Raw genomic sequence first — 133,846 nt, forward strand, 5'->3', positions numbered from 1 at the left:
CAAGGCTTTTGCTGCAGGACATGGCAATAAGGCACAGCGTTGCAGCCTTGCACACAGACCAACACAAGGTACTTTCAAAACTTCACCCCTTCCTAAGGATGAGTATGGGGGGCTTTCAGGTTTTTTTTTGGGCAGTTTCTTTAAGAAGCTCAAAAGCTACAAACAGCTTTTAGTCAAGCAGTCTTCAGATGCCAAGGAAGCCAGGGAGTGGCATGCTGCAGAAAAGCTTTTGCTGAGCAGCAGGATATCTGGGTGAAGCTGCAACCACTCCAGGACAGAGATATACTCAGAGAGCTCGAGTGAGAATCCTCAGGGAGGCACAGTCACATACCCCTCTATCAAGATGCAAAACCAATGGACAAACTCCCTTTCCCTGCCCTGACAGTGGTGGCATTTCCAGCTTTGTTATGGCTGTCTTAAAGTTGCTACACACTACAAACTTCTTTAATGCAGATTATTTTCTTGAAGATCGTATCTACATCCAAAGGTGATGTTTCAGCTGGCCTGCCCTGGAATTGCTAACAGAATGACATCACCACTAATAAATTAGCTTCTGTCCTGGGCATTTCACAAATCCCCTGAATTCAAAGCACAGCAATTAGTCACATACTCCAGCAGGAATTGCCACTTTTCTCTTGCATTCCTCTCCCATTTCTTGCTCACACACGTGCTCTGTAGCTGTGTTGCTGAGCCAACACAAGCATCTATCCACAAGGAAAATGATCACATGTATTGCGTAAAGTCCATATTTGCCTTGCTCATCATCATCCCTGATAGGAAAGTGTTGGCCAACATTAGTATTAATACAAGGAGAAATGCAAAGGACAAAGAAACAAGTATTTCCCATACTGCTGCCTAGAGCTGGACTCCACACAGCCCCCGAGCAACCTTTCTGAATGCCTTTCAAAAAGCAATGGCATAAGCACATACTGAGCAGGCACAGTAGGAATTCCAGATTAAAAGGGACAAGAGGGAGTTCAGTGGCTGACAGCTCTACCTGTCAAGTCAGGGATGTTGGACTGGCCGGGGAGGTAGGAACAACTAGGACAATGCCACATTGGTCAAATGCTGGGCTGAAGAGAAGACCCTGTACCATAAACAGCAGCCAAAGTATGTGGGGAGGGGACCAAAGTCCATAAACACTGCTCTGGCCACAACTTTGCTGCCAACAGTCTAAGAAACCTCTCCAGAAGCAAACCCACAAGGCTGTAGAGTCAAGCAACTCAAATCAGGAGTGCCAGAATTCAGAGGAGCCCTGATACCCTTACATACAAATATAAGAGTAGCAAATTTTGATACTGTTTAATTATATTTTCCTATTACTTCACTACAGGACTTCCAGCTCTTTCAGCCAGCCAGATCCATCTATCCCAGACTGAATTAACACAACAAAGTAGCAGCAGTTCCTGTTTACAGGGAACTGCTATTTGTTGCAAATAATGAAGGACCAACAGCAGATATCCATAAAGCAGCAGGAAGATAGAGGATGTTCATCTTGAGAGAGCACACTGTGGGAGCAGGTGCTGCCTTTGGCTCTTACAGAGTACCGACAGAACCACTCAAACCCAAGTTTTCATAGGAAGCCACTTACTTTGGTTCCTGGAGGTACATGAGATCGCCTGGGTCTGCCTTACAGATGTGCCAGGCACCCGCTACTGTTACTCAGGAGCAGCTGCACTGTAGAGAGCCTTCTGGGGTTAAGTATTCAAAAATCATGACCCTAGATATCTTCAGCTTGACAGCCAAAAGCATTCACTGCTTTTCTGCTTTAAGCTTTGCATGTTAATTCTCACAGATTTGAAGAGAAGATAAAAATAACCTGTCTTCCAGTAGTGGTGGTGTGAAAATAAATTCATTACCATGTGTGAAGCAGTGTGATACAATAGTGATGAGTACTACCATGAGCAAAGAAGCAGATACTAAAATAGGCAAAAGGAAAAACCTAAGAGTCACACTGAATGCAAGCACCAGGTATCCTGTGCGCTCAACGAGGCAAAGGTACTTCAGAGAAGATCCTTGGGGGTCAGGTAATTGGGCTGTATTGATGCATATACACAGCATGGGGTAAGGTAAAAGAGGCAGATTCAATTTTCATGTCCCAACTCCCGAGCACCAGGTTTCACTGCCTGAACATTTCAGCAACATCAGCATACGCAGTACAGAGAAGCTTGGAAAAGACCAGAAGGTTAAAAATGAAGCTAGGGAAATAAAAAAAAACCAAACTACAAAAACAACACAACAACAAAATCAAACAAAAACCAAACCGCAGGATAAAAAGTTGGGGAAAAAGACTAATGAAATCAAGGTAGAAAATACCAGGTCTGCAAAAAAGCTTGATTGCTTACAAGGAAGCATGACTTCCTGAAAAGGCTCATCTAAGAGCCAGTACTCCATTTACTCTAAAACCCATAGCTATAGAAGATATAGAGTGTAGACACCAGGAGAAAGGGAAGGTGGGCAAGTAGAAAGGTTTGCCTCTCTTGGTGGGAAGGCACACGTGAAAGCAGGACTACCAGAGTGACTCCAGGCACCCTAAAAACCATGCAAAGCACACTCAGCAAGCACTGCTAACCCCTGCTATGATTGCAACACCCATGAGGTCTCACCACAGACTCTGGGGAGTAATTTTCAGCTGTCTGATGCCTTTTCCTGGCTTGCATTTTGCTGTTGTGGCTTGAGCCTCACAGATCAACAGCCAGCTGTCCTTGGTCTCCAGCCCACAGCAAACACATCTGGAATAGCTGTGAATGGCAAACTGCTATTGGCCAAGGATTCATCATGTGGATTTATTTTACTGCCTTCCATGTGATATTTTTAATTGGAAGTGTAAGACAGCCACACTTGTGGTCACCTATGCAGGCAGCTGGTTGGGCTCTGCTCTGGACATGGCATTTCTGTACCTGGGAGCCCTTGAACCACTGCAACAGGCTCGGCTGGTCCACTTGCAGCTCTTGGTTTCTTCAGTGAATTTAGTCTTTCCCATCTGAGTCTTCTTCAGGCAGAGCCAGACTGCCTTCCATCCTAATAGCTTGTCAGGTGGTTTGGTGTGATGCATGCCAAGGCTCTTTGACTGTGCCCCAGCTTCAGAGGAACTTGCCCATGACTCCACTTTCTTTTCCAGTATTTTGTCTCCTATATAAAGTTCATCCCATGGAAACCAATAGCAGCCTTGTTCTCATTCACATTTGTAAAATGACAGCACAACCTACAGCTGTCTCCAGCAAAAGCTCTTTGCCTCAGTTTCACCTGCTGTCCATTAGCACGAGGGAACTCAAGCTTGACCTCAGGATGCTGGTTAACACATTTAGAAATAGGATTGTCTGAGGCCTTTTTTTGTGCCGGGCATGACAGAAGGTACAAATGACCTATTTCCCCCCTGCCCCCACACTGAGTTTCCACACCAAAGCTTAGTGATTTTTTTGGGGGTAGTTTTCATTTTGCCTTGACTCCATCTCCAAAGCACCTCCATGGGGCAGAGCACTCAAGCAGGTGGTCAGCTCCCCTATTGCTTTTGGGGCATGCACACAAGGCCAGCAGGTGAGGGTGCTCCAAATCCCTTTGAATGAGATAGAGGGGAATTAGGAGGAAGAGACCCAGCGCAATGGAGCCGAGGAGCCCCTGCCAAGGACTGAACAGACCTCACTGCACATCAGCTGCACCAGGCTTCAGCACTGCCCTGCTAGTAAGAACCAGAGTTACAAGGACATGATGCTGGCAGCTTTTTAATTTTAAAATAGTTTCTGCTGCTGTGGTTTTCTTTTTTTCAAAAAAGTAGAAAAAACAAATTTCACGTAAAAACCTAAAATGAAACTTTGAAACCTACATTTTTCTTCAACGTCTTACATTTCCACTTAAGTCTCTCTACCATCCAGAACAACAGTCAGAAAAATGAATTTTTCAGAGGAAACAGAACAATATCTTTCAGTCCTTTTCTCCTTTTTGTCCTTCTATCTTCACTTGAGCAACAAAGTAGTCAAAATATTTGAGCAAGTAGCTACTTGCCTTAGTTACTTTCTTCACTCCCATTTTATCAACTAGAAAAGCGATGAGGGGTTTCCATCACTTTGAGGAAGGTGGAGAGGCCTGTGTGCTGGTTTTGGCTGAGAAGAGGTGAATTCTCCTCACTGTGGGGGGCGGCTGCCTTTCCAGCTTCCCGCGCTGTGCCGCGTGGCGGGGGGGGGGGGGCTGGGAGGGGCGGGGCCGTGGCGGGGGCGGCTGACCCCGGCTGGCCAATGGCATGTTCATTCCGTACCACGTGACACCATGAGCAGTATATGGGGGGGGGGGGGGGCGGGGCAGGTTGTAGTGCGGGAGCGCGTGGCGCCGGGTCGGCGGGCGGTGAGCGGCTGCGGCGCGTGCGGTTCGTTCCCCCTCTCCCTTCCCCCCCCCCCGGGACTTTGCGCCTCTCGTTGTGCTCCTTTACATTGCATTTCTATTGTTGTTTCTTTTCATTTTCATTATTAAACTGTTCTTACCCCGACCCACGAGCGTTCCCCTTGTGATTCTCTCCCCCGTCCACCGGTGGGGGAGTGAGCGAGCGGCTGTATGGGGCTGAGCTGCCGCTAAACCACGACAGCCTGATAGGTCTTTCTATTAGAAAATAAAATTAAAAAAATAAACCACATCAAAAAAGCTTTGCCAGGTGAAAATGGATGAGAAAATTCAAAGAAAGAGAAGGCTATTTCTCACCAAGAAACCACCCATTTGAACCAACTTGAACTCTTATGCTAGGACATTCCTCTAAAAAAAAGGGGGTGGGGTTAATACTTACTGCTAAAGGTACTTTTTTTAACTTGATCTGGTCAACCAGTCTGCAAAACAAAGCCCTGTGATAAGAGGGAAACAGTAAGCTGCCTTCGCCCCTTCACACACAAACCTCAGAGCATCCAGAGCCAGGCAGTGCTGTGCACTGACCGCTGCACTGCAAGGAACAGACCCAGACCTGGTCCTGGCCATGAAGACACAGCCAAGGAACACCACCACAATCCACAAGAGGTGTTTTACAGCAGGATTAAATACCTGTGAAAGTTACTCACATATTGGGAGATTATAGCCTGGGTGAAAATAGCTGCACATTTTCCTAAAACACTGAGGGAAGGAAAGTCACCCTCTGGGACGGCACCGGACTGTGCAGATCAGGACTTCTTTCCAAAAGGGGCTGTTGTCCTTTGGCAATGACTAGCACCAGAATACCCTGTTGCAGGAGACCTAGAAAGAGGCATCCATAAAAAGGAGGTTACTAAGGGATTCCCTCAGCTATTGACACAGCGAGATAATTGGCAAGATGCTCTCTCTGGAAACTGCAGAGATACAGATGCTGTGCAAGCTCCCTCTGGGGCTTTTAAGAAGTGTCTGACTCAAATGGAAATCAATGCGAGGCTGGAGTCAACTGCTCTGGAGAGAAAAAGCTCCATCCAGAGCCAAGCCCAAGCCATCTTTTTGTGCTGCCCTGGGGCCAAAAGGCAGTGTCCCAGGCCCCTGCTTAGTTTGTGGTGAGGGAGCAACACACCAAGGGGAGCCCAGGGGTTTGCACCAGTGTCCAAGAGCTTCCCTTCACTACAGCACTGAGGTATTTTGTCCTCCTGCTTACCTCCCTTCTGCACTTCCTCTTTATTTTCTCAGGCTCTACCCAGAGCCCTGCTGGTCACATTCTCATCCCTATGCCTGGGGCAGAACTGTGCCTTGGTCCCAGGACAGCCTGTGGCCGGCGGGCTACAGTGCTGCCTGCAAGGGTGCAGCAAGACCTCCTCCTGGGCATCGAGGCACAGACAGACGAGGGTCTGGGAAGTTGATTTTGCCAAACCCAGCTGCTTCCCTCCTATTTCCCAGGCAAGGCTGGAAGAGGGAATTACTTGTAGTACAAGGAAAGCTCCCTAAATCTCAGCTGTAACAGGAGCCATGGCAGTAACGGTTATGCTTGATGAGTCAGCCAGGCCGCGGTCCTGCTGGGGGATGGCACTGCAGCTGATTCCTAACAAGGGGCAGAAATGCATTTGCTCCACCTGAGATCCTGCTGCATTCTGTGCCTACGTACCAGCAGAAGGCCCACAGCAGATAGGACAGACCCTCTCGGCAGGCAGAGAAATCAGGGCAAGAGGTATTGCTGGCAGCAACAGCGTCTGCCTGCGAGCTTGCCAAAGCAGCAGCCTGGAGGGAGCCTGGATGTATCCAGCGGAGGAGCTCACACAGGGCGGGCCAACCCCCACAGACGCTGCCCATCGCCACGGCTCCGATCAGTCCCCACCGCCCTTGCAGGAAAAGGTCTCCCGGCCCCGGGCTGGCAGCGGGGCAGAGCCCGGCCGCGCCGCCCCGCGCCCCCGGCCCGGCCCGGGCTCCGCCGCCGGTTCCGCGGCTTCTGCTGCCCCCTGCCAGCCGCGGGGGGGAAGCGCCGCTGCTGCGGCGGGGCCGGGCGCGGGGCTCCCGGGGCGCCTGCACAGGGACTGCCGCGGCCCCACACCGGCAGGAGTAAACATCCCGCCGGTAAACAAGGACAGACTCTCAGAGCAGCACCCGGCAGGGAGACCTCCGTCCTCCCCACCCGTCCTGCAAGTGCCGGAGCTTACAGAGAACCGCATCTCAGCCAGGCCACTAAACACTCATCCGGTTGTCAGGCCACAGCACCTGTTAGAAACCTCTGCAGCTCCACTGGTGACAGCAGATTGCCAGATGAGCACTGCGGAGCCAGCAGCGATCTGGGTGTACAAAGATTGTTTTACTGATGCGTATTTATTCCTGCAGAGAAGTGATCAAACAGCAGGCAGGGAGCTCCCTGGGAATTTTGTGCGACACCAGCACCTAGTTCCTAAGGCAAGAGACTGATTCAAGAGCCACTCTCTTGACTCCAGAAAAATCCAAGGTCTCCAGTAAGAACAACATAGTCCTGTCTTCTCAGAGAAGTTTCCCCCTGTGCCTCATTTACACAACACTTCTAGCACCCTTAACACATCCCAGAATGCCTTTGCTAGGCTCACTTGCTCACATGCTAAGAAAAGCTGTAAAGCAATAATAGCGTCACCTGCAGACATGTGCCATAGTCAGTCAGGTCAACCAGTGCATTTCTGGTAAGTGGACATGTCCACAGGAGACCTCTGCTTTCCCAGATGAACTCCCATTTTAAACTGAAGCTTATTCAAGCATTTGCATCCCAATGATGCATGAAAGTGTCCCTCTGCAGGTAAAGTGACAGTAAAATGGCATTTTTGTGTATCTAGACTTTTTTTTTTTCTTTAAACAAGCTGAACTATGGATAGTTCCTTCTTCAAGTGACTGCTTCTCAGTAGAGTCAGCGTTTGAGCTACAGGCTCTACTGCCCCAGACAGGGCAGACCTCAGCCTGTAAACATACCCAGCAAGGTAAGGAGCAAAGGCAGGGGTCTAAACCCCTACCCAGCAACTGCAGATCTGCAGAGGGTCCCTGCCTATGCAACTGTCCCAGCTAGACATCTGAGAAATCATTAGCTTTGTTTTTGAGGGATAGGGAAATTCAGCCCCCCCACAGAAAGCTGGCAGCACTTCTAACCCTGGCTCTACTGGAAGAAAGATCTTCTGCACAAACAAACTTCATCCCTGCAGCTCTCAACCATGCCCAAGCAGCAACTTACACTAAACATTTGCCAGCTTATGCTACTGCAGACATACTACAGGCATACTGCAACAGGCTCATGCCTCTCCTTCAAACTCTCCCTGCCATGCAGTCAGCGGGCCCCACTGGAAGGCAGGTCAGTTCCCTGCCCTCGGGGTAGTCCCCCGCATTAACCCACTGCAGTCCGAACCCTGTGTCTGCACCCAGCATAGGCCACAGAGGCACAGGCCTTCTCTGAAAGCCTCCACCTACCATGCACTGCTGTAAACGCTGGAAAGGCCCATAAAACCATGGGTTTTGCATTTTTTTCCCCATCAAAACACTCTGGCTACTCACAGCTTGTGGGCAAGAGGGTTGAAAAACCTTGGTCTGATCTCCAAGAGGAAGATCAGCTTTTATGAACTGTTCAGACAAAGCGTGACATAACAGAGTATCTGTTTCTTCAACATATCTGCTTCCCTGCGTTTGTTTGAAGTCTGACCTGATTATTCTGGCAATTGTATTTTTAATGCTCATCAGGTATCCTTAGAGAAATGGGTAGTCACTTTTTTAGATCATGCATATGCAATCAGACAAACAAAATATAGCTAACCTGCCCTGTTCTTCCCCTCTACAGCAAAAAGCACATCCTTAACAATTGCTCCAGAGAAAGCAATAGCTATTCAGATGGGACAGACCACCAGTTTCTGATCCGCCTTGGGCAGATCCACCAGAAGTGCCATCTGTCTTCATTGTAGGGACAAATGCTACCCTCATACTGGAATAAACTGAAGAAAGTTGCTTCCCTGTCATCCATGCAGTTACCCTACTCATATTAGGCATTCATGCATACAGTGCCTTCCTCTAGTATTGTTCTCACATATGCATACAAGTTTACCTAGATTTTTAAATTGTCAAGTTCAGCTCCATAGGTACTTCAATTCCTTGTTTCTACAGTCTATTAATCATTGCCTGGACAAGACAGAGACAGGGAGGATCACTCTTGGTACTCTGAAGTAATGACCTTGCCACTAACGTGCCACCAAAAGGAGAGGGGCACTAATTCAGCAGATTATGCAGCATCAGTTCAGCACTTTGTGGCTGGTAAGATGCCATCCATGTGTGCTGGCTCACACTCCCTTTCAGGTGATATAACCTTAGCACTGGGGGAATGAGGAAGACAGACTGGATGACCTGCTGTGGCAGCGATCACTTGCAAAAGCTCAGCCAGCCCAGCCTGATGTGAACCTGGGACATCAGCTCCAACCTGCGAGCATACTCCAAGCCCCTCTGGTCTCCGAGGCTTGGCATGGCATAACAATTCTAGGGCACACGATAAGATCCACAGGCATCCCTTGACATCAGGAAATGCCATCTCACCCAGGTGCCTGATCAGCTCAGCCCCCAGCCCCCTGTGAGCTGTGGTCAAGGCTGCATCTCTCAGCCTTGCTGTTGAGCAGCTACTCTGTCACAGATCAACATTCCTGCCATCTCAATTCCTGCCTCAGCATTCCCATCCCTGCTATTAAACCTCCCAGCCAGGGAAGGCTGGCATCAGGGTCAGCCAGCCTGGGGTGCAGGGGAGCTCCACATACCAGTCTTAGCAGCAAGAGCCACAGAAACCCCCCTCCAGGCCTGAGTTAGAGGCAGAAAGTTTGAGATGCTGCAGAGAGCTGCTGTAAGCAGAAACCATGGACACAGGCAGTCTCTGCACCTCATAAATCATCAGGAGGGGGCAGAGAACTAGCCACCATTTCATCAGTTAATTACAACTGTTAATCATATTTTCATTAACCCGAAATGAAACTGCCAGCATTCCCCCTTTTTCCACCCTATGCCCCAAATTCCATTTCTCAGACAGCTATTCTCTATCAGCCAGGATACATGCTGTCCTTTGCAACATGCGTCGGGCCAGCCTCCCAATTACAGCTATTTCCAAACCCTGCTGTCTTGCTTCTTCACCTCTGCATATGCACCTCTTCATATGCACCTCTTCCTAGGCCTTAGCAGGCACACATACTGCTGTTGCTATAAAGGTCAAGATTAACCCCCACGTACTCTCCCAACCCTGCTCTAAGAATGCTCTGCTCATAAAACTACTGCCCCCTAACACTACTTAGGATGGGGAAATGCTACCATATTGAACATGTTGCTATAACAGCATGCCTCAGTTTCTCCTATTTTTTAAAAGGGCCTGGTGCTATAAGCCTGCTCCTGTAAAGCATTTTGAGCTCTCCACGCACACCTGTAAACACAGCTGTTCATGCCAGATATCCCATGGGACAGAGAGATGCAGGAGGGCCAGGGAAGCCTTGACCCTCCACAGGGCAGGAGGTAGCTGCAAGGGCTACTCTGCAGTCTGCCAGGGATGGAAATCGGAGTTAGTAGTTCAGTAGAAATCTTGCAACAGTCACAACTTCCTCACTGTCTGCCTGCCCCAGGGATGGTGGAGTGGGCTGCGAGGCCCCTGCCCCACACTGCTCAGTGCCCCTTGCGCAGCCACAGCAGCTGCTCTGCACGCTCCAGCTCTGCTCCTGCTCCCCTGCCAGCTTCCACTCATGGCACTCTCCATGAGGAGAAGGGGTGTTGATTAATGTTAACTGAAGACTTCAGATGCTACAAATTCCCCCAGGGTAAAGAGAAATAACGAGCAGTGTGACATTTGAGGTCCCCTTTGCCTGTGCTGTTACAGCAGTGTGCCTATGCCCTGCCTGAGGGGACAACTCACCTCTGGGGTGAGAAGGGGATTCAGCATTCCCATGCCTTAACTGCTCTCCCTTCCCTGCTCCAGCACTCAGCCCCAGGCCTGGAAAAGCCCCTCTTCCAGGTTGAGGCATTGCATCCCTCATGTCTTTCTGCTTTGGGAAAGCAGCCCCCAAATACTCCCTCTAGAACAGTAGTGCTATCCTCAACCCTGCTAAGCACAGGGCACCACATCAGTAGAACAGCATTTAGCAGAGGGTCAGGGAGAGGCAGGACATGAGAGCAACCACAGAGCTTAGAGCTTCCTGCTCACCTTGCTCTGGTTCAGTCTTTGTTTACCAGGATCACTCCCAGTCTGAACGATGTGGCCTGAGAGAAAGTGGTGACCACCGTGGTCAAAGCCAAGCCCTACAAGGGGCAGGACAGCACTTCTTCAGCCTCCAGAGCTGTCCCAAACTTCTTAGATGGGGATGTTGCACCTCTTCCTCCATATGCTTTGTCTCTTCATCTACTCCTAACATCCAAGAGCGAACTCAACTCTTTGCTTGCTCCACTACCTGCAGGGCTGAAAGGAGGTCAGAAAGCCAGCCAGGGAAGGGAGGAGAGCTTGGTTATAAGCCAGGACCAGAGGCTCCAAGCTCTGTAGTTGCTTTTGCCTCCCTCTCCTCTCCCCCACCCTCCAGGAGCCTCAGATGTGCTAAACAGCCTGTAAAGGTGTTAATGGGGAACATATCACCTTTGTCACAATTGCAGTGCAACATGGCACCCAGCACTGAAATGAGATATAAAGAGTGTACTTACTCTCCCAGTGTGAAAACTGCTGAGTTAAATATAACAGAGGCTTGCTGGCTCCAGGAAGCATAGCTGATCTCTTCATTTGTTGGCAGAGTGCTTACTCTGCCAAACAGCCCTCAATCCCTATGGAGCAGGCAATTTCTCCTGTGTTAAATGCGTATATACATTACCAGGTATGATAGAGGTGCATAAATTGCCTTCATAACATATATTTCCATGGAAAGTGTCACAACTCAATGTCTCACCAGCCAAGCCCTGCTTTTTTTTGGTTCAGTAAGTTTTTGGTTGAGTCCAAGTAACACTGGTTTCTGCAGATGCAGGACTTAATGACAGCGTGTTGCAAAAAGGGGCCAAGAAACCTTTGACACCTCCCTGACACCCTCAAGCTGAGGCACAGCAACAGGGCACAGGATTACTACTGGTAAGGACCCGATACTGTGGCAGCCTGGAGAGTCAGCATCTGCCTTCCAGTTAGAGCTTTAACCACAAATTTCCTCAGCCCCTTTGTGCTTACCTAACCCATTAGGCCCAGACAGAGTCTTGGAGTGAGGATGAACTGCATTTGTAATATCCCACCACACTGACAGCTCAGACTACTTGGCGTTCACCCTAGATCTTCCACAGGATCATTTGTAATCCCTTGGACTTGAGTCCAACACAGGACATCCTTACCAGTGAGAACTTAAATGCCCAGTAAACACTCCTATAAGTTATAGACCTGCTCTCCCAGATAAGCAACTCCCACACCTTGCACCCATGTTAGGAGACCATAGGTGCTCACCATCATCAAAAACAACACACTCTAAGTTCAGCAGAAAGGTGATTTAGTTTAGCCGTGCGAAGGGGGGCAAGAGGGTGAGAAACAAGACTTGCTTGCCATTGTTCTGTCAGAAATAAGTGACCTTCAGAGCTTGAAATTAGCAGAGAAAAAAGTCACAAACCAAACATTTCCAATGGCAAGGGTAAATAAGTATTGCATTCTCTTGTCTATATGGTTGCATAGCTTTTGTTTACAAGAGGTCTGCAAATAAAAATACAACCCTTCTAACAAGCTGGCCTTGCCAAACACTTATTTTGCCTTCATCCAGCTAAAGTTATCGGGCTCATCAACTGAGGAGTGTCAACCAGTTGAAATTCGAGGACACCCTAGATAGAACAACTTATCAAATTACCCCTTCTGGCCTCAAACTCCAAGAGCTCAAACCTTCTTGAACCCTTACGAGAAGTTGAAGCGCTATAAGCCATTTCTTATACCAGACTACCTAACTGCCAACAACATAGGAACACACCACTCACCTTGAAAAATTCAGCATTAATATTTACTAACTGAATGCAAACTGCATAACAGCTCTTATCTGTGCTGCTTATCTGTGCCAGGTTTAAGAGCAACCCAATAAAGACATGTCAGCAAGGCTTCTTTTTTAAAAAGGGTGCCAAGGGATCTTGTTGTAAGTGAGGATCTTTGAGAAAAGTGAGGAGATTCATTGCATTAAGTGCATGGTATAAAACTGGGTTAGACAAGACTGCTCTCCCTAGGGAGCCAGCTTTGCCAATCACATGGGGAGAAATATGTTTTAGAGAAAAAACAAAGAATCCTCAGTGTCACCCAATACATTTAAGGTCATGGCCTTTTACCAACCCAGTTTTCCTCCTCAGCTGGGTGGATAGCACCCACAGCCCCCTCTGTGCATTACTCTAGCTGGGTATGCACATACCACAACAAAAGGCATAAGGCTACCACCCTCCTAACTCCCCTGCCACAGCCCACATCTTCATGGCAGCTATAGCTTTAGCATCACCTTCCTTTGCAATATGTTAAGCTAATCCAGGTCATTCTCCATAGAAACCCTGAAGAGTAGCTGCTAATATATCCCAGCCCATTTTTAAGGAACAACCACATACAGGGTTTGCCAGCATTTTTATACCCATGATAATTTTATGTCACCTCAGTTTATTACCTAGCGCCCTGACACAAAGTGGTGCGGGCTGTAGCTGGAACACCATGCCCAAATTTGCAGCAGCATCTAAGAGACCGTAACTCACTGCCAGGAGAACTGAAGAGCAACAGAGGCTTATTAGCCTTGTTTCTTCAGACTGAAAGTGCTTTGAAGACATAGGCAACAAAGGGGGAAGTTTCAGCTTACCTGAAGCATTTTGCTAAAAATAGCTACTCTACCCCATCACAAGCTTGTGTTAGACTGCTATAGTATTTTAAAAGAAAGGTTATACGTACAGAAGAAAAGCTTCCTTTTCTTACCTCACCAAATTTCTGATCAGCAGCTGAGGCACATAAACAGACACTTTACATCATGCACAGCATTCTGGCAACCCTTCTGTCTTTAGGGCTCCTCAAGTATTAGGACCAGCTCAATAGGCAAAACCTAAGACATTTGCTATAGGGCAGTAATTGCTCAGGTCCCCTTAACACTTTTCAGAGGAATCACAAAACTCAGCAACTCACTACAGAAGGAAGAAGGCTAAAATAAAAGGCAAAACAAAGAAACAGTACCTAATTAGAACAGGGAGCAAAAAATAATAAAAGAAAAAACAACACCCAGGCTCTGCAGTGCCTTAGACCCCTGCCTCTGAGGACATCTGGTTGCACTGCTGACATTGGGTCCCTCACCAAGGTCCAGAGCACTCTGCTGCAAGGATGAACAAAGTCCAACCCGTGAAACCTTCCCCAGAAACACAGCACCTACTAATCAGTAAATATGTCGATTGTGATCTACAGGTGATTAATTGCAGATGATTTTACTGCAGTCTGTGGGGTGGATACAGGGTCTCCCTAGAGTATCACAGATGGGCATGGTTTGCTACTGGAAGCTGGCACCTCCTTGTGGCTGGAGAAGACAAGGATGCTGGCAGCAGTGCCAAGGCTGCTGCTCCCAGGCTCAGATTTTGCTCCTACTCAGTCTGGGCGCACACAAAACTTTATCTTAGCAAAGACACTTAGAATAATTCCTCAGCAAACACGCCACCTGGAGAGCAAAGCCTTCCCCTCTGATGCCCTGGTTGTGCAACAAAATGTTTTTGCAGGAGTGCTTTAAAGTCATCTAGTCTGCTACAAATCACCAGTGAGAGATGATGTTTGGGCTAATGCTCAACTACATCTCCTAGGGCAAAGGCCAGGGAGAAATACTGCAGGAGAGCAGAGAGGGAGAGGAATTCCCTGAGCAAAAATTATTTTGAGCAGAGCAAGCTGCAGAGCAGTGTGAGGCGAGGCAGAAAAAATGCAGGAGAGGGAGGTGGCTGTGCTGGGGGAGACAAAAGAACAGAGGACAGTGAAAACTCAAAAGGCTCCTCCAGGGAGGATGTCGTGGGGGAGGTAGCACGCTGCTCGCTGGGGCTCTGTAGAGGATCCCTGTCAGGAGCTGGCTGGGCTCAGCAGTGCTTTCCCCTGCAAAGGGATTCCCTCTGCCACCCGCTATTGGTCCTGGCGCAGTGACGAGCTGCTAGAGTGGATTTCTCTTCCCTGCATATGTGGCAGAGGTATAAGAAAACAACCGCTCCATCCCCCTCTGCTCCCCTCCAGAGAAGCGAGATTCCTTTCTCTTACCATCTCTGGATGCTCTGCACCAGGGCTGAGCACTCACACAAAGCCACATGACCGGTCTTCAAGGAAATCCACCGGGGTTTGTGCTCAGGCTGTCTGCAAGATGCAGGGGTAAATGTTGCTGTGCCAGCAGAGCACTACAAAAGGGATTCAAAAGCTCGATCCCTGGTGAGAGCCAAACATCTCCTACTGCCGCTGGCACGAGACACCCCCCAGCCACGCTAGGGTCCTGTCTGTGCACACAGAAGCAGATAGACGCTAATTAGTCTTGCAGAGATGTTGCACTCCTGCACGTGCAGAAGGTGCAAGCAAGGCAGACTAGAAGATGTCAGACCTGGGCTACATGCTTCCTACTGACCATCCTTCTGTCTTTTCCCACTTATGGAAAAGGGACACAGCTGTCTACCCACCTGTTCAGGATCATGCCCAACCATATCCAAGTGCAAAATGTTACAGCCCCAAACCCTGTCTTAAGTTCAAGTTGTATTTTAGTGACAAAACACTAATCTCTGACATAGACCTCCTGGGTGACCTTGGGACACTCCTCTTGTTCCACTTTCCAATGTAAAGATCATCTTCACTTTTTACCATAAGGGCTGCTTAGGAAGAGGCACTGGCTCCTGCTCTGCCCAGTCCAGGGGAAGGCTCTGCCCAGCTGGGAAGCATTGCAAGAGAAATTGCAGTGTAGGGGACTCCATTGGCACCTTCTTTCCAGGAGTACATCTGCTATCTGCCTTCCTCCTTGGATATGAGCTACAGAAGAGTCCTCAGAGAGCTGTTCCCACTGAGTGCTGGGGAAGCAGCAAGAGCAGGGCTGCTCTATGAGGAGGAGCAAACCAGGAGCCAAAGGTGACCACAGCACAGGCAGCACCCTTACCAACCAGGGTGCAGCCCCAATGTTCCTGAACATGGCAGGGCAGTCTTCCACACAAGGCAATGCAACAAATCAGATCTAGGGAGTCCAGCCAGACACAAGGCTACAAAATACATGTAACAGCCCTCTAAGAAACAGAACTAGAGACAGCTACAGCACAACCCAAAGTGATAGTTCTGTGGGCCTGAGTTTAAATGGGGTCACGGCCCGATGGGTGGGTGAGTGGGTGTGTGTTGTGGACATCCCAGGTGGGGCTGGTTGGGGCAATCAGGGCTTGGTGGTGCACCCAGGGCCCTGACGCAGCTGCAGCATCATAAGGCAAAACTCTCCAGGGGTGGGTGTCCTGATGGTTCCATGGCTTTAGGTGTCACAGGTGACTCTTCTTCTCACCACATCTTGCTTTATGCTGTTGTCTGTGGTTTGGGAAGGAGAAGCACACAGTGTAAATTAAAAGTCTCACAGAGCCATTGCAGAGCTGGATGCTGCTCAGAGGCTGGAGAGAAACCTCGGTGAACTCTTGCAAGAGAGCTGAATTGCAACCTGGACCAATCTGCAGTCCTGGCCAGGGAGAAACCAGAACCAGATTGAAATGACCTCTTGACATACCCAGACAAAAAGCAGCAGAACACTTAGTCTGGCATTAGCCAAAACTGTGTGAAATTGTGGGGTGTGTCACACTGTCCCAAATCATGTCCATGAGGGTAACACGTGCCTACCTGCTGCAGGTGCATGGACAAACCCTTTTGGGTTGGCAGGTCACCTCCACGGTAGGAACAGGGACTGCTGGAGTTGCCATTTATGTGGGGAGTCCTAGTGTCTTCTCCAGCATCACAGGGAGCTTGTGTGGAAGCAGTGAATGTTTTGGCTATGCAGACAGACCTGCTTTTTTAACCTCTCTACCTCTTCATTTGTCTTTGTTCCTTAGGGAACACTCTGCATGATTTGTGATAGTGAACAAGAATTACCTAATGTTCGAAAAGCCCAGGATCTTTAAGCATTTTTTTAAAAATGTAATTCAGAGTCACCCTCTCCATCCTGTAATGGGGAGGGTAAAGCAGTCCAGAGTGATGATGAGATTCATGGGATGTCATGGCACAAACAGAGCCTGGGTCTCCTGCTTGCACCCCAGATCCCTGTCCACCGCCCGGCTCTGCCTCCCCAGGGAGAGATGTTGGGAAGAAAATGGGAGATATAAAGAAGAAAAGTGGTTAAACCCTTTCCCTGACAGCAGGGGTGCAGATTATGTTGTTTTTCCCTCACCACAATAACATCGTTATTCAACCTGGCAGCACAAGGTGGAGTGAGTGAGTGAGAGAGGGGGAGTGCATGCGGTTGGTATTTTTTTAATCTATCAAACATTTCCCCGTTCTGCTGGTTGCAAACTCCTGCCTGGCTGTCCCCGCTGCAGCATCCTGCGTTGCCATGTCAACAGAGGCTGTCATCCCCTGTGTCGTGAGGGAACGCTCTGCTTTCCTGGGGGCCACAGGCTTGCGACAGAGGGATGTGCATGTGCCTGGCTGATGCTGACCCCTAACCGGGAATTTATTTGTACTTTTTCCCCAGAACTCCCAGTGCCGGGAGACAATTTACCCCTCATCAGCTCCTTTAAGATGTCATCATCAGTGCTTGACTAAATCAGGACATCTTGGCATGAAAACCAAGGGGTCTCCTGACCCCTGCTCTTCCACTGCAAATTAGATAGAATATAGCAAACAGTTCTTCCACTCCCTGCAACACCTCACCGCCTTCCTGCCCTTGCTGCTGCTGCATGGGAGAGTGCAGGGCTGGAGGGAGCTCGTGGATAGGGCCGGGCTGTGGGGCCTCTGCCCACTTATTTCTGTGCTCTCCTCTCCTCTGTGGGAGCAGCGAGCAGAGGCACCGCAGAGCCAGGCTGCCCAGCCTGGTGCCAGCATGGTTTCTTTTAGAGCGTGTTTAAAGCACAGCTTCCCAGGGAGATGTCCTGCAGGGCTCGTCAGGAAACAAAGAAGAGAAAGTTTGATGAGCTTTGCTTCTTTCCACTGTGGTCAAGATGCCTGCGGAAGAGTTGTGGATGTAAATGCAAGTGCCACCACCAGCAGAGAACAGCCTCCCCCAGGGTTTTGGTTGACTCCAAGGACAGGGAAGCAGTGGATCTGCTGCCTGGTGCCAAGCTCACACCAGGCTGTCCTCCCTTCTGTCCCTGGGCAGGGGGAAGTGTCAGCATGGCAGTGTGGGGAAGGGGTTCAGGGCTTGTGCTGGAAGAAAAAGTGATGGCATGACAACCAGCACTTACTTGAGACTGGGAGAACAAGAATCCCCTTGGATCAGGAGTGTCCCTTGCTTTGTCTTGTGGTTACAAGGTGTGGATAGCTTGCAGTATGAGGGGAGGTTGGAAGAGATGATCTCCAGATCTTGCAACCAGTGTTTCTATGATTAAATCTCTGGGCATCTCCAACTTGTTGGTTCAGTTTCTCTGCAGAATTGGGCAGCCATTGCTGGAAGAATTGTTATGTCGGTGGTGTGGAACAGAACTTCACAGCCAGAAGCTGGGACAGTGGGCTGGGAAGCTGCTGCTGCTTCTGGGAGGTTGATGGCTGAGACACCCTAGGTGCAGGTTCCCTGGGGACACAGGCATCCAGCTCTGTCTTTGCTCCTGGGCTTGTCTCTGGAGGCTGCCCTTTATGGTTATATCTATAAAGTTCTTGGTCCTCTCCAGCTGTGGAAGAGAAGTGGCCCCTGCTCTGGGTAACAGAGACTGGAGGAAGGAGATAACAGAAATGCAGGTCACCTCACTTCAGCACGGGCAGTGTTGTGCTGTGTCCTCCTTTGAAAAGGACCCAAGAAGATGTGAAGGTCTGGATTTACCTTGAGCTGTGGGTTATTTAGGCTTTGCAGTATACTGCCACTGGGGCCCCCAGGAAAGGCATCAGTGGGATTTGCTTTATTCGGCTAAAATAATTTTTAAAAACAATTCAAAAACCAAAAATGCATCAGTGATATCTGCAAGCCCAATATGGCTAGCTGCCAAATGTGTGACCACACTATGCCTATATTGTAGCCTAGCCTCAGGTCACCTCCTATAGCCATCTGGTTTGCAAATGAGGGCCAGAAGCTCCAAAGAAAGCAAAGAGAAGGATGAGGTTTCCAGGAACTGGGAGTCCAGGGTCAAATGGCAGCCTGTGGGAGCGTGGCAGAGGCCAGTGAGACCCCAGTGTTGGCACCCACCAATGACCCAGCCAGGGTTTGCTGGGTCCCAGGGCAGCACAGCGCAGAGGTCCTGCTCACCTGCGCTGCTGCTCCTCCCTGCAAGCCCCTGCTTGCACATCCCACAAGAACACTGAGCGCTGTGGCAATTCCTATTTCTCACCAATAAAGGAAACCTCCTTTCCCTACTGGAGGAGGTTTGTACTGAGCAATGTTGCAGGAATACTTTATACTTCCCCTTCCGGTCGCTTTGTCTTGCAGCCCTGCAGTTTCCTTGGAAAAGTTAATTTTCCCTGTGGACTTTCTTTAGATGGGAAATTTCCCCTCAATGGATTTGGCGAGCACAGAAAACAGCAGTTTGGAACCTGAATGGAAATAATTTTAAGCACCTCAGTGAAGAAGAATGGACATGCACTAAGAAAGCTTGCACTCCTAGATCCATGCCTGGGTTCACAGTATATATGAGGTATGGCCTCAATTTATATCAATAGCTTTCCAAAAGCTTTTATGCTAGCTTCAACTCACTTTCTACTACCTTCTGCAGCAGCTGGCACCAGCATAAAGCAAATGTAACATGCTACTAAAGTGTTATGTCTTTGCACTCACTTTAGGCTGGTGCTAGCTGCAGCAGGAGGTGCTGGCTGGTGGAAAATCAGATGTTTCAGCTATTGCTTCAATTATAGATAGCTTTTCCTGAGAAAAGACTTTGCTGCCTGAGAAAAAGGCAGTGGAGTGAAGGGGATAGCAGCCCAACACAAGGATGGCTGAGAAAGGATTCATAGTTCCTCTTCTCTCCTCCATAGCTCTTATTCGCCCTGCACAGGGAACATACTGTAACCCTCCTCTCTGTCAAGTTCTATGCGTGTCACTCTTAGAGAAAAGTTCTTTTCCTTACAGAGCTCAGACTATGGCAAGGACAGACATAGCAACACAGCTGACACAGGCAAACAGCGTGACCAGTGCATGCCCTGGTCTCGCAGCTCCTTCACCCTGCCAGCAGCAGCTGAAGGAACGCTGCCTCCCCTTACACTCTCAGGTGCTGTGCTGAACCTTAATTTTTAAACAGAAAGCAATAGATTAATTTTCTCAGAAAACACTTATGGTACAAAATGGGAACGTTCTCTGGAGAGAGACTAATTTCTTTTCCTCAATAATCATGATAGAAGATTGGAACAGACTTTGTTCTGATAAGTGTCGCAGTCCTTATCAGTTTAAATTTAGTATTGCCTCATATTAGAAATTACAAGAAAGGTACAGCTAAAACAAAACTTCATCCTGTACATCTCAGAAGCACCTGTACTTAGAAAAAATATTTTTGCTCATCTTTCCAAATTGGGATAAATCAGCTACTGGATTTGGGATTTCCTGCCAGGTCAAAGTCCTGCTACAATATTGTTTTCCGTCAGGCAGGGTGGAAAAGCATCAAGATGGAAAGAACTAAGCTAAAAGGCTTATCTTAATTATTAAGGCTCTAGAGCTGCTCCCAGGGAAACCAGAGTCTATCGCAACCCTACTACTCCCTCACTGTATGAGCATGAAGAAGATACCTTGTTTTATGTGTCCCAGAGGCAACATGGATGAATGCTTCCTCCTGAGGACTGTGCAAGGTAGTGTGGTTACTCTATAAAAGCAAAAATGAAAGCCAGAGGGTGGCCAAAGGGAGGGCTGACATCCTTTTTGCAAAGTGTCCTGTACAGGGGCAGTCTTGTGCAGCATCAGGGGACTGATATGGAGGGCTGAGCTGTCAGGCTCCTGTCCGATTCAGTGCTGAAACCCACCTGATATGCAAGCAGGGAGAGGCGGGAAACCTCATGCATGGGACAAAACAGCAGTCCAAAAAGGTTCTTTGGCATGTCTAAGGCAGAGGTGTGCAGCCAGGACCCATGGTGCCGTGCTCCAGGTAAGGGGGACTACAGACATCCCCTGGGGAGGGATCAGTAGTGGGAATGAATGGCCTATCAACAGGCTGGGATTTCCCTGTGGGAAAGTACAGAGTGTCCCTTCAGTTGCCACGATCTTCCCTGAGGACTGGCTGTAGCCCCTCCCTGACATCCCTCCCTTACCCACAGCTCAGCTCCAAGGAGGGAGTCTCCTCCAGTCTGCATGTTGATGAGGGGAAAGGGAGCCCCAGATTTGTTGTGGATCCAAATGGGAGGACAGAGGTGCAGGAAGACCTGTGGCTTTGAGAGGGATTAACCACACAAGAAGCATTTAGCATGGATGGAAACCAGTTCCTTTCCTTGACCATTTACCCCCTCCCTCCCTTTCCTCCTTTTCCTCCCTTTCCTCCCCTTCCTTCCTTCCTTCCTTCCTTCCTTCCTTCCTTCCTTCCTTCCTTCCTTCCTTCCTTCCTTCCTTCCTTCCTTCCTTCCTTCCTTCCTTCCTTCCTTCCTTCCTTCCTTCCTTCCTTCCTTCCTTCCTTCCTTCCTTCCTTCCTTCCTTCCTTCCTTCCTTCCTTCCTTCCTTCCTTCCTTCCTTCCTTCCTTCCTTCCTTCCTTCCTTCCTTCCTTCCTTCCTTCCTTCCTTCCTTCCTTCCTTCCTTCCTTCCTTCCTTCCTTCCTTCCTTCCTTCCTTCCTTCCTTCCTTCCTTCCTTCCTTCCTTCCTTCCCTTCCTTCCCTTCCTTCCCTTCCTTCCCTTCCTTCCCTTCCTTTCCTTCCTTTCCTTCCTTTCCTTCCTTTCCTTCCTTTCCTTCCTTCCTTTCCTTCCTTCCTTTCCTTCCTTCCTTTCCTTCCTTTCCTTCCTTCCTTTCCTTCCTTCCTTATTCCCAAGCAGTTAAAAGTAAAGGAGATGAAGATTAGACTCACACCCTCTGTGCTGGCCAGGCCTGACCCTCAGCCTGAGTGTGGTCCTTCTCGGACAGCTGAACTGAGGGCGGGGATTTGGCTGAAAGGTGGTGTTATCCCCAATGAAGCCTTGTGTGGATGCTCCTTGCTCAGAAAAAAAGTCCTTCACCCCAAATCAGTGCAATCAACTTTGAAACTTGTCTGGATTCTCTGGGGGTTGTGAGGGCAGCAGGTTGTGAATCCTTTAGAGGTGAAGAAACACTACTGATGCTATGAGGAAAACTGCATTTTTCTGCAGTTCTTTGGGTCAAAGCTAGGACACATCTGAAGAGAAACTGCAGCTGTCCCTGGGAGGTGACAGCCGAGAGCCCCTGCAGCTCAGTGAGTGCCCAGATGTCTCCCCTGGGTTCCCCTTCCCTCTCTCTGTCTCTGACTTCTCTCTTTTCCCCTACCCTCAGTTAGACTTTCATGTGCCTCTTGGTTCTTCTCAGATTTTTGTGCCTGTGCCTTTGCTCCAAGACATGTCCCTCTCTGCTGGATCGTGCTCCCCTTCCCTCTGTTACGTGCACAGACACACAGGCACCGTGGTTGGAGATGCTCCTCTTCAGCACAGCCCTGGAGAAGACTTGCCCTGTGCTCCATCACTCCCAGCCTGTTGCCAGGCAACACAGCTTCACACGGATTTCACTCCCAAACTCCAAAATAAACTATATATACAGGGGATTTTCCTCCTGTTCCTCCAAAGAGGGACCTCACAGACATGGGGACTGGCAGGGCTGAGAGGGTGAGGAGCCTCCAGCAGTCACTGTTGGCTCCTGGCTTTGTTGGCGTGCTGCTTTGCCGGGAGCACTGGGACAGAGCAGGGTGGTCCAAGCAGAGAGGAGACACCTATAACTCCTCCTGGGACCAACCATCGTTTCCTTGTCCCCCCTGTGCAGCTTGCTCACGCTTGACATCTACCTCCCACACTGCAGTCACAAGGGATGGGCAGCGCGACTTCTGCCAACCTGCGGGACCAGCGCTGCGTTTTCTGTTGCACTGGTTCAGACCAAGGCAGTTTCTTACCAGTGTAAGAGGGAACACAGAGCCCATCTCAGTTGATTTCTCTTCCAAGGCTGAGGCATACTTAACAAACAGCTCCTCCCTTTACCTTCCCACTTGCCAGTTTTGCACCTGGGAAGTCCCACACTGAATTTTGTTTGAAAGCAGCGGATCCCTCAGCACACAACCCCACAGGTGGCTGGAAGCCAGACAACTGGGAGTGGTAGGAAACACTAGCATGATTCTAGTCTCCTGCAGGGATTTGTTTAACATGTGCCCCACCTTCAGCCTGCACAGGAATAGCAGTCTGCAGGCTTTAATTTAGGGCTTTGCACACTTACGCAGGAGTTTTGTTTTCACATCTACAGAGTGAATGCTAAAATGACTTCAGAAGTTGAGGCATGACATGAGCTTGCTTGTTGTCAGCAGGCTGATGGACTGTCAGACCTATTTCGAGAGCAAGACACATGTCTCTGTCTTCCATCCTATAATGTACAAATTGCATTTCATGACAGCCATATAACACTCCTGAGAGCAAATTTCGGCACAATTATCACCCTTTTCAGGTCATAAAAGTCACTCAGCTCTCAGACACCTGTTTTAGAGCTGTCAGCCAAAGCCCTTTGCAACCACTGCAGTGGTTAAACACCATGGGAAAGCACACGAGTATTATCTCACATAAAATGCTGAATTAATGAGGCACACACATCATGTTCCCAGTGAGAACATATTGCAAATACCCCATCCCAGGCAGGAGGAGTCCTAGAGGAAGTACACCTTTCCCAAAGCAGCATATGCCTTCAGAAAGCACGTTTCATATGTGTCGTCCTGCCTTTCCACACTGAAAACTGGACTCAGTATACTGTTTCCATTACAGAAAAAATCCTGCTAGTTATCTTAGGTGCCCTGTCAAAACAGAGAGAAACCAAATTTGGGAAGTCAGAGACCTCCCAACAGGGAATGGGGCATTTGTACCACCAGTGGGGACCTCTTGATCCAGCACATATTCAAGGGGGTCCTGGCCTGCTCCAGGGAAGCAACTGAGCAGAGTGGCTTCCCAGAATTGTGTGACGCTGGAAAGCTGCAGGCTGACAGCACGGTGGTGCAGGGCTTTCTGCTGCTGTAGTGTCCATGGCCCTGCCTACAGGGCTGTACTGTGCTAAATGCTCCACAGGCACTGGGACACAGAACATAACTGCCTTCCCTCAAGGGGGACAACCTTGCTCACTGCGAGTTGTACCACATGACACCAAGGGAGTTTTTCCACCCAGTTTTGCACTGCCTACATAAATAATCACCCAGTCTCTGTAACTCAGAGCAAAATCAGAGCCTTCCCCAAGACACAGACATGGCACCTGCCTCTCCTTCCTTACTGAAGTATTTTGTACATTTGATCACCAGAAGTGTTAGCTTTTCATTTTGAACCAGAACTACGTATTAAAAACCTCTCTGAACTGAAATTTTCCGGTGACTGAAAGACCCAGAGAACTAACCTTTGCCTTTTCGATTGCACAAGTCCATTGTGTTTGGGGCTGAGATGCTTTTGCAATGTGGCATTGCTCTGGCTGTGCTTTCCTGGGTTCTTGGTCCCTCACAGAGCTGCCCCTGGACAGACAACCTCCTAGATCTCAATTTAAAACATCAGCTCAGGGAAAACTTCTCTTTCTTACTGTCTTTTTTTCTCTGTTAATCTCAAATCTCATCTTACAAAGGTCCAGGGTTTTTAAGTCTTCTACGAAGATAATACTCTTATAGTTAAAAAGGAGGCAGGAGTTTTAGAGGACTGAAATTGTGCATTAAGCTACTATCTGCCTCAATTTCCCACCTGAAAAATAAAAACAGGAATTTATGATGAACAAAGAACTAGGGTTGTTCCTTCTGCATTCAGTCTTGGAATATTTGAATGCAGTTTTATGTTCTCTCTTTCAGCTCTGCTCAGGGTAGAAAGCCCAGATGGGCACCTTGATGTGTGTGTCCTTCACTGATGTCACAGCATTCATGCATTTGCCTCTCTCTCTGCAACTCACATGTCTTTGGGATGCTGCCTTCAGCAATATACTTAGGCACCTTCTATGTTTCCTCATGGCATCATCACTTGATGTTGCCCTCTACCCATGACATCACTGGCCATCTTTCCCTGCCGTTGCACAGAGCGTAACTCTGCCTTGGTGACCTCTACAAGCCTCTATGCATGGCCTCTCCTGTGCAAGAAAGCCCCGAGCTGGCAGCCCAACCAGTCCCTGCTGAGCAGGAAAGCCATGGGAGAGAGGCCCAGCTGTCTCCATCCACAAGGGCATCGCCTGTGGAGAAACACCTCCATGAACTTTGTCATGGGATAAAATAAATATGAGGACTCTCTCTCTCTCCTGTGCTCCTGGGATGCAGGAGACATGGGCTTGACCTCCCTGAAGTGAAAGTGGAAATTGGGCACGGTCCCCTGTGGTGTGCAGGAGCGATCTCTTTTATCACATCTGCTGTGGCCCCTCAGTGCAGGTGGTGGATGCTGCAGGGCTTTGGGAGGAGACAGCTCCAGGTGCCACCTGCTCTGGGAACACATTGTCCCCATGGCCAGCAGAGACCAGCAACTGGGTTTCTCCGCTCCTCCTGCCTCCCGGGTGACCGTGTTGAGCCCTGGCCCTCCTCAGAGCAGGAGAGCTGTGGGGACAGAAGGAGAAAGGAGCTGAAGCCATCCATACCTCCATGCGGTGGTCAGAACTGGAGTTTTTACCTAGATCCTTGCAATCCATTTCACTGTTACTTCCAGCACTTTTTATTGGATCTCCATGACTCAGATCAGGAGCTTTGACTCAGAAGGGGGCTCCTCTGCTGGCATAAATGGGAAGGAGCATCCCTGGGAGGGAGAGGTGCTACACCTTCTAAAATGGGGATGCCTCATGGGAGACATGGGTGCAACAGATACACTCTGTGTCAGAACAGATCTCCATTGTTAACAATAATGAGCAGGGAGGCATTTTTTGGCACTTCTTAACTGTCTGCAGGGGATGAAGGCCCTTTTCCTTGCCTTGGGCCCTTCACACTGCCAGTCATAATATGACTAGAAATGCCAGTCCCAAGGGACATCGCTGCCGCTCCTAACCACCATCATGGAAATGCGAAGAGAAAATAAACTTGGGGCCTTTTATGTGCTAAGCTTAAACCTGAGCAGACCTTTGCCACAGATCAGGAGTCTGTGTTTACAGCCCTGAGGTGAGATATGCAAGTGGGATAAGTCAATGACACACCGCTGCAGTAAGCAGGGCCAGGCAGGCTGACACCACTGAGAAGCTGGTCCCCATCTCTGCGGCAGTCGGTAGCCAGGGGACATACAGCCAGACATGCATTCACGAGATGACTGAGGCTCCACATCCCTCAACATGCACGCAGGGATGAACGCACACATCCCAGGGCACCACAGCTCTACTACAGCTGCATGTCAGCCCTAAGGCTGCCTTGAGGACCCAACTCAGCCACCTCTGAGCATCACCAGTCTTCAGGTATGGCTGGAGCAGATTGTCCCTCTGCATGGGGAGACTAGCATGCACAGAGCTGTTCTGTCATTGTAGGCATGGGAGATAAACCTCAACAACCACAGCTATCACAGCACTTCTGCACTCTCATAAGCAAAGAACCTTCACTTGGTCATATAATTTTTCAAGTGAAGGAAATTCCAAACTAGACTCTGTCTTCAGCCTCATAAGCTAAAAGACAGGCTGGAGTGGGAGCTTGGTGCATGAACCCATCTCCATGAACAATCCTTTCTCCCTTCCCTCTACACTTTCCATCTTCTAGTTAAAGAGATTTGAGCACAGAGGAGATACATGACTGCATGCAGAGCTCTACTCACCAGTTCACCCCTTCACAGTTCCTAAAAACAGTGAATATTTCCACTTACTCTGGAGAAGTCTGTACTATCTTGCAAAGTGATGAAGGATCTTTCACTCAGCAAAAATGGGGAACCCTGTATATACACGCTGTCTTTGGGATATTTCCTCAGGAATATATAACATCTAGCATATGGTGTGTCCAAGCAGAGGGGCTCCTAGGCTAATACATTAGGAACGATTTGTGAGTTAGAGGGCACAGAGCTGCCAGAATTACAGTTCCAGCTGTCCAAGCAGTTGCTGGTGGCTGTCAGCCCCATTAGTACATGGGATCAGTGACTTGTGGTCTTCTCTTGCCAATGCCTGAGGGTGATTAGGTGGCCCTGTAATTGTGGAACATTTGTCCTGCAGGATACCTTGAAGAAAGACCTTTCCTGCCAGAACCTGGAGCTGCAAGTTCAAAGGGTCTCTGGCTGGGTGAGTTCAGTCTTGGATGCAGCGGGAAACAGGGGCTGTGCACTGCATCAGGTGGGAAAGCTTCTCTTGTCTCTGTCCTCTATTTCTGCCTCATGAGGTACACTTCATGTATTTTCAGGGTGTTTTCCAGCTTCCACCCAGGAATGCCAGCTCTGGGGCTGAATATATTCTCCCTTCCTGCAGGGCATCTATTAAACTTCTGGTTTAGTGCCTGGTTTGTTTTTCTTTCTCTTCTCTTGTCCTTTTTCTGCTTTAGAAGAATAACCATCTTCTGCTGTGAGTTGTTGGCTTTACATCCTGCCAGTGGGGAGAAGGGACCAGGAAGATTTCCCACCTTGGTAGCAAGCCTGTGGGAAAAGCAGAACTTATGTGATAATTATTATGGCAAGGGAAAAAGCTCCTTATTCCCTTCTGCTGCAAGAGGGACGTATGACACCTCCTCTGGGCGGGAGGTGACACAGCTAAGTGGTACTGGTGGACCTGTATTTTGGATGCTCCCTAGCACTAGTTCTAATTATGGTATTTCCTAATGTTGGATACTTTCTACTGAATATCTACCCAGAATTCATTTTCTGAGTGCATCTTCATGCTTGGAGAGGAGTTTTAAAGCATGCCTTGGTGTTGGCAAAGCTCAGCCTTCCTCTCTTTCCCTGCTCTTGCTAAAAGATAGGGACAATCTGATTCACTGCCTCACTGTTTTACTCATGCAAACCCCTCAGGACAGCACTGATCCTTCTCTCCCATGCCATGAACCCAAAGATGGAGATAGCACACAGATGAAGACCAGGCAAGTGCTCAACTGTAAGACACCATGGAGAGAGGAAAAAAAAAAAAAGAAAAAAAAGAGGGAAAAGAAAAAAGAATTAAAAGAAAATTGCACTGTCTGGTGGCTGTAGACCATAAGCCATGATCTGTAGAGGCTATTGGCACAACACTGTCATGCTAATTATGACTGGAAGTCAGTGGCAGACACAGAATAAGAAGGGAGGTCAGGGTGGAGCTTGCAGCAGAGCAACAAGTAAGAGGGGAGAGAAAATTAATTATTTAATAGTGGAGGACAGCAAATGGCCACAAACACAATCCTCCATGGCCTATTCAGGGTGATTACAGCCACAGCATTTCAACTCCAGCAGCCTCTCTCAGCTCTTTTCACACTCAGAATATGAACTTCAGAAGAAACCATTGCTGGGTTCTCTCTGGAAAGCAGAAAGCCCCCAGCAGGGGAGGGACACCCAGAATCTGGGATTCTGGGAGGGGCTCAAGGATGCCCATCTTCTGGAGGGCAAGAAACAAACACCTCAGTGAGCATCATCACATATCAGTGTGCATCAGCTTTAATGACACTCAGCAGAGATGAGTGACTAATTCCAAAGCAGTCCTTTATTCATGAACATGGCTTCAGGTAGATTATTCAAGAGCAGACAACAGCTTTTTTGAATGCATTCACTGCTAAGCAATTGGCTTTCCAAAGTTTCCCGTTGTGGCTGAGTGGTCAGATAATTCATGTGACACGGTTTCTGCTCCCGACTGGGTGAACTTGCAAGCACAAATGTCACCATTTGTGAGCATAATTTTCCCTCTTCATGTATGCATCTGACATTTGCTTTCAACTTACCTTTTTGCCAGTAACATGCAATCACAGCTGGTGGGAAAGAGCAGTGCTAAAGGGCCAGAAAAGGGAGGAGCAGCAGGGCCTAGGAGGGGTAAATGGGCCCCTGGTGCCCTGAGTCTTGGCAGAGGCAAATGTTTCTCATCTCCCCAAGAGCTCCTCCCTGGTACCCAGCAGCTTAATTCAGAATAAGTGCTTCAGAATCACACTGCTGCCAGGAGACTTGTGTGCTGGCAGCAGAAGATGAGGTAAATACCATACCTGTACAACAGCCAGCACCCAAGAGGAGCAGGGGCAGCTCATCCAAAGGCGAGGAGGATGCAGAGTACATGATCTGTGATGTGCCTTTGATGAGGAAACCATGAAGAGCCATGCCAAGCTTGAGGGAAGGGAGCATTATGAACCCCAGAGCCCAGGATCTGCCCAGCCAGGGCTGGGGCAGTTCTCCCTGCAGGGAAGGGCAGGATGAGGGTGCTGCCTGGTGGCCACTGTGCAGTGCCCTGTGCTTCTTCAGAGGCATTTTGGACTTTGTTCTGCCAAGCTGCAGTGACACATGTGCTCTGCCCTCTTGTCCCAGAGGGCTGACCATCCACGTACAGGTGTCAGTCAGCACCAGGGGAGGGGAGACTTCTTGGAGGGCTTGCTCTGAGCTGCCGCAGGTACAGCATCCAGGACAGTCCTGGCATGAGAGCTCACACATTTCTTCCTGGAGCCACAGCTTCTGCTCTGTATTCAAAGTGCTGCTAGAGCTCTTCTTTTTCCTAGGAGAAAATGCTCCACGGAAATACATTTCTGCATGCCTGATGTAGGGATGTAGAACTCCTTAGTTATACTACTTTTTAAAGATAAAGATCAGAACCTGATGCACAGGAGATTGTGACTTAAGATTTCAATGGCTATTACCATTTCAGCAGGCAAAGACACAGCACCTGATTCTCAGTAGTATTTCTGAAAGTTCAGCCTCCCTTTTCCCCCAGACTGTGCTATACCCATAACACAGCACCCTCCAGGGAAAGCTGAGCATCCCTGTTGAACCGGGCTCCCATGGCCTGCAGAAGTCTCCAGTCCCACCAGAGGCTTCAGATCTTCCCCAGCACCCTAGGAAGAGGCCGCCAGGCCACACTGTCCTTTAGCATAAAGAGAGCCTCAGTAATTCACCTTCTTTTTTATCTCTGTGGCTGAGGAAAGAAGCTCAGCCTTTGCTGATCACACAGTTTCAGGCAACCACAGCACCCATCAGTGCTTGCAGCTGAGCCACTCTTGTCTAGGTGCATCCCCCCGCTTGCCAAAATGCCATCACCTTTTCCATCCTCTCCCCTGTCCCACCTCCCTAGTAAAAAAAGAAAAAAAAATCCCCTCTGCAAGCCAGCAGGGGTTAATGTTGTCAGCCATGACGTCAGGATCCCAATTTGCCCGGAGAGTCCCCCTCCCCATCCACAAACTTCCTCTCTCCTCCCCTCCCGTTGTGACTTTGCAATGAGCAGCAAAACTCCACAGGAGCTGCGGCAACAGCACTAGGGAGACATCCAGTCCTCCCTCGGAGAGCAGCTCTTTCCACAGACAGGAATTTATTTTTTTTCTACACATGCATATATGTATTTATTTATTTACTGGGTTGCATTTGGTTTTCCCTTTTTTTAACCCTTTGAGAAAACCCCCAAACCATCCAAGTGAGGAGCCTGAGATTTCCCTAAAATAAAAAAACAGCACAGTGGGGTTAGGTTGCTTCCCCTTCCCCCTCGGAAAATAAAGAGGGAGGGGGGAGCAAGTAGGTAAAATCCAGAATAAAATCATATTGCTAGATAACTCACACCTCCCCCCTCACACACACACACACACTCTCTTTCTCCTCCTCCTCTTCTCTGAAGGTGGGTAGCAGGAGCCATGCAACATCTGCAGAACCGGATGGCAAAAGAGCAGGAGGAAAAATAATCCAAGTGGAGTGCTCAGGGGACACCGAGTTCTTTTTTCTTCTTCTTTTTTTTTGTTTTGTTTTTTTTTTTTTTTTCTTCTCCTTCTTCTGTGTACCTGTGAGATTCAATTTCACATTTTGCTGAGCCCATTTGGGGGCATTTTATTTTTCTTTCTCTTGGGATTTTCTCCATTACCAGAGGATGTCTCTTGTTGAGAGGATGCTGAAAGGAAGAAGAAACGAATTCTTTGACTGGCACTGAAGGAGGGGGGGGGGGATATTTTTCCCCCACATTTTTTAGGTTTTTTCATTATTCTTTTTCTCTAGGAAATCATTAGCTGGGGGGGTTGGTTTCTTTTTTCCCTCCCCCCCTTTTTTTGGAGGGGGATTTCAGAAGATCCATCCTTCTTTCCCCTCCCCTCCAAAGATTTTTTTTTATCCTTCGTCTTTGTGGAAATGTGGACATTTCAGGCAGACAGATTGAGTGGAATTGTCTCTGCTTTAGCAGCTCTTTGTCTCGCCTGCTGTGCGCAAAGGTAAGGATTGCCATCCCAGGCTGCAGGGACCGGGGGGCTGATACAGGATTTGTTTATTTTGTTTGGGGTTTTCTTCATCGATCTGTATGTGGGAAAAGGGAAGGGGTTCTTTCCCCAAATTGCTTCCCTTGCTGCCTGCTGTTGTTTTTTCCCAGTCCGTGTCATTTCAGGGGGAGGAGGGATGCTCATACATGAGATGTGGAGCAGGCTTTCTGCAGACGGAGCCCACATCGCAGCCCACTTGCAGCGCGTCCCCCCTCCCCCGAACGCGACCGGGGGGAAAACGGCAAAAGCGAAGCATTTTGCTGGGTAACATGGTGTCCGTAGGTGCCGGTGAGTGCATGGCACAGCGCTGTGTGCATACGCACCCCGGCACAGGGCTGCCTTGGCCATGCCTGTGTCTGCACACACGCAGCCACACTCGCATCCAAGCGTGCTCTGCCTGTGCCGAAGCCCTGGCTCTGCAGTGTACGGGAGGCAATGCCCATGTCTGTCCCTCCATGCAGATTTATGGCATGCAACATAATCATCTGTGGGTGCAATCTGTTCATATACATCCTTGCATGTGCACATTCATCCATGCCCATTCTGGTGCACACACGTGTACACAACATGCCTACAGAGCACACCACGCTTTACCTGCTCTGCATGTAGCCATGTAAATGTTTGCACTAATACCCGGCATACTCAAGCTGCAGCTATTCCTCGTATATGCCTTGGTTACTCCGAGTGATCCAAGCAGCCAGAGGTGCAGGCACCCATCCAGCCTGGACAAGGTGTACGGAGCACACCTGTTTGCTCTGACACAGGCATTTATCCACTCCTTCACACACACAGAGTAGCGCAGCCTATTCCTCCTCACTCTCCTTTCTCACACATGCAGGCAGGTGGGATTGTACCTCTATGCTGACAGCGTGCATGAGGTCTGCTGGGGAGGGAGCTATGGCATTTCCTTGCTCAGCCATGCACTCTGAGCAGTGTGCTCCTGATGCACACATGCAGGTCCCCGCACAGGCTTGCAGATCTGTATATACAAAAATTTATGTTCCCATAGTTATAAACATGCACATGCGCAGATTCGTGCCCACCTTACCCACACCATTCATGCACTGCTGCACTGTGTATGAACACACAGAGGCATGCTTAGAGGCAGCATCCAAGCAAATGTGTAAAGATCAATGCCCATCTCAAAAGCCTTTGCTCAGATGTGTTCTTACATGTGTGTTTATATCTGCTTATGTCCAGGAGTGATATTCACCTATAGTCTGCATGTATATCTGTGCATACCTTGGAGACAAAACACTCTCCCATGTGCACATGCCTTCAGCTACTCCCACACACCCCAGCCAGCAGCATGGTGCACATATATGTAGATGTTTGGCTGCAAGTGTATGTTTATATGCAAAGCACATGCACACCCACACAGAGTCAGGGACACAGTATTCAAAAATACAGTTCACAGGCTGGATGTACGTGCTCCCTAAGCGGATGTAGACCCACATTTGCCAGGAATAACGCTTACATGCAGCTGCTCGCCTGCAGCTGGGCAAACGCACAACTTGCCTGTTCAGCACAAGTGCTCCTTTTTGGATCAAAAGGAACACTGAGAGGCAAGAGACCTTGCCCTTAATCATTATGCCAGTTTATGCCCTCACTGGGCCAACTTGTAGCTGATGAGGAGGGAAAAGCCCCCATACCCCTCTTCCCACTCTGCCACTTCCTGCAGGGTCCCTGGCACCTTGGTTACCGTTTCTGCCTTAATTTCCTTGCCTATATTAAAGAGGTGACACTGCTTCCTGAGTTTGTCCTGTGTGAAGCTAAACAGAAGTGTCTAAATCCCTTGAGAAATACATAGTGTCTATATTATGAATATGGAAATCTGTGTACCTAGGAATGACTGTCTAGAGATGAACAAATGCTGGCACACACTGTCAATCCACAGCAAGCATATACACATAAGCATTTTGCAAAACCACTCATACCTGCATAGAAATCCACAGGTGCAAGCAGATCTTGCAAGCCTCGACACAGTGTTGTGAAAATGTCCATCTGGGCACACCTCTCTGGCCTTTTTACAGTGAATAAAGCAATGCAACGAAGAGCTGTACTCCTGTAAGGTGCATGCTCAGGAACGCAGCTCAGACAGTTCTCCCCCCAAGCACAAGTGCTGAACAGTTTGTCCATGCACCAAAGCTGGGCCTGGGAAGTGTGCTGCCTCACATTCACACATCCCTGTTTGGTTGAGAAATCCCTGCACATACACAGCCTGTGCATTCAGAGCCTTAACGCATGCCCAGACTCCCCAGCGGTCCCACATGCCTCCACCCACACCTATACAGAGAGTCTGGGCACCTGGGAACCCAGCCTCAGGCATGCACCAATGCCTGTTTCTGTGCTCCTGGATAAAATGTGGCCACAGCCCAGTGTCTCATCACACCCAATGGAGCAAGATCTGCACCCACAGGCACCTCCACACAGACTTGGATGTGGTCGCACACATGCACACAGAGGTCTGTGCGTGTTTCACAGCTGTACCCTTGAGCTCCCGCATTTTCATGGGCCTGCATGTCTGTGTGCACAGCCAGGCAGTCCGTACGTCCGTGTGTGTGTGTACACAGACATGAGAGCACAAATGCCGGTGTCCAGCGAGGCACAGGGCTGGCTGGTAGAGGCAGTGCTATGGTGCAGCTTTCAGTTTGACTTGGATGAATGTGGGAGGCGGTGTTGACAGGGAGACATACTGTTGTGGTGGGTGACTGCAAAGAGCAGCAGTTGTCACTAGCAGGGTCTCTATTCTCATGCAAAGCAGGGGACGAGGGTGGCACAAAGGCTGGGTTTTCAAGCAGAAAATCTATATATCCGACAGCACTGAATAGGTTAAATATTTTTAGCATCTCCTGCTTTTTGATTTCCCACCTTCAGTTTTGCTTTGGCTCTTGGGCTGTTATTAAAGGGAGCTCCCTTGCTGAAATGGCTGGAGGAGATGGATCAGTGTTAGGGAGGACGGCTGGCCCCCCTGCGTGCAAGTCAGAGGGTTGGGAGGGAAAGGATCGCTGCCCTACCACAGAGAGCAAAAGATGGACTCTCCTTCCCTCCCTCTGTCTCTTGGTTTGCATTGCTAAGAAGTCACGGTGATGTTGAATGACAGAAAATTATATTTTACATGCCAAAGATCAGCTGTATGTTAAGGCCACAGGGCAAAAGGAGCATTGTTTTTCCTTCACTTCAATAATATGAAGAAATATCTGGGTGTGCTGAGAAGCTCACGTTGCAGTGGGATGTGTGACAGTGCAAGGTGCCTGCTGAGGGGAAGGTGGGGGCTTGTGTAGTGGGGACCTCAGTGTGTGACAAGTCTGTGCTGTGCGGTGTAAGACCAGGAGCAAGTGCCCAGTGTGGCAGGGGAAAGGGAGTGAGCCCTGCAAGAGAGGGCTGCAGCTCCCCAATGCACACCTTGGTGCAATAGAAAGGATAATTTCTGCCTGTGTGTGTGGGGGTGTGCATGGTGCAGCACCCCCTGAGTGTGCAGGTCAGTGGTTGGGGAGAGGGTGTGTGTGGTGAGCGGTGCCCACATTGAGGGGGCTGCCAGCCTGTAAGGACTGCTGAGATGCAGGCACGCACTGGGCAGGAGCACGGGGTGATGGAGTTTGGAGTACCCAGGAGCTGGGGCGAGCTGCAAAAGAAGAGCCAAAACACCTGCTGAGACCACCCCCAAGGACAGCTTAGGACCATCTGGCAGCCCTGTGGGGCTCGTGTACAGGCCGGGGGCCAAGAGCTGCACCAGGGACAGAAAATACAAGCAAGAAAGGAAAGGGGGAGGCTGTGCCCATGGCTGGGGTGTCTGTAGCACACATAGGCACTTTGGTGCCTTGGGACACGAGGGATGCTCTGGCGGTGCTGCCCAGCTGGGACCCCCTCCCACGGGGCCAGTGGCACAAAGGATGACAAGGACTCTTTTCTTTTCTCTTTCAGCCCATCCACTGGGAATATTTCTGTGGTGAAAGAGATTGTGGACAAACTGCTGAAGGGCTATGACGTCCGCCTCAGACCTGACTTTGGAGGTATGGTGATGGCCGGTCGTGGGGACCAGAGCATGTGGGCCATTGCGTGTTTGTGCTGCTGGCTTGGCTGTTCGCAACGCGCACTGACCTTGCAAAATGCTCCCACCTATCTTCTTCCCCTGCCACTGTTTGCTAGGCCTATCTCCTTCTTGCCTTCTCCCTCGTGTTTCTTTCTTGCCTCTTGGTTTGCCTCCTCCTCCTCTCCTCCTGCCATGACCAATTTCTGCAGACAGCTGGTGATTCTCCATGGTATGGTGATTCTGAGGTCTGGGACAGAGACACTCTGCTTTTCCTCTACTTGAAATTTTCCTCTATCATAGGCAACAGGTCACCCTCATCCAATTCTGTTCCCAATTCCAGAATTTTTAGCTCTTTTCCTTGCAGAGGGTTGGGGTGTCCATTGGCAGGGCTGTAGGTTGGTCTGCCAGGCTATATGGGATAAAATATTCTGTGGGAAACTGGTGGCCTTGCTGCTTATTCAGTAGGAAACACAAGGATCTGTGATTCCTCTCTTGAGTTCTGTGAGCAAAAAAGAGAATGGGAAGAGCCTTCTCTTTGTCATCCTGGTGGAGATGAAACATGAAATAATTCTTAGGTAGCGCTGTACTCCAGGGTACAGTTAAGGTCCATTTGTTGGAGAGGAGGAGGCAGTGGAGAACCACAGCTGACCACACAGGGAGGGGGATCTGGAGGACTTCTGGCTTCAGCCTGCCAAGGTTGGCTGTTTTCAGTCTTTTCTGAGCAATGCTATTTCCTCCTCATAAGGAGATATGTGGGACTGGGGGATTGTCAGGCTGCAGGAGGACAGGAACCACATCGAGATGTCCTCCATATGACTGTTGGGAAGCAGATTCATGCTTGTGCTCTGGAGCGGAAGAGATGCCAGGGCCAAGTCCATAGTGATACAAGGAAGGAGTTTTCTCCCAAAGGGCCTGATCCAGAGTTCCTTGAAACTGGCGATGGGGAATATCCCCACTGATTTCATCAGGTATTGAAGTCACCTCAGTGTATTCCAGTTTCCCATGACCCCATGAATGAACCCATCTCTCCCTGAAACTTCTGTTTTCCCTGCCCCTCACCTAAACCTGCCCCCAGCCACTCATGCCCTTTACCCTTCAGCAGAGACTGCTTTCTTCCCTCCCCATGCACACTGTCCCCACCGCCCTTGCCCCTGCGCTCTCCCCCAGGGTGGAGTGGGGCTTTCAGGCAGCAGCATCAAGTGCTGCTGGGTCCTGGCCTCATGGAAAGCTGTGGGGTGGGGGAGATGCTCATCCCTACATAGTGCTCAGAGGGCATCTGGAAGGTCACTTCAGTGCAGTGGGGAATGCTTTGGGGAGGCTTAAGCGCTCTGCAAGGAAACAGGGGTTCCCCCTGACCCTTCTCTCCTTTGAACATGGGATTTGATTTAAAGGCTCTGTCTGGGAAATGTGAAATGTCCCTATTACCTGACCAGCTTCAATCACAGGAATTGGTGCAGTCACATTTTATGAGGGGGAGAACTGCAGATATGACACAAAAACTGCAAGAAAACCATCTTGTATGCCATTGAGATGATTATGATACAGTAAAACAGTAGGTGATCTGGCTTCACGGAGGCACAGAGCAGAGGTGTGGAGTAGGGAGCTGTGGGACTGGAGGTCCAGCAGCCCAGGTCCATTTCACAGCCTGTGTACTCTGATGCCAGGTCCCCAGGGCATCCTACCACCCACCCTGGACGCAGACCACCCCTTCCTTCAGCCAGGGCAAGATAGCATGGGGCTCGGTGCAGGCAGTGCTGCTGACCCTGCCAGGTCTGTGTGGTGCATGGGCTGGGCTCGGCAGGCACTGCATCCTTCCTGGTTATAAAATTGATGTTTTTGGGCAACCATTGCATTTCATTTGGTTTCACTCAGAATTCCAAAGGTACATACTGCATTTTCCATCACTCAAGTGGAGAAGTGGAGAAACAGAAAGAGGACGGTAACTCTCCTTCCTGCACTCATCTCACTGTTGCCTTTGACCCTTTTTGTCCTTCTCTCTGCTTGTGAGTGCAAAGTCCCAGCGGGCAGCACTGGTGACAGTGCCTTTGGTGCTCTGTGTGCAGGGATGCCCTAACCCTCAGCATGTCTGGCCCCCTCCCCCTGAGGATAAGCTTATGTGGACAAAATTTCCCCTTCAACATTTACAGTTGAGGGAAGGGTGGTCTGAGAGGCGAGTCTGAAAGCTGGAGATCATTAGCCCAGGGGAAAGGGGTAGAAGTTTCTTTGCACTATTGCTGTCCCCAGAACTTACCGGTTCTCTGAGATTTTGGGCCAAATCCGTTCCTAGAAGAAATCCAGTGGGATCATGCCAGAATGCATCTAACCCTTTGTTACTTCTAATTCATCCACAGCCCTGCTGTAGAGAGGGTTAAGTTCTCCCCAATAAGTTGTGTGCAACTGGAAAAGGCGCACTTTGTGCAAAGTCCTGGAAGCTGTATGTGTCCAGACCTACCACCTTTCAAGGATGTGTGGGACTGGGCTGTTCTCCAGGATACAGCCCCACAGCCCACCTTGTGCTCCAATTGGACTGTCCTGCCACCCCTCTGCTGCCTTTAAGCTGGGCAAGATGTGTGTAAGCCATCTTTGCTGGTGCAGGTGATCACTCTTCACCCACCTGTGCTTTTGCCCCGGAAAGACCAGTCAGGGTGCACTGCAAATGGCCAGGACAGCATCTTGGAGGGGTGGCAGGTCCTGGTTACAGCTGTCTGTCCTGGATGAACAGCATGGGTCTGTCTCAGGGCTGACCCAGCAGTGGCTGAGGCGTCTGGCTGGACCGGCAGCTGCCTGCAGGAGGAATGGACAGGACTGGAGAAAAGCAGCTACTGCTCAGGTTCCTGTGAGCCAGGCTGAGCTTCTCCAGAGAGCACCTCTACCAGCCAGAACCCTCAGCCCTCTTCAGCTCAAGGGTGAGGGCACTGGGGGCAGGAAGATCGGAAAACTGGTGCTGGGTACCCCGGAGGTGCAGGCAGAGAAAGACCCTTCCCGGACAGATTCCTACGTGAGAAATGCAACCCACAGAAGTGATGAACCAGGCTGCTCTCCCTTTCTCCCTTCTACAGTCTCTCCCTGATCACTTTCCCCATCTCTTCCTCCTACAGGAGCATTGTTTGCTTCCTGCCATCCTTCCCCCACATCAGTGCTTGGTGGCAATCACCCCTGCGCTGTCCTTTACTCGCTCAGGCCTGCAGGCAGAGTACCACCTCTGCCTCCTGGGACTCCACATGCCCTTGGATGCTGCCCACAGATTGGGAAGGAGCTGGGGACTTTCGGGTGAGAGGCACTGAAAGAGCACATTCCTATATACCGTTTGTGTTCCTTGCCATGGTAAGGCAGATCTTGCACTTCTCAGCCCATCTAAGAGAGCCAGTGCTTCCACGGCACAGCAGCCCCAGGCTGCCCTCCTCATCCCAGCACCCCCACCATCCCTGGGACGTGGTGCTTCAATGGCTCCAAATGCAACTCACGGCTCCCCAGCCCTCTTTTTTTTGAGAGAAAAAGAACTCCGACTAATGCCAGAAAGAGGACAGGCCTGCTGGGGATTGCAGTTCACTTTTTAATTTTGAGATGCCTTGTTAGCTCTGGGCCAAGCTGAGTGCCTGAGAAGCGTCAGCCACTCACTCTCCTCCCCTCTCTCCCACCCCCTTGGAAACCCATTAGGCCGATGAGCAGGTCGGCTCTCATGGGTAGTGCTGTGGCAATGAGTGTGATGTGCTCACCTGGGGAGCTGGGATGAATGGGGCAACACACGGCAGAAAGGGGGAAAGTTGTGTGGGAGTGACAGAAAAATGTGGGAGCAGCTCCTCCAGAAAGCCGTCCTGGCTCAGCAGGGGCAGCCCAAGGCAGTCAGGCGCCAGGTGAGATGGAGTGGAGGGGGTAGCGTTGAGGGGCCAGCAGGTACATCAGTCCTTGGGACACAGCTGATAAACCCTTCCAGCCTCAGAAGCCCTGGACAGGCTCTGGACAGGCTCTGTGACTTCTCAGCCACAGTTCCCCAAGCCTTAGAGTAGGACACCAGGTTGGAGAGATGTGAGGCAGTGGCAGGCTGGGACATGAAGAGACCACAAAGCCCAATTTTCATGGGCTGAGCGAGGAAATGGCCTGGGACTGAAAGGGCAGGGGGTCATTGAAAAGCAGGTCTAATGCGTTTGGGCAGGATTGTGGTGGGGATTTGGAGCAGCCTTGGAGGAGGGATCTGCAGGGTAGGAGGAAGATCCAGCCAGGGCTTTTGGTCTGCTGAAGAGGGTGATCTCTGTCCTGGTACTGCAAGATCAGCAACAATGCAGAACGAGGTCTTTTGGCAGGGAGTGCTGGGGAGCCTGCTCAGCTGTGGGGGAGGAGGGCAGTGTATCTCACAGTGAGATCAAATCGCAGGTGGGCATCATCCAGCTGGCCCTGGCCTGTGGGATGGACCGTATGGGGGGCAATATTTGGTGGATATGTTGCAAGCTAGACCACAGTAAGGCAAGCACAATGCTTATGATTTGGGACTGGATGAGCAGGAGATGCTGCAGATCAGGTCTGGGAAGCATTGCAGGGCCACGGGTCGGGGAGAGAGGGAGGTTTCAAAGCAGCACCCTGGTTCATGTAAGTGCTCTTAGGCACTCACTTTCAGAAGCATTAGTTCTCTAGGAGGAAAAAAAAAAAAAAACCACAGAAAGAAAATTAAAAAAAGAAAGCAAACCAAGACTGTATTGCCCCAGGGTAGAGAAGGTAATGAAGGAATGGCAGGAAGATCCTACTTGTGCTCAGTGACTCAGCTGCTCTCTGTTGGTACAACATTTCCAGCCCAAAACTTTGCAAGAGTTTCAAGCAGATGGCTCTGCTTCCCAGGAGTGGATGGAAAGGGGACCCTTATATTTTCCCAGCATCATTCACAGATCTTGTTAGCCAAACGCAGGGTAAGGGCATGCTCTGTTCCTTGCCTCCAGCCCACCTAGAGTGCAGGACTCCTAGTGTTCTCCTGGGTGGTGTGCACGTGCCTGGTGAGAAAGGAATGACTGGGAAGCCCTCAGGATTACACATTAAATCCTATGTTTCCACGCCTATGGATCCAGCGGCTTTCCCTGCCCTATTTTTAATTCAAATTCCCTTAAGGAAAATTATCACTTAGGGGCTCTTGGGTTGAAATGAGCCTGTGTCCTGCTCCTCATCTGCTCTGTGGCATGGACCTGGCTTTCTAGGTCTCATCACCTTTGCCCAGGCTCATGCCTCTCCTTTGACACCCAAACCCTTCCTTAGCTGGAATATCTTGGCTTCCCTCCTTTCTCTCCCCTGCCCCTCCTGCCCTCAGCCCCTCTCTGCTCCATCACACCTGCACCCTCTTGGGGATCCAGCCTGCCCCCACGTCCTGCTTGTTCGACAACATTTCTTCTTCAAAGGCCACTCCAAACTCAGTGGACCTGTGGATAAAATCCTCAGCCCTTCCCAATGTAACAGCATTATTTGCAACCCAGAATTGTAAAAATAAACGATTGCTGATGCATAAAAGTGTTGCAGTGAAGCATCGTCAGTAGTTCACAGCTCTGAAACTGGCGGGGCTGGCAGGCTGAGCGGCTGCGTTGGCTGGCACAAATGCGGCAGGAGGTGGAGTGGGGCCCGAGCCCTGGCCCATCAGTCCCGTGTGGCTGGGAAACAGCTGGTCTTAGTGGTCCTTTACTGGAAGGAATGGGAATTTGGTTTCTTATGTAGTCAAGGCTGGTGGTATTGCACATTGTTAAGACTTCCTGAAAATGTCCCTGTTTTCCACTGCATATAAGGTTCAACCACAGTGGATGTGTTTTTCCATGCAGCTAGCTTGCTTTGACTTTTTGAAGGGGAGGGGAGAAATTTTAGGCAAAATGATTCAGACATTTCTGAGAACAAGCTGAGGCATGTACATGCTGGGCTTTTTTTGTCTCCTAAAATGTTGGGGGGGGTGGAACTGGCAGCACCTCCAGCAGGGATGGCCCAGGAGTATGTGTAGCAGGCGGGTGACCCTGGGCCACCAGCGACCCACCTGGCACATGCACTGTGGCCCCACCACCTCCAGTACCAGTGCAGCATCCCAGAGTGGTGGTGCTGCGGCAAGAGAGCCAGGGTGTTGGGTTGGGAAGAGGCAGCCTGGCAGTGGGGTGGGCACTGGTCCTGGGCTGCCTGTCCCAGGGGCAGTAGGAGCTGCAAACCTGCCTTTCTAGGGCTTAGTCCTCAGCTCTCCAGCTTTCTTCCCCTCCACTGTGGCAAAAATGTTTAAATCTCAGAGCAGCCAGGTTAAATTTTTCCTATGCTTCTGAGGTGCCTTAAGCCAAGTGTTTTGCACGCTTTGGTGCAGGGAATTGAGATTTAGTAGGGAGGCACTCCTCCTGCCAGGGCCATTTCCTTCTCTGTCCACAGGAGAAATTGCCCAAAGCTGAACACAGGGTTAAGCTGAAATGCTGCACTTCACAGAACCTTACTATGGTGGGAAATACCACCTGGCAGGGCAGAGGAGCAGCTCTGGATTTGAAATCAGAGGGGTGGTTATGGACCAGATTGGGGAAGGGAGTAAATCAAGGCAGGAGAGGCAGGAGCTGTCTGGAGAAGTCTGCAATCCCCAGAGTCACCCGGGGCCAAAGAAAAGGTAGATATGCCACCAGGGCTGCCAGTAGTCCCACTTTCTTTCCTGAGAAAAGGGTGTTAAGAAAAGGATGCTCTTGGTCAGTAAAACTGACTGCAGCTGTACAGCCCTCCCTTCCTCCCCCATTTATGTGACTTCTGGCTCCAGACCATGGGTCACATCCTCTCTAGGGCTAATCCAGAAGGAAGATGACAACCTCCTGCTGTTGTGTCTTACTTCATTAACTGAAGTGGCAGGAAATGAAAGGATCCAGTCCTTCTTGGGACATATGTGGATGTTAACACATTGCCACATGATGGAATTTCTATTTTTTTCACTTTGCTCTTTTTATAGGAAATACATGCTGTGAAAAGGACTTTGAGGCTGTAAAGTCAGACACTCAGGACTTCAGAAAAGCTAGAATTGGGGTTTCTCCCTGGATCTATATTTGGTCCCCTTGTGAGGGTGCAACAGGAGGCAAGGTCCAACATTTGCAATAGAGCACATAAGATATGCCATTTACACATCTGATCTTTCTTGTTCCCTTCAGTCTAGAAAGGGACAGGCTGGGAGTATGACAGTGGGGACTAGCTGAGGTGGTCACAGCAGGTGATTAGGACAGGTTGATCCAGACTGGAGTGAGATGCATGACTGATGCAAAGCCTGGGACTGAACAGGCAAAGGCCCTCTTGGATGCATGCTTTCTTGACTGCTCTGTATTCAGACCTGCTCACAACACAGTATTAATTGTTTTTATAACTGTTATCAAGCACACCAGTACGGCATGAACATGTTCACACCTCGCCTCAAGGAGTCAAAGGTATCCCCTGCTGTGGGGTGCCCAGCCAAAACACCTGACTTTCCAGAATACTTAGCAGCATTGTAGTCAGCACACTGCATGTTCGAAGGACAGCCCTGTTGATTTCAGCCACAGCTGTGAGTGCTCAGCCCCAGTGCCCCAAGAGAGAGACATGCAGAGTTTAGGTGACTTGCGTAGGAAAGAGCATGCAGGAACCCCTGTGACACATCCAGTCCTGGAGGACAGGACTCAGCTACACAAACATCTTCTTTCCTTTCCTGGAGGCCTCCCTCTCACTCACTGCATGGCTATCACTTCTTCAGCAAATCAGGCAGAGACCCCTCTGTCAGGGCTATCCTCCGGTATATAATCCTGCGTCACCCTCAGAGCAAATCCATCCTCTATCAAGCAAGGAAAAGGAATGAACAAGGATGTTGTGGACTGTTTAATTAAGAACTGGCTCTGTAACACCCATTCAGCAGTGGGCATGCTTCCACCTAACTTTCATCCATTTTGTTTCCTCATGCGTTGGGTTTCTTTTTTTTTGAGTGCAATAATATTTTAGAATATTAGACCAGCCCCTTCCTCCAGTGTGATAGAGCTTGTGAACTTCTTGCTGCATGTTGAGCATATTTTTGCATTCATCTGTAGCCCCACAAGATCCTTATTATCCTTCTTCAGAGCCAGGAAGCTCTGACACAGAGTGCTGGAGGGAGATCTGGGTGGCGTGACGAAGACAGCAATGAAGATGAGTTCCCACGAGTCTCAGCCCAGAGTCAAAATGGATTTGGGTTTCTGAGTAACCTGTGTGCCTGTCCTAGAGCTGTGCTTGGTAGGACCAGGCATAGTTTTGTGGATTTGGTGTCCAGTGGATGAAATCTTGCTGTCATCCATTAAGCCAGTATACTCTCACAGGAACTGGAGATGTTGATTCTCGTGTTTGTGCCAAAGCCGTGTCAGATAATTGCATCCGGTTGCTGTCCTCCTTCCTTTTCACCCTTGGCTGGTGCAGTCTTTCTCTGCAGCTCTGCTCAGTCCCTGACACAGTCGCTTTCCAGTGCTGCTGGAAATAGTCCACTGTAGTGCATCACGGCTAGCAAGGGGCTCTGAGGTATCCTTCTAAAAGAGAGATGTCATCGTCATTTTGATAAAGCACTTATTCCATGAATTTTTCCTCTTTTCTTAGTCATAAATTTTTTGTGACCAAATACAATGCATTCAAGTTATTGATTAGCAGAATAGTTCCAACAGTTCTTAATTAATTAACTGATTAAAAGCAGACTGTTTTTTATAGCCAGTCAGGAGGATGTTTGCGATCTCACCTGGACCAGTCTTCCTCCTTGACCAAGAGCTCACCATTTTTGAGATTATTCCTGCTGGTAAACCTTCCTTTGAGGGACTGCCACTGAAAACAAAATGTAAAAAGAGTGTAAAACCCATTAGTACAAGTCCTTTTGATTACTGAAAATATATTCCCACAGCCCTAGAGCTGTTCATCAGAGCAGCTTTACATACCCATATTGTTCATTTCCTGAGACTCCCAAAATCCCAGTTAGGCAGAAAAAAATGTTTTTAACCCACATAGCAAAAAATATAAAAGCCAAGGAATATGCTGTAGTTTTACTGCTACATGGAAGACAGGCTGTGTGTGCATGTCACTTTTCTCACCTATGTCTTGTTCAAAGAAAAAAGTTGGAGGCTACTAAAGTGTCAGGCTGAACTGCTGTAATATGGTTCTTCAGCCATAGTGACAGCATTTGGTGCAGAAGTCTGTAAGATCCATTTTTGTGGATAGCCCTCGGTGGGGTTTGTTAAGTGTCTATTTATATCTTGATATTTCATGTGAAATATCATGCACTTGTTAAAACATGACTAGAAACATAGACAAGACAAATGATGTTCTTAATGATGGCATGAAGCCCATTAAAGGAATTCACAGCACATGTGAGAAAGAAATGTTGGACGATGGAGCCCTATAGCATGAACAGATCAGTCAAATAAACAGGTATTCTGGAGACCCAGTGACTGATCCTGTACCATTAAATGGAAGGAAACAGAGCTCTTCTCAGTCAGCCCTTCCTCCCCAGCTGTGGGAGCATTGCTGTTTGCTTTGATCAGGGTATGAATTTCAGGCTGGTTTGGGGAACACTGATCATGCCATTCCTATAGGCTATTCTTGTTTTGGCATTGGTTCTGTGTCAGAGCTAAAAACTAATTTTCTTCTCTGACCTTTCCCCCCTCCTTTTCCTGTTTCCCCTGCTCTTTGCAGTCCTGCAGGAATAGTGCTGGTAAGTAATTGTGCACTTATAGATGCCTGTGCTTGTGACAGGGGTAAGCTTCAGCCAAACCTACCATGGCTTGAATTTCCCTCCCCAGACCTCAGGACCTCTTAGTTCAAGTCTGGGATGGCTCCGAGTACAGTTATAGTTGGAAAAGAGCCTCCGTAAATATTACATCTTGTTGTTCCACATTTATTCTCCCTCAGTGGTTTCCATGTCAAATTTGCTCAGTTTACCAGTCAAACCAAGACATTTCTACCTGCCAGCTCTGCCAGCTCAGCCTGGGCTCTGGAAATCAAGCTGTGCTCTCTCTGCTCTGGACATCATCACCAGCCAAAAAGGATTCTTGAATCAGGGCTGAGCTGGATGTGATTTTGATTATGCATGAATATAATTTGTTCTCAGGTAGTGTTATGGGCTCTGTGTGACAGATAACAGCAAGGCTCCTATGCTGTACAAACATTGACTAACAAATCTTGCCCACTACCTGTGGGATGATGGGCCACCACTAGGTCCATATTGCTTCCAGGGGACACCAAGAGGGGGCAGCTTGTTGGGGTTGACACAGAAAACCTGTGGCAGCACGAGGAATAGCACTGGGAAGTTCTGCTTCCTGCTATTGCTCTTTATTCATGAGAACAAACCTTGAGGACCTTCAGTGCTCTGGTCCACCACTTGGTCACTAAACTGGGACCTTTCCTTTGACTGCGGTAGCCTGTGAAATCCCCAAAGGCAACCGGCAGGTGGGCTCGCTTCCTGCTGCAGAGAAATAGAAGGTATATAGCCATAGGAAAGGCTCACACATGCAATGGGCATTAATTTTGTTCACAAATAGTTCCCCTTCTAGTGAAAGGAGCTGGAGGGCATTCTCCACCATCCTTTTCAGAAAAAAATGAGATTTTGAAAATTTTATCATTGGCTGAATATTTAAAAAAATGATATGTGGCAGATAATATATTCACTGTGTATGATCATGTCATATAGTAGAAAAAGTGGAAAGGGTGTCCTGGCTATTGCACTCTTCTTGTGCTTCTGTAATGAATATCACCACGGGCTGTCAGCAGGAGGGGACACCAGAGCCTTCCCTGTCCCAGTGCAAGACTCCTCTCTCTGAGCCCACAGGGTCATTTCAGCCACTAAAAGCCGTGATAGGCTTTTATCTACTATGCAGACCAGCCCCTACCAAGAGCAATGACGCAGAAGTAGTATGCCTTACTTGGTCCCTATGATAGTTTATCATCCCATGCTTGTATTTTGGACCAAGACTCATCAGTCAGCCAAGAAGTAAAAACACCAAAGTGTCCCTTCCTCTTCTACAACTCATAACTGCAGTTACACTGCAGAATCAGGATGGGTTTTCTGATCAGAAGATCTTTCCAGACACATCTTATCATAGAATCATAGAACCATAGAATGTCCTGAGTGGGAAGGGACCTACAAGGATCATTGAGTCCAACTCCTGTCCCTGCACAGGACAACCCCAAATTCACACCATGTCTCTGAGAGCCTTGTCCAAGTGCTTCTTGAATATTATCAGGCTTGGTGCCATGATGCCTCCCTGGGGAGCCTGTTCCAGTGCCCCACCGCCCTCTGGGGGAAGAACCTTCTCCTAATATCCAGCCTGACCCTCCCCTGGCACATCTTCCTGCCATTCCCTCGGGTCCTGGCGTTGGTCACCAGAGAGAAGAGATCAGTGCCTGCCCCTCCTGCTCCCCTTGGGAGGAAGCTGCAGACCATGATGAGGGCTGCCCTCGGCCTCCTCTGCTCCAGGCTGAACAAACCAAGTCACTTCAATTGCTCCTCATACAGCTTCCCCTCTAAACCGTTCACCAACTTCATGGCCCTTCTCTGGACACTCTCCAGTAGCTTTATATCCTTAATGTCCTGTGGTGCCCAACCCTGCCCCCAGCACTCGAGGTGAGGCCGCCCCAGCGCGGAGCAGAGCGGGACAATCCCCTCCCTCGCCCGGCTGCGATGCAGGGCTCGATGCCCCCCAGGGCACGGCTGGCCCTCTCGGCTGCCAGGGCACGCTGGTGGCTTGTGTTCAACTTGCTGTCGACCAGAACCCCCAGGTCCCTCCCTGCAGAGCTGCTCTCCAGCCCCTCGTTCCCCAGCCTGTCTGTGCATCCAGGCTTGCCGTGCCCCAGGGGCAAAATCCGGCACTTGCCTGTGTTAAACTTCATACGGTTGGGGATTGCCCAGCTCCCCAGACTGTCGAGTTCCCTCTGCAGGGCCTCTCTGCCCTTCAGAGTGTCAACGGCTCCTCCCAGTTTTGTGTCATCAGCAAACTTCATTAGTATTCTTTCCAGTCCTACATCCAATGCATTTATGAAGACATTAAAGAGTGCCGGCCCCAAGACGGATCCCTGCAGAACCCCACTAGTGACTGGCCGCCAGCCCGATGTAACCCCATTTACTATAACCCTTTGAGCCTGACCCATCAGCCAATTGCTCACCCGTTGCATTGTGTGTTTATCCAGCTGTGTGCTGGGCATTCTGTCCAGGAGGATACTGTGAGAGACAATATCAAAAGCTTTACTGAAATCCAGAAAGATCACATCAACTGGCTTTCCTTGGTCAGCTAGGTGGGTTCAGTAACTCCCAGAATAACCTTCTCAGCTACCAGGCAGCTTTCTGGTGTTCTTGCTATTCTCTTACACATTGACTGCAGTAAGACAATCCACCTGCATGATTCTTTCTTTAAGGAACTTTGTGTTAGTGAGACCTCAGCAGTTGACTCCTCCAGGTTGGGGGAAACTTGTGCTGTGGGAAAGGCCAGGTTCGGGGCCTGCACTGGGCAGTTCAACAGGGAATGTATAAAGAAGGGGCCTCCCCATTGTAGGTGGGAAAGCTCTGGGTATAACACCAGAGGCTGTCACACCAGGAGAGGAGGCCACCCAGGTTACAGGTGGGAGCTTACTAGTGGGACATTGTCACCTGAAGAAGGAAACCTCATCCAGCTGGGGAAAAGGATTGCAGGAAAGCCCAGCCTGCTGGCCTCTGGGAAAAGGTCTCAGCTGGGTAGGAATTTTTTGGAACTGAGGGAGAGGGAAGGCTATGAACTGAATTTTTCTTCTTCTCCTTTCTTAGCAAAAATAGAACATTCATCACAAGTTCCCCTACATGTTTTTCTTCCTTATTGCACACTAGCTCCTTGCTGGTATTTGAAGCTAGAGAAAAAAAATTGATGAGTACTCAAGTTAATAATGCGTGATTATTATGTTGATGAATTGCTGGAGATGAATATATATGTAAAAGCTCTGCAAGATTTGCTCACCCATGCATCCTGAGTGAAAGCAATTATTTCGGTGAACAAATGGCAGTTAGTTCTATCTCTTAATAAGAGGTGCTGGGGTAAAACATAACTGGTAACTTTTGTCTTGCTGGATTTCCAGTATGCTTTTGCAAAACAATTGTTGCTGAAATGATGAAAACCCCAGAGCAAGGGTCAATCTTTCAAAAGTGACAAACTTACAAACTTGAATTCTCCTTCCTACAAAACTCTTGCAGTTCTCAGTCATCATTGAATTTGTAAGATTTTCTGTGTTTTGAGACTGTGAAGAAAAAACAGAACATCCTGAACAAGGGACATCCAAGAGACTCAGAAACTGGGAGATGAAAACATATAATCCCATGTAGAGCATTTGGAAAAGGGGAGAGTTCTTTGTGTGTGTACTTTGTTTCTCATGATTTCTAACTTCGACTTCTGATTTGAATGTGAATGTCATGATATTTTCCAGCCAGACTCATTCTTTTTTTCTCAACACTTGCACTGTAAGTTGTCCTGACTGTCACTGAGCATAAGGTCACTGCGTGATCGCAAAGGTCTGCCTCGGAGCTGAGCCAAAGGGCCACGTGCCCTTCATAGGGTAAGGAAAGGACTGGGTGCGTAGTACAGGAGGGTGGTGGTGGGAGGCACCTGAAGCCAGCATTAACGAAAACCCTAATAGCAGGCTCTGTTGTGATGGCTAAGGTGGGTTTCTGGAAAAGGCAATATCTCCACAAAAAGTGACCTTCTCTCCCTTGGAGAACCCAGCCATTGACTTTGAGCTGTGTTGGGGGATGAAGGACCATGTCCAGCACCATCAAAAATCATCTCATGGAAGTATGGCAAGGGGGCCTCAGCAGGGCTGTCCCCTGATGCTCCTGGATGTCCCAGCCCTGATTTGTCTCTGTGCAAATTTGGCATGTCCTGACCTGGCCATACTGTTTCTTTTCTTTTTCCCCACATGCCGTATGTGCCTGACAGGATTCAGCCCAGGAGTTAGATGCTGTGGTACCCTTTAAAGACAAGAGTCCATAAACAGTGATGAGGAGGTGGGACTAATTCATTAAAAATTGAAAATGTGAAAAAAAGAAAAACACCTTCTTGTTGTCACTTTGATAAAAATGACGAGCCCAGTTGTTTTTGTTACAAATACTTCCAAGACAGAGTAATGAATCTGATATGAAAGGAGAAGCTTGTGTTAACCCATTTATATTAATTTGGTTTGGCTCATTTTCAGCTAAGGGGATTAGATGGCTCAGGATTTGATAATGTGTGAGAGTGTTTTCCTAGACAGGTCACATACTCAAGTACAGTCCAGGTCTGCAGTGGTTTGGGGAATGATATTTCCAGTGCATGTAAGAAAGAGGCTGCTCCAAGTAGCAGATGTTTATTGATAATATGCCAGAAAAGCCCAGCACTGACTACGTGGGTCAGGACCTTTGTGCCCTGAGTGGGCAGACAAGTGAGACAGGCTGATGGACATGAGACAAATTTCCACAGCTGCTAGCTGGTATGCAGGAAAAATTGCTAAATGTGCTAAACTTGTGTGCCACCTTGGCAGTCCCACCTGAGGGGGGTGGAGGGTCCTGTGAAGGGAGGGAGGTGGGTGGGTGGTTGGATCCTGTGTCAGTCCCCAGCAAGCGCTGGGATGGAATGTCCCACATATAGCACCACCCCTACCATTGCACACTGTTTGGCTGTCAGTAGGAGGGTGGTGGTGTTTCCCCAGGTAGCTTGCTGCACTCCTACCTGCTGGGCTGCTGCAAAACGGTCATGGTTTTGTGAGGGTCCTGGCACTAGGGGTTCAGCACTAATCCTCCTTAAAAATCTGTGTGTGTTTGTGGAGCTTGTGCAGGAATCCAGCATTTTGTGTTGTAAAGAGCGTTTTCCAGGGAGCCCTGGGAGTGGACCTGCTCTGAGACTAACCTGGTAAGCTGGAGATGAGGCAGGAGAGGGCAGCTGCCTGCACTGAGGCTTGTGGTGAGTCTGCTCTGGTGGAAAGCTGTAGAGACATGATTAAATACCCCACTCTCTTTTGCACATTTACCTATGGGATTCAAAATACTTAGTGTCTCTGTGCAATCCTTTCTGAAGGTCTGTCCCCTTCTGTGTGCCTTAAAAAGCAGGGTTACAGGGGGTGGGCTAGGAAATGAGGAGCAACAGGGTTCCAAAGGCTTCTGAGCCTGCCTGAGCTGGGGGAGTGGTGGCTCTGGGAGTGCATACAAGTACCTAGGCTGGCTGTGAGGAGATGGAGCAAATGTGAGCTCTGAGGGTCTCAGTAAAATCAAAAGGGCTGGACTCCACCGGAGTCCCCCACAGCTTCCCAGGCAGGCAGAGCTGTGCCCCATGGCTGCACTGGCAGGGCCCACAGGGGAGATGCACTTGCCTGCCAGGATCCTGACAGAGGTAGGAGGGAAGTCTTCTCAGGTGGAGAAATGTGGGGGTGGCTGATCAGTGTGGGTCTGATGTCTCACATTGTTGCTGGGAAAAAAATGCCTGGCTTGTTGTACTGCTGTCATTCTACAATACACGCTTGCTTGGGAAGCACTGTTGCCCTTCTGCTACTACTCTTGGTAGAGGTTAAGAGCTGAAGGGATCTGGGATACTAAGTGCCTCTGCTTTTCCCAGGGTTAGCTCAGGGTAACCACACGGAAATGCAGTGTTTCATAGAAGTGCCCTGCTCTACAGAGAGGGGTGTAAAAGAAAACACAAAGTGTGTGCCCTGCAGACTGCAAAGCCAGGGAGCTGGTCTGTGTGGGTGCCCTGGAGGATGTGGGGAGGAATGTCGCTGGAAGGGGAGGGCAGGTGACCAACACTTGCTCTAGCAGCACAGTGTACCAGGAGGTTAGGGCATTGCCTTCGTCTCCTGAAGGTCAGATCTGGATCTGCCTTCTGCAGCCACCCTGCTCTGACAAAGAAACTGATGGCTGTGGCAGCCCTGCAAAGTAAACTGTGTGTGATCTGAGCTGGGTGTTGCCTGCTTCAAGGGATGGATGGTAGTTGGGAATTGGTGTTCCTGGTAAAGTCACTCCTTAATAGTCGATTGGAACACTCTGGTGGTGCCAGGTTGATAATGATCAGGTCTGGCAAGGTGATGCAGCTGTGTATGACTGTAACTGAGAGCAAATATGCAGTTTGACAAACCTAGGAACTTATTTTCCCCTCTCTTTGCTGTAACCTTCCCAAGTGTGCATTACCCAGGCAAGAGATATGCATACGCAAGGCTTTGGAAGACTATCTGCATCACTGAGGATGAAACAGCTTTAAAAATCTCCCTCCTGAATATTGACCTAGGCCTCTCCCGAGAACAGATGGTGTTCTGAGTAGTCAGTGATTTTTCTTAATGCTGAAAGCCCTGTATGTGTATACAGGTGCTTGCAGAACTGCGTCCAACAGTAGTACAGATGCTGTAAGAGTTGGTGTCTACTCTCTTGTTCCATTTTAAGGCTGTACATTTGAGACCTTGTTTTTATTCAGTTTGGGTAGCTGTCCACCGACATCTTTTAAAATCAACCTTGATTTATCTTCCTCTGTAATCCTTCAATACCTCTGGGACAACCTTTATGCTGTTTTTGCAGCCAGTTGATTGTTCTCTCTCACTTCCAAATTTCCATGGGGTATTTGCAATATCCCACTCTAATACCTACTAATCCATTAAAAATACCCATGAGATAGGTTAGGTAATCCACTGTACCTCACAGACCGTGCTCCTTAGCTCTCTACTTTCCCTAAAACAGTCACAGAATGAGTGCTACATCTGCATTGGGAAAGCATTGTTCCTCCAAAAGGATCCCTCAGCACTGGCTCACAAGCACACACAGCATGCTTGAGAAAATCCTCTTTATCTATTCAGATCTACAGGGACAGCTTCATTTGACAACATGCTGGAAATGTGCCTGCCATTATCAAGGTTAACCTGTGTCTTTGCAGAGAGCATCACAGGATAGCAGTACTTGAGTGGTCAGTTCTGCCTGCTCTGCAAGTGCTGTGTCTCTTGACTCCTTGTTGAAGAATTGGCCTCGTTGCTTGCTTGGAAGAAAGCAAGAAGCTCTTGATTTGTTCAGTGTTTGGATATTCCAAATATCTGCCCAAGAGCTATGCTATGGTTATACCCTCCCTTAGATGTTCCATCAAACCTGTGTGTTGTTGATACCACCCTCTTCGTGAGAGCTTGCTCTAAGTTCCTTTCTCTTGGGAAGTCCTTAGTATTCCCCCTTCTTAAATTAATAGCGCAAACTCAGCCACCTGACTGGATGCGATGAAAAGCCAGACTGCCAGGAGAGCAGAATGGTACAGGCTGGAAATCCTCATTAGCCTCCTTGCACAGGGTATTGCTGTGTGTGGTCTGATGAGGATGGATGGGAAACCTAGCGAGGTTAAGCACAATCTAGTTCTGCACACAGGCTTAGCAGCCTAAAAAGTGCAAAGCGCTCCCTAAAGAAGTATGGCAAAATTCAGGAAACCTGTCAGGCAGGAGAAACTGTTTTCTGCCAGACCTACTTGGAGACTAGCTTCAACCTCCATAAGAATCAGTGGTGGTAGATACCCCTCCTGCCCCTGCAGAACAATGAATCTGTGGGGAAGTGGCAGGTGCTGACAGTCCCAGATATTCTGGAGACCAGGGCCCTGTCTTTCAGCACCAAAATACCACACTTGCTTAATGTGGAAGAGGTTCTGCAGCAGCAGCAGTAAGTCCCTCATACTCCCTGTTCCTCCACAGCCAAGAAGGCAACGTCATATTTGACTTGCCGTGGAACCATCTCTCCTTCTGAAAAAGCACAACAGTAGCCAAAAGCATAATGTCATGGTATGCTTTCCTCTTTTAAATCCAACTGATGTCATGGAGTGACCTGCTAAGAGTAGGAGGAAGCTTTGATATCAGCCTCTGAATGTGTTCCTGGCCATTGTGCTGAGCTTGGCAAGCTTATTACACAGCATTGGCTGCAGGTGGGGGAGAGGTCATAGAAATAAGATTTAAAGAACAAGTAGAAAAAGGGTTGGAGAGTGCTTAATGCATATTTAAACCTAGATTTTGTTGGAAAAGTTTAAATACATTCATAAGATACCCTGCTGAACTCTGCACTTCTAGATATGACCACAAAACAGAGATGCTGGATGACAGTGGTTCCCAAAACATTTTTGCTTTCATGATACATGGTCAACTTTTCTTGCTCCTGAAGCACTTAACACTTACTGAGGTTGATGCCGTACCTAAGCTTAAAAAAGAAAGGAAAGGAACAGGAGCAATGTTGGGAAACTTCATTGTGATTTGCCTTGTGTATCCTACTGGAATGACATATTTTAGACATTCTATTAACTGCTGTAACAGAACCTCAGTCTTGATCTGTGACCACAGCTATTATGCAGATAGCAATTTTTGAACTCCTCTTACAATCCTCCTATATGGTGAAAACCCAGAAGCATTGCCATTATCTCTGTCTTGGGGGGTAGGTATAGACTCCTCCACAGTGAATGTGAGTGCTCTCAGAGTGGGCTGGCTGCTGAGTTATATTTTGGGTGGGTTTAAAAAACTATGGCCCAGGACTAATTAGTCCATCAGCTGAAAATTATGGAAGGGTATCTCTTTTGGGAGAGACAGAGTGTGATTTCTTAAGAGATTCTATGGTTGCATCCAGGCAGCAGCTTCTCTGCTAGTGACAAGCCTCGTGCTGGATCTGCCACCTCCTGCACCTCTGATTACCTGGAAGCTCTTGCCTCCTAACTAACCATGTCTCTCAGCCATTGTATAACCAACTCATTGTTGCATGTAGCATTGACGTGGGTCATAGTTTTAAGTTGTGAATGTAAAGCCAGTGTGCCCTGAGGTTCAGTGCTGTGAACAAAAGCAGAGGCAGCAGCTTGGGCAAACCATTTTCTGCAGAAAGAGCAAGCAGATACTGAACAGTTCTCCCTTGTTCAGGGAAGTGGAGATAAGACTGAAGGAACAAGTCCTGGGAGTGAAATTGCAGTCTGTGTGCTGGTCATGCCTTTGGCAAATCTGAGAATATCCTAACTGCTGATCCTGTTTGGTGTGGGGTCATTGAAAATGCAAGTAAGGCACTGCAGTCCTGTAGCTACATGTATCAGCAAACCCTGCCCCCTTCATGCCTGCCTGTATTGTTCTGCATTTGCAGAAACAGTTTGGCCAGCCCATGCAGGGCAACCTTGTCTGGTACTTGCTGTTTCTGGGCTCTAGTGTCACTGCCATCCTCTAGATTCTAGAGAGCTGGGGATGAAGAGCAGGGTTTTGCAAGGATGAGGTCCATAGACCTGTTCTATGTGTAGGTTCCATGGCTGAAACCTCTAATTTTCTCTGCTTGGCTTTGTTTACTCTGCAGAAGTCCTTAAAGCAGCTTTCCTGCTGCTGCAGGGATCTCAGAGACTGGGGATGCCACTGGCAGGGTGCAAGTAGGGAATGCTGCAGCTCATACACAAAGCTGTCTTGAACAATCATTCTTCTTGTCCAAAAGAGACAGTGCTGCACTCCCTCTTCCTGCACGCATGATGCGCTCTAATGGCAAGAACTAGGTGGCCCCTTTTACATCTCTAACTTCCTACAGTGGGCAGTTCTCAGGATGGGTGCAGTGGCTTTGGAGAGGCTTCTGTGGTTTTATGAGAATGCTGTACATGGAAGGTTGCTTTTTCTTTGTACTGGTGACATGTCATCTTTGCTTCAGTGGCTGGTTTCTGGATACCCTGCTTTAAAATAGAGCTGTAGACAAATTGGCAAAAGGCCAGAGGAGATCAGTGCTAATTGTCAGAGCTTTAGAAAACATGACCTCTGAGAAGAGGTTGAAGAAATCAGGTGCATTTAATCTAGGTAAGACAGTATTGGTGAGGGAGGGAGAGGGATGTAACGGTTTCTCAGTACATAAATGCTGTTGTTAAAGAAGGATTATTAATTTATTCTTTCACTATCATTGGGGGGAAATGACACAAAACTACATTTACACTGCAGAGGAGGTTTAGTTGGGATATTTAGGAAAAGCCTTCAGTGCAGTGAAATGCAGGAAGAGATTGTCCAGGGGAGCTGTGGAATTTGGCACTGGTGGTTTAAAGAAACACCATTCTTATTCCATGAAAGGTGTGGGCTGTGCAACCTCCCAAAATCCCTGTTAGTGCCTTTGTTCCTGTAGTTTAGGCGAAAGGGTAGGTTTGAGGCTGATGCCTGTCCCTTAGCAACAGCAAGCCTTGGCTCTGCCAGTATTACCAGGTTCATGTGGTCAGAAATGCATGAACCAGATTCTTCAAGCATTGGCTGTAGTCCATAAAAATGGTGTGGCTTCAGCGGATGGTAATATAAAGTAAGCTCCGTTTATCTGCCCACTGTTTTTGAGTCTTTTTGGCTGTGTCTGTATTGCAGTTGGAGATCTGATAACAGAGAAACCCAAGCTTGCTCTAGTCTAATTTTCTTGGGTAAGAGTGAAGAGAGGGAAGATTGGACCTTAGTACAGGGCAGTTGCTCAAGTAAGTAGCCACTGTCTGGAGACCTATTATACTGAATTTTGTGCTATTGTCTTCGCTGCGCTCTGCAGCTGAGGTACCAGGCTGAGTTCTGGAAAAGATGTCCTGATCCAGGCAGCCATGACCTCTGGCTGTAGTGCAGGCAGACACAGGCTTGGCAGCATGACCTTTCCTCTGCATTGTGCCATAGGAATTACTTCTGTAGCAACATGACTCTAGGTTCTGGGGCTTTTAAATGTTATAAAATAAAATGTGAAAGTAATAACTGGTTACTGGGAAAATATTGCAGATTAGCACAACTTGTTCTCTACCTTGACTGTAGATATTTGACAAGTATCACTTGCAGAAAAAGGACAGGTTTTATTATAACTCTTTTGTTTGCTTCCGTTCCAACTTTGAGTACATTTTTCACAGGCATCAAACTACTTTTAGGACAAATGTTTTCTCCAGTGGTGGTGAGAAACAAGGACGTGTGAGGGTGCCATTCACTGGTGAAAGTGGCAGGACTTCTCACACTCCCTCACTCGTGATCTTGCCTACAAATCATTTCTAGGCATAAGCTTTTTCTTTAAGGGAAGAAGTCTGGTTTTTTACATCTGTTGGCAAGACAGCTAAAAGCACAGACCTTTAATATCAGGTTTGCTTCTTTTGCCTTGTCTCAGTTCCACAAACGCAGAGTTCTGCCTTTTTGGACAAATTTACAGATGACGTTATCCCATATTTTAAATACCCTACTTCTGTATCACTCTTGCCCGAAGCTATTAACATTGGCAGAATTGATGTCCTTTGTTTATTTTGTGTACTACTTACAGCCTGAATGTTGGACACCCACCGGTCTAGTTTTTCGCTGGGCTGCAGTAAGAGGTAGGGCATGCTTTTCCTGTTGGCTGTGTACATGCTCTTGCATTCCTGTCCTGAGGAGACTGTGAGCCAATCTTTGCAACAGGGATGGAGAAGGTGAAATGGCTTCCTTATGATCAAGCTAAGAGTAGGTCCAGTAAAGGCAGGACTTTGCATACCTTCATCTTTGGAGTGTTTGTATGACAGTCACATGCTTCTGCCTGTGGGTTCATGGGCACGCACCCCAGGGGTTGCAAAGCAGGCAGTGGAGCCTCCCACTTGCTGTGATAGATGGTTGTAGAGGTCTTGGCGGTTCCCAGAGTGGCCAAGAGGAACATTGCTGACTGTGCACGGGAGCTGGATGCAGCTGAACCCAGGCTGACGGGGAGCAGCATGGCTGATCTCCACTCCAGTGCTTGTCTTGGAGGTGGCAGTCAGGAGGTCTGGATCTTATCCACGGCTCTGACACTGAGTCACTGCATGACCTCAGGCGCTCAGATACCATGGTGATGAACACAGCACAAATGTCTAGACAGATAGATTGGGTAGACTCTGTATTTGACAATTATTTGTATATCACCACTGTCAGTGCAGTGCTCCCCTGCTACAACCACCCTGCCTGGTGGTTTCAGTGGGTCTCCTGCAGAGTGGGGGGGAATGGGTTGTGTGTGGGAAGAACCACTTTTTGCACCGAGGAAGGAGGGGGACACATAACCACAGTGATACAAGTACTGGTGGTGACAGACTGGAAGCAAAGCAGGCAGCAGGGCAGCTCTTGGAGGATTTCTTGCATGGCAGAAAGGCTCAGGAGTTTGGAGCTGGCTTCTCCCCAGTTCTGCTGCAGTCCTGTACACGGCCCTGTCTTTCCTCCTGTAACCAATTAGTCTGCAAGATCCTCAGGGCAGTGGTGACTTCCTCCTCCTGCTATGGCTTCTATCACAAGGCCCTGATTTCAGAGAAAAAGACAAGATACCAAAGTGAGACTTCCTTAAAAGCTTTCCTGTGCCACTGTCAGCCTCTGGCACAAGAGAGGTAGCAAGAGAATTTGCTCTTCCTGGAATGACTCTTGGTTATTTTCCCACCTGGTTCCCTTGTGAAAGTTGAATGTAGCAGTACAGCCAAGATGTACTAAGAGTGTGCCTGTGTAGGGATTTTCAGAGGCTCTGCAAGGTCTCCTGAGCATCCCTGCCTATGGCACCCCAACAGTGAGCCAGGACTGCTGGAGAAGAGCACTGCCTCTTTAAGGAGATTTACATAGCAGGGCCTAATTACAGTTGTTGATTCTGATGTTTTCAGTGTTGTTCATATTCCATTAAAGGATAATGCTGCTTAATTTGCAGCAGAGGGTCTTGGTTAAGAGTACACCCAATCACAAGGCAGCCCTAATGACACCACTTCCCTACTTCTGGCAACACATAATTAAAAAATCACTTCATTTCCAGTTGTGTGGTTCTCCCCTCTCCCCCAATCTCCTAATTACTTTCCGAGCCATTTCATGATTATCTGTAAATATTTCAGCACTTAGATCTACTAATGAGTCCATGGAAGAGTTAATACTTTGAGTGACATAACTGCTTGTCACATAACTGTGACATAACGTTCCCTTTCTAGTACTGCATTGCAAGGAATCATTTTCCACCTTGCACATGTGAGGAGAGGGGCTTTGCTTGTGGTGGGATTGGATTTGTGCTCTGCTTTTGGGGCTCTGGGGATGATAGGAGAGGGGCAGCACTCTGAAACTCCATCTCAAGTTACAGGAGGTTCTTTGCTAGTTTTGGTAGCAGATGTGTATCTCTGCAAATTATTTTATGTGGCTTAAATCCCACTGAAAGAGCTGTCCTGTTGCCTGGCTGTGTGAGCTGCTAGTCAGAGGGGTTTAGGGAGAACTGGGTGTGAGTCTGGATCTAGCTGGGGTACCCACACATCTGGAAGGATTGGTTGAAATGGCTGGTTTCTGTCCTGACTCTACAGATTTGTGGGAAGTGGTAACAGCACTCGGGCAAGAGAGGGAAATAGGTGTGGCTGTGACTGGTCTTGTGCAGTGTTTCTTCATAATCTCATTTTGCATGCTCTTACTGCTGCATGAGGGTAGCTTGGTCACTGGGTAAGGGAATATCTGAATTTCCCAGCAAATCTGTGCACAGATGTCTACCACAGCTTCATGGCTGCAGGCAAGAGGATGTGGGGTGACATGTGCTCTGATGCCCATGGCGAAATTGGGAATCTGTTCTCTAATCCAAGAGCTGCTCTGCTTTGAAAAGCCACTATACAAATGCTGCTTTCTCACTTCATAGATCTGGTCCCTGTGCTTGTCTGGTATCCTGGGTATTAAAATTCACTTGGGGTTTTCAGACTGAGCACTCAGAGCTGACAGAGTGACAGAGGAGTGAGCTGGAGTATCTTTCCTGCCCATGTGTTGCATAGGCTTGATTGCTATGTTCTTTGTGTGGTCAATCAGTAACACCTTATGTAAGCCCGCTGGGAGCCTACTGATGGTCTCTGAAGGCATTATTTGGAATAACCAGAGATAATTGTATAACTAGGGGGTAATTAACTTCCAGGAATTAAAGAATCAAGCTTAGGCTGCACTTCTCCTAGGGGTGAGTCTGTAAGTCTGGGAGTTAGAGAAACCTTCTCTTCTCTAATCATTTGAGTACATGTGACTTGGAAATCCTTGATACTTGCGGAACGTGATGCTGCTTCAAATCATATCCATGCATTTCTCAGCAATTCTTTAATAGCAGATAAGGGAGGAGGGCTTGAATATGGTCCTAACCCAGTCCATTTGTGTTTCAGGTAACCCCGTCACAGTGGGAATGAGCATCCATATCTCCAGCATTGACCAGATCTCTGAAGTCAACATGGTAAGTTTGGAAAGAAAAAAAAAAAAGCCTAATAAACTGTTCTTCCACTATCTGGTTGAGATGTGTTTCCAAGCCAATGGCTCCTTGGAGCCACCTGAGATCTCAGGGTGTACTTCTGAAAAGCAGGGTAGTCACACCCCTGCTTCCTTCACCTCCTACTACAGATCTCCCTTGCAGCTGGGAAGCTGTTGAAGGAAGAGTGACATTTGTCTGGTACAGAAGAAGTATTTTTCTTCTGCTGCTTTGGACACAGAATTTTGAGGGGTGATGGGAACTCAGATTTAAGACAAAATTCTTCCTCACTAAAACATAAGGAATTCAAGGATGATTTTTCCACGTGTAGTGTGATGAAAAACACTTAACTAGGCCAAGGGATAGGAGGCATTTTCTTCCAGACTTCTTTCTCAGCATACTGGTTTCAGTCTGAGCCTTGCTCCTTACACCTGCTGAGTGGCCTGTGTCACTGGGACTGCCTGTCAGTTGTGCCCACAGCCTCAGTCCAGCCCCAGGTTCAGACAATCCTGAACTCACTGAAACACCACCTGCAAGACAGGACTGGCATGTGGGACCCCTGTGGTGCACACCTACCCCTCCTGATGGTACTTGTGACGTGGTTCGACACGCTGAAGCACTGTAGTTCACTTCCTAATGCGGGGAAAATTCTAGATACGTTAGTGAATGTCGATACCAGCACATGGAAGTATCCCTGGTGTTATCTGTGAACATGTGGGTGGAGGCTCTCTGCTGGTGTCTCTGGAGCTAGTGGTGGCATCTTATCCAGAGTAGATTCTCATCCCTTATCCTTCTGTGCTGGTTGCACAGCCACCTCTCTGAGCATTAATGCTTATGCCTTAAAAGAGTAGATGCAAGTCGTATTTTTTGGTTGAAACAAAGACAGTGGTGGCTTTACAGTCAGCCTGTGCCTGCCCAATTGGAAAACAGTCAGTGGTTTTTCATTCTTATTGGTGGTAATTTGGCATTTCTTTTGAGATCTGTACTGGAAAGGGGGGCATCTATTGATGAATCTGGTTTGGGGTGGCATTGATAAACTGGAGCTTTTTCATATCACTGAGAAGAAAAAATTTATCTGCTCAGACAGCAATAGTTTGGGGTAAAAAGTGTTGTTTTGGTCGTGGTTTAGGTACACATCCAGCTTGCACTGCATTTCAGAAGCCCTTAGCACCCAGCAGAGGACATGGATTGTGCTGATCATAGCCTGACCTTGCCTTCCTCCCTCCTGCCCAGAGGCTTTTCCTCCAAAGTCCTCTCCTCTCCAAGAGGATGAGTAGAGTAGAAGGCTGGTGGGGACCTCCTGGCAGCAGCTGTCCTGTTCCTCAGCTCCTGACCCGTGATGCAGGAGAACCCTAGGCCAGTTTAGAGCTCTTGCTGTTTAAGTCAATTAAAACCTAGGTCTCCCAATGCTCCTGTCCTATTTATCTCTTTTCTGGACTCTCCTGCCCTGTTTCTCTGGCCCATGAGCTATTCTGCTGTTGCATGGGCAGGGAGGAGGGGAAGAGAGGCAAACTGACTAGTCATTTTTGTTTCCAATCTGCTTGAAAATCCTGAATGCATATGTTGATATGACCGAGGGTGAAGGGCCAACCATGAACCTTCAGGTTCTCATATCAATCGCTTTCTTCTGCAGACTCTTTGCTATCATCCCACCACTACTGTAATTATCTGCATAGCAAGTTACCCCTCAGTCAGTAACAGTGACACTGGATGGTGTGTGCAATCAGAAATTAAGGTACAGCCTATGTCCTCATTGCATTGGGTAGCTGTGCTTGAGGTTAGGCTCAACTCAGAAGAGCCAGATGGCTTAACCTATCTCCATCTATCTTGCCTGTCAGGGCAGAGCTCAACTTTGAGTCATCTCCTCCCCCGGTCTCAACTTGGACCTGAATTTTCCTATGTGGTGAACCAGCTGTCACCCTCCTTGCTAGAGGCAACATGAACAATTTGGAATCTGGGCCTGTAGCTTAAGATTCCAGCTTGCACAAACATAACTGGGAGGGAGTGAGCTCATTCTCAGCTTACCTCTAACAACTGCCCTGATCTTCCTCTGTAGACCTGAGAAGATAGCTGAGCACTGCAGAGGCTTGTTCAGGATGAACCTCCTGCTGGAGATGTGTCTATGGACTATAAAGGCTGATCAAGTGTTTTGTCATACACGTGTTATGAGCAGCTGTGGCCAGGCACGCTGTGTCTTAGGCTAATAGCCATTGTCTTAGCAACAGATTTCAACCCTTGCCATGTGAATGTAATGCTCTTCCCTCTCCAGTGAACACCTGCTTCCCTCTGCTGCAGGATGGCTGGGGCAAATGTATGGGCTCGGGGCTGGGGAGAAACACCAACAATAACATTTGTAGGGTGCATGGGAGAGCAGGTTTCCTGGCATGGACCTTCATCCACTTGCTGCTCTGGATCTTGCAGGATTTGGGCAGCACTGTTGATGGAGTAGGAGTGGACTGTTGATTGATTATGAGTATATTGATGGTTGTAGCATGGCTGTAATGAGGCTGGACACCAAGCACTGTCCATGCCATGCTCCTCTTGATATTGCGAAGGCATGTCACTTCTGGCCTTCTGATTATCTTTCCTGGCTCTCTGTTTGACTTGACAAGCATCGTCTCCTGCCCATCCTTCCTATATATGTTGGGGAGAAGAGGGGGAAATGGGGACAAAGTGGCTATGTGTGAGAACCTACTAAACATCAAGATCTATAAGCACCATGGTGAGGCAGCCTCAAAAAGCAATTAAAAAAAATCAGAATTATCTTAAGGAACAAACATTTTGGGAGCAGAAGAGTTCTCATGTGATGTAAGTTTCCAGGCTGAAAGGATATTTTGTGCATCATTCTTCCGTGTGACAGATGCCCCGGGGAAAGGGCTGTGTCTTACCCCTGTTCTGGACATGGATACTGGCAAGAAAACAAGGCATTTTTTGGCATTGTGTGTGATTGAGAAACGGGCTGTGCAGTGAATAAATTAAAGGCACACAAGTGAAGCTGGTTTGTCATGGCAACCAAATAGCTTCTATTGTTCCACAAGGAGTGTTATTACTTACTGCCCCTTGTAGGATAATTAATTAATCCTCAGACATCCTTTTGGGAACAATGGCCCTGGTGCTGGGGCTGGGCAGGCTGAGGAGAGCCCCAGCTCCCCCATGCCTTTTCCTGGGACTCTTGGAGTCTGCTGGCTGTGTGGTGGCAGGGAAAAAGTGCAGTCAGTGACTAGCCATTGCATGATTCAAAAAGCTGTTTTCCACAGGACTCAAGCTGGATGTGGTGCTGTGAAGGAATACAGATCCACCCATGATCGAAGAAGTACTCCTTGCCTTCATTCCCGTGGGAACTGTATTCCCAAAATGTTGATGTGGTGACATTTCAATTCTGGATGATACAGGGCTCTCTGCAAAGGCAACACAGTTATGTCTTTATGCTGGAAGTTTCCAGATACTCTGATATACAAAATGCTTTGCAGCTGCCTGTACGTGCTACGTGTTTCCCAGTGCCTTCCTATACATCTCCATCTGATACATCTCCACCTCCTTGGGGGCATGCCCAGATACCGTGCCATGGTACAGCTCAAAAATGGAGTCATGCCAGGGTGCAGGACATTTATAGGTACAGTGCTGGCTTTGTAATGATCACCCAATGATGAGGGACCAAAACTACAGTCCTTATTTTAAAAAAAAAATGGCACCTGCTTGTTCATCACAGCTGCTGCCTGTGTGTGGTCAGCCGGATTTTCAAGTTCACTTGCTAGAGTAATGCTTTATTACTGTGTATTCCTCTTAGCCCTGCTAAGCAACACTGAGCTGCAGCTTCTGTTCTTGTCAGTGATTAGAAGGATTATATGCTGAGCCAAGAGCAGTGACATCAATTGAAATGCCTGGGAAAGGATGCCAGAGGCCAGGCCAAATAGGTATTGGGGAGGGCATGTTTGACTGGCAGACCCACTGGGAAGTGGTGATCCATGAAGATGAAAGGCCTAGCTGGAGTCTTTTTGTATCCTGTATGAATTTGCAAGTTGGGGATTTAAAGGCAGGCTGAAAGGAGAAATGTCTTCATAATGATGTTCAGTAGCTCAGATGATCTCTGAAGAATACAGTGATGATGTCTTCTAGTTCTTCTTAAAGGAAATGGACTGGATAAATTATCTGGTAAATGCCATTTTGCTGCAGGTGGCTGGATTGCAGTAAGCATGGAACAACATGTAGGTATTTATAGATGCCTGTTGGTGTATAGTGGTACTTGGACAGTGCTCTGTTCAGACATCTTAGTATGGTACCCAAGTTATTGAGGAGTCTGGCAGTACTTCTGACCCAGGAGAATGAAGAGCACTGGCAGTGTGGAGTTCCAGTCACTCTGCAGCTGAAGCAGCATGCAGGTTTCTGCCCTTGTGGTACATGGCCTGAATGCTGCCCAAAGTCACCGTTAGCTTAATGGTCTGGTTCAACCAGCCTGCTTTGGTGGATCCAGTTCCGACAGTATCCAGTACCAATGGCTTCAGAAGGAGCTGGAAGTCTTCCCCCACTCCTGCATGTCCTTTCAACAGGCAGCTGAGGACTGGCTTGTTCAGGATATATTGTACTTGCTGCATGGTGGGACTAGAGGCTAATACTTCCAACTGTAGCCTTCTCTCTTTCTAGGCAATCTTTGGGGACATATTTTTCTAGTACCTAGAAAAATTACTAGGTCATCTAGTCCAGAATCCCTTCAAGCATTAATGAACTATTTCAATAAGGAAAACAACCAGAAGTGTTGTACGCATTTGAAATAAGAGACAGTTACCCTTTATAATGCTTCAATTTTCCTGCCCTATGATCTGTGCAGTCCTAAACGGGCTCTCTCCTGTGTACCTGCACACCGTAGACAGCTCGGAGCATCCAACCGTTATAGTTGTGATTTCTTTGTGGCTCCTATAATTTATTCATCCCAAGATGCTCTCCTACATCTGCAATAACATTGTTTCAGTTTGTTATAGCACTAGCTTTAAAGTTTTATAAACCTGGTGACAAGCTGAAAAGTTACAAGAGCATTGTTGTAGAGGGCTAATGTAAAAAACAGGTTTCCAAATAGAAATGTTTGCAGGAATATCCATGTTAAAGGAACAATGCTTGTGGAATTGGCAATACCTTTTGCTGGGGCACAGTCTGCAGTGCAGGTAGGTTAGAGGTTGGTGCAGAATGCTTGGCAAAGCTGACCTTGATGCTTCGCTTTATTGCCTCCTGCTTCCTACTCCTGTATCACCTGTTGCCACACTGCTGTCTCGTCAGAGTGACTGCACTCGCACTGGCATACTGCGCTGCATCTCTTGGGGGTTATGGAAGGAAGCATCATGCCTGCTATTTCCCAACTTCCAGAAGCTTGCTTGAAAAACAAGCTGTCTTGTTTGGCAAAGCTTTCCCCGTTCATGAAAGATGTAAAGCATGTCCCAATTGAAGCGATGAGCTTCAAGGGGTTTAAACTGGCTTTTAACCCAAAAGAAAGTGGATCAGGTTGTGGATAAGGGTGTTCTTGACCAGGACAGTTCATCTTACAACCTGTTATGCCATCATCAGCGGGGCATCGCTCTTCTCACTGAGTAAAGATTTTCCATCTATTAGGCATGCTTGAAATAGCCTTTGTACTGGAATCTGTCCTGATCAGGCTTTGCAGGTCTCTTTTCATGGAAGTATGAATATACACTGACTAGCTGAATCTCAATTTCGGTGTAACCCATGCACACCGATATGTTCTTCGACTCTGCCGTATGCTGATTGTGGATGATGAAAGAAGGCAGTGTGGATGGCTAGGCTCCATACCAGAGGCTCTCTTTGGTACACAACACAGCATCCTCTTAGGCTGTATGTTCCCCTGCTCAGAACTCTTGACTTTTGGGCCATTTCAGGAAAGGGAAATGGAGAAAAATGTATATTCACGTGGTATCGCTGATCTGGATGCATGATGTCCAATCCAGTCTCCAACTGTTCTGAAAATCAAACCATGTATGCAAAAATCTTGGTTTCCTTGGGACTGATGCAGCTTTGGCAGTAGCCTTTGAGGACCCTTAGAAGACCCTCTATATGCCTGCAATAATGAACAGAAATGACTTTGCTGCAATATGCCCCTGGAAAGGTGTTTTCATTGGTATAGATGTCTTGAGCTTTAAAAACAAGATTTTTAAGAAGCTTCTACTATTATACTGTACCTTATACCATCATATATTCTATACACATATACCAGCATTTTTCTTACTCTTGATTGAAAGTGTTCAGTTTTGGTGCCATGTCTTTTCAATGGAGAAATACAGATATTTCCCAGTCAGTCTATTCTGTGTCCCTGGGTATCCAAAGGTTTTAAAAAAGCAAAGGTTAAAGCATTTAAATCCTACAGTCAGAGGTTTCTAGAGTTATATATAGTTAAATACAGGTATGACATGACTTCCAGTGCTGTAAATGTTTCCCTGTATCCTAGGGTGTCTCTAGCCCTGTGACACTGTGGTATCTAAGCTCTGTGTGTACATTACACCTTGGTATTTAAGGCTACTAAAGACTGCCAAAATACAGTGAAACTAAGAGGCAGCTTTGGTGCTGAGCTAATGACAGTGTGCTGTAATGGTACTGCGGGGGCTGTAGTCCTGTTGGATTGGTGTAGGTTCCTGGGATGTTAGCGTTGTGGGTAGCAGAGGATGCTGTGGGGTCTTGGGGCTGGAGAAGGGCCAGATCCTACCACTGTGGTAAGGTAAGAGTGGTACATCCCTGACTTAGGGTGAGATATCCCCAGGCTTTCTGCTGGCATGGACAGGTAGGTGTTATACGCTTTTTTCACATGCTAGGGGATTCTGTGTGCTGTGATTTAAACTAAGGTATTGCAAACATGCAGCTGATATTGAAGTTTTTTTCAGAGCTGGCAAGTGCCTGTGCCTTCCTCTGCCAATGATTGTTTCAGTACAACTTAGGTCATGCAGCTATTGTCACTTCAAGTCATGGTCTGCAGGGCTGCAACGCACTGGATGGCTGTTTACTTGGGAAATCAAACAGTGGCAGCTCTGTACAGGTGAAACAGCGTTTTCCTGAAGGGGAGAGTCACCAGAAGATGCAAAGGGCAGTCCTGCACAATGGTTGTGTGCATACTGTGCATACTGCTATCAGTTACGTATAGTCACCTCAGCAGCCTTCTCACTGCTCTGCTTCTCCAGCAACAGGAATTAGCTTGTGCATAAACACACAACCACTTGGCTAGCTGAAGGAAAGCAACAGCATCTTGACGCTTTTTCGTACTGCTAGAGAGATGTTTGGAGAACTAAAAGATGGTTCTAGAGGGGTAGAGAGTAACCCCCAACCCACTCTAGACATAGCAGCTTTGAGTTAGTCTCTTTTGCAGGCAGGGGGGTACAACTGCCAGCTCTGTGGCTCATATAGATGGCAAGAGTAGAAATCTACTGAGTTCCTAAAAACATCTTTGCAACAAAGCAGATGTCAGGGACCCATCTTATCTACCATTGCTAGATTTGAAGTTACTTTGTGTATCCTTCCAGTGGTGACATCCTGTGACTGCTGAGGCTCAGGGTGACTTTCACCAGCACTGACACAGTTTAACAAGTCAAAATCAGACGTGGATATCTGCTCACACCATATCGTACTTTTCTTTAACAGAAATTCCACTGATTGTGCTGAAAGAGCCCTTGGACTAAGGTAGTGTGTGAGGACAAGTAAAGCATCTGGCCTCAGGTGTGCTCTGCAGTGTGATGGTATGGGGAGTGGATGCTCAAGTTTAAACAAGCAGTGGTCCCCTTTCTGCCTAAAAGACAGGGATGGTCCTTCCAAAAGATGGTAGGGATTCTTGCACAAGAAAGTTAAGAATAAAGCAAACTTGTGAAGGGGCCTAAAGTACCTCCATTCATTGGTTCTGAAATTGGTTGCAAGGAGATTTTCCCAGCTTAAAAACTAGAAAATAGGTCAGTGTGACTCATATGTCAATATTTACTGCATTTATGGCAACCTGTAGAAGGGAAAAATATTACCTGTTTTCCATAATATTTCACAGATTATTCCATTCCCATGACAAAATTCTTCCTGTGCCCTTGGTCCTGGGGTTGCTCGACTGCAGAGACAGTCCAGTAATTTCACTACATCTTAGAGTCAAGTTGCTAAGTAACAGCCCAAAGATCACCACACAGACTCTTCAAATGCTGTGGCCACCTGAAAGCTAGGATCTGCACAAAGCACCAGTAATTCCTTCTGGGACAGAGGTCTCAGGACATAGTGCATGCGTAGCAGTGAGCAGCCTGGTAAAGCAGCGGTCCTGCCAGGGCCCTGCCACTGCACTGCTTGGAGGTGTCCTCATGTGAGAGGGGACAGCTTTATCGTTTGCCCTACAAAGGGGTCTCCTATGCTTGTGCTGAAGGGCTCTGATGTTTTGAACATTAACGATGTCCTCGAATGAAATATTTTTGTTAGCTGAATTGCATGATTTTGCCATGTATGTAGATCAGTAAATGCTGAACTGTGGAAACATTGCTGAAACAAGTTCTCAGTGGAAGAAAGACTGCTCTGCTCTGTTTTCTATTCTACAATGCTGGTTTCTTCCTAGGAATCTTGTAGCATTCACATGATGTCTTAATGGAAGAGTCTGCAGAAAGCTCTTTGCATAACTGGAAATTCCTGGTTATGGGAAAACTGTTGAGCAGACTGGCTGAATCCTAGCTTAGACCTTGGGTTTTGCAGCATGAACAAAACCTGGTGGCAATGCTTGTTGCAAATGATTCCCCCCGTGCATCTTTCCATGATGCTGTTATCCCTAAGGAGCAGCTCTTCAAGTCCTCCAGTATCACAAGTTCAAGCCTCAGGAGGGCTGAGTCAACACTGCTTCAGTACTGAGAAACAGAGTTCACATGTTTTGCTCACTAGGTGATTTCCCAAATGAGACTGTTTCTGTGTTCTCACCAAAGAAGCTAGGTTCACTCTGCATTTCATAGGTGACTCCACCCCATGGAATGAGAGAAGTCATATTGGAGAGGATGAGAGTCCGTGGCTATGTAGCTTGCAGCATGCTTTCAGCTGAACAGTGCTATGTATTGCAATGCTCCATCTGTTCCTGTATCACCCAAGTTATCTTTAGGTCTGAACATGTCAGTGTTGTATGGTGCTGGTGTGAACCACTTCAGCTTGCACCCCAGCATTCCTGTAGTAGTTAGAATTGCTACTGCAGAAAACTTTGATCAGGATAAAAATGGTTTGGTTTTTTTCCTGCTTAAGTTTTTATTCAGATTCTTACACAGGCAGAACTCCCACAGCCTTATATATATTTTTTTATATCTATATATTTAAAAAGCTGTCTGTATTTGAGAGCAATGTTCCAAACTGCCACCTGTTTCAATAGCAATGCTGCAGCATTGGATTGGATTACTGCAGAATGCTGAAGTATCTGCCTACAAGTGAAATCATCGGTTTGATTCAAAACCAGATTAGATCTTGAGAATCTGACCTTCTGACATCCTGTCATACATACGTTTAAAGCATCTAGCAATAGAGTGTATGTGCGCAAGAGTGCCAGCACCTCAATATAGAACCTAGATGCAAATACAAGTGCATGCGTGTCATGTTGCTATTTGAATATGTAAATAAATGGGGGCTATATATAGCTCTATGTTATGTACATGTTAAGTGAAGGTGGCAGATACGACAGCTGAATAGCTTTGCTGTTCCTGAATGCTGGTAGAGGCTCCCTGCATGTTCCCTACATCTCTCGTGCTTGCTCCTACCCCTCTCAGCCTTTCTGCTATCACATTTTTCAGGCCTCTGGAGAAGATCGTGTGTGGGGACAGGAGTTGTTAATATTCTGCGTCTGTGCTGAGTTGCTAGGCTACAGAGAAAAATGAACATTCAAGGAAAAGGGATGGTAAAAGGAAGAGGATCTGCTGAGCTGTTGGGAGATCCAGAAAGGTCCTCTAGTCAGACGAAAGGGATCATTTTGGGGAAGGAGGGTATGCATGCATGTGGGATGAAATGTGGGCAGTCCCTTATGCCCTGAAACAAGCAGAGTATCAGGGCAGCTCCAGCAAGCAAAATGGCAGAGGAGGGAGTAAAAGGCAATATCTACTGGCCCCTTCCATGTCACTGCTTACAAGGTATGCAGAGCTGGCCTCCTACTATCTGTGCCAGGGTGCAGTGTGTCATCAGGCTGGAGTATGCCCTCTTATACATCCTTTGCCCCCCTCTTTGCAGGGTGCGCAGAGCTCCCATCTGAGGGTCTAGTGGTGAGGGAAGCAAACCCAAAACATACCCACTGCTTACAGATTGGACATAATCTCCCTTTCCACTGCAGCAACCTGTACCACAGTATCTTTTAATTTCAGTATGACTGCAGGGGAAGGCAGCCTGCGTCTTGTATCTCCCTGTCCATCCCCTTTGCATTCCTAGGTCATGGATATGCAAAGTATCAACCCTTTTATCCATCAAGAGTTTGCAGATAGTGTTCAAGGGGACTTGTTTTACAATACACAAGCTTTCGTCCAAGCCTAGTTTTCCTCAGTCCCAGTATAGTTCCTGAACACAAACCCACTTCCTTTTCAGCTGTTCCCCCCATAAATGAGTGTCAGGTATTTAGCTGTACAGGGTGTGAGGCATCAGACTTACCAGGTGCCTTGTGTTCCACTTTTCTGAAAGGTTGGCTTTGCCCTATGCTCCTGTTCCTGTCTGCAAGATTGCTGTTCCCTCTCAACATTACTGGCTATATCAGAACCCTCAGAAAAATTAAACAGTGCCTTTGGGTATTTTTATTATCTGGATACTTTATTTACCGAGCTCACATGGGCTCCCTGCCAATAACTTTCAGCCAGCTCTGCAAATAGAGCTCCTTGGCTCCAGGACTGTTGGTCCTGGTACTGCAGAGAGCACTCACTCAGCATGGACAGAGACTGCAGCTTGTTCTCTGCCATCCAGTTGGCCGTGAAGTCAAAGTCTGCTTGCTTGTGGACCTCCACAGCCTGCTGAAATCTCCTTTTTCTTCACGCATCCTGTAATAAGCTTGACTTGTTCAGCAAAATCAGGAGTGCTTCATACAGCTGCATTTTGAATGCTGTTGTCAGTTAACTACACTGCATCCATCCATCAGGTTTATGATCCCGCAGCCAAGAGTTGGATTGCGAAAGTGGAAGAATGATGGCATGGGCCATATTGTGTGCACTGCTGCTGGTGTCAGCCTGGACTGGTTCCCTTGGCTTTACCCTGACATAATCAAGGGCAGACTAACTCATGGATGGAGGCAGAGGTAGACTAAATCCATGATACACTGTCTGGTCAGTACCCTTGACAGCAGAAATTGTTTCCTAGAACAGATCAGTTGACTCTCCTGTACTTTTGGTTGTCCCAGCATGACTATACAGTACTCCATTTACACCACAGCTGAGACAGTTGATTGCCAGCCCTTTTCTCTAATGATAACTCAATCTTCCTGAGTTTGTCGACTTAGGAGCCACAGATATGGCTATGCAGAATATTCATATGTAGGAGCAGTCACCCCAGCTACAGAACTGGGTCTCTGCATGCAGGGCTCTAGGTTTTCAAGTGCAATAGTTTGCATCCAGTTTGCTTGGGCTTGTTGAAATGTAGGCCTTGTTTTTCAAACCACAAGGCTGCTATCCTCTATCCTTAGGAGTCCACTCTTGACCTAACTGAACCCTATTGCCAGAAATACATTCTGCTCTTCTGCATGTCACCATCTTATCTGCTTACTCCCAGTTATTCTTCCTACATGATCAAACTTTCTTTCTATGGGAAATAAACACTGTTCTAACTTTTTGGTCAAGCCAATCTGTGCCAGACTATCTGAGGTGATTTTTCCACCCAGGACGTGTTAGTTGTCTTACATCATTTAAAGGATTTGTTTGCCTTTGGCTACTTCCTGGGAAATGACATTTTTTGTGGCAGTTTTCAGAATCTGGAATATCAAACCTTCCTTTTCTAAGTTAAAACGGTGTCTTTAATGCACTATGTACCTTGGTATGGTTGCAGAGAGTCTCATGGTTTCAGTGCTCAGAGCTGTATTTACAACGTTTTATTCTGCCATGCAAAGTAGTAATACTGCTTCATTCATAACATGATTCCCTACCTATGCAGTACCAAACTGCATTGGTGGTCTTGACTGCCACAAGCTCTATGTAATTTTTTTTCTCCAGGGAGAAAGTAATTTCTGTTCATTACACGCTTAGCACTTGCCTAGAGATGTTGGGATCTCAGACTGCATCGTGGAGGCAAGTTAACATCAGTGTCTTATTTTTACAGGTAAGAGAAAATGAGACATAGGTGAAAGTGCCCAAAGACTCCTACAGAATTATCAGAGTGAGCTGAAATTGGTACCCAGAGGTGTTTTCCAGAATACCTAATTCCAATGGCCTACTAAGCCCCTTAACTGCTTTAATTCTGCATTTCTCCAGCCTTTCCCCCCCGCCCCTCCCGTGATCTCTACTAGTCGGTGTCTGTGTGGAGGGATGCAGAACCTCTCCTGCTTGGGGTAGAGTCTGACTGGATTGGGGTCCAGTAAAACTCTTGGCAAGGTGAAGAGGACATTTCATTTAAATATAAAAAAGGTACAGAGGGGTGAAGAGTTCTGGGAATGTTTTGGAGAAATTTCATTTTTCTGTTACCAGGTTGCTCCTGCTAGAAAACCTATTGGGTTTTAACCACTTGAAGTGAGTATTTCTCAGCAAGCAAGAGGTAAGAGAGTCACAAGGTGAAAATTCTCTGAGGGAACATGCAGAGGCTGTGAAGGCCCTTTGAAAATGTCTGGTCTTCCAACATCACCTTTCCCTTGGCATAATCCAGTTTTCTTCCCCCATCCTTCTGAGGGCTTTAGGAACTGATATCTTCACTAGTCACTGTTCAAATGTCTCACTCTAATTTACTCTAATAGGGCAGTTGTTGCATGTTTAATTAAATAGAAAGTGATTTTTAAAAACGTTTTTGAGCTCTAATGGCTATATATTAGATATGTCCATATGTGTGTGCACCATATGCTTAAGGCAGTAAGGGTAGTGCCAGGAAAGTACGAAAAGATAAGCTGGGAGAAGCTAGGTGGGAGAGCAGAGGAGAAGAGGTGGGATACAGGCACCAGCACTGTTCCACGGCTTGTAGGTGTGCAGAAGGCAGTTTTGTAGCATACTGGATCAGTGCAGGTTAACAGTGGAAGGTAAAGTTGGCCTTTCTGAAAGCACCGTGTCTTCCTGTCATGGGTCAGCAAAAGCCTGTGGGAGCATAATCTGTTTTAAATTACCAAGTACTTCAAACCAGAAAGCTTGTAATATAAGCACGCTCTTGGACTTCCTTTCCCAGCTATGCAACGCATGATCACAACACTTCTCTGAGACTCCACAGAGATAGTGCGTTAATGCTTGTGTGCCTCACACTGTGGTAATGGGTGACCTTGTGCATACTTAGAGAGAGGTTAAGAGAATCAACAAAAGGGGCTAAGTTAAGATTTTGCCTTGGTAAGAGAGAGAAGGGATTTGGGAAGACTTACTGAAGCCATTTGGAGACATCTGATGCACTAGCAGAATATAGATGTAAGCAATAAGCCTTTAAGGATCTCCAGGAGGATCAAGAACCCATGTTACCTGCACTGCCTGGGACCCACGTAATTCCTGGGACAGACTTCACTTGGGAAAACATACATTGTACTTCTGACGGAGGGAGGGAGCAGCTTGCTACCCTCCTTGCACTATCTCAAGCCAGTCACCCTTCTAACATGCCATTTTCCTGGAAGAAATTACTCAGTTGAGGACTTGCTGCCTGAGCTGCCTCCTTGTTTAAGTGAGCATCTTAGCTGGTTTTAGCTCTCCTGGTACTACAATGAGTCCTTACCAGTTCCCGGCCCATCTATCAGCAAGAATATAGTGTAAGCATCATCACTTTGACTTTCTGCCTGAAAAGTGGTCAAATTAATGCGTCTTTTCCTGCACTTAATGTATGGCCTTGCTCCTCTGACCTTGGTTGGTTGTCTGGACAAAGCGTGCCCTTCTGTGCTGGGTTGGCATGGGGAGGTATAGGAACCAAAAATGAGTTTGACAATTTCTCATTAAGTGGCCCCTCTCTGGGATAGACAAATTCTCAAATTATGATGAAGTTTGGAGTGAAAGCTAGCTGGTGATGCAGAAATGGGAAGGTAAAACAATCCTGCTTTTAGGGGTAGAATGGGCTCTGGGTTTTGCCTAGCTACTAGTTCATGGGGAATCAAGTGAGGAGACCAGACCAGCAGAAATGGTATGCAGTAGCTTCCAGATTTTATGGCTTAAGAATATAAACTGCCTGGCATTGCTTTCTAAGAGCTTGCCTGAGGAAGTTGTCACGCTGCAGGTGGTGATTATGGGATTGCTGCCTGTAACACTGAACAAGGTTGCTATTCTGCATGTGCTCATAGAGCAGGTGATGCGCATCCTTGTGCCCATCAGTTCTGGCTTTCTCCTCTTGACCTCTGCTCCCAGCATGACTGGGGCTGTTAAGCAGATGACATATGGTGCTGCCTCCTGCTCAGATAGGGCATTGATATACAGGCTCAGAAGTCTGAAAGTCTTGTTGTGGGCGGATCAATGCCCTTTTGGCTTATGACCCAGTTAGGTATGTCCTCTTTCTTAGACCTGCAGGATCAGCACCAATCCAGGTGCTGCAGGGATAGGGCATGGCAGGAGAGAAATAGGGCAACAAAGTGACACTTTACTCACACATCCCTAGTTGTTGAGGATATAGCTGATATCTGTCCCAGTTTCTGGACATGCATTCAGCAATTAAACACATGCAAATTACTACAAAAGTAGATCAGATTAGTGAGGGGAACATCTCCATGCAAAGTACTTCTCAGGTCCTAAAGAAAATGAGTTCAAGAGCACAAAGACCTGCAGCACAGAAGGGCATAGAGCATATCCTAGAAGCCAACACATTCCTGACCCCTTGCACTACTGGCAGAGAGACTGCAGGTGGAAGGTGCTCTTCCCAATCCTCAAGTCAGTGCTGACATGATTATTCAAAAATGGAGGAGGTAGAAAGAGACTGTGGCTATCTCACCTGCTAAGCTGAGACATGGGAGAAGGGCAGTATCTAAAATAGTTGTGAATTTATGTAGAACAGTTATCATACAGAACTTCAGACTTGTAAACTGGGCACTGGCTTGCAGCAAAAGAGAAAATAAAGGCAGCATTTTGGCAGAACACTCTCCCCATGCAAACTACAGTAAGTACAAAAGCTGCTGCCTCCTGCCCTAAGCAAAGGTGAGAGTCTGAACAGACTTTCTGCTGTCTTGGAGCTGGAAAGACTGATATCAGGTATTTACTTATGTCAGATTAACTGGTGCTCGTTAAGGTCTGGGACCTATTGATTTGTCTGCATAGAAATGGACAATTCCTTATGAGGGCAAAGTGTTTTTCTTAAACAAGCTTGCTAAGGAAGAACTGTGGCCATGTTGCTCTGTCCTTCATGTATTCTTCTATACTTTTTACACCACTCCAATTCTTTGTAACTGATTGCAGGCACATCCTGTCTCCTCCCCTTAAAAATAATTTCAATTATTTCCCCTACCCCCCTCTTTAAAATGAAACATACTTGAGGACTACTTTGTCCTTTAATTTCTCTCCCAAGAATGACGGGAACAGGAGCTGGTGTTTAATCATCAAAGAAGTTGAAGCCAACAAACTGTTCATTAGTCTCTGGCAGTGGCAGCTTGGTTTTTACTAAGTCAGATGTTCCATTTTTCTCCCTCTTTCTGGAGCATCTTGGCTTTCCTAATGTTCTTTTGTGATCTTGGACAAGGAGACCATATGTCATTTGCTTAGATGGGGAAGGACTTTTATTTGGTCACTTCTCCAAAAGGAGGTGCTTTATCAAAGTCGGGGTGGAGGGGAAATGAGGGTGGAAAAGTCAACTGGTATAGCTAGTGCTAAAGGCAAGTTGCAAAACCTCCTTTATCCTTCATGCCCAAAGTCATGCAGCAGCAGAAGAGCAGTGTGCACTTCCCCCTGCAGAAACGTTATTGCTTCCAGTACCTTGTAAGTTCTTGGTAAAACACAACCTCTACTAGCAGCCTGGAGTAGTCACCTTCACTTTCAAAGCCCTTCCGAAAGCTATCACAGTCATTTGTCATCCACAGAAATGGACTAGGCACAGAAGACATCCATGTTGCAAGAAATACTGTGTTCTGAGCAAAGATTTGAGCCTTTCACATGTATTATTCCTTCCATTTCTAATCATGGCTTTTGAGGCTAGTGTAGCTCCCAGTGAGCAGGCACAAGTCTGCCTCTGGACGCGTTTAGTACTGGGGGGACTATAGATCACAGCACAAAGGAAAATGATGTGACCCAACCTGCCAATGATCCACGTCTCCCAGGAGCTGTGCTGAGTGTTTATGAAGCAGCCTGCCCGGGAGGGATGCTTCTGGTGAGTTTCTGTTGGAAGATGCAGCTTCTGCCTTGCAGCAGGAGGCTCTACATCCTTGGGGTGTTCTTTCCAGTTAGTCCCTTCCTTTTATGACTTGGACTGTGTTTTCCACATTAATGCCTAAACCTTCCAAAATACTGTTAAGGTCCTGACTTCATGCTTTTGTAACAGCAAATTCCACATGTTCTGTGGAAAGTTATTTCCATTACCTTGCCTTCAGTTTGATCTTGTGCAACAACCCATTGCAGAATGTCAGAAACTGTCATCATATGTCTGTTCTGTGTTTAACCTATGCAACAGTTGTCCCCCCACTTGCTGCTTCCTGCCTCTATCAGAGCCTTTTTACTGCTTTTGAGAGTGCATGTATTTATTTGTGTTCTGCTCAGTAACCCTTAAGTATCTAAAATGGGGTTGGGACCCTGTAAGCTTAGGTAGCATAGAGTTATAATTATTTACTGACATAATGCAAGCGCTACAGGGAATCAGAAAAAAGACTAATTTGTATTTGTTTTAAAGTGATGTAAATGTAGAAATCTAAACAGTGGAACTCACTACCACAAGATTGCTGATGCCAAAGGCTGAATATTCTGAGAGGTAAGACAAACTCTCAGAAGAGAAACTGAATATCTTCAGTTAAGGTACCAGCTCTGGCTCAGGAGATCCTTAAACCTCAAATAGCTGGAGAATTAAGTATCACAACAGAGATCCTGTTTTGCTTATATTTCTCCCTGCTATTCTCTTTACTGTTACTGAAGACAGGATACTACTGTAGAAAGACTTTTGCTCTGACGCAGTACAACTGTGTCTCCAAAATCAGCACAAGCACACTTGTAAGAACACCACTTGGGGCATCTACCATGTTTGTGTTCTGCATGCCGACATGAGACTGTGCAGAAGGGCAACTCTTTCTGGGGAAGAGGGGTTCCTAAATTTTGGACCCCTTCTCTCACTGCAGTGAGCAGACAGGGGCAAGTGATGCTGTCCTCCAAAGGGGCATTCCTGAGCCCAGGGACACAGTTTGTCACTGTGTGCAGAGGAGGAATGCCTTAGGTGGCTTTACAGTCAAAGACTGAAGCTGCTCTCTGCTGAGTGCTGCCCTTGTTACTGAGGTGCCTGCCAAGTGGTCCTGCTCTACCACTCACTGTGCTTTCATCTATAGACAAAGAAGTTCAGGTTCCCACGCCGAACTGACTCCCTGAAATGTTGTGTCCCTTGGTGGTGTGGGTGCATCCCTGCAGGCTGCTGTACATGCTTGCCTGGGCCACAGGCAACTGGCCACACGCCTGTGTCCTTACCTGTGTTGTGGTGGCTTCGGATAGTATCTGCTACCCCCAAGCACTCTAGCTTCTTCCTGCCCTCTGGTTTGTTGGTGCCTCAGTGGCAACAAACCTGTGCTCACAGCACCAGGAGTGACCTGCTCTCCTGTGTTAGTCCCCTTTCCTGGACCCACATGTCCTCTCACTGACTTGGCCTCCTTAAACTTCGTCTCTCTGCATGAGTGGCTTTGTTCCCATTAGGCTCAGATCTGGTGTCTTCCTCCTGGGCCACTTCTGCTCCAAGAAGCAGCTTTGGTTTCCTGTGACAGTGAGCTTATTTCTGCTCCCAGACTGCTCAGAGCCAGCACTACTGGGGAAGGGTCCAGGGTGAGTGCAGGTTTGCTTTCTAAGGGTAGATGAGCATTGCACTCCTAAAGGGGCTCTGTGAGATGGATGTGGAAGGGCTCGTATGGTAGATGCTAGTAAAGGTGTTTGGAATATGAGCCAGTGGAAATTCATTCTTGAATTCTTACTAATGGTACCAGCTTATTTCCCTTCTTGCTGTGCCCCAGCTGCTGTTCCCTTACTTATCTACCCTGTCCTCTGAGAAACTGGGGAATCACTGTGCATGCTTGACTGAATTTGTTGCCTCTGGGGTTCTGCAGGAAATACCTTCCTCCACCTATGCCCCTCTTATGTCAACACTCAGCTTTTTACTGTTCAGTCCTCTTATATCATCTTTGGTTTGGGGTCTCAGCTGAGTTTCAGTAGAGGCTGTAATCATCAGTCCCTTTCTCTTGTCTGGAGATGGATGCTAGCAGCCCTGTCCTCAGTATCTGGTAGGATGCACCATCACTGCAGCATGTGAGGCCCCCAAGTAACCTCTTGTTCCTTCTCCAGGGCTTTTGTGGGCCTCTAAGTTAGCCATTCTCCCTCCTTACAGGGAGACACCTCTGCAACATGAGTGTCTGCTGGCTCCACGTGTTGCTCTCACCGCTGTTTTGCGTGCGTCACAGGCAGCAAGGAGGAGAGAAAAAGAGAGCAAAGCCTTTGCAATACCTGGGAGCGGGGGAGGTGAGGGGGGCTGGGACTGACAGCTTGCAGGGAGCTGCTTGGCAAAGCAGACCGAATAGAGTCATGGGGGGGGGGTCCCATGGGGATGGTCATGCTGAGCAGCTTTCCAGCAGGCTCAGGTGCTATCTCAGCTTCATGAGGGACTGAAGGGGAGCTGTAGTGCTGAGTGCGGTCCTGCACACAGCTGGGCCACGAGGTTTGCCTTGCAAGACAGGGAGGGCAGCGCAGGAGTACTGTGGTGAATGAAAGGGGTGAAACCAGTGTTGGAGCTGTGCAGCTTGTGAGCTACTGGCTACCGGACTTCTGGAGCAAACCAAGGGGTCTGACCACTGCTGGGCTAGCAGAGATGGTGGAGAAAGGAGCAGCTTGTTTTGAAACGCACAGGCTCTTTTGGTGTAAGGGGCACCTGATCTGTAGGTCAGTGAGTCTTGGCAGGGCCAATCTGGGTCTGAAATAAGCTTCCTCCTTGCCAATGCTGTTGACATTCCTACAGTGGGATGCTGGTCAGGGTAGGCACAGGCTGACATGGCCAGTTAAGCTACAGTAGCAAAGCCAGCTAGAGACTATCTTTGGAAAGCTTGCTTTTCCTTGGGGTGGAAAACAGAGGACCAGGTGGAGGCACGTAACCTCTGGTCTTGCCCACCCTTTAGAAGTCCCCTTTCTCTTGTCCCAGTCTATGTTTTTTAAAAACTGATATCTAAGTGCATGCTGAACAGTTATGAAAGGTCTTTGCAGTGCAACCTGCACGGAGCTTCTGATGAGGAGTGGTGTCTTCTTTTCTCCGTGCTTGCCTCTCCTCCCCGAGTAGCCACCGGATGAAGCAGGAGGTTGCACACGGTGGCCTGGCTCATGCATGCTCCCTCCAGTATAGGTTCTGCCTTTTCTCCCCAGTGCCTGGCAGGGCGAGCTGGGAGCTCTCTGCAGAAGTCTCCCATCCTTGCCACAGCAGTAAGTGGCCTTGGCCAGACTCTGGCCCTGTCTGAGCATTTTATGGTCCTCCAGAAAGACCCAGTGGAATTCATGACAGGAAATTTGGAAACATTTGTTTGCTAGTGGAGCTGCACTGGTGCAGCGTGGAGAGGGTCTAGGCTGCTAGTTTGGAGGCAAGTGGAAAGTCATATTTGCCTGCACTGCCTGCTTGCTCCTCCAGCAGCAGCAGTGGAGAAAGCTACGTAGTGGGTGTGCATGCACAGAGAAAGCTCCCTCACTTACCCCTAGCCCAGGCAGCAGGGAAATTCAGCTGTACTGTCCCACTAAAGTGCTTCAGTGGTAACCTGGAGGGGTGCAAGGGCTCCAGGTGTGTTTGATTTTGAAGCTTTTCATTAAGTCTGATAAACTGGCCAACTTTCTATCTACTGGTAAACACAGCTTGTAGAATATCTGTGGCATCCATAGGCTTGTGAATGTCTTTGGTTACTGGGAGGTTTGGGAAAGCCTTGTATTAGCCCAATGACAGATAAAACTCTACAACAAAGGGACTGGCATTCAAGACTTAGAGAAAAATCAGGCTCACTACTTCTGATTCCTGAATTTATGAACCACCGCATGCATTGGCTGCATCTGGCCACTCTGCTTCTGCAGAACGATGTCACCCTTGGTCATTATTTTATCTGCCTCTGAAAGGAAGGTTATGATTAACATCTCATCAGCTCTGGCACCTGGCCAGTTGGTAATGCTAGGGTGTCACATGGGTACTTCTTGATTTCCTGACCAGACTATGGGGTATAAAGGGGAAGACAAGCTGACTGCTTTTACTCCTGAGTACTGGTCCCTCTCACTTGTGTGGTAGGCCATATCAATGCTTCCTCCAGCTCCCTGCTCTGTGCCCTGCCCTCTCCCAGGGGCCTGGAGGCAGGGCCATCCCTCTTCCCCGTAGCTTAGTGCTGTGCCCATTAGTATGTCAGCGGCTCCTGTCCTTCCAGAGAGGACTAACCTCTGTGGGGTGGACAGCTGTCCTGCTCTTTTCCTTTTGCCCAGAAATCCTGCCTATTGTTCAACAATGTGATGGGGTGGGGAGAGCAGGAGAATGAGAAATGGAGCACAGGGATCAGTAGAGACAGAGGGGCTGCGGGAAACCTCAGGCACTAAATGAACCATGACTATCAAGTGCTCCAGACTTCGGTGATGCTGCCCAAATAACTAAATCTATTGTGCCAAGAAGCCCAGGAAGATTGGAGAACAGAGCTCAGCTCAGAGCTGGGCTGGCTTTTCTTCCCTAGACAGGTCTGTGCACCTGAAGAGCATCATCAGCCTCATGGCTAGTGGGTAGGCTTTTATTTCTGCACCCTTTTGGTTTTGTTCCTATCAATCCTAGAAATACAGGTGTGTTTAGAAGGTGTATCTCTCAAGTGTTAATAACCGTGCACTTTGTAAGCAGCTTGCCCTTTTTAACTTCTGGAGATCAGTGCCACCACTTGTCTGCTGCTGCTTGGAGGCTGGCGAGAGCCTGCAGTGGCAGCAGGGTGGCCTGGTTAGGGGTGAGGTTTTGCAGGACTCTGTCAAGGATTAGGAAAATGCAGGTCAGTGAAGCAGCTGGCGGGTGGAGTTCTCAAAGGGGGAGAATGGCAATGATGCCTCTGTAGCCGAGTTTTCCACAAGCAGGAGAAGAGTCTGTTACCGAGGAGGGTACTCAGGGGCTCTGCTCCTCTGTGCTTTCACTGCCATGCAGGTTCAAACACCCTGGGACGGGTGCAGGGGAGAATATTTTCCTTTGTAAGGTCTTGTCCAAAATGAAAATATCTGTGCCCCTGAGAGATGGACTGTGAGGTTTCTGAGACAGGAGTTTAGCAGTCCTTTAAAAAGCAAAGCAAAACAGCTTCTTGGCCAAAAAGCTGTCACCTTTTCTGTTCTTTTCAATATAACACAGAAAGTGACAGATATAGCTTTGTATTCAGTCTACACCACAGATTTACTCTGTGACCTTTTGGATATACGTGTGGGTCTAGATTTCTGAATCATAGTTAGACACCTGAAAGCTGGCATACCCGTAATGTGAGATTATTTGAGCTTGTTTTCACAGGTGCTAATTAAACCTGGTTTTGAGTGAAGTCAGGGGGAAAGAAGAGGCAGGCAGGATGCCTCTGTGCTCAGCCCAGATGTCAGTGCATGAGCAAGGTCCTCACCAGCCCCTCACACAGAGCTGGAATTTGCAGAGCAGAAATGCCTGTCACGCAAGCCTGTGGCACTGTAGGTATCTGCCTGGGAAGAGACAATGCCTCTCTGGCCCCACCTGTTCTAGACCATTTACATGCATTTGCAAAAATGCTTTTTATTTAAGGACTTGTGAAAAATCACTGATTTCTGTAAGGCCACTGTCAGCAAGACTTGTGCCCACTTCCTAATCCACATACTGTTATTTTAATGCTAGCTGGTTTACCCAAAAATCTTGGCTCCTAGCCTATCTGAGACCTGTTGTGAGAATGTTTTCTGTCATTGGTGTAAACAAGACCCTGTTCTGTACCCCTTTACCTGAGAAGAAGTAATTGTTCTTCTAGTATGGAGCTACAATAACTGTGTCTCTGAACAAGCTGATGTGGGGCCTCTGGATCTCCCCCTGGATGTGCTATTACTGTCCAGTGACTAATATGGTTTCTGCAGAACTGCAGCTGTGGGCCACTAAACCCTCTATAAATTTCTCGTCTTAGCAAGTTTTAAGTGTCAACTTTTTACTGTCGAACAGGAGAGGAACAGGAGATATGTACAGCGTTGTGCTAGCTGGGGGTGGTTAGGGAACTGCCCCTTTACCAGTGGATCATGCTCCACTGGTGACAAATTTCCTCCACATATGTCCTTTCCTCAGAATTGCAAGGAACGCCCAACTTAGCTCATATAACAAGGCAAGTGCTAATAGCTTGTCACGGCTGGCCTGAATTGCCTTTGAAACCTTGGCTTTGAGGTGAGATTCTCCATGTGCCCTTGGGAATCTACTGGGTTTCTGCTCAAAATAAAGCTGGCTTTTACCAATTGCGTGTAATAAGCAGTGGCTAAGCGTGACTGCGTTGTGTCCAGACACCTTTACGTGACTATATTGGCAGATCAATCCTTGAAGTCTTTGATGCAGTGTAGCCCACTGTTGGTTGACATCCTTTAGTGTTATCGTAGTCCTAACTAATACTAGTTTTGCAGCCAAACTCTAAGCAGGCTGGGGATGCTCAGAGTGGGATGCAGTTTTGTTTTGCTGGAGTAATGTAATATCATATTTTTTCCTACAAAGCTGAGGCTTGTTTCCATTTTCACAGAACTAAGCGCAGCCCCCCCAGCTGGCGGAGGTGTGGACACAAACATTTGGGAGCCAAGGAAATTTGGATATCCACCAAAGGTCTCAGCAGCAGCAGTAGTGAAGGGACTGAGTTACGTCCCTACCCTGGAGCCAGGCTGATGTTTGTCTGTTTCTCCCCCAGGACTATACCATCACCATGTACTTCCAGCAGAGCTGGCGGGACAAACGCCTGGCGTACAACGACCTTCCTCTCAACCTGACCCTGGACAACCGGGTGGCTGACCAGTTGTGGCTGCCTGACACCTATTTCCTGAATGACAAGAAGTCCTTTCTGCATGGGGTGACAGTGAAGAATCGCATGATTCGGCTCCATCCTGATGGGACTGTCCTGTATGGCCTGAGGTAAGTCTAAGGGGAATCTTTTTTGGCTGTGGCCAAGAATGACATCTCATCTAACCTTCCACCATTTCCAAAGATGTTCTGGTAAGGCAAGGACCCAAGAGGCCAGAAGATTCTCAAGTGTTGCACAGTGTTTAGTATCTGTTCCCTCTCCAAGCTGGAAATGGTTGTTTCCTTCAGGCCTCCAAAGTTTGCTATGCTGCTATAGACAAATGTTAGAGATGGGAATAGTCTGCTCTGAGCATTTCAGGTCACTGTCATTCACGTTGCATAACACTTCCATTTGAAACACTCATTTTCAGTTGCTTATAATTTTCTGCAAGTTTGGCCTATAGAGATGAGGCTTAGTTACTCTCGTGTCTAAGGCTGAATTTCTGTAGCATTTGAGTCAAATCACTTTAGTCATTTTTGAGTATGAGATAGGAGACGTGTTTCCGTACTTTTTTAAAAAAATGCGTATTACCACAGCAGTTCTGAAGGTTGAGGCTTGAAAGTTGATATCTAGGAGGGGAATGGTCCTCAGTGAGGAGGCTTTTTGTGGCTTCTGGAATAAATTAACGTAAGCAAGTCCACAGCCTTTGAAAGTGCTGTACTTGTGTTGCGGAGGAGGTGGCAAAGGTTGGCCTTACTGTATTATCTGGATATGTGGAGATGCCAGGGTGGTAAGAAAGTTAAATGGAGGGGGCAGAGGGCTGAAAGGGGAGTTTGTAGCTATAGGTAAGAGTGCAGGTTTTGGATGCTGTAGCTGAAATACAGGCAGTGATTTTCCCAACCCGGTACTTGTCCGCTTTGAGCTTTTCTCCTAGTTTGGGTTTGGTTTTTTTTCTTCCCTTTTCGACAACCAAAATTCACAGCTGGCTTTTTAGACCTGCCTCCACATTCACAAATGATTGCGATAGCAGCTCTGGGCTTACGTCCCAGTGCAGCAAAGGGGGAGGAAGGACCTTTCTCCTTCAGAGAGGGTACACCCACCCTTCCCATTTACAGTATCAGCTCTTCTGCTGCTTCATATTTTGTCGTAAAGTCTGACTTTTTTTTTTTTCCTCCTCTTTAAGTAGCAGGGGTGTTTTGGGGAGGGTACGGCTGGGTGTAGGCATAGCAAAGTAGGAGGCTGCCTAGGGCATCATCCTGCCAGGGCAGCAAGGTGTCTGTGCCAAGTGCTTTCCCTATGGCAGAGCCCTGGGAAGCCAAAACAACAGCAGTTGCTGCTGATGCTAAGAGGCAAGCTGCGGTTCATGGGGTGATGTAGGTACTACTTTTTCCTTCCAATTAGTGGATGCCTCTTGCTCCAGGCCCAGAGACAAAAAAAAGGTGCAACAAGCCTCTCTGTGTGAGTCTGTCCAAGTTCTGCCTCTCCCTGCCTGGGACAGGTATACCCATATCTCTGCTTTGGGCCAGTGATATTGTTTGGCTGATACTGCCAAGGAGCCCTGAGCCAGCTTTATTGACCCACCAGAAATATTGCAGCCTTCCCACAGCTGACTACTCCAAATTTCCTCATTGTGTTCAAACAAGAGAGAAGGCTAGGCAAGAAGATGTTTTGACTTAGGGTAGGTAATAAATTGAGCCTGTTGGGACGGAGAAGGCAAAGCATGCTGTAAGCTCAGGCTGCTCTTTGCTGCTGAGACAGCCCACCTGAGTGTAGAGCTGCCTCCCCCTGGCTGGTGGGAAATCTTTGCACACACCTGAACAGCAAAAGAAGCAGAAATGCTAGTGTATTTTTATCAGCTGCCATTTAGTTGGCTCAAATAATGAGCAGTATGAACCCTGCAGCACAGGTGACAGGCAGTGGAGGTCCTCGGAGGGTTTGCACTCAAGCTGGCTTGGGCTGGGACACTGTGCAAGCGTCTTCTGCACTGTCTCTTCCTTTCCGCTCCTGTGGGGCCCAGATGTGTGGGGAAGGGAGCTCGGCTCCCTTGCATGACTGGTATAAACACGTGAAATGAGGAAAATTGCATCCAGGCCAAAAGAAAGAAAATGACAGCTGTTTGCCCCTGTTATTTCCAGGGCCATAGGAAGAGCTGCCTGTGTTGTTTTAACATTTGGCTGGTTTTCCTGGAAGCTGCTCTCTTGCCCCTGGAGAAAATGGCAATTGCAAAAATGAAGCACTGAGCAACTGTGGCTCCTGTTCCCGAACTGTACCTCAGATCAGGATGGATGGCTTTTACTGTCCTGAAAGCACCTGGGTTTTGGGGTGCCCTGAATGTCCCTCTAGCTTTATTCATAGTGGTATGGGCAATATTTAGTTAAGGACTGCTTTCTGTAGTGACTCCTGCACCTGTGATTTTGCTGACAACAGGAGTGTTAGATGCATTTTTGCAGGTGCAAATAACTGTGATCCTATTCAAAAATAGATGGCCATGTGCACAGCAGGTGTATGCAGGTAAGAGAACAGTCATTGAATATTCACCTGTGTTCCCTTTATCTTTGTGAAAATGTACCCATGCTTGTCCTGCAAACAGGAAGAAAAGTGCAGGTCCTCCCTGTGTTTTGAAGTCTGTTCTTGTCTTTTCCAGCATTTTTTTTTTGGGAAGGATTCTTAAAATGGAGTTGCCCTGACAGAAGAAGGCCAAAGGAGGCAATTTCTGTTTCTTTTCCTTTGTTTGCCTGTTTGTTTTTCCCCAAGTGAAATACCACAGCTCTGCTCAGTCTCCTGCTACCTTCTCACCAGCCACTCCCCCCTCCTTTGAGCTGATCCTGTAGCAAAGTGACTCAATCATGCTATTTGTGGCACAACAGTCATTTTTCTTTCCAGCAGTCTCTGATGTCAGAGACCGGGGAGGATGATACCCTGGCAGGGCCCTGCCTTCAGCAAGTATTCAAGCGACTGGCAGGATCAGGCTCAAGTGTTGGATCAGACCCCAAGGTCCAAGTTAGCTCACATGTCAATGGGTGTTTTGTTTCTGACTTCATTGAGGACAGGATTAGGCTTCAGATAACTTGTTTGCATGAATAAATGAAGCCCTTTATTCCTCCACTCCACTCCATCATGAAAGTTTTGTGTCAGAAAAGCATATGCTTGTTTTTGGTAGAATTAGCAAATTAGTGGATGAAGGGAGTGCGGCAGATGTAATATAGCTACATCTTAGAAATGCATTTGACACAAAAGCTTACTCCAAAATTAATTCACACTGGGCTCGGACTAAAAGCTGGTTGCCAAGCCCCCACAAAGGAATGCATAAACATCAGTGGGCTGTGCTAGGGCAGCGATGCTGGGCTGCTGCGGGGCTGGAGTCAGGACTGGTGTTCCCTATCCCCTTCCCCAACGATTTAGCAGATGGCATAAATCCCAGAAGGCCAAATGGGGGCCTGGAGCCCAGATCCAGCCCAGAAGGTATTCTTATCTCTGCAAACATGAAGCGGGATGTGTGGTCTGCAGCGGGAGGATGCAAACCAGCAGAACTGACAGGGTTTTTAGGATGTGTAACCTGGCATGATGGTGTCTGAACTCACCTGGCCCCCAAATGCCTTGCAGGAATTAAAAATGCCTGTGAAGCACAGGAGAGCTGATCACCTGTGGCATGCAGCAGGGAAGTGCTAAAATAATGTGGAAAGTCTGCAATATGAAGGGAAGGCTTAAAGGAGCTACCCACAAAGACAAAGAAAAAGCAATCAGCTATTGGGTAGTGGAGGGAGGTGGATAAAATACTGAGGAAGAGCTGGATAGTGATGGCTGAATTCAATATATTTTTCCTCCTAATGGCTTTATGTCAAAAATTGCATTGGTTTCATCAAATTTTAAACAAAAAAAAAAAAAGGGAGAAATTTTTCATTTAAAAAAAGCATTTCAGAAAATGTTGATGTTTCAGTCCTAATTTTATGTAGAGAATTTTTCACTTATATTTCCCTCACTAGTTCAAGCTGCTTTACTACCATTACTGACATTTGACAATAACATAAAGAATGATCAAAGGCTTTCTCTGGACCTCCAGAGGCTGTCTAGTCCACCCCTCCGCAATATTCAATAAGCTTTACATTATCACACATACAAGCTATACATTATGCTCTGAGATTTTTATTTCCTTTTCTAGACCATGTAGCATCCATTTGGCAGTGAAACAAGTTGACACTTGTCAAATGCTGATGTCATCAGGATTTTGCTATCTGTTTACAGAGACCTAAAAATAGAAACAACTGTAACAATGCTGAAATTCTCATATGGTAATTTGAAATCATATTTGAAACCAGCTTTAAAACATCCTTCAGGGAAATCTTGAAGCTATTTGATTTCATTCTAATTAGGGACAGAACTGGATTCCAGCAAAACAGGTGCTTTGAGGAGCCCAGACTTACCTCCCTGAGGGGGAGCGGGTGGGCTGGGATGCTGGGGAGCAGGCGCGAAGCTGGGTGGACAGCAAGCGAGATGCAGTGCCTGGTTGGCAAGGAGCCCAGGCAATGCAAACTGAGCAACTGAAAAATGCAGAGGAATTTGATGATGGAGACTAAATCCTGTGCTGAGAGAATGAGGGATCTCCTCCTGCGAAGGTGGTAGTGGTGGTGGGGAGCATGTGCATGTATTTTGTGGGTTTTTTTAAATTCCTGTCCATGATAGTGACTGCAATGAGGTGTGTTTTAGAGATGAGGCAGTTTGGATACATGCAATGGGGTGCCAAGGCATAACAAGGCTCTGAGCCCAGTGAGTGCTCTCCTGGGGAAGCAGAGCCCTGCTGTCCTCATCAGTGTAAATACCTGTTCAGCGCTTAAAGCAAGGGGGAAAGAATTGTCACATTTCAAACAACTCAAAACGTGCAGTTTTAAACTGAAAGAAGCTGGGTGTATCTGCTTCGACAGCACTTAATTTCTGCTTTTCATGAGGGTAAATTCCCATCAGTCACCTGCTCCCTGCAAGGTAGTGGCTCCTGGGAGTCGTCAGCCCTCGCATTGCAGCAAGCTACTGCTGACCCGCGTGTGGACCAGACCTTGTTCGTGGCCAAGGCAGCAGCTAGAGCACCACTTCTAGCTCATCTTACATAGGGAAGCAATGCAGGTTAACAGACACAGGTCAAGCATCCCACCCACTCACTCATCCAACAGCAGGTACGCTGTCAGAGCCCCCATGCCACCCTGTGGTGCAGAGCCTCCAGGGCTGCCCTGCCTGCTGCCCATGGCTGGGGCTCTGCTGAAGCTTATCTTGGGGACGACTCCATAGCTCCCATCTCTAACCTGCCTCTTGATCAGGACCCAGCCCTGTCGGTATTACATTCCCCAGGTCCCAGCCTGGGGTTATTGGGTTCTCCAGCAGGTAGAAAGGTTTCTCCTGCTCTTGTGTCACTTGAAGCCTGCTGTCTGCAGCTATGTCCTTGTTCTCTCCATGGGTGTTATTTGATTTCCTACAGAGATGATGGCCTGATGGGTTAAGACAGAGTAGTTTTTTCTGTACTGAGACCGCTGAGAAATTTTTTTCTCCCATTTCACAGGCCAGAAGGGAAGAAATCTGCAATTTTTGCTTCCCCTTCCCTCCCTGAGAGAGGTTTCTCTGGAATTGTGAGATGATTCAGGACGTACCCTGTCTCTGGTGGCTCTGCCTGCTCCCTCTGCAAGTTAGGCAAAGGTAGCAGAAATATTTCCTTTGGCAGCTTGGGTGCAGAGCTGGGCTTATGTCCAGCCAGCCAGCCCCTTGGAGCTAGTCCTGCAGCCTTGTACTGCTCTCACCACAGAAGCTCTGCTTTGGGTCAGCTCCTTAGCACAGCAATGTGGGAGTGGGAGAAGAGTTCGTTAGGTGGGTGAGGGAAAATGAGAATTTATTAGCAGCTCAGCTCTCCAGTTGAGGTTAAGGACAGATCCCCCTTCTGCATTTTTGCCTCCTAGGGTCAGGATGAAGGACTTAGCTGGAAACACTGGAAGGAAGTTTAACAATATGGAATTTCAGAATAATTTCAGAAGCTGTGGAAGAAATTGGAGCTCACTAAAACAGGATAAAACAGCAAGCCAGAGCTGCTTCTCAGTCCTTAATGTTGCAAGAACAGAGGCAAGCATCATCAGGGCCTGGTTGGAATTGCTGCCTGTGCTACACTTCCTATAAGTCTGACTTGTTTATTAGCAAAAGTAGAGGTCAAGGAGTATCCACATACAGCTGATTCCCACTGCCTCCTCACAGACCACTGAAACAGCTTGTGTGCCCTGAACTCCTGGTTCACCCTGGAAGCACCTCTTAGTCTTCCTACCCCAGACACCAGTCTGAGCCCATCCCTGGACCCTGTCTACTCTTTCCTAAATCCCACAGGTTTAAGTCATGGGTTACTATTTTATTAATTCAACTTCATCCCAGCCTGATGCTCCTGAAGGAAGAGACCTCCTTCTCCATTAAGTGCAGGTCACTATTGTCTGAAGTGACCACAACAAACAAATCTCTTTAAACATGTTCCACTTGGGTCTCTCATCCCCCGGTCCAGCTGACAACTTGCCAGGCACACAGGTCATTTGGAATACAATAAAGAGGCAAAAAAGAAAAACCTTGAAGCCAAGACGACTCTGCTTTTAACTCTCCCAGGGTGGAAAAAATGGTTGATTTCGATGACTGGTACCCTGAGTACTAGTTTAGAAGAGCTTTTTCCTTCCCCATTTGAGTGCAGTGCACACTGTTATTTATCAAAGGATGCCTATGCAAGCACAGATGCTTTTGGAAACAGAGTGACCTTAGCAGGATTGTGCCAAGGCTTATGGAGTCAGTTTTAGGCGAACAAACACAAGGGGAAAGTATTCCATATCCTTGCCTTGCTCTTGGTTCTAACATGACCTCCAGGAGTTTGCGAAGATCAGACAATGTTAAAAGAATGGCAAAATTCACTATGGGTTTAAAAATCCCTCCAGGCCCTTCAAAGTTTGTGCTTACTGCCAGGCAGAAGGTGACATTTGCCAGCATATTTTTATGACTGACTTTGAGAATGTACAGAGTAAAAATTCAATTTTGGTTTTTTCCCATGTTCAGCAAAAGAGCAATTTTGCCTCTCTCGCTACTCTTAGTCACCAGAATTCCCTTCCGAATCTAACTTGCCCCATGGGGTGAGCCTGCACAAGTCCTGTGAAACCCGAGCTCCTTCCCTCCATTCTCCTTATTACTGCAAACTGCTGTGAGCTTTGGGATTCTGTATCCCAGGGGGCAGGAGCATCTTCAGCTTCTCGGGAGGTCTGAAATCCAAAAAGTTGCAACCAGCAACTTAAAAAAATGCTTCTATTTTGCTGTAAGAGTGTTTGTGTTTGTCCTTGCATGATGACAATCCATACCTGCAACATAGGGTAAGTGCCTGAACTGCTGAGTCTGTCTCCCCTTGAACTAGGAAGGCAATGGTGGTGGGGTATTTGTGTTATATTCCTCCTATTCTTATCCATACTGAATTTTAGACAGCATCCTTTCAAAGCCAAAGGTATCAAGGAACATTCCTGGGCACTGGACATCAGTGGTCTGCATAGTCAATTTGTTTCCTGGTTTTGGCCTATGTCCGCGAACAGCCTCTCGGGCATTTCCCAGCTAGAGCACGGCAGAGGCTGGTCACTGTTCTCAATAGGCGTTCTGCATGCGGTCAGACCTTTTTTTCCAGAGGGTAAGAGTGTAAGTGTAGACAAAGGCTGTTCTGTACCAATTGACATTGGCCCCAGAAACAGTGGCAGGTGTCCTTAGTTTGCTGGTACAGACAGTTATGATGCAGACAGTGCAGTAGTTTATTTTGTAGGGATGAGCTTAAGTGGAAAGGGACCCCACTTGCTTTAGGAACCCCTGAAAGGTAATAGTCTTCCCCTCTCTCCCACCCAGTCCTCCTTAGAGGGTCTGGACCTACTCCTTTTTAAATCAGATGGTATTTTGGGAAAGTAATTTTTTGCCCCTTTCACTTGTAGCTGGTGAATTTAATGCTCTCAATACACTGCAGATGATCTAGAGGATTAATGGGTAGATGAGGGCCTTCAGAGCTGAAGTTTGGTAGAGGGAGCTCTGACTGGAGCAGGAGCTGAAAGGACAGCTACCTTGAAGGTGGCCAGCAACAGGATAAAGAGGAGATAGAAAGAAGACGTTCAAGCACAGCAAGTTTTAATAGCAGGTCAGAGCTCTGTGCTGCTCTGTGTCTGTGAACTTACATAATCATTCTAAATAAGACAGAAGAAGCCATTAATAAGTAAACAGCGACGAGGAGGATCAGAGAGGGAATGAAATGGCTGGTGGTGTTCATGTCAGAGAACTGAAATATTTGTGGAGGGCTGATGGTTTGCAGAAACTTGAGCATTCCTTTTTGAGCTGCAGCTGTGGTGGGACACTCCTCTGCTGCTGCTGGGTTCAGCTTGCAGAGCAGGCAGCAGTGGAGGGACAGCAGGGTGTGGCTGCATTACCCTTTCTGTGCCAGCATCTGCTTGCTCAATACAAGCTTCAGGTGGGCAGAGCTTTCCTCATTGTAACAGAGACATAGCACTCACTCTGTGTGACACAGAGTTTCATGGCTGCTTTTCTAGAGATGGTCATTATTGTGTCCTGGGGTTGAAGGATGCTCTCCAGAGTGTGGTGTCTTTGACTTCTGCTTGGATGCACTAGTTGCTAGTAGAGAAGGGGATCTCCATCAGCCCACAGCCTGACAGAGCTGCTCAACAGCTCATGAATGCATGTCCCTTTTTTCCTTTTTTTTTTTTTTTTGGGGGGGGGGGGATGTATGGTGGTTTCTCACAGCCCTGTCTCCCCCCAGATGAACCGTGTCTGCCTGCCAGCTGCGCAGCAGAGTAGCAGGGCAGTGAGGATCTGGCTGCTTGCTAGCAGACCTCAGGAGAAAAGATTAGGGCAAGGGCATGAAAGTCTTTTTCGTGGGAAAGGAGGTGTAAAAGTTGTGATATGTGAGGGGGCTGACCCAGAGGCCCACGGGGTGGGCAAAGATTGAGGCGGGAAACGGGAGCTGGAGACACAGCGGGGGGGGGTGTCTGGGCTTGGCGGCTGGAGGGAGCAGGACTGCTTCATTGAGCACATTGTGCAAAGCACAGGCGAGCCTCTCCCCTCCGATGGGCAGTGTCTCTGTGAATTGCTGTCAAAGCAGATGAAATTTCACACCACACAAATTTTTGAATTTAAAAGGGGAGGGAGGTGGGTAGAAAAGCAGGAGAGGAGGAGGAAGGGGGAAAAGACACAGCCTGGCCGGGTGCCAGTGCCTCTTGCTAACGCCACGGGGAAGGTGGCATCCTTCCCTGGCGTTCCCTCCGGCCCCCACGCTCCCTGCTCCCTTTCACTTTGGTCATGTCTCCCAGAGGCACAGCGCGCTCTGTCTAGAGCTGTTTACAGGGTGATGGTTTGTTCGCTGTCTCCTCATCTCCTTTCTCACAGAATGAGTATCCATTCCTCCTCTGCTTTCTGTCTTTTAACCTCTCATTCTTCTCCAGGTCTCCTTCCCCAGGTTGCTTTACCCCTTGTTTTGCCTGATCCCTCTCCTCTGTTCCCTTACCCCAGTGGCCTCCTGTCCTGCACTATCTGTTCTCCTTTCTCTCATCTCCACTCCTGCCTCCCACATCAGTGCTCATGCCGTCATCACTCTTTGATCCTCTCCTCGTTTTTCCACCTCTTACTTTCTTTCCACCTTTATTGCCTGTTAACCCTGTTGTGGCACTCAGGAGCTCCTTATTGTTAATCCCTTCCATCTGCCTCTCTATCCAGTCCTCCCCATGCTGTCTTCTGTGTTCCAAGCAAACACACCTCTTCACACAACAGCTCAGAACATGTCAAGGTAATATGTTTACACTGATCGAAACATGAGGCAGGGGTTGGTCCTGTTGCCTTCCGGACCAGACATGGTATGTGCTCTGACCCCTCAAGGTAGCTGGGGTACCTGAATTTTGCTGCCATTCCCCTTTGGCTGCAAGAGGTGGGTGGAGCCTCTCATCCCTCTGAGGCCCACCTGCCCATAGTACCCAGCCACCAAAGGAGTTGCAGAAATCTCCTACTGGCCCCTTTGCGAGCAAGTGAACGTTAGCCACAGAGGCCACAGGTGGACATTTCACCACAGTGTCCGGTGCTGTATAAAGCAATGACAGGGTTGTGATGCTGTGGGTCACCCATGGACTTCAAGCAGGATATAGCAAAAGGAAGTTGGTGTCCAGGATGCTTTTTGAGATCTGAAGGCTAAAGAATTAAACACCCCCTTCTTCTCTGGGATACCACTTGCTTTATCCCAAGTAGGGTTGTTTTATCAGGGCTTAGGAAGCCCAGAGGCAGGACCTGAGCTGCTGCCCCGGGCCAGCTGCCCCTCACATCTTGCCATGCTGCAGGAGCCCCTCATCCAGGTGGTTTTGTGGTGTTGGTGTCCCTGGGCTGTCAGGTGTACCTCGCTGTGGGTATGGCACCATAGCTGACGTGCTCCAGATGAGCAGGTGGCTGCAGCCCAGGACAGCTGTGTGCGGCTGTGCTACCTCTGCTCTAAAAACAGGATGAAACCTTCACTGCTACATGGTCCCAATTCTCACCTGCCTGAGCAGTGTTACATGGCCAGATCATCAGGAGTTTGGGATCTGCAGCCAACCGGGGTATCTCTGGAGGATGCTGAACAGTATGGTGTGGATACACCCACCTTTTCATCAGAAGGAAAGAGAAATTCTCTGACTTTTGAGGACAGATGCCCTCTTAATCTTGTTTTTCTTCTTTCTGTCCTACCTGTCCTGAGGTGTTCTTCTTTTTGAATCAACCGGGCCAAATTCTGCCCTGATGTAAATCTCTGCTGATCTAAATTGGTGTGATCTTGCAAAAAATCATTGAAGTGGCTCTGGATTTATGCTGGCTGTTAGTATGAGCAGGATTTGGCGCATGGAGTGTGTTAGCCATAGCTCACTGTGTCGTGCTCTGCATTTCCAGCCAGCACTGCAGGTGATAAGCAAATCCTGTCAAGAGGCGAGAGGGTCCCTCTGGAACCAGAAAAGTCTTCCCCTGGATGTCCTTTGCGTGGCCAAGTTAGCCAGCCAGGCTGCAATTTTGGGATGGACACAGTGGAAAGGTTGAAGCCCACAGGGTCCCACAAATGGGGTGGAAAATTTTCATTTAATACAATTTTGCATCTCACACTTTAGGGAAAACAGGAGAATGCATTTGTAACTGCTATTTCCTACGGGTGCAGTATAATACATACAGTATATGCTGTGTGCAGCATTGGGGGATGAGTCATACCCGTTCGTGACTCTTTGGTCTCAGTGCCTGGACAGGATGGACTCTGCACCTGCCACTTTGGGCTTTCCTAGCAAGGCGCGTCTCTCCCCAAGTGTGCTTAGGATCTGCTCCTCCACCATGGTCTCCTGTACCCTGGTCCAGGAGGATTAGGGTGGGAGAGGCATGGAGTTTCCAGCAGCCCTCCTAGAGGTGCCAAACTGGGCGGCTGTAAAAGCAACACATGCAATTCCAAAGCCATAGTGATAATTTCTAAGTGGCTCCTGTTCTGTCATCCTTCTCTCCCTCTGAGCTTTCTCCTCCACCCCAACCGCATTACAGATAAAAGGGTTAAGAGCTCACTCGGCCCCCCTGCTCAGAGAGAGGGCAGTTGCAATGTTGTATCTAGACCCAGTGAGGATATATATAAATTCCCTCCGTCTCTTCGGATCTATTTATAGCACAGCAGGCAGTGGCAAAGGCTCTCCTCAAGGCTTCATCTCCTACAAACAGTCTTCACAGACAGCAGAGAGATAAATTTAGCACACGAGATTTCTTAAAGAGCCAGCAGCTCTGCAGGGCTGCTCGCCTGCCCTGCTACAGCCCCCACCCTCATACCCCCTCTGGGGCAGCCTTCTCCTGCAGGTGCTTACCCTCTCCTTCTCCCTCTGCATTCCAATTTTCTGTCCAGCTTCACCTGTTCTCTCCCCCTTTCTGGTCTTTTTTTCTTTCATTGATGTTTTTTCTTTTTTTTTCCGTCTTTTTGCAGGTTCGCCATCTCATCCTCTCTGCTTTCTTGTTTTTCTTTTTTTTCCTCTCTTTTCTCTCTCCCAGGCCACAGGGCTCAGAAGATAAAGCTTTCTTGTTAACAGTTCACTGGTTATGCCTACATAGTAAAAAATGTGTAGCTTGATTAATGCCTTCCAGATGGTTAATTGAAAAAAGAGGGAGGAATGCACCAATCTCTCTCCCCTCTTCAGTACTCTGCACACATACATTGCACAGGAAGAAAACCGCATTAAAGGGTGAGGGGAGCAATACAGTTGAGAAATAGGGGCAGCCTGTTAACTCCAGGGCAGAGTTGCCAGGCTGGTGAATTAGCTGTCGATTTGCTCTGCCCCTGTTTCATGCCCTCTTCCCTCATCTATCCCACCCCAAAATTCCCCGTCCCAGAGAGCGATGCTCCTTCATGTGTAACATGTAATCTACACAAACCCTCCTCTCACCCTCATGTGAACCCCACTGTGGGCACTGTGCTGCTCTGCCCCCATCCCATATACTGACACTCCAAAAGCAACACCAACCCTCATTTTCTCCCCATATTTGTTTTTTGGGGAGGGATGCACAGACACACCCATGTGTCTTTCATGAATCTTGATCATGCAGCGGGTTGCACAAGGGTGCCTCCTGCCAGAGCTGTGAGCCCACAGGAGTGGAAGGGCCCCGTCAGTGGGATCTGGGCTTTTGGATTTGGCAGTGCCAAAGTGGGTGCAATGGAGGGGGCATGGGTGGGGTGGGTGGGGCGGCTGCAAGTAGGGTCATTGCGGCAAACTGGGAGGAAAGGGGGGTGATAATGTGGTCAGCTATTCTTCTTCATAGGTCGTTGCTGGGTAATTTAATCAATGCATCTTCTATTTTATGGACATGTGTCGGCTGTCTTCCTCTTACAAACTGACATGCCTCTCCTCTTCCCCCCTTCCCTGTAGCTCTGCCTACTCCCAGTTTCTTTGTCTCTCTCAAGGGAGAGACAGAGGAGGAACACAAATCCCTCCCCACCCCGTTAATAGATATACTGCCTTGCTGACGTGAGTCACAGAGGGTTTAAGCTGTGCAGTTGAGGGTGAGCGGCATACAGCCCCCCGCCCCGCACACCTCCCACTACGGATCTCCCTGGTTTCCAGGGAAACAGCAGCCCCAAATGCTGCCTGACTTTCACATCTGTCTTTCATTTCTCTCTTTTTTTCTTTTTTTTTTTTTGTAAGAAAAAACATGCAACTGATTTTTTCTTCTCCCTTCCCCTTTCAGGATCACCACCACGGCCGCTTGCATGATGGACCTGCGGAGGTACCCCCTGGACCAGCAGAACTGCACACTGGAGATCGAGAGCTGTGCGTATGACTTGTGCCTACCCTCTGCCATGTGGTGCTACCCAATGCCACCCGCCCCAGCTGCAGCTTCCCACTCATGGGATGCCTCCCAGGGGTGTTAAGGGCCACCCCTCCTGTAGGATGGCCCCTAGGGCAGGACCAGGCTCCATCATCCATACTCCATTCTGAGGGGTCCTCATGGGTGAAAGGCCCAGGAAAATGGAGCTATAGTAGCAGTCTAGGTATTAAAATCACTCTCACCCTCAGAAGGGTGGTGTAAGCCTTCCTTAGCCCTGAGAAAACCCTGGGAGCCTGCCCTCACTGGTGGCTGGCCCCACTCTGCGCAGGAGGTGGGACTCAAGCCCTCCCGCAGTCCCCCCCCCACCTGGATCTTCCCTTGACTCCTACGGAAACCCTCTCCTGACCACGCTGGCAGAGGAGGTCCGGCTCTCCCTCATAAAAATGCACCGCAGTATCCCCGCAGGAGCGGTCCAGAGCAGCAGATCTCACAGTAATGATGATGCAGCTTCAGTGGTGATTATCAGAGAATTGCTTTTTTCATAAAAGAGGTCCCACAGCATCCATAGTTGGAATGCACCGTGCTGCCTTCCCAGCCCTGCCTGCGCCTGGGAGCCCCCTTCTTGCTCACCACTCGCTTGCTCGGGATGCGCAGCCATCGTAGCACTTGGTGTGGCGGGTAATGGGATGTAAATTAGGTCCTGCTGGAGACACTAATGACATGTCATTTCTGGTACTCCTTAGCATTTTGAGAATAGTTTACGGTACAACCAAGAAAACAGAAGGCAGAGAATTACCCACAGTTCCCCATGTTGCAATTTTGTTCTTAATGGGACATGTCAAGCCAATTTGTTAGTCAAAGCTAAGTTTCCCTACAATATTTCTAAGATCCAGGCAGAGATGAAGAGATTCAATTGTTTCCTTCCTCAGAGCTTTTGTCTTTCAAACACTTGCGCATTTGAAGTCCGCAGGGCTCCATTTTGTTTGCTTCCAAGTCCACACAACGCTGGAATAGCAGTCCTTTCATGGCTGGCTTAAAAAACAAAGCATATAAAAAACCCTCCTAAAACAAACCACCAAAATAGCCCTTTTGTGGTGCAGGGGTGTTGGGTGTGTAAAGCAGCAGTGGGCAGCTGGGATCTCCTTCCCCACAGCAGCTTGGGGCACTTACCTGCAGGTCACAAGCCAGTCCTGGAACTGCCTGTTGATCCCATCTCTCCGTCCCAAAAATATCCCTCACTGCGCATACCCCCGCCTAGCTGTGTGCCAGGATTCAACAAAAACCTGATGAGGCAGGCAGTAAACAGGCTGTTAATCTGACGTTTTAAGACATCGTATCAATGCTTTATGATATTTCAAGTTGAAATGACTTGTCTTTGTGAAAGTTCTTTTACTTTTAAAAAATAAAATGGAAATTTGGTTTTCTTTTTAAAGCTAGAAATCAAAGTGAAACATTTATTTTTAGACTGAACAAGCTTTCCCTTTAGAATTACTTTAAAAAATGGCTTCCTAAAAAACATATTTGATTTCATATTGCATAATGCCATAATAAAAAAAAATACAAACATGGGTACCCAGTACCAGCAGATCATAGAATAAATGGAATAGAGCTAGTTAACTGTGGGACCTCCTAAAATTAGTTACTGTAATCTGACATTTTCATTGCTGATCAGGAAGTAAATTTGAAGTCAATGCTGTTAAATTTGTGGATGATGAAGATAGTTTGCGTGGCTTGCTCTCTGCAGATTTGAATACCTCCCAATTTGAACACATCCAGAATGCGATTTGAACACAGCTAAACGCGGAGGTCTGCGCCTGGGTGTGGGAGCACAGGCAAGGCTGCCAGACTGAGGGACTCATACCCGCACGGGTATTGACTGGGGGAAATGATGAAGGGATGGCAGCCCTGAGCACTGCTGATGGAGGTTTCATAGCAGGGCTTTGACAGAAAAGGCTGGAGCGAGCCTTGGTTATATAAACCGGGGAGCCGGTGAGTCAGAGCGGGGAATTGATTGGCCTCTGAATATGTCGCTGGTGAGATGGGGAAAGGGATTCTGTCTGTATTTGGTTTCCAAAATTTAGAAAGGAGTCAAGAAATCAGAATAAGTTGGGAAAAGATGCTAAAAAGCGGTTCAAGGGCTAGAGCAGATGTTTTGCAGTAAGAAACTTAAATAGCTCAATCTGGTTTGTTTACTGCAAAGTAAGTGGAGAGGTGACTTGTTTACAGGCTGGATGCACCTCTGCAGAGGGGAAGCACTGGGTGGAAAGGGCTTGATAGCCTCCTTGAAAAGTTCAGAACAACCACCAGAGTATGAAAGTATGCGCCAGGTGAATTCGAACGTAAAATTGCACACAATGTTTTTAGCTGTGAGAGTGTTTGAACCACTGGAATCAGCCACTGGGAGGAGTGGGGGACTTGGCTGTTTCTTGGTGCTTTTCACACTTGGACTCAGTGCAGACAGACGCTGCAGCCACGTGCAAATACCAGTTTCTGCGCTCAAAGCTGGGACGCTCAAGTCAGTGCAACAGCCTGTGACATCCCAGTGTCTGCAGCAGATGAGATAATAACTTAAGGGTCACAAATCTCTGTGGGCTTGTAGGTGTGAGTGCTTTACTACTTACCGCCATGGGAGCAGAAGCATGCTGTGCGGGAGGAGGTGGAGCCCTGACTTAGGTGATTTGCACCAGAAGCAGATCTGGCATGGCATTTGGAAGATTGTTACTATTTTTTAGCACCCATGAATAAAAGTAGTAATGACTGTCAGCACAAGCTGTGGGCTTGGAGCCTACACAGCCATCAAATAATTCAGTTTAGGAAGAAATCTCAGGGTGTCTCTAGTCCAGCCCCCAGCTCAAAGCAGGGTCAGCTACGAGATCAGACCATCTTGCTCACCTCTTTGTCCAGTCAGGAGCTGCAGGATGACACCATCCCACTAATAAATACACTGGTGCTGGTTCTGATGGCAGCTCTTCCTAGTGGATGCTAGCCTTGCTGGGTATTGCTAGCCAACTGCCTCTGCTGTGAGGGCTTGTGGATAAGGCAGGCTGTTGTGCTCCAGTGCAGGCTGTGAAAAAAAGCTGTCTGTGAGCATAGTTGAAGTTTGTGCTCTAAAAGAAGCCTTGCACCGTGCCACACCAAAGCTTGTACGTATTTTACTGCTTCTTTGCACACAGAGGTGCTCCCATGCAGCTCTGCACTTTGCTTAGAGGCCACCCCTTGTTTAGCAACAGCCACAGTGCTCCAAAACCCAGCTTGCCACATGGGGTGTCGATTTTTCAAGTGCAGATGAACCCTGTCTGGCATGCATAGTTTGAGGTTAAAGTAAGAGGCTGTAACGTTGGCTGAGTTAACAAATCCATTACTCTGAAACATAAGGTACAAGTATTTGTTACCAGCCTGGCAACCCCTCCTCTCTTCTCCAGTTACGGCTCTTTTCAGTCAGCACTTGGTAAAAGCAGACCCTGATCTCAGAGACGCTGTCCGCTTCCCGGCTCCAAATTTTGACTGAGAGTACTTAGAAGAGGGAGATGCTCTGATGCTCAAATTTCTTTTCAACTGCTGTTGTGAATCTTTTCCTCTCTCGGAACTTAGATGCTCTGTTTACCTGGTCCCCACCAGAATGTATTGTGTGGTCTCCCCCTTCTGGTAAAAAGAGGCAGTTTTTCAAAAGCAAAATGCCATGTTTGGTGCATTTGACAGAGGCTTCTGGTGCACAAGTCCCTGTCATGTCAGCCGTGGAGATTATGTAGTGCAAGTCAAGGTTTGATGGACCACTTTGCAACTTCTTCTCCTGAATACTAGACAGAAGTGGGAGTTCTGACCAATTTTTTCCTCTTCTCCTGGGGACTGTAGTGCAACGCTCAGCTGAAGATTAAAAGTACTTCAGCAGGGAGGGGCTATGCTTGCTAACTGATGGTGTGGGCTTTCCTTCAGATCTTCTTCCAGATCACCTTAGTGAAAATGGGGGTGTCACCTGCTCCAGCTTGTCAGCTTAGTTCTCTCTCTGTGTTTCTTCATCTCTGCAGATGGTTACACGGTTGATGACATTGTCTTCTTCTGGCAAGGAAATGATTCTGCTGTCACAGGGATGGAGGTGCTAGAACTGCCCCAGTTCACCATTATCGAGCAGAGGCTCGTCAGCAGGGAAGTGGTCTTCACCACCGGTGAGTCTCTGCTGAAGGGATGCAATGGAATGCGCAAACCTTCTGCTGATCAGTGTCAATGTGGTTGTTCCTGACTCAGAGGCTGAGGCGCTAACTTAGGGTCTAGGCTTCAACTTAGGCTCCTGTTCCTTTGGAAAAGAGGCATCTTCTGTGCCCACTAAGTTTGCGCAGTTTTTTGGCTGCTTCTCTTCAGAGACTTAGGGGATAATTTTTTTTTTTTGCTGCAGTTGTTTTCATTTCTTAGCCAAAACACCAACTGAGCTCAAAACAGAACCTCTTTAGAAGGTTCTCAGCCTTTACATTATTTTTATGTGGTTTACATCTGGCTTTCAAAGCTAATGTAGGTGCAATAGTAAGCAGAAGAATATATCAGTTGAAAAGCAAGTAGTCTATGAAACGATGCAAACCCATCTGTACATGGCAATAAAAAGATCTGGAGAGAATACCTTGGACGATTCAGATACTGCCAGCTGGAAAGTTACAGGGGTTTGGATTTTGGGTGCTGTCTTCACTTTGATCTGGCATGGAGTTCACTGCCAAAACAGTGTGCCACACACCTGTTATCTAGGACAATTTTTGAAATGTCATGAAATCACAGCCTGCGTCTATCAGCGGTGGTGGCAGATGGTGATGTTTGTACAATAGTGCCTCGGAGGCATGCTGGGAGCAGGGTCCCATTGCAATGGTAATCTAGAGACCCACAACAAGAGGCAATATTCCTCCAAAAGAAGTCTGCAGTCTAAATAGGTAAGACGTTCAAAAAAAAGACTGGTGAAGTACTGTGTTCAAGCTCCACAAATGGCACATAATGGCGAGAGAAAATAACCTCCTTTTTCCCAGTCTACCTCCTTGATCATTAAAGACTGTTGTTCTCTTGTTACTTTAGCTGCCAACCCACGATTACACCCATATTTCAGGCTGCTGTGTTGCCTAAAGGATGGAGGTGGGAAGGAGGGGTGTCTTGGACCTTGTTTCACAGCAATGAGAGAGGCCCTGCTTTGTCCCTATCAGAATGACCCTGCTCCAGTGGAACAGCTGTAAAAGCACTTACTGTTGTCACTGTTCCCATTGGGTTTGCTAAAAGATTAAAAGGAAGTTGCAACAAGTTGGGGAAAAAAAAAAGACCTACAGTACTCTATTTGCATATGAATTTGCCCAGTCTGACCATAACCCATTTTTAGAACAGCATGGGAAAAATATGATTCACATCTTCATTGTTGTTTGGTGGAAAGGCTAGTACATGAAACACTGGAAAATCATCTCGCTGCATCCACATATAGGGTTAAAGTCTCCTGTGTAAGCCTGTATCAAATTGGCACATACCATAATAGCAATTTCAGCACTGAACATTCTCCCATGATGTCTGATATAATAATGTAACTTATGTAGAGTTTCCTTTCTTCTTAATGTACTGAGCCAACTGAGCAGACTCTGAAGAGCCCCCTTCCAAAAGCTGATGAGTCTGCAAAACCAAATGAAGAAAAAAAAGAGATTTCTCATTATCCCTGCCTCTTGAGAACATTTTCCAAATAAAATTTAAATTCCTAACCTAAGCTCTTACCATAAATATAGCCTTGCCTGCCTCTTAAACAACATCTCCCTTTAATATCTCATTGACAGGTTCATACCTGCGCTTATCCTTAAGTTTCCGGATTAAGAGGAATATCGGTTACTTCATCCTGCAGACTTACATGCCCTCTATTCTCATCACCATCCTGTCCTGGGTCTCATTCTGGATCAATTACGATGCTTCTGCTGCACGAGTGGCACTGGGTAGGTACCTCTCAATTCTATGTTGAAGAAGGTGTTTTCTCGAGGGAGATCTGCTAGAACAGCTGTAAGAAAGAAAATACCATTTTCTTTAACAGGTAGCAACTAAGCAAACCACATAGGTCTGTCAAACTTGTCGTCCCAAATGAAGGACATTTTTCCTGAGAACAAACTTCAAATTTTCAGCCAGAAGAGCTACTTCTTTTTTTTCCAGAAGTATCAGTACTTCCCAAGCTTGAGTCTGTATTGTTTGAATCAATAAAAGTTCTACCATAAATTTCTGTAGGTGCAAGTTTAAACTCTATTACAAAAGCATAAATGGTCACAGCATCTGAGCTGTGAGACTCTGACATGCCATGAGCCCACCACTCCCTCCATTCTGGTTTGTACTTGGTTTCTTAAGAAGAGAAGTCTGAGCACCTCTTGGTCAACAGGTGTGCCAGGACCAGTTAGCTGGATGATAAATGCTGAGGGTGGGTGGCCAAAGAGTAGTAAAAGTGGTGAGTGAATGGATAAAAGATAAAAAAAATAAAGGAAGTGGCACTACACATTTTCATGATAGTTTAGGCCCCATGTAGACACTTTTTGTAGCTGAAGATGTTCATAACCAAGGTAAATGTGGGACAGTAGTTAAAGTTGAAGTTCTTAAGCACATGCTCCCCTAAATAGGAATGTTTTCCTGTAAGAGAAAAAAAATGAGGTCTTTTAAGCAACAGAAGGGAAGTGGAGGTGGATTGCAGATGAGGATTTTGAAGAAGGAACAGGAGAAAGGAGGCTGGCTGGCATATGAGAATGGAGCAATGCAACATGATGGAAGGCTCAGAGGAAATAGAGTCAAGGAGGGAGAAGGATTTCATCTGTGAGTAGGAAAAATCTCAGAGAGGCAATGGAGCATAGGTAGAGGCTGGATCTTACAGAAAAGGTTGGAGAAGACAGAGTTTGAGAAGTCTCAGGGGAGGGATGGTCTGTAAAAAGATATAAAATAGATGATTTAGATGTGCTTGCTTGGAGAGGCTGGAGCAAGGAGACAGGGAGGGAACAAGAACAACATGGTAAATTAAAAAGGTAAGTTACATTGACAAGAGTATAATCAGTGAGAGAAGAAAAAGATACCATGGCAGACATTGCTGGCACAGTGAAAGTATAAGCAGAAGGGTGGACGTGAGATGCACTGCTGTTGAAATTCTGCTGACATCTGGAGTCAAAGGAGAAGGCAAAAGAAAAACATTGTAGATCAAAACTGGAAGAGCTCTCCCTAAACTATTCCTGACAGCTCTCTATCTAAACTGTCCTTAAAAAGCTCAAAAGAAGGAGACTCAACAGCTTTCTCTGGGCATTTTATCTCCAGATTTACCTGCTCAAACGGTCAAAAAGCTCTTCTTTGCCTCTGTCCTAAGTCTCCATTGCAATTTGTCAAATTCTTAATGGAGATGTGGAGAACATTCTATTCCCCCTTTCTTTGCCCCAGATTTCTGTATATTTAGACTACTGTCTAAATATAGACAACATAATACATTGTATGTGTATAAATATCTCTCCCTTCTGTTTACTCTTCCATGAACTGAAGACTATTATTTCTTTAAATCTTTTATCAGGAATGACACTAAAGACACAATGAGGGTGAAGGGGAAACAGGACGAGCAGAGGTCCAGGATGAACAGAGAGGTTTGAGAGCCATCACTGTAGAAGTAGGGCTGAAACCAGAAGAGCAAATCAGGGCCATGGAGACTAAGAGAGCTGCCAACAGAGAGATGAGGAGGAGGGACACTAGAAGAAAAGGATAACGGCAAGGTAGTAAGAAAAGCAGGACAGCTGAGCTAGAGAAGCACGAAAAGAAGACTAGGTTGAAGAGGAAAAGTTACTGCCTCCAAAAAAAGCATGAAGACTCATTGCCATCTTTTTGAAGCTGGCAGAAGACTGTCAAAGAGACAGATCTGAGGCCACTCTGACAGTCCAGAGAAGGGAAGAGGTTGGGAAGAAACTGAAGAAGAGGACTGAAGCTGTGAGAGTAATCATGGTGCATCAGGCTCTTGGGGACTGAGTAGATGAGGAAAAAAGTGTTCAATGAGATCAAGAAATGTTTATTTAAGATGCATGAAGTATGAGTAAGCCTAAAAAGGAGAACGTGAGAACCATGGGAGGAGTGTGTACAGATGATAATTGAAGATGTGAGTGGTAAAGTTGGTGGGAAGAAGGTGGGAATTGTTGAGGTCAAGGACATAGACAGAAGACTAAGAGGCAGGCAAAAAAAGAGAGTGCTGTGAAGAGAAAATCTCTTCACTCTTTCTCCTATTCATGGCACTGGAAATACACAGCAGATTATAAATTCATGTCAAGGATACTGAGCCATTCAGTAGTACCCAGGGAAGCCTGATGAGTTCATGAAGTGGAAAAGGGGAGAAGAGGTTGAGAGACTGTTTGAATGTTCCCTCCAGGCTGAGGGAAAGAAGGAGGATCAGGGAGGACTTAAAGAACGAAGGTCCAGAGGATGTTGATCTCCATTGTCCTGATAATACTCAGCTTTGACATTTTATCCCACTGTTGGTGGCTGGTTTATTTTCTGCAGTGATTTGTACTGGGCAGATGAGCTTAGAATTATGACAACTTTCTTCCCAGTTGCCCTGCTCCTGTCCCTCCTGAAGTTGTCCAACTGGGAGGAGGGATGGGGAAGCTGAGCGTAGCATTTCAGGAAACCTTGGTAACAGAGCACCTACCCTCTCCTTACAGGGGTCACCACGGTACTTACAATGACTACCATCAACACCCATCTGCGGGAGACTCTCCCCAAGATCCCTTATGTCAAGGCTATTGATGTTTATCTCATGGGCTGCTTTGTCTTCGTGTTCCTGGCACTCCTGGAGTATGCTTTTGTCAACTACATATTCTTTGGGCGAGGCCCCCGGCAGCAAAAGAAACAGAGTGAACGGATCAGCAAGGCCAATAATGAGCGCCACCGTTATGAGGAGAAGAGGGTGAGAGAGCAGGTTTGTCCCCTTCTTTCATTGTGGCAGGAGAATTCAGACTCTTCACTGTTGAATCAGTCCTGGGTGAGTTGTGGAGCAGCCTTTCTCATCATGAGAGATGAATTCCAGTTCCTCTGTCTCATGATTGCAGGGAACTTTTTCTCCTTTATCATTTTGTCATCATCCTCAAGGTAGTCTCATCAGGACCATACTCTTGCATGGGGCAGGTATACCCAAAAGTACCCCTGTGGCTTTTGGTCCTATGATGTTGGCAGAATCACACTACCCCACTCAAAAGTTTGCTACGAGCACATGTGTCTAGTCCTTCAACTCCAGCATCAGTGGACAACTTTTCAAACACACAAGTCCAGGTTCAGAGCTCACAAATGACCCAATCAGTGGTATTGTTACACAGAAAACAGTTCAAAATCATCCCTGATGGTGCGGCCCTGTGTGCATTGTGCACAGGACATCCCCGCTACCTTTCTCTCTGTCTTTCCTGTTGTAGGTTGACCCGTATGGTAACATCCTCCTCAGCACTCTGGAGATGAACAATGAGCTGCTGGCCACGGACATGATGAGCAGCGTTGGTGACTCTCGAAACTCTGTCATGTCCTTTGAAGGGTCAGGAATCCAGTTCCGCAAGCAGCTGGCCTCTCGGGATGGATTTGGTCACCACCCAACCCTGGACCGCCACGTCCCCCTGACCCACCATGCCGCAGCCCGCAACCGTGCCAACTGCCGTCTCCGCCGGCGGTCATCTAAGCTGAAGCTCAAAATCCCAGACCTGACAGATGTCAGCACCATTGACAAGTGGTCACGAATCATTTTTCCAATCACCTTTGGATTCTTCAACCTTGTTTACTGGTTGTACTATGTAAATTGATGCCTGCAGCCTCCGAGAGAGATAGGGACAGACACTCAGACAATGACAACACAGGGGTGTTGTGGTCTTTTGGGTTTGGGTTTTACTCTTTACTATCATTATCATTTATTCCTTTGATTCATTAGATTTATTCTAAGCTTACTCTTCTCTTTTCAGCACATTTAGAACCACAGAGTGTGGGGGGCAGTAAGGGAGAAAGGAAAGGTATATGGGAGGGGGTTTTGTTTAAGGGAGGGATGTGTTTGTCTTGATTTTGGTTTCCTGCTGAAGGACTTAAACTGTTGTAAAAAAAAAAACAAAAACAAAAACAAAAAACCACCACAAAAAGAAAAAGAAAGGAAAATTTAAAAAAAAGAAAAAAATTACAGAAAAAAAGGAAAAAAACACACACCAAAAAAAACACAAAAAAAGAAAAGTTAAAAAAAAGGGGGGAGGGTGATTTAAAGGAATTGAGTCAAAAACTTGTGGGGGAATAGGTTATCTTTGGCTGTGCTCACTAATGCGCTATCCTCACTTCCATTTCACTACTGAACTTCATCTTTCTCTTCTCAATATTATTATATTTTTTAATCTTTCTTCTGTCACTGCGTTTAACCCCTTCATGTTTATTCTTTCATGGATTCATGAGATGGTGGGGGTTCATTCTCATGCTATGAGATTTCTCTTTTCTTTTTCTCTCTCCCTCTCTCTTGCTTACAAGCCTAAAAGAATCTTTTAAACCAACAAATAAAAAGAATATTTATTTTGGAAGAGCTGGGCAGGGGGGAGGACAAGGCAATTATTTGGGAGGGAAGGGACAATGTGGGGTTATGGGAGTGGGGGGAGGAGGGAGCTTATCAAAAACAAAGGCACATTTGCAAGTTGCCTTTTTCCACCTTCAGGATTTTGCAAGCTGTTTTTCCTGTATGAATGTGTGTGTGTGTGTGCAGCGCATCTGTGTGTGCGTATGTGCGCGTGTGTGTAGGTATGGGTGTGTGTGTGCAAGCATGTTTTCTGGGTAGGGGAGCTGGGGAGGGGGGTTTTGTAATGTCTTTTGTAGAAAGAGAACACAGATGACATTTAACCGGCATTGGGGGTAATAGCAGGGCTTTGTTTGCTCATTGCAACTTTGCGATCTTGGAGATCGGAGTCCCAGCTTGTATTAGAGACAGAGCTGGGGAGGTAGATTGTGCAAATATATTCTTGCTGAGGAAAGAGAGGGTTTTGGGGGTCAGCAGAGGGACAGTGCTGCTGTTCACCATTGGCATCTGATCTCTACTAGACCAAGCTGATTCAGTCCTGAAAGGAGGGGCTGTTCCTAATCATTCCCACCCTTCATCTTTCTTACTGAGTTTGGGGAGAAAAGCAGTTGCAGGACTCTGAAAACTCAACCTTTCCCCCTCTTTACCTGTTCCTTGTGCCAGACAAGGACTTCACACTCCAACCCTCTGAGTGACCATAGCCTATGTCGAGGTGCAGGAGAGGGTGGACATCATTTAACTTCATTGTGCTTCAGGATGAAAAAATCCAGAAATTATAACTATCCCCTTTCCTAAGAAGTTCAGAAGCAAATGGTGGGCTGGCACCCTCTGATCTGTACTGCTTCTATCAGGCCTTGCTTTATGTCTGTTAATCCATGTAGAATGTAGAGAAGAGCACCCTGTGTCCCTTCTTGCAGAAGATGTAACTAAGGATGCAGTAGAGTTGCATGGAGATGGAAGATGATGGTCTTCAAAGACTGGGCAGGGTGAAGGTTGCAATGGAAGTGCTGAGCTTGCCAGTGCTTGTGGAAGCCTCTTAGTCTGTAGCAGCTTCCACCCACAGGCATTCATTATAAAGGTTCAGAAGGGTAACTTGGCCTTGGACAGCAAGGTCAACTTTTTCCAAAGGAGCCGGTGACTTTCAGGAAAATCACTGAATTATTGGCCACTTTGGCAATCACTGATGATTGATAATCTCCCTTATATTATTAATAAAAGCCATGAAAATAATAAATCCACAAGTGCAAAACTTTAACCCTAGGGTCATTCTGCCATTCCTGGAGTAATGATGAGAACCTTGTTCTTACCTGATGGAGGTTTTTACATGCCACACACACACACACACACACTGCCTTGAATTCAACCACCCCTTTATTTTCCTGCTAGCATTCTCTTCCTTTTTCCTTTACTCCCATTGCTTGGGAGAGCAGAGTGATCCTCTGAGACAAGGGAAACTCCTGTTTTTCAGACAACAGATGCATCTAATGCACATCTTTTAATTCACTAATTTATGTCTGTACAGTACTCTGAAAATGTAAATCACTATAGGCCTGACCTACTAACACCGAAGTCATGGAAAGTTTTGCCTTGGCTTGGATGAAGTGGGATCAGGGCTCATCAGAGTAATAAATATTGTTATTTTTATATCAGTAATGTGTCTTATGCATTTTCCACTACTAGAATCCTAAGCATAAAAGTAGAGCATCCATCCTTCTCAATTGCCCCCAATCTGTCTCCCTCTCTCATGTTCATGCATGCACATATTTGGTCCAGGCCTCCCTGGACTCACCAAGGTTTTAGCACAATTTTTAAATCAGACTTAGATTCCCAGCTACTCTGCAGAGCAGTCTCTTGCTGGTTTCCACATTCAAGAGCGATGCTATTGAAAATGGGTTTTCCCAATGTTATTGCAGTTTATGGTCTAGGTGGGTCTGTATAGGAACGAGTCTGAAGAGTGAAGGGAGCTGGGTGATAGGGCTGGATCAGGTAGTTCTGTCTATCCGATACGCATTAAGTTAAAGCTTGGCCAATGGAGAAAGTTATGCTTTCTACTAGGATTCCCTTTGGAAATGGCTTTTAAATGTCTTAATGGAAGTCATAAAGTTGTGTTGTAGGATATGAGCAGTATAACGTAGGTGGATATATGCATATCAGATGACTGCAGTTCCCAGACGGAGGCTGCCTATCAGCAGGTTCAGTATTTAAGGGGAATCTAACCAGCTGATTGATGATTAAATAAAATATCTAAACACCTACCCTTTATGTATGTGATTGCAAAGTTAAGGGTGGTCAGGACAATAAAAGGGAAAAAAGAGGCAGTTATAAGAAGCCTATTAAAATTGGAGGGAGAACAAATGGTCATGTGGTAAGAAATTATGAAGCTGAGGGAGATGACTCAGGAATTCCAGTAATCTGATAGTTGTAGTAAAAGCCTGACAAATATGTGGTATGAGTTAGGCACCTGAGAGCTCTCTCAGCTGGTCCCAAAGACTGGCAAAGGCACACAGATGATGCAAAACCCACCTATGCTCTTTGCTGCTCAGATGCTGGGTCCCACACAGAGTGGGATCCTGACTGACCCCATCCAGCACCCTGCAGGCACAGCCCAGGACCTCCAGCAGCTGGAGATCAGGCACAGGGGACTGTGTTTGATATTTGAGGCTTCAGTCAGAGACTGAGCCCAGAATTTCATAGCAACAATCCAAAAGCTTTCCAGGGAAAAAGCACTGCTCAGCTGATTTCTTCACCCGCTGGGACTGGGAGCCAGACTCCTTTGCTGTTGCCTCGGTTCTCTGTTGGCTGGGTTCTCTTTCTTATCAGGAATCATCCTAGTTTCTCTCTTGAATGTTTCCGACCTGGTATTATCAGGTCAGTTTTACTTCATAGAGTCAGTCTTAGTATATCCAGACATCTGGACTGTTTGGTCCTACAAAATAATCTTTGCCAAAGAGTGTGCGGTCAGGACTTTTCACAGTTCAGGAACTGCCTTATAATTTCTGGTGATGGGGCAGAATGCTGGAAAACAACTGAGTGTCCTGTGAGTCAGATGAGTAGTAGGAAATGTGTTCCCATACAGGCATGAGGAAAGAATGCTGAAGGCCTTTAGAAATGCCCTCCTCCAGGACCAAGGTGGCACCTCCGTTTTCCCCCTCCATAGCCATCTGTGTCCATCCCTAAGAAAGGCCCATGTCTTGTTTTGAGGTCCAGTGATCCAGAAAGGAGATAGTGGAGAAAAAAAGGTATTTTAATCATACTCAAGGCTCAGAGGTTTCAAGACATCACAAGCATGAGGAAAGGAAAGGCACAAACATCTCATGCAGTGGGTACAAACCTTGTGTTATTGGAAAGGTGGAGGGGATTTCCATACTGCAGCTTGTGTGCCCCCTGCTGCCCACCCTTTCTTCACAAGGGAGAGCAGTGGGGAAAGGGGGCGGAAAGAATGTGAGCGTTGTTCCAAAGTGGAACTTCTGACTTTCGTTGCAGTGGCGCAGGAGGCAGTTCTGATCGGGGCGTGGTGTTTGCAGCTTGGGGCAGGATTGCTGCTTGCTGGGACGTATTTTTTAAGCAGAGACTGCAACACGAGTGTAAGGAACAGTCCAGGCTGCCTGAGGAAGCTGGGCTGGGGGATAATGTTTTGTACCTTTCCCATGCATAACAGCCTAAGACAAGCATGTGGAGGAGGAGGAGAAATAGAAATGAAATCTCTCTCAGGATATACATGGCCAACGCAACTCTATCGCTTCATTTTCTGATACTGTATAGTGCTGTCACTCAGGGACCTTTAGGAACTAGGACCTTGGGACTGTAATCCTACCTGTTCCCCTCCTATCCCCCTTGAGTATTAAGAACTGAAGAGAGAATGAGAGAAAGAGCAAAAGAGGAAAATAAGAGCCCTGGTAGCAAACCTCTGCTACTCCATGGGTGAAAGTAAAGCTTTGGTTACTAAGGTAAAAGGAAAATGTATACCTTTATATCCATGTCTTCAAGCATAAACCAGCCCGTAGTGTATATAGGATAAGTTCACAGTGCATGAAACAAACAGGACAGTAGGTCTTAACTGGCATCCAGCTTTCTTGCATGCACATCTGACACCACGCCAGCAGCTTATGTCTTGCAAATAAGTAGGGAACCTGCCAAGGCTTGGCACTTCCTCTGTCCAACGGACAGCACATCCACTTCCCAGAAACAGCCATGCAGGGAACTGATCTGGCCTGTCTGTTTGACCAGATCTGCTCCAGAGGCTCTGGCAGAAGGAGATAAGGGGTGGGGCAGGGAGTTGGTTTTATTATTTTCTTTTTTGTGGGGAGGAGGAAGGGGTTTTAAATCTCTGAGCTGTTATCAGGAAGAAGAGAAACCTCTGGAGCTGCAGACCAAAGGACAGTGGCTTTAGGGAAGGTAGTTACTGAAATTTTTTTGGAGAGGATGGGATGAGGAGGAGGTGGTTGTTGGGAGAGAGCTGTAAATTCAGAAGCAGAGAAAATAGGGAAGAGGTAGTGAAAATATATGTGCAATACAATAGGTTTGCAGGGACTAGAGCACTGAAAACCGGGGACCACCACTGAGTCAGACAGGCTGGGTGCAGCTGCAGGCAGCACTCAAGGAAACCCAGCCATGGCAGCAGTCCCCAGCGGGCAGAGACTGAGGTCTCTGGGAGATGGTGAGGACAGGAAGGGAAGAAATAGGGTGAGACCAATGGTGCTCTGCCATCAGTATAAGCTCAGTCCCTTTAGGCAGGGACAATCACTTGCATCTGGACAATGTTGCAGGAGCTGGGCTGGGATGTGCAGGGGAGCGACTGCCGTGCCAAGCTGGGGCAACAGCTGAGCTCTGCCCTGGTGTCAGAGATCAGAGCCAACTGGGCAAGAAATGCCGTGCGGGTTACCAAATGCTTTCTTGGAGATGAGACTGGGCTTACCAAGCAGGGTGGGATGTCTTTACAGTAGACATAGAAATTGGGTCGGGGGCATGGGTCAGGTGAGAGATGTGAAACCTAACACAGATGCTGGGAGGGAGGGAAGAGGGTGGGAGCGAGGGAGGGAGGGAGGGAGGGAGGGAGGGGAGACGGAGACTGGGGAGGAGAAGATGTATATAGTGTTGGGGCCTGGGTTTTATTTTTCATTTGGTTTTGTTCTTTTCTTTTTTTTTTTTTGAAAAAAAAAAAACCTGTTTGATTTCTTATGTCTTGTTGTAAACCAAATAAAAATGGTTCTGTACATTCAGAAGTAAAAAACAGCTGAAAGGTGACAAGTGTAATAAAGAAGCACTGTCCTCCAGGCTGATACTATAACGCATTTCCCCAGACTTTTCCAACAGGGGTTGGAGGGCAAACCTGTGCCTGTGCCTGCATGGAGGTGCAGCCTACCGGGATGGTGACCTTAGGGCTGGCTCCCTGATCCACCTCCAAGCACACTAAAGAAGAGGTGGGCAGTAGAGGTGGAAGTGATGGTATGTAAATAACTTTTCAGTGTTTGATCCTACCGTCTGTGAGGCCAATGGGATGAGGCTGTGTATTAGACCCTAACCTTTTGTGCACATGGTCTCTTCCTGGAGAGCTAACCTGCACTATGCCTTACCGTATCTTGGGATGTAGTGAAGGAGGTGAAGACAATATCAGGAATCACTTGCAAAAATGAAGTAATGCAGATGGAGTAAAGGCAGTATGAGCCTGAATGTCTTTGAGAAGCTGCTGTTGATGCTGCTGCTTTTTGCCCTGTGACTTAGTCTAGGGTGACAAGTGCTAGGAAATGTGCAGCTGCTCAGAAGATGTAGAAAGAAATCACTCCATGTGAAAAGATTTATCTTAAGACCCTTTGCAATTCAATAGAACCTTGCCTGTGGGTTCCTGGTTGTTTGTGAAGGATGAGTTTGGAAAAGAGTGCAAAGTAGGGACCTTGTGTTAAGTTTAGTTGTCTGTTTAGTGGCCATTGGTCTTGCAGAGACAAATTCTTCAAAAGAAGTACAGCTCAGAAGTACAAATGAGTGGGCTCAGGTGTAGGACATAGATTGAATTTGGACTGAGGGACACCTGGTTTCCATGCAGCTCCCAGCTGGCAGAAATGAGTAATGGGGAATGCCAAGGATGATGATGGTAGTAGGTCTGACACATATGGGTAACCCTCTGTGTTTCAGTCCACCTTTGCCTAGCCTGGGAGGAGTGTCAAGGGTAAAAAGCAATATGAGAAATTGCCTCTCTGTCTTATCTTATGTTTAGTCCTTTGGAAAAGCAGAGGACAGTGTTGCCTCCATGGGGCAGAATTGTGGCTTCCTTCTGCAGCTTGGCCAATGAACATTGTGTTGTTTGTGTTACTGCAGCGAGGCTAAAAGAAAAAAGACTTTATGTGGAAGGTAAACCAAAGGGAAGCCTCAATGGCCTTAGGAAAGGCCATTCTTCAGCAGTAACAATTCTCTCCATTGCAGCTGCCACTGCAGCTAGAGTGCATCAGTATGGTGCAGCCACACAGCCCTGACTCCACCATTTCTGCTGATGATCAGGCCAAGCAGGACTGGTGGGTAAGCAACGATCCGTGTTTTGCAGAGACAGAACAAAGAGGAGTTGCGTGAGCCTGAGCTCCTGCACCCCATTGTGCTCTAGACTAGAAAACCCTGGACAAAATACTGTCCCTTCCTCCAAAAAGCTTATGCTGTCATCATCCTACTCTAGAGACAATGGACCCAAACCTCCCATTCTCAGCTCCATGCTGTGGGCTGCCTGGTCCCATCTAAGACAGCCAGATCTTGCTAGTGCCACAGGCAGAAAGCGCTTACAGAGTAATATTGAATATGTGTATGACAAACTGGGGAGATGAGAGGAGGCAGACCCGTTTGTGATACAGGGATGCACATTTTATCATTTGCACAGGCTGGGCTTGGCATTTATACCGGCAGACTTTTCCCCCAGAAAGGATGAGATAGCACAGTGGTGAGTAACATTATTTTTTTGAAGCGGGTGATGATTTTTCCTCCAGTATGTGTTTTAAACTGTAGATCAGTATTGGTTTGCCTTCTGTAAAGGTTAATGCTTCCCAGCTCTCAGTGCTATGCCAGCTGAATGATGTGGGGCAGCTCCAGGGTTAATTGCCATATTCAGTTAAATGCTGGGTCCAGGTCTTATCTGGGGACCTTGCTGGGCATCCGGTAGACAAAGCGTCCAGGCAGGAAGGTCAAAGATCTTTTCACTGATTTTCCCACACCTCTGGACATGTCTTTGACCACAGTGTGCTTCACTAGATATGGTGTCATGTGGCTTACGCTGCTCAGCTGCACAGACAGCCCTGGCACTCTGAGCCTGGTGGGGAGGGCTTGGGGACCACAAGGCTGGGAGAAGCCAGGCCAGCAGGGAAGGAAAACGTGACTGCCTTTATTGTGATACCAGTGCTGCTTGGGGACTGAGACAAGGGGCAGTGGCCTGTTTTTCAGCATCAGGAATGCCCTGTCTCAGGTTAGCAGAGGCATTTCTCTCTGTGGTGAATCTCAATTCTCCCCTGCAGAGAAAGGAACCGACACTGCCTCTTCACTGACAGATGCTCTGCCCTACACTGGGATGGACTCTCGAAGCCACTCAGTCCTTGAGCAGGTCCTCTTTATTTTTACGGGTGGTGCATTTGGTTGGTTTCTTCTTTCTCATCACCATCCCCTGACTGAGCCCAGGGCCACTAAGCTTGTGCTGCTGCAGCACCAAGCCTTGCCGAGGCAATGGCTGTTCCCAACGAGACCAGAGGGTCTCAGTGGTGAGTGCAGGAGGTGAGCAGGTAACTCCTTACTGCAACGGTGGCAGTTGCACAATATCATGACGTGTCAGGTGGGAGGCCAAAGAGGAGGTACACCTCGTGAGGGAGCTGGCACTAGCATAGCTGGCAATGCTTAACCTTGTTTCTCCAGAGGCAGTGGCTCACAGGACATGAAGTTCTGGAGACCGCTGTGCTACCTGCCTCAGGGACATCTGGGGACCCATCAGGGGTGTTTTGAACAGGTATATATTTTTTCCTAGTGCAGCTTCCAGGTTGTTGTCAGAGATCTCACCAGCCTCATGCCCCATGAATTTGGAGACAGAGAGAAGGGAGGCCTGTCCCAGAGACTCTCACAGACAGAAAATGGACAGAAATCCCTGAGTTTCAGCCCCCAAGGCTAGGTGATGGTGAAGGAAGGGGTTAACAAGGGAGGTGAGGTTGCCCCAACCTTCCTCTCTCCCATTTCAATCACACTTAAGCAAGAAGGGCATGGGGAAAGCAGAGAAACATGGTGGGATTAAACCCACACAGTACCCCAGTCCAGCAAAGCCCCATCCCTTGCTCAAATCTGAGCACAGGAACAGTCCTGACAACTGTGCATCTGCTTAAAATCATACCTGGATCTGACAGCTTCACTAGGTTCGGGTCAGTGTGCTTGACAGACCAAAAAGGAAGATTCTCAGTGAGGAACCCCCTAGAAAGGCTCAGCAGTTGTCACAGAGAAGAGTTTCTAACATCTGGAAGGACAAACAGCTAGATGCTGGAGAAGAAAGTGGAAAAACTGGGAATAAAGGAGAGCCTCAAGAGTTACCCAGAAAAAAAATCTCATCTGTTGGAAGTACACATGACCCTGGTGGCAGGATCGCTGTCTGGTCTGTGGTATTTTTCCTTTCCATTGCCTGGCATGTCATAATATTGTGTCTTTGTGTGAAATCACATCCCTGTTCAGAAGATAAACTGGTTTCTAAAGGACAAATGCCCACTCACCATGTGCTCACCAAACGGATGTTATACCAATAGGTATGAAAGCAAACAAGATTAGACCTCTAAGGCTGGGGCATCCTTCCCAGGAAAATCTAGACCATTTATGACAATATATCGTCCTCTCAAACTGCACCCATCCATCTTCCTCTCAAAGATGAAGAAGCGGCAACGTCTTCTCGAACTGGGGACATCTTATGTGGCCTGAAATTCAGACAACGAGCAGAACAACAGTAACAACAGGACAGGGAGATCAATGGCAATGGCAATGTATACTGTCAAAGGGACTGCTGTGAACCACCTTAACATACCCTGAGTGGCTGCGTTGCATCCTGTACAGTGTTACAAAAACAAAACAAAACAAAAAAACCCAGAACAAAATACCCATTTTTATGATCTTTAATTTGCATTTTCTGCATGAATAAGACCTTGATCCATGTCTTTTTTCACAAAAGCAGATTCTGCTTTAAGTAATGTAAAAAAAAAAAAAAGGGAAAGAAAAATAATGTTTCTAGCAAAGTGATTTAGATGTAGAAATTTTTGTAAAAAACAAAAAAAAAAGGAAAAAGAAAAAAAGGGAGAAACAACAAAGAAATAAAATAAAATGACCTAAAGAGCCATCTTTGTCTACTCTAGAGGTGGGAAGGTGTGACTGGTGGGTGGCACTCTCTGCTCTCGGAGCCATCCCGTGTCTGTCGGAGAGGCGCCAGAGGGCTCCCGGAGGGTGTGCTCACCAACCACTGCTGGGTGCTTTCAAAAACTGTCGCCTTCATCTTCCTGTAGGGAGTGTGGGCAGGAGGGCAGGGGAAGCGTGGGAAGGGGCAAGGAGAGTTGCTTTGATTTTATTTTTGGGTTTTGTTTGGGGTATTTTTGTTCCTGCAGTGACAGTTTTTGAAAGGTGATGATGAACAAAAATAGAAACAAACTTGAAAATAGTTTACAATTTTGTACAAACCATTATAAATACTGACAAATGTTTTTAAAAATAATCCGTACCAGTTCCAAAATAATGTAATGTGAACATTAATTTCTTCTTTATTTTTCTTTTTTAAAAAAAAGGGTGTTAAAACACAAAAAAATTTCTTTTTTAACAAATGCTGTATGTGGACATAAATGTACTTGAACGCTGTTAATTATTAATTGGATAGGAATCTTCCTTGGGCTTTTGGATTTGCTTTTTTTTCCCCCCTACCCAAAACAAAAGTAACACTTATAAAATACAGCCTTTAAAGGAGAAACAGTCAACTTTTTTCTCTGCTGGTACATGTTTCCGTTTTCAAGGCACTGTCTTTAGGCTGAAATTGTATTACTGGCCTCTGAAAAGCAACTCAACCTTACCAACCAGAGGACTTAAACTTGTCCCTAACTTTAAACATAACTGTAGTGGTGCCATTTAAAATGTGTGACCAAAGGACTTTGCTAAGGCTTAAGCAAGGAAGCAAAGTTTTCTGCACATCCAAGCATTCTGCTGGCCTGAACCAAGAGCTGGGATACACACAAGCTCTACGGCACTGCCCAGAGCAGAGGGGAAAATTAGAATAAATCCCCAGTCTTGTTTTTCTACCATAAGGTGAGTAACTAACTTTGGGGAACAAAGACCAGAGGTTGCATTTCCAAAGATTCCATTCCTATTTCCACAGCAAATAAAGTACTGAAGCGCATCTAGACTTTGCCGTGCTAACCAAAAGCGGATGAGACAGGACCATTTTCAGAAATGGCCGATGCACTTATAGCAAACCATTGAGGTATTTCATGTTAATAGGCTGAGTCTTAAGCTCCCAAATTTCTTTTTAAAAGTTTGAAAGTCTTGGCCTTTTGAGGTCACCTAGAAGTTTTTGGATGTGCAGGTAAGACTGTCTGGACAGCTGTTGCAGAGTGGGTGAATGTGTTGAGCAGCTGGCGTGCTGCGGGGTGTCAGCATCACTCAGTGAGGGGCTGTGGGGACATAGGAGGGTGCTGCTAGGGAGGTGGGACACACAGTCAGCTGCATCTTCAGGTAAAAGGAGGGAGCTGGCTTTGAATCCCCACTTCCCTGTGGTGCAAAGAGATGTTACCACCCCAAGGTCCCTCACTGCAGCTTCACTGGGTGTCTGTGCTCCATCCAGGCTGCAGTCTTCACAGCTTGGTCTGCTCCACACCTCTGTGGCTTTACGCTGTAAGCATCTAATGATTAAAAATACAGAGAAAGTGAGTAGTGCAGGGATGCTGGTGGGATGCTGGGAGTCTGCTTGCCACTGGCGGGACCATCCTTGCGTCCCTGAAGTAGAGAGATGCTGTCTTCCCAACACTCAGGCAGGAAAATAGGAAAGTTTACACTGCCTGATATGCTCCAGCTGGGCATTCAGGTATCTGTGTCTCTTTTCAGCTGGGACCTACTGCCAGTGGGATCAGTGTGGGTGCTAGGATGAAAAGTCAGGAAAAAAAATCATGCGAGGAACTGCATTCAGCACTCAACATGTGAAACCCAGTCCTTGTTCCCCTCTCCAACAGCAACCAAATCCACCGCCTGGTCAGCAAACCAGCTGTATGGTATTTGGCAGGTGATGGGGAGGAAGGTTTTTTTTTTTTGCCTTTGGATTTTTTTTTCATTGAAGTCTTTATATAATATAAAACCATTACCTTGCTTTCTTCAAATATGACAACTCAACTTTTTGCCCTCCTCACCAGCCATTAGGACAGTTCTTATCTTTAAAAACCCTGAAGATCTGCTGAGCTGAGAGGCTGCTCTTTCCTGGCACGGCAGCAGTGGTGGGGAGGCCCTGGGAGCATTGCTGCCCTCTCCTCTTGGACTTCCTTCCCACTGACCCCATATTAGCTTAGAGCTGAAACTGTTTGAAACCTGTCATGTCAGCTAGGTGTTCGGTCTGCAGTCTTGGATGTCCAAACCCTTGAGGGTCTCAGACTCACCAAAATCATAGGTGAAAGCTAAAGATACTTTTCAAGCTGTGATGGTGAGTTACAGCTCCACCTGACCTGCCACTCCCAAGAGTTTCTGTGATGCCCTTTTTCCTCCTGCCTTCATTTTATTAAAGAGATAACTGTATGTATGTTTAGCTGCTGGAAAAAAACTCCTCATCTTGCCGCCTCATTTAATTTAAAGCGAGATATTAGCCCTGTTAATCTCACCTTACCTTCCTGTTCTCTTCTGTTTAATCTATTGTCCCCTGGGTTTCCATGGCAAGATCTCATATTGCAACAGGGAAAAGCTTTAACGATTTCTTCTAGTCGTAGTTCGGGACAAGGTGCTAATAACTGCTTCACATCCGTAGACAATCATCAGGGTTCACACCTGCCCAAGATAACTACCCTCTGTCCTTTTATAAGGAGTATTTTGTCTAGATTAGAATTTCAACAATTTTGCTATGTTAATCCATATCCTTAGTAAGCAGCACCAGTATATACCCAAACATCCTGAAAGTCCAGATAGGTCTTTCTGGGTCTACAGGATGCACTGTAGGTCCACAGTGTTTGCAGCAACAAACACCCTGTTAAACTCAATACCTGCCCACCTATGTTACGGGGTACTGAAAGGATTTTTTTGTTAATAACAGCAGGGATAATGTTATCATTAATGGTGCTAGTAAACTTATTGAATATTCAAATAATGATAGAGCTCCACATTTTCAAAAACCCTTAAGTGATTAGAGCATCCATGTTCCTCTGACTTTTCAATGGCTTGAGCATTTAAATTGCACAAAAATAATATCCAAAGTAAGAAGCAAAGTTTGTAAAAATATTAATAGCATGTTCAGATTGGTTTATTCTGGAAATTCTCTTGCTTTTGGAAAGAAGAAATCCTCAAGATCAATTTGTATAACAGCATGCAGGAATGTCAATACGCTCCCTCCTAACTCTACTTGCAGGCAATACCACTACAGATCAACCTCCCAAAGTTTAGAAGGTAGCAACAATGCAGAGTTTAGTGCATTGGTCTGCCTGCTATCATGCATTAAAGGGAATATATAGCCTCTTAAATTTGAGAAAGAACAGAGATTCTAAAAAAAGAATTGTTTTGGAAATTTCAAACTAATGTCTTTAATGCATGTGACATCTTCAGTGTCAAAAAGGTTTCAATTTTTGTTGATATATCTTTAGAGCACTTTGTGTCCAAGAATAAATTATGTTTTGACCTGTATCAACACAATTTTCATTGACTAATTTCAGGCAGGCGGAGGCAGAAAGAGGGAAATCCAGAAAAAAAGAAAAATTGAAAGCAAAATGGATACTAAACCTTAAATGAAATAAAGTATTTTATTTCAAAGCAGCTGAAAAGCATTTCATTTGAAACACTATGATTTTCTTTTTTATTACAGTTTTTTAAAAAATCCAGATTTTTGAAGGAAAAAATAAGAACAACAAACATTTTCCAGCCAGTTGTCTTGTGAAATCTTATCTAATAGACCCTGTGCTGAAAATCCCTTGTAAGTCATTCTCTGCCTGAAGAGTAGAAGGAGCCGAGTCAACTCAACTGCAACCCAAACATGTGGTTTGAGGGAGCCTGGATATTTTGTGCTTGCTGTTTAGATCATGTGGCTTTCCCCCAGACAGTACACTTCCTCAAATGAGGGTGACACTGGAGCAGCTGTCTAAATTGGGCACTGTGTCAACAGTTTAAAAATTAACTGTTACATATGTTCTCACCAGCCCATGGGAAATGCAATATCAGCCAGAGGATTCAACGTTGAATCCCGCTCATGGCCTTTTTCCCCCAGACAGAGCTCTTCAGTCATGAACAGCCTGGAGATAGCCCACGTTCCCTTTTAACAGTCAGCAATATCACTCCATATCTTACACCAAAAGAGCTATGTAGGAAGACAGGGCTTTTCCATTACTTCAGGGTCTCTCTGGGCGGGGTGCTGCAAACTCAAGGCAAAAGTAACTCAGCATCCCAGGACACATCTGCTGAAGAGATGAAGGCTCCTCCTCCATGAAACTGAGGACCTATTGTCTCCAAAACAGGTAGGTTTGAGGCCTTTGGGTAGTTGGCTAAAAAAAACCCCAAACCACATAACTTGCTTCCTACAAACCACCAGGAAGCTTGGGGTCACACCATCCAGCAACAGATATTGCTGACAAGCATCATGTCAGGGTCTGCGCCAGCTCTAGGCAATGGGCTCACTTAAGTTTTGACATCATACTAAGTGGGAGCCTGGCCTTGCAACAATGAAGGCACAAATTAAGATAGCAAGGTCTGTTGCTGGAAAAATAGTCTCCAGAGGAGTTCCTGGTTAAAAGTGTGATTTATATAAGTTCTTACGGACAGTGGTTTTGTATGATCATCTTAGTTTTGGGACTGAAAATTCACCTCTGATAGCCTGTATGTTAAATACACTCTCATTTGTGTTGTGTATTTACAGGTCAGGTCCTAAATCAAGATTTAGAAGAGCTCCCTAAAGCTTATTATACTGTGTCAAGGAAGGGTCTCACTTCAGCCTGTATCTACTACATGAAGAAAAAATGCACCCATCCCCTTCCCCTGTACTTGCACTTGTGTGAAAACAGAAGAGTTCAGCTTTAACACTCACACCACTCCCTTAGGATTTGTCAGGTAAACATGCAAGACCAATTAGAAAGCATAAGTTGTTGAAATAAGAAGCAGCATCAGCAGATATGGCAGATACGAGGTTGTGTTCTTCATGCTCCACGTCTAAAATCTCTGCTGTACAAGCCCTCAGGAAAGAACTCTTCCCATGCAGAAAAAGCCAGCATTTTGGTGGCATGATACAGAGCCCACAGTGGTACTGTTTTGAGATGGCCCATCTACCATGTACCCGATCCCTCAGGGTAGATCCATCCTCACCCACCCACATCCTCACACTGTATATTCTTTCACTCCGTGGGTTTATTGGTGAATGATGAGTACATTTTCAACTGGATTCATGTTTCAGTTGCTATGCAGAGATGCACCCTCCTCGGGGAGCTGTGAAGATCACAAGAGGAGCTGCTGCCCAGTTTGTTAGAATACTGAGTTTAAAGGCAGATGCTGCAGGTACAGATGGAGCCTCTTTTCAGGAGAGGAGTGGAAAGTCAGCACTCTGCGGAGCACTGCTGGTTGCACTCCTGCTGGAGCAGGAACACTGCGACATCTCGATTCTGCACCTGGACGTCATTGTCATCTGACAAAGACATCCTTCCCCTACCACGCACCTGCAGGCAGAGATGCTGGCAGCTTCTTCTGCTTAAGATTGGACAACCGAGGGTACACAAATACTATTACTATTTCATATTTCTATTTCTAGTCTCTGACCCTTTTCCCAAAGGCAAGCATTTTTTTTAAAGTTTGAGCAAAATCCATTCTGCCATTTTGATGTCAGATGGGTGAAAATGAGCCAACTTTAAATATGAGTTGCCAACTTGTTTAATTTGGTGAATTAATCATAAGCCTAGTTCTAAGTCCTTCTTCAAAAAACGAACATGTTCTTCGATTCATGGGACTACATCCAGGGCTGTGTTTGCATTTAAAAACAAAAAGTAAGTTTCTGTCATGGTGACAAGCTCTCATAAATGTGGCTGCTGGAGTCTGTTTTTGGAAGATAAGCTAAAGGAATCTGCCGTTAAATGTTTATTAGTAAGGTAATAGGTTTCTAGTAAAAACAAGATTTTTAGAGAAGTGAAAAGGCAGGTAACTAATAGTTATTGAATATTTGTGTCTAACTATTTCTGTACCTCATCCAAAATCTGTACCTCCTGAGCACCCTTCCCCTGCAACATACATATACATGTACACCACCCACACCACCCACACCCCCACAGAAGAATTTAACTTTCTCCTCTGGGACTCTCTCACAACAACGCTTCTGATCAGCTTTGCTGGACAAAGACATAATCATAATTTTTGCAGGGTGCATAGAAGTACATGGCTGCTGATTTTTACATTTTTGTTGGATCAAGTTTCCACCTGGCTTCGTGTTATGAAACAGCAATGGTGATTCACACTACAGGAACACATGAATGCCCCAGCAGGTAAGTAAGCAGAGCAAGGGGGAGCACCCAATAAACAAGAAAAACAGAAACTTAGAGTTCAGGTCTCCAGATCCCTTGGTGCAAGGCTCCCTATCCAAGAAGCACAGCAAAATCAGAGAGCATTTGTGGTCTTGATGGGGAATTTACAAGGATTCCTCCTGCAGAAAAGAGCTTGCTCCCCCTCCAGCGATGGTTCAGAAAGAGGAGATAGGACTGTCATCCCAACCAGCCAATGTTATTTAGCGTAGAGCTGTCCAGCTGGAGTAGGGGGAAGCATTACACTATCCTTGGAGGCAGGGTAAGGTATCTGCTCTGCAACTTGGGGAGAAACTCCTACAACCTGTTTTGACAATGTGAGTGCTACATTGGCAGAGGATGTTGTGCACCCTGGGCTACCCTAATTATAGGAAAAGGTTGTCCACAGAAGGGTGTCAAGAAGGATAAAACAGAAGAGGCTGTTTTACCCATCTCATGGCCCTACATATTTGCACACATATTGACCTACCTGCCACTACGTGAAGCTCCTAGACAAAGTCATGTTGAGGTACTGGGATAGTAAAAAGCATCTTCTTCACAGACCTTAGAGGTGAGTAGACTGTTTTACAGGAGAGGATCCTTTCCTTGAAAGTGTCTTCAGATCACCGCTTCGTCGTCATTCCTTATGTCAGGGAGGGGGTTGATGCATAGACAGGCAGAAGGAAGATGAAACTGTTCGCCACTGAGGAAGTCTTTTGCAATTTCCCCTCAAACATGTGCCTAGTACCTTTTCTTAAAGGCCATTTACAGGAAAATCCCCTTCCGTATGCAGCTCTCCAGAGCTTGCTAGATGTTCCTATATGGCTTATGAATCACAGAGGCAGTTGTTACCATCAGCATTTTCCTTCTCCTTTGAAGTACTAGCAGCCACAGCAGCTGCTGAGTCTGAAGTTAATTTCACAAATTAACCTGAGAGTACCCCACAGTCCCAGGACAGCCACCTTACCTGCTCCATGCGTCTCCCTGGGACGGACGAAGCTTGCAGCCTCAGCACTTCTGTAAGCTTTCCAGGAGGAGGAGAAAATCTTAGGAGGGGGAAATCTCAGCTGGTTAAGCGTTTCAGCCAGAAGACAGATGGAGAAGACAGGATGCATTATAAAAAGGCAAAACAGAGCAGAAATAAAAATGAGAGGGGAGAAAGGCTCCTAAGAGTATGAATGAAACAAAGGAGGAGTTGCATAGCTATCAGTTATACTTAGAAAAGAAAGAAATAAGAAGATTGGGTGGGGCTGGAAGAACTTGATACCAGTGACAGCTAACCAGATCACAGGGGCCAGAGTCCCTTGGCAGGTGTAAACCTTTGTTTTGTTTAATGTGCTGTGAACTTTTCAATACTGTGGTAATGGACTCTCACTCTCTCTCTCTCCCCCACCCCCCACACACACACTTACCCATGGAGATTTGTCTTTGCTCTCTTTTATGTAGAAGCTTCCTGTGAACCCAGCCCTACACCTCCCTTTCAGCTGTAGGGACTAAGCCTAGCTGCTCATTATTGTGTTCTGCCTTTTCTCCATTCCTTTTACCAACACACCTTCATTCCCACCAGACCCTGGCATAAGGGATATTAAAACCAAAAAGGAGAAGGAAAAAAAGTGGCTTTTCTCTCTTTCCTTGGCAGGTATTTGAAGCTTCTGTGCTACCCCAGTGAGCTGCAGTAGGTGTGGGGCTTCCCTCCTGCAGCAGGCTGTGTGCTGGAGGCCAGCAGGCGAACCAGCTAAAGCAAACCGGGTACCTGCAAGGGGTGCACACTTGAGTCATGCTGTTTGCTACCCTGTGTCAGGGCCCCGCCTGCACTAACAGGCTTCAATTAGCCTGAACAGCCCCACCAGGGACCTAGTCCTGGTATGAGCAGTCCTGGCTTGCTGGTGGAATTGGCACTGGATTTGTCTCTTTACCTGACTTATGTCTCACAGTTACTGGGCTGTCAACTGATCTCATTGCCAGACCTGCTCTGCTTGGGGACTGTGATCGCCCCATCACAATTCTTTGAGCTGCACTGCTGTTGCTGCTTCCCATCGTTGCAAAAGATCTAGTGGCAATTGTTAGCAGGACTGCTGGGGCAACTCCTCACTTTAAAAAGGTAAAGTCTGAGACAGCCAAAACACATCTTATGAAAGCCCTGCCCTCTGAGGCTGGGATCCAAGAGACCCTGAGCTCTAGCAGAAGGGGCGGGGTGGCAGAAGTTCTCTAAGGAAGCCTTGAAGTGTGCAAGGGTATTCCTGAGGTGTGTTAAATGTCCTCCATGTTGTCCAATACTTCAGAGTTTGCACAGTTTGTTTCTTGATATTGAAACTGTTGAGATCTGTTGCCTTCTTGCTCATGAAGTGGTGGAAAATGTGAAGGCAGTGGACACTGTTAAATGCCATGCATAACTCCTGCAGGCACTGCACCTGGGTGGTCAGGGCCTGGAGTGGCAGGCAAATGCACTTGCTAATATAGATGAATGAATGGTGAGCTCCCATTAATTGATTTGGGTTTCTGTCCTTAGAAACACAGCTAGTGTTAAAATCCATTACATATGTGGGGTTTGTATTTCCCCTTAAAGGCTGATTAATTAAATGATTTTTTTGTAAGTATGTAGCAAGAGGGAAAAGGTGGCTGAGAGAGACTGGAGCAAGCAGGGTGGGCTCCCTTCAGTTGCTGAAGGATGCCTGATTTCCTTGCCCCAGCCATGCTCACAGGGCAGTCCTGTCCTCCTCCCTAATCAGGAGGTGAGGCATCAATATTGCCAAGTGTCTGGGTTGCTCCTCAGTTCTTTGCAGACCAAATAGTTCTTTTTCGGGGGCCTTGGAAGAAGGGCTTGAGGATCTGTCTCCTGGATGTGATTACTTTGTAGTGTGCATGGTCGTCTGCATGACTTGCTCGTCTGGCTCCAGCTGGTCTGTGGAGTGAGAAGTCTGGGCAGTAAATGCAGCCTTTTCCAGAGCATCTTGTGATCTACCCTGCTACCTCACTCCACTTTGTGGTAGTGTGCGGGTGCTTCTCTTTTCCACTTGGTCAGCAAGCTCCTTTGGTCAGGACATTATCTATATGGTGCGTGCAGCAATCTCATATTCCTGCAGGTGAGGAATTTCCTTGAAAACACAGCAAAAATAGGCCTTAAAGGCAGGCAGTGGAGTAGCAGAGGGGGTATTGAGCCTGCCTGCTTCCTACCATTTCCCGATCCTTTCCTAGATGCAAGGTCAAACCCACTCTCTATCTGCTGCTGGAGAACGTGCTCTTGGGGTGAAGTCCATGGCCTCTACCCCCTGCAACAGCAAACATTTTGTTACTCATGTAAACAGGAAAGCCATCAAAATGGGAGGGGTGGAACTGCCTGGTATGTCCTCCCCACCCCAGAGATGTGGGACCTGCTGCTTCAAACCCCTTTCGGCAGAGGAGGGAGTTGAGTCTGCACACATCTTGACCGTAACTACTGAGCCTATGTAGGGATCAGGTTGATCAGATTTTTTCCTCCTGCCCCAGTTCTGTGAGACTACTTAGTTTCTTTCTTTCTTTTCTTCATTTGTGGCTAAGAAAAAAAAAATAAATTAAGCCTTTTGTATGAAATGTCTGATTCAGTGTAAAGCCATATGCTCTTCATCTCCCAACCTTCTGTGAGAATTGCTTCTCTACTTTGACTATCAAAAAATAGTGTGTTTGCGTGAGCACAGCCCTATATACAGGAGGAAATGCAAGTTCAGAATTGTCCACGGTTTTGGGCTTTGATATTCTTGAACACAGTGCACTAAAGATAAAGGGTCCGAGCCATCCTTTCTACAAAAAAGGGCTATGCTTGAAGTGCATGTTTGATTCTGCAGGCCTAATCCTGTGTACAGGTCAGCTCCTGCAGAACTGGAAGTGGCAGAACCAAGGTGATACTGCATCCCTTGTCCTGTGGAGTGGTGGTGACCAGGAACCTGCTTCTGCCTTGCTCGTTGGTGTGAGCTGTGCTGCACCAGCTCCTTTGCACCCAGCTGCAGGACCTGAGAGGGATGTGTGCTAGAGGAGAGCTGAGCCCTCACATCTACTTACACTTTTGCTTCCAAGAATTGCTCTTAGGTAAAGAACACTCTGATTAAAAGAACTAATTTACAAAGCAACAATAAGCAAAGAAAACTCTTCTGTGAGCTCTGCATGACAGTTGCAGCACTTCATTGCTTCTAAGCTCAAAAGACCAACTTGACATTTTGTGCTGGCTCCTGTGCTGAAGCAACAGGAATAATGGGGACTAGAGAGGTCATGCAAACCTTCCATCCTCTGGGTCCTTCAACAATCAGCTTCTGAGCAGGGCCATGGTTACCCCAGAGCAGCATCTTGTCATGAAGCAGTGGGGTCCAAGTCATTCTGTCCTTCAAATTCCACTTCAGAGGGAATTTCCTAGGTAATGTCACATTAGATTCATACCTCCTATCTGCTTGTCTACTATTTTCTTTAATAAATGCCTTACAGGGCTCTGTACTAGTCTCACACAGTTTTCTTACTTCTTTTTCATCTTTATGTCTGTCCCATGTTTCTCAGTCAGGACCTTCAAAAAGAATTGCCAGTCTCACAATTGAAGTTCCACACTTGAAGCTGCTCTGATACATGACGTCCCCTGGCATCTTTAGGACCTGATGCAAGGACAATGATGCAAAGAGTCTGACCCGGTGTGTGCAGCTCTAGTCTTCGGTTCCTCTTCATACACCCCCTTTTGCACTGTTCTGATATATATGCAATCTCCTGCTGTATGGCCTTCCACACACAGTGCTGCTTTGATGATGTTGAGTCAGCTTGTGACAAACGTCATTGTTTTTTGTCTCCTTCTTGTTTTACCTTAGGTGTCTGTGGCTGGTAGGAGACCATATTGGGTTCAAATAGAGAGTCCCTGTTGTTAAAGGGGTAACGTGGCACTATATTTTGTAGGGGGTGGGGAGAGTGGACTGACCATCTCAGAAGATCCAACACTGTATCTATGCTGAATTCTGGAAGAAGCAGCCCCTTTTCGGGAAGACTGTGGAGAGGCTGCTTCTTGAGAGTCATATCTATTGGTCTACATAGCTACGCACATCTTGATTTGGAGCTAAATCCCCAGGAAAACTGAATCATAGAACAGCAGATTGGAAGGGACCTCAAGGATCATCTGGTCCAACCTTTCTTGGCAAAAGCACTGTCTAAACAAGATGGCCCAGCACCCTCTCCGGCTGAATCTTAAAAATGTCCAATGCTGGGAGTCCACCACTTCCCTGGGGAGATTATTCCAACAGCTGATTGTTCTCATTGTGAAAAATTTTCCTCTTGTGTCCAATTGGAATCTCCCCAGAAGTAACTTGTACCCGTTACCCCTCATCTTTTCCATGTGACTCCTTGTAAAAAGGGAGTCTCCATCTTCTTTATAGCCACCCTTTAAATACTGGTACATGGTGATAAGGTCTCCCCTCAGTTGCCTTTTCTCAAGGCTGAACAATCCCAACTCTCCCAGCCTATCCTCATATGGCAGCTTCCCAGTCCTCTGATCATCTTGGTTGCCCTTCTCTGGACCCCTTCCAGCCTGTCCACATCCTTTTTGTATAGCAGGGACCAGAACTGGACACAGTGCTCCAGGTGTGGCCTGACAAGTGCTGAGTAGAGTGGGATAATGACTTATTTCTCTCTGCTGGTGATGCTCTTGTTGATGCAACCAAGCATCCTGTTGGCTTTTCTACAGCAGCACACTGTTTGCTCATATTGAGCCTGTTGTCCACCAGGACCCCCAAGTGCCTTTCCACAGAGCTGCTCCTCAGCTGGCTAGATCCCAGACTGTGCTACACTCCTGGATTATATTTTCCTAGGTGTAAGACCTTACATTTGCATTTGCTGAACTTCATAAGGTTCTTGTTAACCTACTTTTCCAGCCTGTCCAGGTCTTCCTGCAGGGTGGCTTTCCCGAAGTGTCCACTTCCCCACTCAGTTTAGTGTTACCAGCAAACTTCATTAGGCTACACTTGATCCCATCGTCCAGATCACTTATGAAGGTATTAAACAGCATTGGGCCCAATATAGATCCCTGAGGGACCTTGCTTTTAACTGGTTGTTGGTTTGAAAAGGAACTATCTAGAACCACCCTCCAGGTGTGGCCTGTCAGCCAGTTCTCCACCCACCACACGGACCACTAGTCTAGACTGTAATGCATCAGTTTCTTTAGGAGGACACTGTTGGAAACCATATAGAAACCCTTGGAAAAATCCAGATAGGCAATGTCCACCACTCACCCCACACCAACCGAGCAGGTTAATTTGTTGTAGAAGGTGGTCAGGTTTGTCAAGCGTGATTTGCCCTTGGTGAATCTGTGCTGGCTTTTCCCAATCACGTGCTTCATTTCACTTGTGATGGCTCCCAGGAGGATTTGTTCCATAACTTTCCCAGGGACTGAAGTAAGACTGATGGGCCTATAATTTTCTGGATCCTCCTTTAAGCCCTTCTTGTCGATGGGGGTGACATTAGCCTTCTTCCATTCTTCTGGGTTGTCCCCCAGTCCCCATGACCTCTCAAAGATTATGGAAAATGGCTTCACAATGACATCAACCACATTTATTACATTTTACAATGTTACAAAATTTTGCTTGTTACTTTAATTTGTAAATTAAAAATTAATTTAATTACAGTTACAAAATTTTACAGTGTTACAAATCAACACCCTCAGGTGGATATTGTCAGGGCCCTTTGATCTGTAGGGGTCAATCTCCCATAACAGTTCACATACCAACTCTTCCTTCACTGACGGTGGGTCTGTGTTTGCATCAACCTGGATTTTTGTTCCCAAGCCCTGGGACCCAACTTCTCCTAAAGGCAAAAGTGAAAATAGTGTTGAAAACCTCTGCCTTCTCAGCATTGTTGGTGACTAATTCACCTGCCCTGTTTAACAGAGGACCAATATTTTCCTTCTGTTTCTGCTTGTTGTTCACGTACCTGAAGAACCCTTTCTTGTAGTTTTTGACATCGCTGGCTGATTTCAATTTGAGCTCAGCTTTTGCTTTTCTAACTGCATCTCTGCGTGCCCTGGCAATGCCCTTGTAGTTCTCAGTGGGTACTCATCAGCTTTTCCATCTCTGGTACACTTCTCTTTTAAACAGATTCAGAAGCTTGCAGTTAAGCCAAGGGGGTCTCTTGCTCTGCCTACTTCCCTTACCTTTAAAGGGGATGAACTGTTTTTGTGCTTCCAGGAGAGTGTTCTTGAAAAACTCCCAGTACTCACAGGCTCCTTTATCATCTATGGAAGCTTTCCACGGAATCCCTCCCAATTGAACTCTGAGTGAGCTGAAGTTTGATCTTTTAAGATCTAAAAATTTTATCTTAGTACTAACCTTCAGCATGCTCAGCAGGATCCCAAGCTCCACAATATTGTGGTCACTGCAGCCAAGGCTATCACTAGCTGAGATATTACAAAGCAGGTTTTCTCAGTTTGTGAATAGCGAGTCCAGCAGCGCCGCATTCCTGGTTGGCACAACCAATATTTGCATGAGGAAGCAGTCCTCTATGCATTCCAGGAACTTGATGGATGACATCTAAGTTGCAATACTGTTCTTCCAACAAATGCCTGGGTAGTGGAAGTCACCCATGAGAACCAGGTTCTCTTCACCTGAAGCTTGCTTAAGTGACCCAAATATTGCTTTTTTGGTCTTATTTTCTTGGTTTGGAGATCAGTAGCAGATGCCTATGGAACCTGCAGCTTGATTTGAGTCTGCTGTGCTCAAAGCTGAGGCTGTGCTCTGCATCATGCTTTTCACAGAAGATTGAGAGCTCTTCTTGGGTCTGTGTACTCCCTTTCTGATTTAATTTGGCCCTAAATAATTTTTGCTGTAATAGGATGAGAGGCAGAATAGCAATAGGGGAAATTCTATTAGGTAAAAGGAAAAAATTTCCATGGAGAAGGCAGTTAGTCATCAAAACACAGGCCCAGGTAGGCTGTGGGATCTATGTTTTTGGAGATACTTGTTATTTGACTTGACAGACTGACGACCCAAGTTAACTTCAAATGTCATCCTGCTTTGGTCAATGGTTAGACCAGAGACCCGCAGAGCTCCCTTCCCACCTGAATTATTCTGGGATGTTGTGAACTCTCTGTTGGCTCTTGCCTTGCTTTCAACTGCTCCTCATCTCACACCAGAGCCTTAAGTGCTGGGGATGTCCCGGGCACCACAAGACCCAGGGTCTTCTCCCAGACCAGGAAAAAGAGCTCAGGTGTGCAGACATGACTCTGGAACAGGATTCAGTGAAGCAAACTGATCCGGGTGCAGGAGATGAAAATAAAGCACAGCCTTTATCAGCAAGCTGGGTCCAGAGGCCAAGGAATTAAACCAGATACACAGTCATTGGGATGAGGGGTGACTTAATCAGCCAGAATTAGCTGTGAGGTTTGTCGCTTCAGCTTTTTGTGTTTGGAGTGATTACAATTAAAATGCAAAGATCTGACTGCTTAAGTACTCTACACTAACTGGGGGATCAATGGGCTTTCTTTTCCCTTTCACTTCTAATTTATTTTAAGGCTTTGTTTCCAGTGCAGAAGGTGTGGCAGACCCAAGAATTTGAAATGAGGGATAGAGGTGGGAAATACCAGATCAAATCTGTGCAGGCAATTCCTCCAAAACTGAGAAAGGAGGGAAGGACGGTGCTTTCCCTGCATAGGGAACTAATCTTTCCAAAGGGATGCAATAATCCTGCTTTCATCTCCCCTAGTTTCTTCTTAAACTCTGGTCCAAAAGCTCTGGGATTTAATTGAATGAGATGGGTTGGTCAAGAATTTGCATGTTTTTGCAGGCAAAGCACTGTTCCCCATAGCAGCCAGGGGCTTTTTCTTCACCAATGGGTGCTTTTCAAGGGTGAGGTCCCTGGTTTTTGGAGAGGGCAACTGAACAGCTTTGACACCAGCCTTTTCTTATACTCTCATTCAAGCAACTAGCAGCCCATGACTTGCATTCATGAAGTAGATGGGGCAGCAATTAGCACACCAGCATAGCTGCTCCAAATCAGCATGATGCTCCTTGCACCTGGAAGGGGGAAATCCTGCTTGGGTTACCTGAGTGAACAGTGAAAGGGAACAATCTAAGGTCTCTGACATGCAAGAGAGCGCAGAGTGGGGACTTCTTCATGCACAAATGGTGTTTGCAGAGGAGTCTTGATCGTAGTGTTACCACAGTTAGTGATGGGGCCAGTCCACAAGCCCAGCCAGTGCACTTCTGCTCCTGATTCCAGCTCTAATTTGGGCCACTATTAAGCACTCAGCAGGGGCCAGGTCTGTGGTGGCATCAAGATTCAGGGGCACTGAGGCACTGGCATCACAAAAAGAATTGTGTCAAGAGCCATAACGGGCAAATGCAGCTATTCCAACCCAAAATTTGCATTGTCAACTCTGCTTCACAGAGAGCTGTGGTCAGCAGTGTTGGGGAGCTGGGCAAAGTCACTGCCATCTGCTGAATTAATCTTTTAGGCAGCTGATTGCTCCTGCTTGTGCCCATCACAGCCCCTTGACATGGTGATATCTTACCTCCTCCTTTTTGATGGAGAGCTGAGGCCCAGAGCACACCTGAAATCCAATAAGGTGACTCCAGCATATCAGGGAGCAGAGCTAGCGAGAGCCTTGATAACCATCATGTCAGAGGCAAGGGGTTTGCAGAGTGCAGCAAGGACTGGCAGAGTGAGTGAAGCAGCAAGTCACAGGCTGCTCCTCCAGCCGCTTGGGAGGGCAAAGGGCCCTGGAGAGCCCCTCCTCAGGGGAGGGTTGTAGTGATCTACAAACTTCCTGACAGGCTGTAGGGGAGGGCAGGCATTTCACATGTTTAGTATCTCCTTTTTGGAAAGTAGCTGCAGTGCTTAACAAATTAAATAAAAAACCCAGGCTCCCCATCTTAAATTCCCCTTCCCTGAACAGGCTCCCCCCATGCTGTGGGGCAGGGGTGGGTGACCGGAATGTGACCGTCTCCAGCTGGAGACCAGGGGTGGCTCTGAAAGGGCTGAGATGTGCAGAGGAGAACAAGCAAGGGGTGGACTGGGACTGCACTGCCCTGCCTGCACCACGGCCAGGGCCCATGGGAGTCCTCCATCCCTAACGAGCCCTTCTCACGCCCAGCCGAGCACGTCAGCAGGCAGCCTCGTCCCCGGGGAAGGGGAGGATGGGTCCCAGGGGCTCTGCCGCAGAGTACCCAGTGATGCAGCTCCTGCTCTCGCTCCAGTGGTCTCTGGAGATGGGCAGCTGTGTGTGAAACGTGTTCATCTTTTTTTCATTAATTCAGCAAGAATTACCACCGGGAGGGGAGGAAGGAGAAGGGAAAATATCTTCTGATCCAGAAGTGAGGGCGGAGGAGAAGCAGAGTTGTGGCAGGAGAGGAGAGAGGGGCCAAATAAGGAAGCCTGTAGCTGACAGAGCAGAGGTACTGTGAACCCACTGGCTGTTGTCTATGATGGTTTTTCCTTCCTCATTGTCTATGCTTCTCCCTGTTTCCCCACAGGCAGAGCTTGCCTCACACATGAGGTACAGCAGCTCACCACCCCGAATCCTGAGCCATGCATTAGCTGTGGATGGCTGTGTGCATGAATCTCCCCTGGGCAGGCTGTGGTGTTTGTACATGGCCTGGCCGAGCCACACACAGGCCCCCTTCAGAACCACATCCAGCCGCGTCCCTGCCCATTACACCTCCTTGGCTGGGTTTCTGCCTGTCAGCACACCCCTGTCCTGTCCATGTGCTGTGAGCTGGAGGCAGGCACCCCTGAACGCAGAGCGTTAATGTACCTCACACTGAAAGGAGAATTAGTTGCCTCTGAGTCACATCATCATATTCCTGTTATTTTCCTTGCTTGGGGGTGGTGGAGACCAAGTACTTTCAGGAAGCAAGATGATGGATGCTGGCATTAGCCTTTCTGTGTTATTTTGTTGTTTAGTAGCTGGCACCCTGGGGTCTGAGGTACCCAAGGAAGGGACCACACCACTCCAGCAGGGCCAGCATCGAGTCTTTTCCCTTTGGTGGGGAGGATACCCAAAACCCAGCTGCAGAAACTTGCTCTGGCACATGCACACTATGGTACCTGAGCACCCAGGGAGCAGTGCAACAATGAATAGGGTCCCAGCTTCTTCCTTGCTGCTGCTACTCAGCAGATCCTATCTGACTTCAGACTTGGAGGCAAGCTGTGTGAGGCCAGGCAGAGTTTTTCTTCTGTTCCTATGTAAGCTTCCCAAAGAGCTGGGAATTAGGCTTGAAACAAGACGCAAGGTTTGAGATCCACGTCCTGGGAGCAGGTTGCTCTCATTGAGTAGTCCACGAGCCACCTCCTGTGCTTTCTCCTGCACTGAAGGTGTGACCTGAGCTGCAGGGTTGGCTTGTGGACCCCGGATCCTCTTGGGTACAGCTGCCCTGCAATTCTGTCACTGCTTTCCTCCCAAGACTGCCAGGCCCCTGGCGGGCGGCCCATAGACAAACTGGCATGCAGCAACCGCAAGCAGCATCCATACTTCCAGTTGGGTGGGTGTCTCAGCGGGCTGTGCTCACGACTGCCTGCCTTTGGGGCTGCAGGTGTGTTTGGGATGATGTTGCCAAACAGCCAGGCAGAGCAAGCGGGGAGGACTGGAGCAAGAGTCACATGCAATGTGGTGGGAGGAGGAGGGATGACTTTACAGAGAGCTCTCACTTTCGTATGGCCTCCAAAGCAGGAGGGAGATGTTTAATGGAAATGTGCTGGAATAGCAGAGAAAGAATTTTTTTTTTAATATTCCAAGTCAAATTGCTGCAAAAGCAGGTGTTGCTGAGGCAAGCTCTAAACTAAAGGGCAAAAGGGGTTTCAACCTGTCCTCCTGAAGGGAAACTCAGAGGCAGAGAGAAGCAAACCCTTCTTGACTGGAAGCCCAGGATTTTTCTTTTCCCTCTTCAAACACCTAAGTGGAAGGACAGGACATACCAGCAGCTTTACCAAGTCACCTGCTTGAAAGAAGCCTTGGGTGGCAAAGGAACGTTGCAGAAACCACAGGGAGAGTAGGCAAGCAACCCAGTGCTAGGATCACACAGGACTCTAGAGATGTCCTCCCTTTAGAAGGAGAAAGAAAAAGGCTTGTTTGCATTGAG

General features: G+C 47.4%; 1 protein-coding gene across 2 annotated transcripts; it reads left to right on the plus strand.

Moving 5' to 3' along the window:
- The first annotated feature begins 29,563 nt into the window (after positions 1–29,563).
- LOC104042409 (gamma-aminobutyric acid receptor subunit beta-4) lies at positions 29,564–116,420 on the plus strand. Of its 2 annotated transcripts, none has more exons than XM_064463168.1 (9): positions 29,564–30,851; positions 34,821–34,909; positions 58,947–59,014; positions 82,152–82,372; positions 95,490–95,572; positions 99,596–99,733; positions 101,354–101,506; positions 104,231–104,487; positions 104,975–116,420. In XM_064463168.1, the coding sequence occupies exons 1-9, from the start codon at positions 30,772–30,774 to the stop codon at positions 105,350–105,352; spliced, it is 1,467 nt and encodes a 488-aa protein (XP_064319238.1). In that variant the 5' UTR covers positions 29,564–30,771; the 3' UTR covers positions 105,353–116,420. The 2 variants fall into 2 exon arrangements, with proteins under 2 accessions (XP_064319238.1, XP_064319239.1); XM_064463169.1 differs by having other exon boundaries at positions 104,231–104,475.
- The last annotated feature ends 17,426 nt before the right edge of the window (positions 116,421–133,846 follow it).

This window comes from Phalacrocorax carbo, chromosome 11 (assembly GCF_963921805.1).
Source record: "Phalacrocorax carbo chromosome 11, bPhaCar2.1, whole genome shotgun sequence".
Lineage (NCBI taxonomy): Eukaryota > Metazoa > Chordata > Aves > Suliformes > Phalacrocoracidae > Phalacrocorax > Phalacrocorax carbo.

Excerpts from the sequence above, each read along its gene's own strand:
- LOC104042409 (XM_064463168.1), top strand. The coding sequence starts at position 30,772 with ATGTGGACATTTCAGGCAGACAGATTGAGTGGAATTGTCTCTGCTTTA. Across the intron at positions 30,852-34,820 it reads CTCGCCTGCTGTGCGCAAAG|CCCATCCACTGGGAATATTT; the intron begins GTAAGGATTGCC and ends TTTCTCTTTCAG. Across the intron at positions 104,488-104,974 it reads AGAAGAGGGTGAGAGAGCAG|GTTGACCCGTATGGTAACAT; the intron begins GTTTGTCCCCTT and ends TTCCTGTTGTAG.